This window comes from Pholcus phalangioides, unplaced genomic scaffold (genome assembly GCF_987345545.1).
Source record: "Pholcus phalangioides strain wild (caught in Gottingen) unplaced genomic scaffold, Ppha-v1.0 ptg000009l_1, whole genome shotgun sequence".
NCBI classification, from domain to species: domain Eukaryota; kingdom Metazoa; phylum Arthropoda; class Arachnida; order Araneae; family Pholcidae; genus Pholcus; species Pholcus phalangioides.
Genome location: NW_028301602.1, coordinates 21,495,452 through 21,639,630, shown reverse-complemented (window position 1 = coordinate 21,639,630; position 144,179 = coordinate 21,495,452). Strand labels below are relative to the sequence as shown.

The window sequence follows — 144,179 nt, the reverse complement described above, 5'->3', positions numbered from 1 at the left end:
CATTACCTTCCTTAAAAATACACACGCATTTTTTGATTAATTTCGATAAGCTTTCCATTAGTAATTATCATATTGGTTATACATAATCAGAATTTGAAAAAATTATAACACGAAAATAAGAGTAGTAATTCTTATATACATACAATAATTGATAAAATCAAATGATTTATTATGCTATAATTATGTGTATGAATAATGAGTTAAAAAAGTAAATGGTTTTTTAATGGAATTTTTATTTCAGTTTTTATCTGATATTATTGCAATGTCTTTTTTAAGTAAAAATTAATATATATTGTACACTTTATTAGACACTCAATAAGATGGGTGTATTTTATTTATTTAGATTCTCTGAGTCCTGGTGAAATAGAAGCTATTCTGAAACAGTGATTTTCAAGGTGTTTCTGATAACAGTGCTAAAATGACTGGACTACAGCATTTAGTGAGGAAGATGACTTTAATGAATTTGATTCAGATGATGAAACAATTGCTGATAGATAAGAGCAGCATAAATAAAAAAGCCAAGGAACTCTTATTGAAAAAAAAAGTTGGCATTCCTCAGTCTGCGATAGTCAAATCCTGTTATACATCCATGGAAAAAATAGACCTTTGCGATAGATACCCGGCATATTACAGGTATGTGATAGGAACAAACAAATGGCCTATTAAAGTTTTCACTCACTTTGTCAATCTTATTTAGAATTGTTGGGTGATGTACGTTAAGTATCACCGAAAAAAAAATAGAATGAGTGCCTATAAGACTTTAATTGAATATAGAATATTTGCACTTTGCAAGAATGAAGAAAATATAGTTCCACGTAGAGAAAGGCCTCTCCGCTTTTTGATAGTTCTGAAGATGAGGAAGAGTCCGAGCGAAAGCAGCGAAAAGTTGTTTTCCAACCCATGAGAGATGTTCGCCTGAATGAAGTGAATCACTTTTCCCGATACATGGGGATGAAAATGCAATTGAAATGCAGTTTACCAGGATGCAAATCAATAAGCAGGGTAATCTATACAAAATGTCAAATGTATTTGTGTGATTTTAAAAATAATTGTTTCGAAAAGCATACCATTTGATGTAAAAAATAGTATATATATTGCTTCATTTGATAATTTACACTGTGTAAAAAGCTAGAACATGTCAATTCCTGATGTGAGTTAATGTCACATAATGTTGCGTTTTATGTTTGTAAATAATAAGTATGTATCTAAATATACATTTCACTATGGTTTGAATATTTCATGTTTCTACTCATTTGAATTCTGAGGTAAACATATGTGTACCTAAACTTTCTAAGCCCCCGTATGCTTACGGAAAAATTTTCTTTTCTATTACAGTCTACAAACACTAAAAAAACATAAAATCGACAAATATTTTTTAAGATGTTTTTGAAGAAGTTAAAATGACTTATTTTTTCGAATTTCATCTTCAGTAGTTTTAAGAATACGATATTCGTAAATAGTGCCGTTATTTTAATAAATCTTTTATTTTCTCACTCTGAAATCGAAATTTCCGACAGGTCGAACTAACTATAACTCAAAGTTTTTTGGCGGTCGCTGTATATTCGACTCATCGAGATTTCACTGTAAATTCAGCAGAAAATATCCCCGCTTGAATAATACCGGTTGCATAATCTGACAGAGCTTATCCCAAAAATTCATAAACCGTTTAAAAGATAATTTCGGAAAAAAGTAGAAGTGTTCCCTTTTGAAAATCTCCTCATATCGTTGTTGCTTAATTACAATAAAATAATAAAAGAAGTCATCAGGTTGTTCTTTTCGAAAAATAAACGTCCTCACTTCAGTTTGGAAACAGGGGAGTTAAAAAAAACATTACTACGTACTTTTACACATGTTATAGAGAGGTTTCATCCTTCCAACGAGGTTTTCATCTTCAAGAATAAGCGAGTTCCCATCAGTAAGAGATCGTACAAGTAATATTTTGCTCTCGAATGTTTTCCTCATGCTAACGTGGTCCCTAATTAATTGTGATAGCTTTAGCGCACTCTCTGCGACTTCAAACAAAATTTTAAGCAGTTCTCTTTCCCCCCCCCCCTTACGTGTCTTCGTCGTCATTTCCTTTTATTAATGAGAACGTGACAACTTATTACCTGCAGTTGAGCCCCTTTGGAAACTAATCCAATATTTATTAATTAGTGAAGTGACTGCCACTGGTTTACTCGAGTACGTTCGTGCATCCAATGCTCCCTCTCTTCTTATTGTTAAATGAAATTTTATGCTGTGCTAATTATCTTGCAGATATGGAAAAAAAGTGTTTTGCTGGTTTTTTTTTTCAGTTTTATAATATGATAGAATTTCTAGAAAAATGTATTATTTTTTTCCCCCTAAATAATTTCCAAATGCAAAAGTGCGTCATTTCAACGAGACGACACATTTCTAAATGTCTTGAATCATTCTTTCGGAATTGTGTCTACTACTACTGAATCACACGTGCACCTCGCCCACACATTCCGCTGCGGAACTTCTAATTGATACATACATATTGGAATTGTGGTGCTGTCATCAATTTTTTTAACTATGAGTGAAGTAGGAAGTGTGTGTGTGTGTGTAAGAATTCGTCTTGTTTCCGTTTAATTTTTAACAAATTCTTTTTTTTTTGTGCGTGTATCTAGAACAGGGTTTCCCGTGAATTCGTAAATAGTGTAAAAATTAATAAAAATTGAAAGAATTGTCTTATTTGAATTTGGTTTGCGAAAAAGTTGTTCCTTCTCAAGAAGGATTTTTTTTTTGATACAGAAAAAATAGTTCAAATTTCTGTCGATAGACGCATTGCACGAATAAATTCACAGAATGAAGAGCCTGTGAATCTTCCTTCAATCTCTTCTGTGTCCGAAACGTTCGTGAAGCTTCAGTCGACGATTCGTGATTGAGGTAAAACCACTTTACCAATAGTGTTTTCTCCACCAATGTCAGAATCACAATGAAAACCTTATGTAAGCGTCAGTAACAACAAAAATTCATAAATGAGCTGTTAATCGTATACCCTGCATTATATAGGACTCAGATTTGCATATTTCCGGTGATTTACTTTCATGCATCTCTATGGCCCAAAAAGTTTCAACTTTTCCTTTTTTTGTACGAAAAAAATCCTCCTTCATGAGAATTACGTTTTCACAAATACCACATTCAAATCTATCAGTTCCTTGAACTTTTGTGGATTCATAAGTTATTTACGAATTCATATGTGATGCCCAGGACATTACCGTACCTATATATAAACTACTAATATGTCATTCGCTACAAATTAATCGTTTCTTCCAGAGTAAGTGAGGAAAAATATAAAAGAAATATCTTATATATCTTTAGATAGTATCGTTTATCTGACCTTCCCTTTTCCGACATTCCGTATTATCCGACGTCCCACCACTAAAAAAACAACACAAAAACGCATCAATCGGCAACAAGAACTGCAAGTTGCGAGAGTGAACGCAGTCTAATTTTTGTTGCTCCCGACTCTACCGCAGCTAATTAGTTACCCGACAGTACAGTGTCGTGCCCGTCTACTCTATGACTATGATGATCAATATGAAATAACTGATTAAAAAACTGTCGCTATTTTGTCAATTGCGATGACAACGATATTGAAGAGCAAGATCACGCACCAACTGTTGATCCTCTCCGAATTTCACACAACGACTAAAGCTCTAGAAATTGCGATTAAATACACTGAGCAACAATAAGAAGTTACAGGAATCGACATAACAATGCTTCAAAGATGGCAAGACTTGGCAGTGAAGAAACGGCACTCGTCAGGAAAGCAGACTACGGTCAAAAAATTTTTTAAATCATCACAGGACTGAACTTTTAATAGGCACAATCTTAAGACCTCTCTATCATCCGAAGTTTCCATTATCCGACGTTTTGCCTTCCCGTTTATCTCGGATAAGCGGGGCTCTACTGTATTTGCATTGTGTAAATGAATTTCGCCATGACCCATTCGATGTGCATGTATTTCGTTCTATGAAATACTTGTACTTGTATAAAGGTTTTTTATATAAATAAGATTTCCTGAGATTTCTACCATTCCTTATTTCTTCACTGTATAATGTGATTTTTCCGAATATATTCTGATATTATCCCTTATTTCGTTCCAAAGATGGTTCGACACTATTATAAGAAAAAAATATTTTTCCAGATTTCTTTGGGGAGAATATCTCTTCATGCAGAAATAAATTCGATTCAATCATTTTCTACTCTTTTGGTAGATACCTTTGTTAATACACCGAGTACAACTCCAATTTTTTAATATAGGCTATATACCATGGCTGCTTGAACCATGGCCCCCACAAGGGGGAGGCTTACAGGGCTCCAGCCCTGGAGCCCGGGACGATTCTCATCATTTTTTTGTTTTTTCACGCCATGAATTCACTATAAAGGGGTCCACTAAAAAGTATGGTCTGGGGGCCCGCCAAAGGTCCCATCCTAGGGGCCCGCATCAGGATGTGGGGGCCACGGTTTGAACAGTATAAACGGGGGAAAGAAGCTTTGTCCGTCAGTTTATCTTTTTTTTTCTCCAAACTTTTCTCCGATTCGGAATTCAAAAATGTCCCAGAGAATATTGCACTTAGAAACGTGAATTTTTTTTTCTCGCCTAAAGTACCAAAGGATGTGCAGAGGTGTCGCGAGTTTGACACCCGATTCGTCCTTGTCAGAAAACTTTCTTGACACAGGGGTACAACAAAAACGGCGTCCTGACCACAGAAAAAATTTCTACTGCAGGGAGTCCCCCATCGAGGGGTTAACGCACCAACCTTCCGATGAGTATAAAAAACAAGCCTGCCGTTCGGAATCGGCAATAAATTGTAGGTCCCGGTCTAATTAGCCCTCGTGTGGAAAAAATGACCGTGGTGTGACAAAAATGATAGATGAAATTTTTTTTTGTTAGCCTCAGGAAAAACAGGGCAATTACTTTTTAATGTTTTTTAAGGACGGGTTGTCCGTATAAAAAAGTGTTGTGAAAGGTTATGCCTTCCAGTTAAGGGATTTTATGGGATAGCTAAAAAGGATATATGTTCAAAAACACAATAAAACATTTAGGAAGTGAGACAAGAGAGCGAAAGAAGTTTTAAATTTATTTATTCACATTATTAGTGAATGACAGCCAGGCACTTACACCACAAAGAGGAGCAAAAAGACACAGACGAACAAACGAAAGGAATAAACAAGCAAGTAAAAAATGAAAAAAAAATATTCTACAACTGTTTAAAAAGGTGTACATGAAATTACGTAAAAGAACACAATTGAAAAGTTAAAATCACAACGACATAACAGTAGCTAAATGGTAAAAACAGAAAAAATTCTGCGTGAAAAAAAAACCATTAAATAAAAATAATTTAAAAAGGCATAGCATCGAAATATGGAGACATGTTTTTTTAAGGCGGCCTTGAACTGATGGATTGTAGGCTTCATTACAATCCTACCGGGTGATGAGTTCCATATGCGGACTGTGCGAATTAAAACACTGGTATCTTGTGTTATTTCGGCAGAATAGAATTCTGATAGTAAAGTCATGAACTCTTGTTGAGTTGACGTAAGTGAAAGACTGCTATATATATAAATGCTAGTCCTCCCTGTATCTTGTACAGCAATACGCAATACTAGATCAAGGAAGAGTCGGCATCATTCGAATGAGCGTTGATTCATGTGTTCCACTCTGTATAGGATTTTTCGCAGAGATCGGGTAGGTTTTTACAAAACTTTTGGCTGTTCAAGCATTTTGATATCTCCCACTCGGTACATGTACTCATACAGGTGATGCTTATTCTAGCATATCTCATACAAGTGTGTTGAATGCCTGAATAAGTGTCAAGCTGCTACATTTGTGATGCGTATGAAAAATCAAATATGAGAGTCTCTTGGCAGGAACTGAGATTTGTGAATCTGAAAATTTGAAGTAACGGGTTGAAAAATTCATTCGGGATATATTTATGAGAATGCCGAGATGCTGATGTTCAGTTGATCCTGGCCGGTTGAGTATTAGCAGCCTGGGTTGCTGTGCTCAAGATTAAGAACACAGTTTTGGAAAGCTATATGTGAAGTTCGTTGGATTGACATCTGCTAAGCCCGTGGTATAATAAATAATTATATCATATGAACATTTAAATTGCATTTTTGTATACATTGAAATAATTTCGATATGGGATAATGATTAATTTAGAGAAGAGATCTCTGTAAATTTTAAGAATTGTCATACCCAGGCCTGGATGATATGTTAGATGATATATATCAATTCATTCGAGTACGAGGATTTCAAGGGTGGTTGAGAAGATGTCTATGATCGCATTGAGAGGTGATGCATTATGTCAGCGGAAACGGTGGTGGAGTCTAGTCACAAGGGACCGAAGATCACAGATGAGTCATATTCAATCTCTTTTGGTGCAGAGAGTGATGACCAAGGTGACCAAGGGTGATGTATATAACGGAGGTTCCAGGTCGTGAGGAGATGAATCAGTTACGTCATTACTGGGAGCTTTTGGTTGATGGTGAACCCGGAATCGGGGGAAGACTCTCTATGTCCTTGAATCTGCCATCGTCTTGACGGCAATTAGTCGTCGGAGGCCGACCACATTACTATTTCAGTGGATGTTTAATACCTTTCGAACATTATTTCTTGTTCATGACCAATAATACGGGCGATTAAGCGATTACGTTATATATATATATATTGTTTTATATTTACTCCACGGTATACTGAGATCGAGCGGACCACTGTCAGTTACGGAGCGAAGAAGGAAAAGTCGACGATCTTTCGACAGCTTCTGAAAACTGTTTTTTTTCTCCCTGAGCGTGCTTGGCGTTGTATTGGTGACGGTCACTTGGCGAAAACGCTATACAACAAAATTTTATTTTTACATTTTAATAGCAATACAACCATTTGCAACGTGAGTGACGTATCATGTTCTGCACCTTATTTGGATACTTTTTTCTAATTGGAAGCATGTCTCTACGATCAACTGTTCACCAGTGAAATGCGGCAAATGGTATTATAGAATTACTCTTCATATTTAACAATAGAAAGGGTGAAAGTTGGAGATGCAACATTAATTAATAATAAAGATTTTCTAACAAATTTGTTCTTTTTTGGGGAATATTTCCGAATATCCAGTTGTTTTCGCTATGTACCGTGATAAAATTTCTTAGTTTTAAAAGTGAACAGTAGAAAACTTGCAACATGGTGATATTGCTAATACTTGTATGTTAAAATGTTAAAAAGGATTTATATATATAAAACATGCTATAATCAGGGAAAGTCTGGTAAATGCAGAAAAAAAAAAACCACCGATCAAAAGAACTACGTGAATACGCTTCAAGACGTTTCCTGTCATGTTGTCTTGCATACACAAATACGACGATGTCACATACAAGGAACAACTCATTATTATTTCCCTATATAGGCATCTGAATTCACTGAAAGGAAGTATTATCAGGAAGAAAAAGAAAAGTAGTAGAAGCTGACATCTCAAAACATTGATTTCATCGCTTTTCTTCTTCAAACTTCTTTGTTCCAACATTTTTCTTGCGCGCTATTCTTTTGTCATAAAGCTTTTTCACGATGACGTTATAGCCGTCTATTCTTCTTTATTTATTTTTCTCTTTTTGCTTGGTAAAAACTCTTTTTAGGGGGAAAAAATAAATAAACAGACAAACAAAGGGAGTACGAGTAAGAAAATAAAAGGAAAGAAAACTTCATATCGAAGAAAAATCTGTATTTTTTCTCTGTTTGGGAAAATTTTTACTAACAAAAAAATGAACAAGAGATCCAAAAGATAGAACCGTATTGAAATTTCGATATTTTTTTGCAAGGAGTGGGGAAAGTATGAATTTATAAGAGCAAAAAAAAAAAAAAACAGTGTAGAGATTATCACGCCTGAAATATCACGGGCAACATTATGTATACTTTTCCCCATGCTGAAAACGATGCACTAGTGCTCTACATGCGTGACGGGACCTCATTTTTGTCATGCGCTTCGTTCCATACTTTCACGCTTCTTATCGGTGTATGTATCGGAAAAATAAATACCATTCCTTTCGTTTATTTATTTTTTCATGCCGAGGGCGGAAACATTTTGCTTCGGTTGATGCCCCGTGATGTTGTTTGTTTTTCTCAGACATTTTTCACCGTTTTTATGTTCTTTTTTCCTTTTCTTTTTTAATCTATTGACACTCTACGTGATAATGTAACAACATGAACCCCAGCAGAGTCTGTGGGTTTCTTTTTCATTCTTCGAAAGAATCATCTATTATCTCGAGTTATTCATTCGATAAATCGCATTTTGGTCTTGGATGATTGATAATTGTTCCGGTTATCGATTTACTTTCCTTGGACTATAATATAATATCGTTCCCCCTTGAATATTTGTGATATATATTTCTGAATTGTAACACTTGCTGCCACGTATTTTTACTTAACCATGTGGGGTTCACTCCATTGAAACGTATTGAAATAAAAAAGATGTTAAACGGATCAAAAACGGATGTTAATCGGTGCAGTTAGCGTATTTTTAAATGAAACAATACAAGTAACGGCTGGAAAATATCAGAAAACAAAGAAGAATTTAATTAGAATATAATTAATTCTGTAATATAAAAAATAAGACTTTGTTGAGACGACTCTTTTATTCAATGTCTCATCAAACTTTTGTTATATTAAAGAATTATATTTTACCGACATTTTTCTTTCTTTGCTGATATTTTTCATACTTTACTTGTATCGTTTCAATTAAAAATATGCTAATTGTACCATATCGTCACGGCAATCTAGTTAATTAGCGAAAATGGTTAATTCGGGATGAAGTTTGCCTTTATTTTATAATGTTAAGAAAAAAAAAAGTCTTATTCAGTAAAGTTAAATAGTTGTTTCCTTGAACTTTATTTACGATTCCTTAAATTTGGTGCGATTCTATAAATCTCAAAGCACGTAAAATTTCAGCAACTCTCAAAAAAAGTGACAACCCCGCAGAATCAACTTTTGCTAAAAGAGAAGTTTTTGTATTCATATACGCGTATTTTGCATTGAAATGACACTAAAAGACATACTTTCTAAAATACCAAAAAAAAAAAAAAAAACTGAGGAAAGAAGTTCGTATAATACGTATGTTCTCACCATGTATATTTAAGTATGTATACAGGGTCCACATAGATAATAGAGCGTATGGAATTTTACTAACAAACCGTTTATCGTAGAAGCATACTTCCAACTAAAAAGAGAACCCAAATAGCGTGTAGTATTCAGATAAGTCATCCATGTTCCAAGGGGTTGTGTAATTAAAATAAAAATTTCAAGTTTTTATACAGACAAAATTGCTACAAAGTTGTTGCTTTGGCTCTCCTAATGCCAAAAAATAGAAATCCACAATTCTAAATGCAATATTCACTGAGATATTCAAATTCGAAAAACGGAGGAAAGTGGCGGAAAAAACAGCGTGACACTCCTTCGTAAGGGATGACATGAGGTCGCAGTATCTCGTCTGCATACCTTTGGGCCGTCAAAGTGCCATTCCGAATGATATGCAGGTCCGTACGTCCGCCTATGCTGATTCCACCCCGTACCATCCAACCAGCTCGTCTGTATTGTGACCTTTCACGAACGAATGCGAGGTTATTTCGAGTGCCCCTGTCTCTCCATACCAGAACACGTCGGGTGTCACACTCCAGACTGAATCGGGACTAGTCTGTAAACAGCACTTGGCTCCAATCATGTAGCTCCCAATCTCTATGTTCAGCAGCCCATCTTCTTCGGGCCGCACGGTGGCGTGGGGTCAACGGAATGCATACCATTGGCCTACGTGCATAGAGCCCTCCCTCATGAAGCCGATTACGTACTGTTTGGCTGGACACCCATCGTCCTGTTGCCAAGAGCAACCGTCTTTGCAGCTGCGTAGCATTCTCCGTTCTGTTTCGACGGGCTGTTAACCGTACATACCGGTCATCAGTTGCTGTAGTGGCGCGTGGCCGACCTTGCCCAGGTCGACGTCTAACATTTCCTTTTTCTTGGAATCGATTCCACAGCCTTGCAACAACACTTCTGGCGACTCCAACAGCGTCCGCGACACTACGTTGTGTTTGCCCGGATTCCAGTCTGCCTATAACACGCCATGCCATGGATTCCGGTAAATCACGTTGTTGAGACATCCTCAAGTCACCTTGTCTCAAAAAAAAATACTGCGCAATCGAATTTCACAGTTACGGCAGTAAAACAGACGTTTCTGCAACATCCCGATTTCTGCCCTTATCTCCTTTTTCTGGTTTTTGACGTCATGAACTTTGATTTGCATATGAAGTTTTCTTCTTCCGTTTCCTGCTAGTCTTTAAATTATGGATGATTCATTTTATGTTACTTATCGGTATACATCTTTGCGTAATTTTGTTAAAACCATGTGCTCCCCTAATTGTTTTGAGCAGTGTAATAGTGAAAACGGTGTCTTTTTAATTATTTTATTTCTTCTACTTATTTATTTGATGGTTCGGATTTCTTACTATTAAAGTTGTGTGAAAAAGCAAGTTTTACATGCTCATGTCTTCTGTTTTTTTTTTTTTTTTTTGCTCGAGCACAAGTGGAGATGAAAACGAAATGAAGTGATACTTTTTTTCCATTTCGTAGAAAAGTATGCATTTATTTTTGAAATATCTAATTTAAATTCCTGGCATTCTAAGAAGCAATCTGTAATACTAGCTTCCTTTCACAAAAAATGTTATTGCTAAGAAAACAGTTTTACAGGTAATCTACTCTATTTTCTCTCCTCCTATCAAGTAATTGTGTATCATCGCTCATTTCATTTTGGTCATGTCCACGGTGACGATTCGGATTCCTCACACTAAAAGATACAGGAAAAATATTTCACATGCTTGTGTTCTTTCTTTTTTACTTGAGTAAAAATAGAAATACAAACATTATTTGAAATATATATTACTATACTTTTCATTTCATGGTAAAAAAAGCATGCATTTATTTTTGAATAATTCATTCATTCCTGATATTCTCATTTTTCGCATCGGTACGCATTTTTCTTCATGAAGAAGATTATTCAAAAAACAAACTTGAACTATTTGCTTGGTCACATGGGTATGATTTCACACAAAATTCCCGAAAGAAAACCTGTTTTTTTGTGGTCGGCTGAAATTGGTTTTCTGTGGTTTCCAACTTCAAGGCGCAAATGCGAGCCGATCTCCCCGTTAAAAAGTCTCGCCACAGAGAGCAACAGTCCTACAACGATAAATCATTCAATCATAACACTTCACTCATAGTTAGAAAAACTAGTGGCGGATCGCAGCACTACACATAACAAGCATTACAGAGAAACAAAAAAAAACTTCACGTCAGGTTTCACTACACGTACACGCGCACTCCCGCATGTACCGATTCGTTGGGGGTTCCGCGGGGGGAGCGGGGTGCATGTGTGGTGTAGCAGTAGTAGGTAGGGCCTCCAAAAAATGGCTCGGGGATCCATGATGTTCTTAAGTCAGCCATCTCGTTGGGCAATTTGCCTGTTGTGGCGTTGTATTTGTATTTGTATAAAAATGTCACTATTAAATTTCTGCATTTCCATCAATTTAGTACGCGTCACACGAATAGGATTTTCTTGAATTTCCCATAATCTTTTCTAACACTTCTTATTGCTCAAACAATGATGACAATTTTCTGAGATTCTAAAATTTTCAATACAAAGACTAAGAACATATCAATAGTGTTTACATTACGCTTTAGTCACCTGCTATGAATGCTGCTAAAGATCTAAGTTATTTTAAGCTATGTTATTTTTTCCGACGTGCACCAAGTAAAAGTTATGAAAATCTAGATCCTTCTAAGATTGAAAATACTAATTTCATGCCATTTATATCTTCCGGTGAACAACTTTATGGATGAAAATCTCAAGAAACTCGAAAGCTCTTTTCTCCAAAATGATTCACCAACGCTGAAAACATCAGAATTTGCTAATAAAGACTATTCAACATTTCTCGTAAACAAAGTCCTGAACATCCTCATATTATTTTAAAATCTGTAGGTGTATTCGTTTAGTTAATAGTTTTCATTTGAGCTGTGTATATCTTAATATTGCCTAAGTTTCTATTTAGGAAAAGAGCATCGCTGATAAATAAGCGATGCTCTTTCTTAAGATCTAAGCTTGCGAAAGCAAAGTATAAGTAAACATTCGGTATTAAAAGTTATTTAAAAGGAGAATTCTCCGTTTATAAATACAAATGAAACAAGAAAAGTCATATTATGAAAATTATTGAGCATTTTTAAGAATGTATTTTCTTGTTTTTATTGGTCATTATTTTGGAGAAGAAATCCATATGTTTAACTTTTCAAGTGGCATAGCAAAAATCACTAAACTTTACTCAAAATTCCATATCTTTTTTATGAAATAGATTTTTCTCCGATTCCAGCAGGTATTGCAAAATAAGGGGTATACGATAAAATGTCCCATTGTGAAATGGACTTTATGAAATATCTGGGCTTGTGTGTGTGTGCGTGCGTGTGCGTGTATGTGTGTCAATGCTAAAATACGAGTTGTTTAAGGAGGCAAGATACTTGTAAATGCAGCATATAGTTGTCAAGATGTAGTGTGTGTGAGAGTACGCTAAGACATAAATATCCAACAAGTACATGCTAATAAGTACGCCATTTCAAATGCCACTAAATAAATTGTTATACATGGTGGTCCACTTATTTTGAAAATATATTCTAAAAAATCTGTATGCAGAACCACAAAAATATTAATTTTTTGGGCTAAAAGCGTTTTTCTCCTCGACCCCCATTCACTACCTCTTTTTCAATTTCTTCCTTCCCAATTATGCAACACAACTAAAAATCTCTATGGATATACATTTAAATGTATTTTTAATAGAGGAATAGTATCCTTTATAGATTTTAAGATTAATTTATGTGTTTCATGAAAAAATACGTGTTTTAAAAAAATTGTAAAATCTTCACTTCTCTTTACTAAGCATTTTGCTTGTTCTGGCCTTTTAGTTTGTGTTTGTATTGTTTGATGCAGTACAATGAAATATCGAAATGATATACTTTATTGATTTGAAGAATTTATGACAACATAAATTAACAGAGTTTTATCGTTGGATTTCCATAATTTCGTGAATGTCACTGCATAAGAATACTGGACCATCCAAGCTCGAACTTTATCCAATTACCTCTTGATGTACTTCAGACAACGAACTTTGATGAGCTCATTAGGAAGTAAGCTGATTCAAATAAACGAGATCAGGGGTTCATTATTCATTTTCTACTCTTCGTCACCACATGGTCGATTTTAATTACCTGGGAGCCAATAAATTTGTTGCATGAAGTTAGTCCCCAAATCTTTTCAAAATGGCTTCACAGACAGCGACAGGCAAATTCAATTCCCTGATTCCATGAAACGGATTTTGATGCTATAATTGCACGTATTTTCCATGATGTGGTGCAAGAAAGCATACCATATTCAAAACATTTAAAAAAATTGTCTTTTAAGCAAGTAAACTTAACGAACTTTAATTTTTCGGTTGATTAAATAAACCCTATTCGGGGAAATTTGTTGAGACCGACGAAAAAGTGCATTCAATAGTGTACAAAACTAAGCTAAGCAATCTATAGTTATAAAAGAGAATGCACTTGTGATTGTTGGTAGAAATGCATTTAGACATGGTCTTTTATTTTCTTAATGAAGGATACTATCCTTAATCAAAGACGCTGATTGGCACATCGGGCATGCTTTATAAAACTATCATCAATATGTAACTCAGCTTGCTTTCCAGTGGTGTATGAATTTTGTTGCATGGCGAGATTCTGGTTGTCATGTTGCGTGCATTTTGTGGGATGCTTAGCATAAAAATGGTATGGGCTTCTGCACCATTAATTATGCAGCCCAAACCCATAACTATATGATTTTCATTTGTTCACGCGAGCATTTTTTTAAGTGGACGATATCGCCTCCTGGGATGATACAATACTCCAGTTTAAAAGTTTTTGTAAGTTAAGAAGAAAATACAGTGATGGAAAAACTATAAGGCCAGGTGAAAAATAGTGACCAAAAAAAAGTAACAGTCAGAATTTTCAAAATTGTTCTCAGAGATGACGAATAAAATGAGAAATGTTGCCATTCAAAACATTACCACTTACCCACCTCCCGTCCAGGACCTCTGTGGTGGAACATATTTTTGTATTTTAAATTTTTAGTTAATTTTTAAAACAAAGAAAATGGAAGATGGGAAACTGTCTGACTGATCATTATACTTCAAAGATACACCACTGAGTGACATTACCAAGAACCACAACTAAAGATGTTGTCTACTCGGAGATGCCTATTGTCCAAAAGTGATTATATGGAGGGTTTATTATTTTTTTTTTCGGAATTCACCTAGGCATTTAATTTAAGAGAAAAAATTTGTGGTGATTGCAGACAAAAAAGTTTGATATAGAGAGGATATCAAAGGGTTTTCGCTAAAACAAAAAGTTGAGACAGGCCTGGATCTGCAAAGGAGATCAAAGAAAAAATGCGCTTGATTCATTAAATGAATCAAAAGTACTGATAGAAAAATGCTCTCACTACAAGGTCACTCCCCTTCTATCGAATCAATTACCTTATTTGTTTATCTTTAGGGCTAGACATCATTTTCGGGAGCTTCTTGAATAATTCGGCGCGGTTGTTTTCCGTGAAGGTCTATTCGCAAAGAGATGAGACGATGTGAAAAGTCTATCTCTTAAAAAGAGAATCAAGATTTCCGTTTTAATAAAATGCAGAATAATTTCTCGAGAGATAGGATAGACTATTAATATGTCTAAGATACTGGGTAATAATTTCTTGAAGAACAGCAAATGATATTCTTGGTGTAAAAGTAAAGTTATGTCGTCTTTTTATAAAAATACGAGGTAGCAACAGGCAGAATGCCGAACGAGGTGGCCGGAAAGAAAATGATATCTGTAACAAATATGGATGTCACATACTTCTGAAATACAGCAACCCAAATAAAAATGCAATTATGAAAACACATATAACTATATATACGTGATAAAATATAATACAATGCCCATGAAAATATGTATGGTTTTCTTATTCTAAATATGGGTAGCATCTCGATTTACCCCAACATATTTCTCGTATTTGTTTTTAAACGTGTTAATTGTGTTAGAATTTACTACCTCCGGGGGTAAGCTATTCCATTTATTAACCACCCTATTAGAAAATCACTCCCTGTGACACCACAACTAGATTTATCCCTTACCAATCAATACGGGTGTCCCCTTGTCGAAGTAGCCCATTGGTGGCGTATTAACAATTCATAGTCCATTCTATCCATCCCGTTCAAAAGTTTGAACGTTTCGATCATATCCTACACCTGCGTTCTTCCAATGTAAACATATTCAAAATTAAAATCTCGCTTCATAACTCAAGCCCCGTGCGCCAAGATAGGCACGATTAGCTCTTCTCCGCACCCCTCAACAAGGTCTATGTATATCTGTAGGTATGGTCTCCAAAACCTGACAGCATGCTCCAGTCCAGGACGAACTAACTCCCGGAAAAGCGGAAGCTTCACTTTAGTAAAACGCGAAGAGACTTTTTGAGAATGAAACCGAGCACTCTATTCGATTGATTTTTTGACCACCGCTGAACCCTGTTCAAAAGGCCTAAGCCGTTCGTCAATAAGAATAATTATTTCAGCATCTCGGCTAAGGAGAAAAACGATCAACAGTAAAATGTAGTCTTTTTCAGATTATATAAGTGCTATATAGACTATATAAAATTTCAAACGTTTATGCATTTTAAACCGTCCTAAAACTTCATTCAAAAGAGTTTCATTCGATGTGCGATTGAGTGAGTGAATATTGGAGCAATCGAGTGACCGTATGAGTGAACAAGTGAGTGAGTGACGGTGAGGGATTTATTTTCTTAGCATGAGATTTGATCATATGAGTGACCGAGTGACTAAGTAATTGAGTGAGTTGGTGAGTAACCACAAGAGATTTAGCGATTGCCTGAGTGGCAGTATAAGTAAGTCACTCACTCGCGCATTTGCTCACCTGCTCTCACTCACTAACTCATTTACTTGATCTTTCACTCACTGACTCACTCACTCACTATATCATCAATCAATGAATTGTTCGTCGGTGAATTTTCCTAACGTAACATGTCGATGAATTGCGTGGCGGTGAATTGTTGTCTATGAATTTTCTGGTAGTGAATTGTCATGTCGGTGAATTGTTGTCGATAAATTTTCCGAATGCGGAAGGATGAGTATCTTTGGTTAGACACACTGCGCATGCATCAATAGATACAATGAGCTCTAATATTTTTTTTTGCTGTCGGTATGCCGATAAAAGCAAAAGTAATGACGTTCTATTGAGAGAAAGTAGAAGGATGAGAAACAAAAAAGGAGAGAGATAAAAGAAAAATTCATTCTTCAACCCGAAATATTACCCAGAAAAATCTCTAGGAAAAATGCTCCCGATCGCATTCTGTGTCCATGAGTCGTGATAAAGAAACAAGAAGGCCAGGAAAGAAATCGGAACAGGAAATTGCATTATTGATCCCCGTGTTGTTTATTTATTGGCAATATTTGCTTTCCTCTAGAGCCGAAATTCTTCTCGCGATTTTTTATATAGGTATTATTTTTTTTGTCGAAAACCCTTTCTCTGGCTCCGTAGGTACTAATGCTTATGAATCGGGTCACTGGAAACTGTTCAACGCTCTTATTATCTTCCATCTTTTCTGGCTTTCCTGACAAATTAATCTGATACTGATGCAAAAATGAACTTTTGTTTCAGATATACAGGGTGTAGAGAGAAACGCGCGATGCGTCACTCTCAGCTGTTCATACGAAGTACGAAAGTCTGGATAGCCAAGGGTGAGTGATATCGTTTCGCTTTATACGTCACCATCTAGGGGCTAACGTCGTATAGCTATTAGCTGAGTAAGTAGGCTGTTCATGCTCAGTCTCGTTCAGCGTTCATACATATGTTCCAAATAAGCAAATCATCTGTCCTCTGTAGCTCAATGGTATAGCACTCATCCAAACGGTGGGAGATTGGCTGTTGGATTCCGCCATAGGGGAATATTATCTTTCCGAACTTCGTCTTCATCTCCGCTTGGTTATCAGGGCTCGTATCTTTCCACTTAGTATACAGGGTAATTTCACATAATTCCCCTTAGTCGCATTTTATTGGCGAACCGTTGGTGCTAGAGGCATATTTTCGATAAGAAAAAGTATCCTGATAACGTGTAGAGGCAACACCATCTATAGCAGAAGGCCTCCTCGCGAAACTCGTGGCATCACTGAAGAAGGTCACCTCACCTATAGCCATTGGATATAGCAGTCCAACGCATGCGCCATCTTTACCATTTTTTATAGTATATCGAATGGATATAAGTGGGATGACTTTCTTCAGTGATGTCACGAGCTTCGCGTGGATGCCTTCTGCTATACAAGGTGTTGGTAGAGGTCAGATACGTTATTCATATTGCACGGGGTTTTATAATTATTAAAATATAAAAATTAACTTTTTATACGGACACCGTGTGCTCAAAAACCCAATAAGAATATTGTTTCCCCGTCTTTCCTGAGGCCAAAAACAAATTCCACGTTTGTAATTGCAATATTCGCTGAGATATGTAAATTCAAATACCGAGGAAAAGCTGGGAAAGAACTACGGGTACATAAACGAGGAAAAGAAGTATTGTACATTTTAATTTTCTATTCTTTATTGACTTTTCTCGAATTTTTGAATTAAATTATCTCTTCAAATATTGCTCCAAGAACCGTGGCATATTTTTTGTGGGCGTCAAGGGAGACAGGGCAACAACCCTCTACTTAGACTTTTTAGGAAGGATGTCCATATGAGAAGTTAATTTTTATATTTTACCAACCATACAATCCCTTGTAATATGAATGACGTATCTAACCTCAACAAGATATTTGGATGCTATTTGTAACATTACTATTTTAAAAATACTATTTTCACCAGTAAAATGCTGCTACGAAGAGAATTATGGAATCACCCTGTATATAGGTTAATACCTTTCTCGGATGAATGAGAAATTTATCTGCTATGGAAAAATATAAAATATTTATTTGCTATGGGAAGAAATAATGTAGTTCGTGTGTGTATTTTTCACTTTTTCATCTATAGGAATGATACAATGGCTAATTATTTTACCATTTCTTAACTTCAAAACCATGAATTGAATATATAAAAATAATTAAATGATATAAAATAACATATAATCTGTAATAATATAAATTTTACTATTGTCTGTTTTTGAACACGAATTTATTCGTTTTGGGATGATGAAGTTCCATCGCTCATTTCGGTTTTGTTTGCGTGTGTTGGTACATGCGCTCATGCATGAGAAAGCGAACATTACAAGACTAATATGATAATTTTCATGTATTTATCTTTTCAAAAAGTATTTTCATTCCGTTATGGCAAAATACGTGTCGTTTTCGTATCACGTACGATCGAAATAAGTACATTAAATTAATTGAGAGAAGAGAGAGAGGGGGGAGTGTGATTTTTTTACGTGTTTATCAAATTTTACCACTATCATATGGGAATTGTGCATAATCGACGGTAAAAAAGATAAATGTAGTGAAATTTATTACTTACTTACCGAACAATTACTTGCGGAAAAAACTTACCGGAACAATTGTTGATTACGCATAATTACCAATTTACCACACTTAACGTTTATATCAAAATAAATAAAAATACAAGTTACACCTGGATGAAACATCAAAATATCCCATTGCAGTTTCGATATAAATATTTGAGGATGTGCAATGCATTATAAAATTCAGGAAAATATATTCTAGGAATATTATTAATAAAAATTGCATTGTTGATCCCCGTGTTGCTTATTCATTAGCAATATTTGTTTTCCCCTGGAGCCAAAATTCTTGCCGTAGTTTTTATTATTATATGTATGTCTTAATTCTTTCGAAAAATCTTTCTCTGGTTCCGCAGGTACTAATGCTTATAAATCTCGAGTCACTGAAACTCCCCAATGCTTTTATTATCTCTTCCATCTTCACTGCATTTCTGAGAAATTAATCTGATGAGACAAAATGAATTTTTGTGTTTTATATGTAGTATATGTGGGTGAATAATGTCTCAGATGGAAGAGATATAATTTTTCTTTTGTTTTTCGACTAAAAAAGGTATCCGAGAGACTACTGTTCTTAACACTTTGTATGAAACGGTACTGGAGTGAACTTTAATAAGATTCTGTGATGGAAAGTGTCTCAAAATGGTTAAAACAATAATAAATTTTGTATTACTTATGTCATTTTCTATTAAAAATGGTCATTTTTATGTCAAATATTAAGCAAAATTCATGCAATATTCGAAAGACAGTGACAATAAAGTTTATGAATGAAATATTTCTTTACAGTAGATTTAGCTAGTAATGATGTGCAGGTTTGGTACCAATATTCAAATGGTTGCATGATATGTTAATAAGTTACAACCAAAGATGTTGATATACTGCGTGGCGAATTTTCTGAAATTTCATTCTACGGTACTTGGAAGTTCCGTCAGCATAGTACTATACGCTTGCAATAGAAATAAAAAATGCTAATTCAAATGTATTGTATAATACATATAATGAACATTTATTAACTTTACCACAGAGAAAGTCATAATTTTTTTTTCACACATTTGTTAGAAAACATTTTGTAAAAGCAATGTTTTACTGCATTGTATTTCTGTGTTATGCAGTAAACATATTTACAGTGATGAACATCTAACTGCATTTTATTAATTAACAAATTTAAAAAAAAACTAGTTTTCCCACACTTTTGCTGTCATCTGGTAATCATAAAGTAGTTACACACAGCTTTTATACTTCAAAATACAAATCCCAACAAGCGATGTTAAGGGAAGGGGGTTAAAGAAAATTTTGGTACTCCAAAATACCGTCAGAAATGAGAGAAATAACCGGAATCTGAAAATCACGTGCTCTCACCGTAAAGTTTCAAGTTATTGCTGAGCGGTAAGGGGAGTTCATGGTATTGGTGATGCCAAAACAAAATCACGTACAACAGAACCAAATAATTCCGAAATGATACTCGGATGTACAATATAATATAGTAATGGCGAAATCGCCCGAAGAAGGCACTGTACATTCCCAAGGGACGCTAAGAAACTTTTTTTTTCAGGAAGGGGAATCTCAATTTATTTGGCGGTAGGCCAAGCAAGTTTGGGAACCTCTGCTTAAGAAGAATGGATTTTCAAATGAAGCGAGAAAGGGGGGACTCACACAGTGTCTGCTTACTGCTATGTTTAAAAGTGAAAGTTGCAATGAGAAAGGGTACAACGGAAAACAAATGATGATCCCGAATTTTGGATGGGAAGTTTACAGATGAGATCCCCTCCCTCGGGTTTAAATAAAAAACCTAAACCCGTTCTGACTAAAGCTGTATTAAATGAAGTAAAACCTAGCTAAGTTGGACACCTACGGTTTCATTAAAATCTATCCAACTTAGAGGGATGTCCAAGCTATAGAGATAACAAGGAATATTTTATAGAATTGTCAAAATGCTTCAACTGGTATAATATGACAAAAAACCAACTATACGTGCAAGCATTAACCTTTTGAATAGGTGTTAGAAAATAATTGCGTAAAAAATATCTCTTTGATTACTAGATTACTAGCAAAATTTTACAATTAAGAACTTTAAATGAAGTAATTAAATATGTCAATAACATTAATCAACAACTTCATTTATTGTTTAATATGGTCAACAATCATAAACATTCGTTTACTCATAATACTGTAGTGAAATTTATTTTCACACTTGCAGAAAGTCTAAAATGATACTTCACATGCAAAACGATATTGGAGACTGGATAAAATTTTGAAATGCAGATATATAAAAGCTTAAGAAATAAAGATGTGTACACTTATAAGAAAAATAACATAATCCGACTGTTACACCCTATTCTACTGGTTAACAATGAATCTGTTTCAATTTATAATACATAAACCTGTTTTTTAAATCTGCCTCTGAATGGCGAAGAAACCTACCTTCACAACAACATTTCCATAGCACTGTGAAATACTCAACACTTAACCCTTCGTTGTTCAGAGGTTTTTCGAAACAGTTCGTACCTTATATCGCCTCTTCCGCAATGAGGAAGGCCCCTGGATGTTAACTATGGCGTTTTTTATATAGCTTATGAGTTCCGCTAAGAAGTCAGATACACGGGAGTCTTCCTGTGATCGTAATGGGTTGTTTTTATTAATATTTTATATAACAACGAACTGCCGATTTTTCCGGTTGTCGATTCGACATAAGTTAGCAAATAATCAGCAAAGATCTGCACCTATCCAAGAACCCAAAAGACGGTGTCCAATGTAAATATAAATTTGATCGGGATACACGAATCTTTCAACAGCTGGCTGATGCGAAAGCAAATCCAGAACAGAAAATTCAACAGCCTCTACGGGGAATCGAACCCAGGTCCTATCACTTGAAGGACGAACGCGCTAAATCACTACGCTAGAGAGGACGTGGGTTCGATTTTCCGCAGACAGGCAGTTGAGTTTTCGTTCCTGTTATTATCTTCGCATCAGCCAGCCGTTGAAGCCTCCGTATGAAAAGCGGAGAGTGACATCACACACAATCTCCGGAAAAAGAGGTAGAGTCGTTACGCTTCTAACAAATCTTTCTATGTCTATCTTTAACTGCACAGTTCCCGTATCCATGCTGTATTCATTCCAAGAAATATGGTTTACAGCATTTGAAGTACTCATGTACCGATTCGGAAAATGAAAAAAAAAATGCTGCGTGATGATATCTAATCAATAATTGTCGTATATATAACTCCAACTTCATCCGTGATCTGACTCTGATATCTCAACGGGGAATTCGTGACAAAAGTATATCAAGAAATAATAACAGCCATTTTTCCTCTTTCCTTTCCTCTTCTATATCTTTTTTCACCCAGATGACTTTTCCAAATATCAAAGAAAATTGATTTCTCTTCTGGTCAATAACTTCCTGTTATGATGGAATCTGGGTTATTCCATTCGGCAATTAAGCTAAAAATTGGGCTATTCAATCACCAAATTGCATGTCGTGCAATGTCATGCAGCAGACAATAAGCGACCCGGACGTGACAAGCATTCAAGAAGATTTCACCGAAAGAAAAAAAAACAGTTGTATTTCAAGATCCCCCTGTTAGTATCGGACATATTGAATAGATTTAGCTCCATACACAGATCTGTTTCATTTTTTAAACATTATCTACCTTCTTTTTATCCTGAGGTAAGGTCATTGTGATCCATGAAAGTACCAAAAATTTAAAAACAGTTAATATATACTACTACTACTACGTACTACATGCACCTCCGTAAATATTACTCTGGGGATTTTCTAACAAATTGGCGCATGCCGGAAAGTTGTGTGCATTATGTATGGCGTGTTTGCGATATCAGATTAAAGGTCTGGACACACATATCCGCACCGTGCCAGGACCGTAGCTCGGGCGTCAGTTGGCCGTGGCTCGGCTCGTTCCTCTTCAGACCACATTTTTCCGTGTGTTGCCCGTGTCGCTGCCGTATGCTGACTACGAAGCTGTGTCGATTGCTTCAAGTCTTTAACGCAGCCGGTGCGGTGTAATCAAAATGTTCAGTAAATTAATTAACAAGAGTGATTTGAATATAATAACCCTAGCGTAAATTAACAATAATTAATTGTTCTAAACATTTCTGTAAATAATCTATACATGTATTTAAATTTTTTATTTTGGATTGATCTCCGATAGATTTTTTGTATGTGACAAACCCGCAAAAAAGGATAGGTTCTATTTAATGCAGCTGAAAATAAAAAGACGGCCATTTGCTTAGTTTGACTATATGCATTCTTGTTTATAGTTTGGAGAGAGGAGATTATTTACGGAGTGATAAAAGGGGAGAGAGAAAAAAAAAAAAGTCATATAGAAATTAAAACAATCTGTGGGGGAGAGGGGTACTCTCTTCCTCACCTACACACTCGTTTTTTTTTATTCAGAGTCAACGGCCATCATAAATATAATCATCTAGGGGCAGGTGGTGTCAAATTCCGATAACACCTCGGAGAAGTGTATCTCAGCTCAGTAGGAGCATATTGTACGAAAGAGCGTTCATATCTTTTACTCTGTGTGTGTGTGTGTTCGCGGAATCTTCTAAACTGAAAATTGGCTTCTCTGTAGATGGGAAATGGATATTAAAATCAATAACAATTGGGGTGTTTAGTTTGCCGGGGCTTGATTCAATGATAAAGCCTCACCAGTATTCGATAGTAATTTAAAGCACTCATTGCCAAAGTCCCAGTCGCTGAAACACCTTTGTCAGATATTTAGCACAAAGGTGCTCGACTTTTTGGAAAGTGTGGGCCACTTCATTTTTTTGAAATATTTCGCGGGCTTCTTAAGTTATCCAGAAATGAGTCTCGATCCTCCAAAATTATCTAAAAAGAAGTGGCACGTGCCGCTTAAGTGATCTGCAAGTGGGCCACTCGAGAGATCTGGAAATGTGCCACTAACCACTCAAATAGGATAATCTGCAAATATATCACGATCCACTTAAGTGAACTGGAGGTGTCCCGTTAGTCGCTCAAGTAATTTTGAAATGTGCTTGAGACCACTCGAGAGCCTTGTTTTGATTTTTGTTGTCACGGGCCACATCAAATGCTTCCGAGGGCCGCATTTGGAGCACAGGACATGGGTTAAGCATTTATGGCTTAACATGTTGCATCTGATGTGAGTACCAAATTTAAAATGTCTCCTATATTCTCCCATAAGAAAAACCCCAAAAATTTTCGAACCGTTTTCTATTTATATATATAATTTATGTTAAAACCAAAACAATGATTCATTTATAGAGCATCGGAAATTAAACCCAGTTAGTTTTCCAAGTTTACATTATCATTTTAACAAAAATCTCCCCGGCAAAATTTCGTTATATGCTATGTGAAACATAATTTTAAACTTTGTTTTCCCATCAAAGTTGTGAAAATGTTTATCCATATGTTTTCTACATATTACGCTAGTACCACAGAAGCGGGGCCAAGTGCGTCTAAACAATTTCGGGGCACGAAAAATGTTTAGGACACCCCCTCACTTTAACAAGATTTCATATATTTTGTGGGAAGAGGGAATCGGCATACTGAATATACACGAACGCTAAGAAATACCCCCATACAAAAAAAATAATAATAATAACTACACAAATGTGAATTAACACAAAAATTAAGGAAAACTTTAGAATCGATGGATTAAAAATAATTGAAAGAAATTATTTCAGTACCAATGAAAATTCAGAATTAATGAAAGAAATAATTTCGGAATAGATTAAAATTTAGAATTAACGGAAGAAATAATTCCAGAACTATTGAAAATTCATAATTAATAAAAGTAATAATGCAGAAATTGATTAAAATCAAGAAATAAATGGAATTAATAATTCAGCAATTGATGAAAATTGAGAAGCGACATAAAATAAATGAGCGCTCTCTCCTCTTTTATAAAAAAAATCTGCGCTCTCTCTCTCTCCCGAGACCGCACCGTCACCGTAAAAATATAAAATAAACTAGTTGGTGACGGTGCGGTGACGGTGCTCGGCTACGGTGCGGAGATGTGTGAACGGCTGCATTGCTTAGCAAAGAATTATTCTTTGACCGTGTGATGACCTACACTCGACCGACGCACGTGTCGGGCACGGTGCGGATATGTGTGTCCAGACCTTTATGCGTGTTTCGTGTTCGAGAGGTGTTTGTGTATGGCCTTATCTTTACTTTCTGCCACGAAGATGGACTGGAAGAAATCTCGGCAATGGGATAAGAACGGCGAAAATGGTCTAGCGTCCATTCAGCCTTTTTTTTTTAGCCAGCGCTAACAGTGATGCATTTATTTCTGAGCATTTACGATTAATTCGATACATTTTAATTCAAAAATCACTCTGTTCCAGCTTTGCAAGTGAGAATACAGCGTTAAACAAAATAAAAAAGATGTATAATATAAAATCTGAATTTTTATATGACCCCCCCCCTATCCTCTAACTTCCAATATGAAAGTTATTGTCCTGTCTCTCTTGAGGCCAACAAAAAAAAAAAAATCCAAGTTTCTAAGTGCAATATTCGCTAAGAAATTCGAATTCCAAAAGCGGAGAAAAGTTGGGAAAGGACATCATAAATGAGGGAAAAGATTCAAAAAAATGAAGTCCGTTAGTTTTCGCTGTTTTTTTCCATAAGATTTCTCCGATTTTTGAATCAAATATCTCAGTGAATATTGTACATAGAAACATGGAATTTTTTTCTGTTGGCCCCAGGAGATACAGGACAGCAACTTTATAATTCAAAGTTATTGGACAGAGGGACCGTATAAAAATTTAGATTCTTTTTTATTTTGTTACACAATCGAATATCTTCACTCTCAATACATGTGCAGGGTAATTTTTGAACACTCACTGAGCATTTTCTAAATTGAAACTATACCTGTATGACGGACGGGTGATGAGATGAAGGCTGCATTAGCAATTACAGGACACTGTATAATTCCAAATAACCACGGATCTTGGTATACTACGGCAAAGCAAATTTACTGAACGTATAAATTTCTTATAAAAGTACTCAATGAATACCCGAGAAACTGAGTCTGTTTTTATCGAATCGAAACCGAGTAAAAGATTTTGCTTTTATTTCTCCCCCAGTCTCCATCGTGTCATTCTCCTGATTTTTTTTTTTTACATCAATATGGTAAACGGTATTTACGAGAAATTTATTATACATCGAGAATTTACTTTATTTTATTTATTTTTTTCTTCCCTCTCCAGCGTGAGAGTTCGTGTCACTTGGAAAGTATTGGAAGTTTGAAAGAAAAATTGCTACTGAGATAGGACTGCTCTTAGTACTGTTTATTTATTTATATTTTATTTTTTTTTGACATCGTTTTGCAAGGAAATTTATGCGGGATCATTTACATCAGAGTTGAATTCCACTGCTGCAACCGATTACCGGTGCTATCGTGAAAAATGAGCCAAAGAAGGAAATTCGTGCTGAAACTTCAAATATATATATATATACATTTTTTTTTCATTTCTTTCAGTAAAGGAGGAAAAACTGAATTTTTTTTTTGTTTTGAGAAATTTCAAGAAATTTTATAGAAATCAATTTTTTTAATCCTATTCCCCCCCAATGTATTATTTTATTTACGCTGTATTTTAAATATTCCACATATAGGGTGTCCCATGAATTTGTGAACAGTTTAAAAATTCATTGAAATGGAAGGAATTTGTCTCTTTGAATGCGGTTTGCGAGGAAGTTCACCAATAGTAATTTATCCACTAATATCACGATGAAAATTTTATTCAAGCACCAGTAACATGATAATTTCAGAAATGAGCTGTAAATCGCATACCCAGCATTTTATAGGCCTCTGCATATTTCCAGTGATTTGCTTCTGTGCAGTGCTCACTAATGACAAAAATTTTAATCAATTTTTTTTTTACCAATAAAGAAAATTTCCTGCGTGAGAATAACTTTTTGCATTCAGATTTTCAGATTCCTTCAGTTTTCATGAATATTTAAACCATATACATTGCTAATATTATATATATAGTCAAACCTCGTTAATAAGTCACACTTGGGAGAGCAAAAATATGACTTGGTAAGCGGAGTGACTCGTTAAACGGAGTGAGCCATAGCTGTGCCAATTCCTGCCTGAGGACAATTGGGACTTCCAAAACGTGACCCGTTAAGTGGAGTGACGTGTTAACCGGGTGACGCACTAACGAGGTTTGACTGTATATACCATATACTGTATTTATCAGGAAAGACTAATGAATTATTCTTCTTTCTTTTATTTTTTATGCTGTTCTTGCCCTATTTTTCTCCAATTTTTCAATTCAAATGTCAGTGAATTTCACTTAAAAACGTGGAATTTTTTTTATTTACCTCAGGGGAGAGATTCGATTTTTGAGGAGAGGGGTGTCTGTATAAAAAGCGAGTTTTTGTGTTTTAAAAACCCCTTGCAATATGAATGACGTATATCAGATATACACGTTATTTGGATACTTTTACTAACTGGAAGTATGCCTCTAAGATCAAACGGATCGCAAATAAAATGTAGGCTAGGGACTTTCCTTGAGATCGTGTATGCGTGTTTCTTTTTAATAAAATGATTGTGAGTAAATATTTTTCGTAAATGAAATGAGTATTCTTTATTATAGGAAACATTTCATTTTCTCCTTCCAGTTTTTTCGATGTATAGAAATTGGATCATTAAAAAAGTGTAATATTTGTGGAACTTCCAAAAAATAGATGTTTAAGTACTGTACAATCAAAAATACAAGTCTGAATACAAATTCAAACTACAAGTCTAAATGCGAATCAAAACTACAAGTCTAAATGCGAATCAAAACTACAAGTCTAAATGCAAATCAAAACTACAAGTCTAAATGTGTGCAAATCAAAACTACAAGTCTAAATGTGTGCAAATCAAAACTACAAGTCTAAATGCAAATCAAAACTACAAGTCTAAATGTGTGCAAATCAAAAATACAAGTCTAAATGCAAATCAAAACTACAAGTCTAAATGTGTGCAAATCAAAACTACAAGTCTAAATGTGTGCAAATCAAAACTACAAGTCTAAATGTAAATCAAAACTACAAGTCTAAATGCGAATCAAAACTACAAGTCTAAATGCAAATCAAAACTACAAGTCTAAATGTGTGCAAATCAAAACTACAAGTCTAAATGTGTGCAAATCAAAACTACAAGTCTAAATGCAAATCAAAACTACAAGTCTAAATGTGTGCAAATCAAAAATACAAGTCTAAATGCAAATCAAAACTACAAGTATAAATGCGAATCAAAACTACAAGTCTAAATGTGTGCAAATCAAAACTACAAGTCTAAATGTGTGCAAATCAAAACTACAAGTCTAAATGTGTGCAAATCAAAACTACAAGTCTAAATGTAAATCAAAACTACAAGTCTAAATGCGAATCAAAACTACAAGTCTAAATGCAAATCAAAACTACAAGTCTAAATGTGTGCAAATCAAAACTACAAGTCTAAATGTGTGCAAATCAAAACTACAAGTCTAAATGCAAATCAAAACTACAAGTCTAAATGCGAATCAAAACTACAAGTCTAAATGCAAATCAAAACTACAAGTCTAAATGTGTGCAAATCAAAACTACAAGTCTAAATGTGTGCAAATCAAAACTACAAGTCTAAATGTGCAAATCAAAACAACAAGTCTAAATGTGTGCAAATCAAAACTACAAGTCTAAATGCAAATCAAAACTACAAGTCTAAATGCGAATCAAAACTACAAGTCTAAATGCAAATCAAAACTACAAGTCTAAATGTGTGCAAATCAAAACTACAAGTCTAAATGTGTGCAAATCAAAACTACAAGTCTAAATGTGTGCAAATCAAAACTACAAGTCTAAATGTGTGCAAATAAAAACTACAAGTCTAAATGTGTGCAAATCAAAACTACAAGTCTAAATGTGTGCAAATCAAAACAACAAGTCTAAATGTGTGCAAATCAAAACTACAAGTCTAAATGCGAATCAAAACTACAAGTCTAAATGCGAATCAAAACTACAAGTCTAAATGCAAATCAAAACTACAAGTCTAAATGTGTGCAAATCAAAACTACAAGTCTAAATGTGTGCAAATCAAAACTACAAGTCTAAATGTGTGCAAATCAAAACTACAAGTCTAAATGTGTGCAAATCAAAACTACAAGTCTAAATGCAAATCAAAACTACAAGTCTAAATGTGTGCAAATCAAAAATACAAGTCTAAATGCAAATCAAAACTACAAGTATAAATGCGAATCAAAACTACAAGTCTAAATGTGTGCAAATCAAAACTACAAGTCTAAATGTGTGCAAATCAAAACTACAAGTCTAAATGTGTGCAAATCAAAACTACAAGTCTAAATGTAAATCAAAACTACAAGTCTAAATGCGAATCAAAACTACAAGTCTAAATGCAAATCAAAACTACAAGTCTAAATGTGTGCAAATCAAAACTACAAGTCTAAATGTGTGCAAATCAAAACTACAAGTCTAAATGTGTGCAAATCAAAACTACAAGTCTAAATGTGCAAATCAAAACTACAAGTCTAAATGTGTGCAAATCAAAACTACAAGTCTAAATGCAAATCAAAACTACAAGTCTAAATGCGAATCAAAACTACAAGTCTAAATGTGTGCAAATCAAAACTACAAGTCTAAATGTGTGCAAATCAAAACTACAAGTCTAAATGTGCAAATCAAAACAACAAGTCTAAATGTGTGCAAATCAAAACTACAAGTCTAAATGCAAATCAAAACTACAAGTCTAAATGCGAATCAAAACTACAAGTCTAAATGCAAATCAAAACTACAAGTCTAAATGTGTGCAAATCAAAAATACAAGTCTAAATGCCAATCAAAATATCTAAGTGATTTGAAAATTTATGTATTCACGGTCAAATGATATATTATTAAAATTTGGAGTTCAAATGAAATAACTACGTTCACCAATGTAACTTATAACGTTTGCCGAAAGATCCAATAAGAGTACTGTATTATACCGGGATTACACTATAAAATTTTGATAAAAGATTATTTACAAAACTTAAAAAAACCGATAAGCCTATTGGTTACATTCGCTCTAATATAACCGACAGGCTTATTGGTTGCATTTTTCATATTTTATGAAATGACTTACATATAACGTTTATAGTGTTGCCCAGCCCTTATAATCATTGAAAGGGCGTAATAGTATTGGAAAAAGGTTTCCTAATTGTTATTAAGTAAATTTAAGGTTAAAAACTTAATAATTGAAGATTTATAGTTTTTGAAATCTCCAATTTAATCCTTACACAGGACTATCAGTATTTCATCGTAAGATATCTGATATATCATGATGATACTATACATTCATGAAAAGCAAAATAATGCTTGTTATATAATACGACACGAAACTCATTTCCCTTTTTCAATAGTCGAGAGAATGCTGGATACTTACAAAATTACATATTCCCACGTAATCGGAAGCATTTTTCGCTGTACCAGCGTAAAAAAATAGAAGTATAGAAAAGTAAAATAAAATATAATCGCAATAAAATAGACACGTATATATTTTTGTCAATCCAGTTTCTAGGAAATTCAAGTATAAAATAATAGTTTCGCAAAGATTTCCCAAAACTGCCCCTGAAGGGATATTTTTCTATAAATTTTAAACAAGCGTCTGAATCGAAACAGAATGTCGATGCACGATTGACGCTACAACAAGGACCCAAACGTTCCGATATTTCCAGAAAAGCGATATAAAATTGAAAGGCACATTATATCGAATTTGTGGAACGTACATCATACACTGGAGAAGAAAAAAAAATCGAAAACACAACAATATTACATGAGATTTTGAAGAAAATTACGTTTCATTGAATTTAAGAGGAGTTTGTAGAACTTTATAGTATTGGTACTTTTATACTAGCAAACCGTTCAGGGTATTTCACCTACAGGTAGTGGATATATCCAGTAGAGAAATCAAAGTTTTTCCTTTGGGAAGTATTAGATTCTGGAAATGAACATTTTTTGTGCATTTACTGAAAAAGAGTACACAGATCTTTCCAATATATTTTCAAATACATGTTTGACTGAATTTTTTCACATTTGATCATTTTAGTGCATAAAAAGTGGAAAAAATTTGAGAATTTTATATGTAACCACAAGCACAGTGGAACCTCGATAGCATTCACCCGGATAACGCGTTACTCCGCTTACCGGGTTTTTTAAATCCCGATTGTCTTCTAGGGCATTCTTATGTTATTAAACTCCGGCCGTTCAATAGAGGATATCCCCCATATAAGGAATGCTAATAGGCCTTTAGCCCGGGGGCGCTTGTTCTCTGTCGAGTTAATAGAGGGCACTAACTTCCCAAATGAAAATTAAATATCTTGAGTATGGTGATCATTGTAATTAAATATAATTTTCGTTTCATTTTCGACGTCTGATTAACTCGAGAAGCTTCACTAATATTGATCCTTTTCATCAGTTTTCAATATACAAACTATACAACGTTGTGAAATGGCAATTGAATTGTTCCCCGCTCAATCGGATACTGTGTGCTGGAATCGTTGATATCCGATTAAGCGGAGCTGACTGTATTTGCCGGTCGAATGAATGTAATTTGTATTCCTTTAAATGCATTTTGATCATCTTAAAATTTTTTTTTCATTCTTATTACTGGAAGAGTTTTTAACTTGAAAAATAATAAAAAGAGAGACTTGCAGTCGGAATGACCCTATTTTGCCCTTTTGCGAAGTTTCACGATCTTGGCATGGAAGAAAAAATTAAAGTAAATAATATGAAAATAATTACAGTTAACTAAAATTGATAAATTTCCAAGACTAAATTCATTTGAATAACGGGAAGTGGGGGCGCGTAAGTTCACCAATGGAGGAAAGGGAATAGCTAAGTCATGGCTAACTCCGTTTATCGGGTCACACCGCTTAGAATGCATATTTTTTCTCTCCCAAGAGTGACTCCCTTAAGGAAGTTTGACTTTATCTCGAAGAATTTTCATCTTCGAAATTTGAAGAGGTAAATCTGTTTCATGGAATGAAGATATGAGCTAATTTCAATAACTGACAAATTATTTGATCGTAGGAAATATAATTCCTGTATTTTCTCCGATTATTATCATTTTACAAGGAAAAAAGCGAATGCAACAGCTGAAATCTTCTCTTTTTTGCTGATATTTTTCCGTATTTTAATTTAAAAATGCATAGAATTTTTATTTATTTTGGACACTATTGATGAAATACCAAGAAAACATTTTATAGCATTTTTAGTGATGGGTAATAAAATACTTCTGAAATTCAAAAAATTATCTTCAAATAAAACAGCAGATCCTAAATATAAAAACACACTTAAATAAAATTACATTCTCTAACTAAAAAACCAGGAAGCAGATAGCAGCACGCGTTCTTTGCTCTATTAATCTCCCTACTTAACCGCAGCACCGTGGTTATCCGAGCCAATGTAGACATATGTCAGACAACTGAAATTCGGATTATCCGGGCCATACAGAATTTTTCTTGGAATGAAATATTTAAAGCCTTGAATGGTGGAAATTATGTTTACAGAAAGTTGCGTGTTTGTAATTATTTCATAGTGCAATTAAATTATCAAATGAATATAGTACAGTCGCGTTTACTGTAGTGCTTTTTCACACGCTGTGGCATACTCTCAATGAATTTGTCATGACGCTAGGTAACTAACGCATCATTTTGATGCTTCTAATTTTTAAAATGAATTTATGAAATTATCTCGTATAATTCGAAATTAATTTAAACGAAGCTCCGATAGTCAATTTCCCACTGTACTTGAAATTTTCAGCTATCGTAGGGTATCCTATATTTTCAGATTAATGAAGGCATCCCAAAAATACGTCACATGAAAATAAATTAACTTCGTAAATCCGTCTCACAGAAACGTATTAGTTTTTCTAATAATATCAAGGAATCAACAAAATTACATCATTCTTACTTCCGAATTCCAATCCCAACTATTTTCTGTTTTTGACAAAAGAAGTTTCTTTTTTCAATAAGGATGTAATTACCAGCGTTCGCTGACGAAACTAACTCGCTTGCTTGTTTTTCATGAAAGTGCGCATGTGTAGACTTCTTTTTGTTAGAAAATAAATAAATGAAAAAAGAGAAAGAGAGCGAGAGAGAGAGAAAATACTCTAAAATGAAAAAGAAGAAGCTTTTCCCTGAGCAAAATCTATTTTCAAACATACTTCTTTTTCCGCAATTTCTTCACGTTTGTAGTTTGCAATTTGACTTTGGCCATTTACAACAACAACCGTGTAGTAAAGAAAAGAAAAGGCTTCAATGTTCGCGAACAAAAGCATCACTCATTACGGCATCGTTTAGATGCGTCAAGCACCAACTTTCACTTGAGAAATGCCCTTTTCTAGAAACTCTCGTAACAAAACAAAAAAAAAGAACGACGCGAAAATTGTATGAGTCGAAAAGATTGCTTCTTTTGAGAGATACAACAATTGTATGCACACCTAATGGAAACTGTAAAACGAAAGAATATACTGTATGTGAGTATATTCTCTCCAGAAGGAATACCGAAGAGTTTTGAGGAACTAATCTAATAATATAAGTTAATTAACTATCTCCTAATCAAGTGGAAATAACGTATTGAGTTGTAACTTGAGCGTCTTATACAAATAGAAAGGCCACAACACAGGTAAAAAGCACAACGAAAAGAGATGACTATAAAAAAATATAGACGGCAAATATAACTAAATACAGCAACCCAAAATATGAGAAATTACCACGGAAAACAAATTACACACTAAAATAAAACTAATACAATCAAATGATTATGATAAAATGAAACGCATTGCCCATAAAAACTTATGGTTGTCATAAAAAAAAAAATAATTTTCCAATACTTATATTTTCAATCACGAAACGTTTTCTTTCCAATATTGTATCATTAATTTTCATTGTTATTCAATATGGAAAGGAAGCATATATTAAAAATGTTAGAAAGTGATGTATTTTTCAAGTGTAACAATGATTTATATTGTTGCTTACATTTCTCGTACACAAAGCATCACTCATTACGGCGTCGTTTACATGCTTCATGCAACAATTTTCACTTGAGAAATGCCGTTTTGTAGAAACTCTCGGAACAAAAAAAAACCGATGCAAAAATAGTACGAGGCGAAAAGATTGCTTCTCCTTAGAGATAAAACAATTGTTTACACACCTAATGTAAACTGGGAAATGAAAGGATATACTGTATACAGTATGTGTTTTCCTCAGAAGGAATACGGAAGAGTTTGAGGAACTAATCTAATAATATAATTTAATTAACTATCGCCTAATCAAGTAGAAATAACGTGATGAGAGAGCTGTAACTTGAGCGCTTTATACAAATGAAAAGGCCTCCAAAACAGGAAAAAAAAGCGCAGCGAGGTGCTTGAAAAGAGATGACCATAAAAATATGGATGTCAAATACAGTTGACGCCACTTATTCTAATCACGGATGGTGTTATCATTTGTGTATCGTCGTTGAAATTGTTGTTTTCATGACTTCGGATAATGTTATCTTTTTTCCGTCGGAAATTATTTTTAGCATTTTAAAAATAAGGTTTAACTAAACTTTTTTTTCCCTGTAAGTTATTGTTATCGCGCTGCAAAGCTATGTATGCAGGAGGCTAGAAGGTGCTCCCCCTCAACCCTCCTTATTAACAAATTTCCGTAAGTAACGTCGTAATAGATCCCTCGTTTTCACTGCGATCCACGTACGTGTGGAGCTGCTTTTGCAATGACCTCCCTATAGTGAAGGCAAATGGTGACAAAACATGAACTCTGTTCAGTTCTTGATCAGTTTCTTTCAGTTGACCAGATAAACTTATTTTTCCGAGATACTTTCTCAAAGGGGATTTATTGAATGTACCGTGCATTATAAATCTATTAGTATTATCTTGATTCGTAATACACATTAGACAGTTTCATTCTAACAGCAAACAGTTTCAGAATAAAAAATAATGCAGCATTTCAGCTTAAAACCAAAATAATAATTCCCGTTTTAGAATAAAAAAAATGGAACGAACGGAAAAAATGGAAAAACAGTAGTCCCGTTTTACAAACACCCGTTTACCATACATCCCGTGCGACAAAACGGTATGTGTGGTATTGAAAACGTCATAGTCAAACGTCATTCAAACATAGTCACCGTATTGCAAATAGGACCTTTTTTCCAATATTGTTATCATTCGGTTATCATTATGAGAAAACCCAAGTCCTGGTGTGATCGCAATAAACGGCGGGGAAAGTCAGCAATCCAAAATACCCCCACGCCCTTCCCCCCTGTATCTCGCTCACACACATGTTACCGTGGTTCCCTACCAATGCGTTTCAGACATACATATGCCTTTACACTTCTGTCAATGTCACTGACAGAAGTGAACACTGTTTGTCGCTTCTTTAATGCTCCCAGTAATTGAAGAAATTTCGGTAAACACTGGGTATTTAGCAGCTAGTATGATACATAAGATGAAAAATACTAAAACAATACTACTTTTCTTTTGAAATATAAAACAATGATTTATATTATAACTGCTTACATTTATCATATAATATGAAATAATATTACTCCAAAAAAATAATTGTGAATACGTGGGCATGAAATATTAAACACACGTAGTGGAAAAATAAGATACGAGTTAGAAAATATCAACTAGATATCAGCGATAGAAAGCAATCAATGAAATAAATAATATCCCACGCAATAAATTCGGATAAACGCACAAAATCTCTAATTTAATACAATCAAAATAACTGCAGGTGACAATTGCATTAAAAAACCCCATCAGGGAATTGTATACAAAATACTCGTATATATAATCAGAGGTAGAGAGAGATTTGAAATCTGCAAAAATACCTAAATCTAATTTAGAAATTTAATAAACACGGGAACAAATTTATAAGCGAGTAATTTCGATAACTTTTACGCATGAATTGGAAATGAATAATTCAGTCTGATGAATTTGAAGGAATTTTCTCTATCATTTTACCTTTTACAAAATTACCAATTAAATTATGCATCTAGATACGTATGGCACCTCAAAATTATTTCTCTTTTATGTAACTTTCTTGCAAAAGTTTTTCGTCAGTTTCGTGTTTTCTTAAGAAAATACGAGAATGATAAGAGAGAGAAAACGATACAATTTCGAAAGATCGCTGATATAATTTAATACTTTATAAGTAGTTATCAACTTATAATAATGAGATTGTTGGGAAATGGCTTTTAATATTATTGAAATCCGTATATTGATTATGATTAATTCATTTATCGCGTTATCCCATTCTTCCTTGAGAGGAAATGAAACACCGTCTCGCTTGATATTTTATTAAGATATTCAAAATAACATTGCAAACCAAAAGATCTTAAAAGTTTGAAACTAGATACTATAGCTTTGAAATTTTTCGAAATGGATTTAATGTTTTGATGTCATTTCCATACCCCTGAGGGGAAATGGTTGGAAATATTGGAAATTTATTGATCTTTCTTAAGTCTTTCTTAGCTCTCTAAATCTGGAATATAGCGATGCTTAAGGAAATAATGGAAGATTTATTCATGATAAGATAATAACACATTCATTTCAAAGGAGAAAAAAAAATCATCGTGTCCATGATAGAAAATGCCAACATATAGTCTCCGTAAGTATAAATAATTGCTGTCTTTAGCATAAAAGCATTGGAAATATAAAATGTGTGTCTATTCCACGACAAGAAATTACAAGAGGTGATAAAACTTGCGTCAAAAACTAACGAATCTACGGAAGTTTGTGGGACTTTTTTTAGATCATTTTTGTTACTCCATCTATTAGACCGGTATTACACTATAAAAGTTTGATAAAATCCCTTTTATAAAACTTGAAGAATCTAAACAATAAGGTTATTGGTTACATTCTAGAAAATGCAACCGGTGACCATATTGGCTACATTTTTCAAATTTTATAAAAGGGATTTTATCAATCTTTTACAGTTGTAATACCGGCCATAGACAATGATGGAACCATGTACTAAAATATGTTATTTATGCACGTGAATATTTGGTTTCATGGTAAATTATTGTCATTTATTCATCTTGAAATTTTTCTCGTAGCTTCGTAATTTATTTTATTTCAGCTGAGATAGCGAAAAAATTTGATTCTTGTTTTCAAACCAAATTTGACAGGAGCTTTCGAATCATTAAAAAAGAGGCAAAGAGATTGCAAGATAATCAAACGGAATGACTGACCACAAACAAAAGGAGGGTGGACTTTACGATAAAATTTCATAGTTACATCTCCAATAATTTCCAATAGACGGCGTAACAAACCATACTATAAAAATTGAGATGAGCAAATCTATCTCCCGACATGCTCTGGACATGCAACATTTTTGAAAAGCCGTGTGTTTTTCTTCAACACCATGCCCGACGCTAGAGCATAAATATTGGCTCGGGCAAGTATGGTTTTGATTTGAACGTACAATTTGTTTTAGATCTGTCCAGTCCCGCAAAGTGCGAGTAATGTTTTACGTTTTCAAGCGTTTTTGGTTTTCTACGGTTTTCAAACTTCGAGGTATCGAAGCGATCCAGTCTCTTATTATAAAAGTCCCTCCGAAGAGAGCAGACACACCTTCAACGCAATACTTAAATAACATAAGAAAAAATCCAGAATTTGCTATTTTCACTACGAAATATGGAAGATGCCAGCACCAGTAGAAAAGGAAACACTCATAACTCTGGGGAAAAAAAATGACTTAGGCTCACGCCTATGCACATACACACACGCACTAGACGTTCCTGCATGTAACTAACACGTTAGAAATTTCCCAGAGAAATGTTTACGAGGTGCACGCCCGGTTAAGAAGTAGTGTCGAAGTACGGTAGTGTTGTCACAGTGACAGACTCGCATCGTGAAGACCCGGATTCGAACCCCACCGTCGGCTTAGTGCTGGTCTGGACTGTGCTAGCGCTGGCTGGAGAGACTGGTCGGCTGAGGTTGGTTTTCTGTGGTTCTCATCTTGGAGGAATTAGTGTGAGCCGATTTCCCGGTTAAAAAGTCCCACCACCAAGAGCATCAGACCTACAGCGGGAAAAAAATATCCAGTTATTACACTTCACTCGTGGATTGAAAAATAGATGGCAACACTAAAAACTGCAAGCACAACACTAGATACGCAATCAGACTTATAGATGCGCACTTACGGCACAACTGATTCGGTAGTTAATTGGCCATGGCAATAGACCGGAGAGAAACATTAAGAACTTTAGTAGGATTTTGGTAACATAATATAATTGTTTTGTAAAATATCCTTACTTATTACAACAAATATGAAAATTTATTAATAGTTATTCCAAAGAATCATAACGATTGTAGAATGTGATATAACGTATCACCCGTATAACGCACCCGCCCTCCCCCGCTAGAAGCATGAGGTTGCAAATCCTTGGGAAGAAATGAAACGAGGAAAATGACGTTTGAATGATTGATCTACTCATGTTGCTCTATGGAAGTTGCTTTCCTAAACTGTTTTGTAACATGTGTTTCAATAGAGATACACATTCACATTTCTGAAACTTACATAAGGCACCCAACCAGCTGACAAAAAGAAGTGAAAATTTGCACATTCATGTTTCTCGTTTGGGAGAGAATATCATATAACAAAAGTTTCATGTACTGCACCAATATCTGTGAGTAATATTTGAACTTCTTTTTTTTTAATACATCAAAAAATACTCATTTTTATGTCAATCGATTGATTATTAATTAATTTTTTAAATGTTCAGAACTTCTCGCCCACGCTGTTTTTCCGTACTGCATCTTCAACAAATTTGTGACGGACACGATTTGAAATGGACTTATTTCCTCACTTTCGCACTCAGCCACTAATGTGTGATTCTCGAGGAAAATCCCAATCATCAAGACAACCTTTCATGCGATGAATCTGACGACTCACCTCAAAGCTTTATCAGACTTCTACTTATTTATTTTTCCCTTACCTTTTTTTCCCTTGGACCAAGTTCTTAAGGAACGGCGTAAAAGAGCAGCAGCACCTGTATATGGGAAGTGTCTCCTTTCCGAGAGTCATTCTGTTCATTTCCCTTCGTTAGCTTCCGGCGAGCTTTGCCATTAGTACACATATATATATATACTGTATACGTTATCTGTATATATGTGTCCGCTAGTCCATCTACGCTGAATTTCTTCTATTTTTCCTCAGCTGTCCTCATTTCCACTGCTTTCAGGATACGACATATTGATGAGTATAAGACATCGCTCTTTTTCCTAACGCTTAATGTATATAGAGTATATACGGTATAAAGATAAGATGACCTTCACCAGTCCTTACCGGTCAGTTGATTCTTCTTTTACTCAGTATTAGTTATGATCTTTTCCTTTAGTAGTTGGATGATTTACTACTCAAGCTCATCATGAGATTATGGATATGTATTAGCAGAAAGAAAGAGAATGGACAGAAATGCCTAATTTGTACCTGTGGTAGTAAGTATTACAAGGATACCTGTAATGATAAAAAAAAACATTATTAGCAAAGATTTGAATTGTCATTGGAAATCTATGCGTCTTGTGCACAGGGTGTCTCAACAAAGAAAATGTCGTCTGTAATGAATAAATATTTTATGGTTTACTACAGCGATTCTCAACCTGTGTGTGGATAGTACTGAAAGGGGGGCGCTAGCATATCGAAAGAAATATGTATTATTTAAAAAAATGATTATTTTACTCTGAAAGGAAAGCAAAACAAAATGCATTATAAGATAATAAAAAATAAAATTCGCATTTACACTGATATAATACACTTCAAATAGGACTTTATCAGTACTGCACAATGTATTTAATAATTAGAATACATCCCATATTGTTCAGTATTTTCGTGACTTTCTCAGAGGAAAGATTGTTTTATTTTTGTTTAAAATAAGTTGATAAAAGTAATTTTCAGCAAATTATTTGAATGTAATATTCCATATGAAAGTTCCAAAAATTTCATGGGGGGGGGGGGTGCCCCTGTGTACTGCACTTGTGGGGGGGGGGGGAAGCGATGAAAATTATGATTGAAAATTGGGTCGCAAATACTGAAAGATTGAGAAACGCTGGTTTACTAGCTATAATACCTGGCGTTGCCCGGGTTTTCTTCAATGAGGCTTTATGGATCACGTGAAATCTCCCTCTTTCTTTGAGGGACATGCAAATCGTGTCTAAAGTTAACCAATATGGCGACTTCCAGCGCGACTCATGAAATAAACAAATCTAAATTTAAAGAAATGTGGAAATGAATAGCCCCCCCCCCACTTTTTTATGGGCGCTACGTATTTTGATTCCCCCCCCCCCCGATCTTCAAGTTATTCACATCTGCCTGTTTCAGCTTTCAAAAATGCTTAATTAAAGCTGTGGAATTTTTTCGATGTACTTTTTACGGGCCCATAATTAATTTTAAAACAACCTAACCTACATGGATTTATGCAGTTGAATATCAAAAGACAATACGGAGACATTAATGTTCATGCTTGAGAAGATGTAAATAAAAAGTTGAAGTCAATGTTATTGCATGGATATCCAACTCAAAAGTAGGTCCGGATAATTACTTCATATTTAATCCTCGTATATCTCCAAGCGAACTCAATATTTCAAAAATCGAGAATTCAATACAATTTTTTAAATTATTGATGTGACAGAAAAAACCCCACCAAATTTCCGCATTTATACAGTAGAATCGGCAATTTTAACACTGATTTCTATGAGGATCACCCTTTTCCTGACCCTCAAAGCGATGCTGGTGATGATTATGACGTCTACTCAAAAAGCCTCATTACTGAGAGTATTGAAAAAGTGGCAAACCATTATAAAGGCATAAACTATTGTAAATATACTGGCAGTGTTAAAGAAGTGACAAACCATTGTAAAGGCATAAACACGTCTGAAGCGCACTGCTAGGGAACCACGGTAACCAAAGTAAACGTTCGGAAAATGATTGTTGAGGCCCAAAAACCATTGTTGCCCGACAATTTTTTGCCCATTTGGGGCATTTGCCCTACTCTGACGGAATTTTAAAGTAGCTTATCGTTTAAGTCGGGTCCCATTTGGTATATGTGCAAAATTTGGCGACGGTCGATTTAAAATTGTAGATTTGTATAGAGAACATACACACACACACACACACACAGACAGACAGAAAATCAATTTTATATATATAGTTATAAAACTTTGTGTTTTTTTTTTATTGTGCTGAAAAAAAAATTTATCCCATGAGATTTGGGTGAAAATTGAACGATACATTAGTGATTGAAATTCTTTGTTTCTCGTGTCACTTTGAATTTTTTAAAAATTTCAAGACTTGGTTCAGTGTTTTAGACCATTATAATAGAAAAAAAATCAAGAATTCGGGTCACCAATATTTCTAAAAAAATTCGTTAGATTGTTACGGAATAAATTTCTTTCAAACTTCAAAATATTCCTTATAAAAAAGTCACAAATTCTAATCATTTACATTTTCTTTTATTCAGGAGGGTATAAAAACTTCAAAATTTATAGTGATTTTTCCCCCACGATTATTATTCTTTTAAGGAAATATCACAATCACACCGGAATTTCCCTCATCTTGATGGTTATTTTGTTGTACTTTACTTGTTGTAGATTTAAAATTAATGTAGAATTTGATATAGAATAAAATCCTTATGAATACCCTTTTAGTGAAACATCCTATATATATATATATTTATCATAAAATTTCCACTTACAAGCAGTTTGATTCAGTTCATATTCCTCGTTTAGCAAAACAAAAAAACAAAGAGGAAAAAGATGTTCAAGACACTCTCAAAAAAGTGAATTTTCTGATTAGATAAAAATATACTTATTTCAGAAAAGCATCATTGCCATAATAATTACAATTTTGTCCAACAGTTGAGAACGTGGGTGTGCGAGAGCCATCTTCCTTACATTACTCAAGCAGATTCACTGCACAATACCATTAAGCCGAAAAAAAAGAACAAAAAAAAATCACAAAATCACTCAATCCATACGCCAGTTATGTGTATTATTCGAGTAAAAGAATTTTATTATCACAAAAATGAGAAACTTTGCCTGGTTTTAATTTATACAAAAATTGTCATGTTTTTAAGACAAATAAATTCAATTGGTCGAATGGTCGACGCGTTTCGGCTCTTCAATGGAGAGCCGAACGTCATCAGGACCTCGTGGTCAGAATTCACACGAATGAAACGTGGAGGGGTGATGTTTACGTCTGGTCGTCCGAAGAGTTCGCCTTTGTATTTGCTGCGTCCGAGTGGTCTTTGGATGCGAATTGGGGAGCCATCTGTTGTAAAGTGTTGAAAGTTTTGTCACGACTGAGGTTAATAAAGCCTGTCCAAGCTGACGAAATAGGTGGCGTGGACGAATAGGTTCGTCAGCTTGGACAGGCTTTATTAATCTCAGTCGTGACAAAACTTTCAACACTTTGCAACAGATGGCTCCCCAATTCACATCCAAAGACCACTCGGACGCAGCAAATACAAAGGCGAACTCTTCGGACGACCAGACGTAACATCACCCCTCCACGTTTCATTCGTGTGAATTCTGACCACGAGGTCCTGATGATGGCTCTCCATTGAAGAGCCGAAACGCGTCGACCATTCGACCAATTGAATTTATTTGTCTTAAAAACGTGACAATTTTTGTATAAAAGAATTTTAAATATACAAAAATCTACTTTCTACTGTGCATAAATTCTTATAGATTGAAAATTTCTGTCCACGCCTACTCGTCCTATACTGTAAATACTTAAAAACAGTGTACCCATATTTACCTTACTCTAAAAGACACCACTTATATATTTTTTCTCCCCTTCCCCTAATACTAGCAAATGTAGGCCAAATGTAGCTATCCATATAAACATAGAATTTTTGTGGGCATTATAATTTAGGCATTAAGGCAATAAGACGATCCCATATTTCTTAGATGAAAATTCATCGTGGTGGGAGGGAGGGTTAGAAAATCTTATCTTATACTAGGATAAATAGAGTATCCACCAAAGGCAGATGTTTCCTGAGGAGAAATTCAATATCCCCGTCGAGCACGTTATAATTAAATGCAAACTATAGATAGCAAGTACATAAAATCAATCGAATGTCTATTTGTATGAGTACCTGTTCACTATCATTACAAGTTCATGCATTCAGGCAGTGGAATGCACACCATGTCACGATAGCGTCGAGTGTTGCGCTTATGTGTACGGCTGATAAAGGAATGAGACAACGTTCACGTGCACGACTGCCCGAATGTTTAACAGATCGTGAATTGAATTTGTATATATCTACCATCAAAAACCAGATGTGAATGCAAGTGCCACAAGAGGCAAAATTTCCAACGAGGTGGCTGAAAGAAAAAAGAAAATGTCCACGAAAAAAAATGGATGTCGATTATATCTAAAAATTCAGCAAATCAAAATAAGAGCAAATTTCACAAAAAAAAAAAAACTACCAGAAAAATAGAATACACTTCCAATAAAAAAAGTGCGGTTGTCTTCAAAAGTATGGCTGTCTTTTCGATTTATCCCAACATGAATATCAAATATAGAGAATGGAATATAGGGTAATTTCATATACAAAGGCCACAACGGACAAATTGCCCATCGTGGTGGCTGAAAAAATTATGGCTGTAAAAAAAATATGGATGTCAAACAACAAAATACAGAAACACTATATAAAAGCATATATATCACCAAAAAAATAAGTATAAATTCAAAATAGTATTAAAGTAATATTTATACCCATTTTTGACCACTCTTCCAAACCTTTTTTTCCCCAATACGATTGTTTGTTACTTGAAAAACATTCTTAACATAATGTTCACGCGCACACACACATGTAATGTTTCATTCATATTTTTCTTCGTAATAATATAAATTTCCAATAAATTGTTTTTTATAAATTTATATAGACTATTAATTTAATTTAATTTAAATTTCTATTAATAATGAGATTTCTGGAAACTTATGTACTACGAGACAATATAATACTTATTTTTGCTATTTTTTTAAGAGATTGTGCAGTTCGTGATCATGAAAAAAAAGTTCTAGACCGAAAAACCAAGATGAAATTTCTGAAAATTTCGTTTATGAAAATATATAGAAAAAAATTATTTCTTCGTGAACAAATTTTAAAAAATACAATACAATCATTATATCATTAAATTTCCAAAACTAAACACCGTTTCGTACAAAATTTTGTATGAAAATTACGCACACTAGAATTTAAAAGAAAAATAAAACAAATGACGAATAATGAACTTTAATTTTTTAAATTTTTTTGCATAATTTTCTTTTTAATTTCAATATTTTTTGAACGAAAAACATCAGCCATATTGCAAAAGAAATCAACAAAATTTATTTTTTTTCATTTTTGTGATTCCATCAATCATTCACATACACACGTTTTCTTCACGAAATACGAACGAATTTCGTATGAAAAATGATTTGGAAAACGAAATCTTTCTTATATACTTTCTCACGAATATAGTAAAAAGAAAAACAGAACTTTTTCGAGAAAAATTCATTGATCCAATGCATTCACTTACTATTTCCGTAAAGATAAGGCTTTCAAGGACGGTGTGATAGTTCTTTATTTCTTTTATATATATATATAGAGCGTTAGGATAACACGGCTGATAAGGGATTTCTGGCCCCATATCTACAAAACTTTCATGCTCGTCTCCTTTCTAATAATAAATGATCATCTGGTCGGATGCGCCGAACATAAAAAAGAAGACAGGGAATTCATTGATCACCTCCGGGTCTGATCAAACCGATATTTTCTCCAAGAACGAGCGAAGATGATAAACGTCTGCACAGGCGACTCAAAATTGTTTGTCCAGAACATGTAACAGAACATTTACAAATTGCAAGAGAATAATCACAACTTGCAACAGAATAATTACAATTTGCAAGAGAATAATCACAACTTCCAACAGAATAATTACAATTTGCAAGACAATAATTAAAACTTGCAAAAGAATAATTAAAACTTGCAAAAGAATAATTAAAACTTGCAAAAGAATAATTAAAACTTGCAAAAGAATAATTAAAACTTGCAAAAGAATAATTAAAACTTGCAAAAGAATAATTAAAACTTGCAAAAGAATAATTAAAACTTGCAAAAGAATAATTACAATCGCAACTTGAAACAGAATAATTGCAGTTTGCAAGAGAATAATTAAAACTTGCAACAGAATAATTAAAACTTGCAACAGAATAATTACAATCGCAACTTGAAACAGAATAATTACAATTTTCAACACAATAATTGCAATTTGCCACAAAATAATCACAACTTGCAACAGAATAATCACAACTTGCAACAGAATAATCACAACTTGCAACAGAATAATCACAACTTGCAACAGAATAATCACAACTTGCAGCAGAATCTTCTAACAGAACAACTACCATATATATAATTTTTAATTTTATAGTTCTAATTAACAACTTGCAACAGAATAATCACAATTTGCAACATGAATGAATGAATGAACACCAGAACTTTGCCACTGGACTTATCCCGTTGCCGAGATCTCTTCCAGCCCAGCTTCGTGGCAGAGTCTGGAACACTTTATTTTGTGTCAAAAAAAAAGAAACCATACAAAATTTTTACAACATATTTTCCCCGGACAATTGTCGCGATTAACAAATTTTGTGGTGATTACAGACGAGATGGGATTAGGAGTTGGAGGTTTAGTTAAGATGAATGTACACATACTAGGATGGAGGTATGTTTTAAAAGCAATTGAGCACCCCCCCCCCTCCCCTGCCATCTCATGTGTTATGTTACACTTGCTATATTATATACACAGGATACAAAAAGAAAGAGAAATGAGAATCTTATTGTGAAATAATATATGTATATATCCATCGTAGCGAGTCATCTCTCTCTCTTAACACCTTATTAGTGGGCAAATGGGTTTGATAACTTGCGACTAGAAGCCAGCATCAGTTTTATTGGGTTGAGTTCACTCGTTCCTGTGCATTTAATGAAAATATACAAGATACACTGCTCAAAACAATTAGGGGAGCACATGGTTTTAACAAAATTACGCAAAGATGTATACCGATAAGTAACATAAAATGAGTCATCCGTAATTTAAAGCCTAGCAGGAAACGGAAGAAGAAAACTTCATATGCAAATCAAAGTTCATGACGTCAAAAACCAGAAAAAGAGGATAAGGGCAGAAATCGGGATGTTGCAGAAACGTCTGTTTTACTGCCGTAACTGTGAAATTCGATTGCGCAGTATTTTTTTTTTGAGACAAGGTGACTTGAGGATGTCTCAACAACGTGATTTACCGGAATCCATGGCATGGCGTGTTATAGGCAGACTGGAATCCGGGCAAACACAACGTAGTGTCGCGGACGCTGTTGGAGTCGCCAGAAGTGTTGTTGCAAGGCTGTGGAATCGATTCCAAGAAAAAGGAAATGTTAGACGTCGACCAGGGCAAGGTCGGCCACGCGCCACTACAGCAACTGATGACCGGTATGTACGGTTAACAGCCCGTCGAAACAGAACAGAGAACGCTACGCAGCTGCAAAGACGGTTGCTCTTTGCAACAGGACGATGGGTGTCCAGCCAAACAGTACGTAATCGGCTTCATGAGGGAGGGCTCTATGCACGTAGGCCAATGGTCTGCATTCCGTTGACCCCACGCCACCGTGCGGCTCGAAGAAGATGGGCTGCTGAACATCGAGATTGGGAGCAACATGATTGGAGCCAAGTGCTGTTTACAGATGAGTCCCGATTCAGTCTGGAGTGTGACACCCGACGTGTTCTGGTATGGAGGGGCAGGGGCACTCGAAATAACCCCGCATTCGTTCGTTAAAGGTCACAATACAGACGAGCTGGTTGGATGATATGGGGTGGAATCAGCATAGGCGGACGTACGGACCTGCATATCATTCGGAATGGCACTTTGACGGCCCGAAGGCATGCAGACGAGATACTGCGACCTCATGTCATCCCTTACGCTGGAGCCATCGGAGATTCCTTTGTTTTCCAGGATGATAATGCCCGACCGCATAGAGCTCGTCTGGTGGAGAACATGCTGGAAGCTGAAACAATACAGCGTATGGAATGGCCAGCGTGCTCTCCTGACCTGAATCTGACGCATTGCTGCGCGACCAAGGCCGCCTGTTACTGTCCGAGATTTGCAGATTGCACTTCTTGAGGAGTGGAACAGTATTCCCCAAAGTCTGATCGATAACCTCATCGCATCCATGGCAAACAGGTGTGCAGCAGTCTTACCTGTTCGAGGAGACCACGCGCCCTAGTAAAACTCATGCATCATGTCTAAACAGTACTTTGTTTTATCGTTTACATGTAACCAAATTGTTGCCCTAAATCATCTTTTCATGTTTTTTTCCATATTTTTAAAGAATTAAAGCTTAATTCCAAATTTTTTTACGTCTTTTTTCTGAATTGCGCATTGATACGCGTGTACTATCCATTTTATGCCAATACGTGGCTGTCTCGCACGGTTTTCTTCACTTTTTTGCTTGCTCCCCTAATTGTTTTGAGCAGTGTAGAAGTATTGTGTGGGGGAATATATACAATTCACAACTTGCAACAGAATAATCACGACTTGCAACAGAATAATCACGACTTGCAACAGAATAATCACGACTTGCAACAGAATAACCACAATAATCCCAACTTCAAACGGAATAATCACAATCCCAACTTGAAACAGAATAATTGCAAGAATAGCAACAGAATAATTACTTGTTACAAGAAGTTTAAAATGGCATGCAGTTTCTTAAGTGGTGCCACAACCCCCGAAGTCGATTTTTCAAAAATGACTTGAGAAAATATTTCATCCAATTGCAAATCAAATGCAAAAAAAATTATTCGTATCAACCAGTTGATCTATTCTTTCTGATTAAAAAGATAAAAAGACAAAAATTAAAGGAATTATAGTGTAAACGTACACACAACAAAGAAAAAATAATATAAACGCGATTTTCTCAAATTGCAGTTTTTGAGCTTATGCATAAGATTAAAAATAAACCACTGCACCAAAAACTGAAATTTTGCAAAAATGTTTATTCGATATGTGTTAGTAAGATGAATCTCCGATTTACCAATTGCCTAATACTAGAACTTTTATGCAGAACTCAGTTTTTAAAATTTATATTTTTTTAAAAACTTTAAAAATTTATAAAATTCTTACGAATGGTCAGATATCTGATTTAGATGTTTATTTTACGAATGCATGTCAATTGAACATTTTTGCAAAATTTCAGAATTTTTAGTGCAGTAGTTTTTATTTTTTTAGCATTTTTAATATTGTTTATTCGTTTTTAATCTTACGGGTGAGTTCAAACACTGCAATCTGAGAAAATTGCGTTCAATTGTGTTCCTTCTTGTATACATGTACACTACAATTCATCGCATCTTGATTATAATTTTTTGAAAGAACAAACTAACCGACTTACATGAAATTATTTTGCATTTAATTTGCAATTGAATGAAATATGTTTTAAAGAAATATCAACTTCGGGGGGTTGTGACACCCTTTAAAATGTAAATTTTTTATGTGTCGCATGAATAAAAAGTTGAAAAATTTTTTTTTTAGTCTCCTTGTGTGCTTCCAATTACAAATGAAATGTAGAACCTGATCTAAAGAGTGATTTGCAAAAAAAAAAAAAAAAACCTATAAAGTGCAATATTTTTGAATCTATTTGACTGAGATTATGCAGCATTTATCGCCAGTGAGTGGGGGGGGGGGGGGTGTTTTCCCCAAATTCTGAAAACTTGAACTGAATTCAAAGTTTAAGAATTTTCTGCAGGAAACGCAATCACTATCGTGACTAATAAAATCAAATAGTTTCATACAGGGTGATCAGCGAATAAGCCCTTATTTCAAAATTAAATATCTCTACAACAAAGATCAATAGAATTATGCGGTAAACGCTACGTTTATTAGCAAAACTGTAAGAATGTTGTACAGAAATTTCAAAAATTTAGTTTTTTTTTTTAATTTTTTTAAAATTTAAAAAAAAACACAAAACTGGAGATTTTGGGGTTCCGAAAATCCTTATTTGTGTGAAGAAAAACCACTGCATTCGCCTAAAGTTACTGCATGGGCTGCGGTATGCGCCAGAGGCATTATCGGCCCCTTCTTCGTGCGAGAAACGATTACTACTGAACGTTACGTTACAATTTTGGAACAATTTGTCAGCACACATGGTGCATACCGCAGCCCATGCAGTAACTTTAGGTGAATGCAGTGGTTTCTCTTCACACAAATAAGGATTTTCGGAACCCCAAAATCTCCAGTTTTTTTTTTTTTTAATTTTAAAAAATTAAAAAAAACTAAATTTTCGAAATTTCTGTACAACATTCTTACAGTTTTGCTAATAAACGTACCGTTTACTGCATAATTCTATTGATCTTTGTTGTAGAGATATTTAATTTTGAAATAAGGGCTTATTCACTGATCACCCTGTACTATAGTTATAATAATAAAGCCTTTTCGAGTCAAAGTTGTTTGGCAATGAAACCGTCTTCTCATTTGCATTTGTCATGTGATCAGTGGTTTGAAGTTAGAACCATACTCGCCAACTACTACGGAATTTCCGTAGTTTCTACGAATTTTCACCATAAAAATACGGAACTGCGGAAAATCGTGAAAAGTTACGTGATTCAGCAGACCAGCAGATCAGAATTGAACGTTTTTGTCGGTTCCTAGACTTTGCAGGCTGTCTTCCGACCTACAAATTGCCTGGGATTGTCATATGAAGGAAAATACAAGTTTGTTCTCGCCTGTCAGTAGTGTGTGTAGTGAATGTATATGTTTAGAGAAATAAATTTTAATTTCAATCCAAGTGGATAATTTACAGATCTTCACAGCACTCATCTCGAGAAATATTTACTACATTCTGAAGGAACATTTGTCATTAAGGGGGGAAGAGTAGCTGATATTGTATTACCCAAAAACCCCCACGGAATATGTGACATAATTGAAAGATGCTAATCAGAGATTTAGGTTTACAGAGTATCAGTAATTTTTTTTTTAATATCGTTCATTCATTACATAGTACAATAATCATACACTTTTCATGGTTGCACTGTCTAGGAACACCCCTCGGTAGTCAACCCTCTTATGGGTTGTTACTAAATTTCAGACCATGCAATACTTTACGCATACATTCATAACTATGCAAGCAAGACTAATGCCGTTGACATAATGAATATCAAAAATCAACTGTAATTTCCAAAAATAACAAAATTACAATAATTGCAATGTGCAACTTTGATCACAATCCACAAAATTAAAATACTCGTTGTATCTTCTAAGTTTTCGAAAAGGAATAAACAAGAATGTATGCGAATAGTGGTTAACTTGGAATATACAATGGAAATAAATGCGATTACATATTCAAATAAATGGGGGTTACCATATTTCAACAGAGTACCTTGAGATGGGAAAAGATATAACACACATATATATATTTTTTTTAATTTCAAAGCTAGTTCATTGTCTAGGTGACATCTAACACATTCATAGTTCTTGGATGCGTTGTGGGAACTCTGCTCATATTCGACGATCTCACGAAAGTGAGGATGCTCCGATGATCCCAAGCCTTTCGAAATGCGAGCTTGCGAGTTTGTTGATGAAGTCCAAGACTAATGATATATCCAGATCTATTCTGATATTCTTTCCTCTCACGTACCCTGACGCTTTGGCGAAGTGTCGTAGTATAATAGTTGGTTGCCCTTGTAGACTCATGTTTCTTCTACTGGCATATGCCTACACTGGGGGAAACATATTTCAGAATGGGACTTGATGATAGTCTTAAACAAGATGACCTTGTTCTGTAGTGAGTCTTGCTTGAGGAAACGTGATTCGTGAAAGCATTCTTACAGTTTGTGAAGCCTTATATCTCACATGGGTTACTAGTGCAGCAAAGGAGAGAGACTTATCTAATATGAACCCAAGATATTTAACAGTGTCATTTCTCCTTAACACAGAGTTTCCAATGCATATTGAGTTCCTTGGAAATTTACATATTCTATGTAATACTCTTAATATTCTTATATCTACTGAACAAAATGTATTTATATTTTTGATGATTTAGTTTGATATCATTTTCCTCACACCATTTCTCGACATCTTCAACTCGTTCTTGAAGATTTTTGAGGCCCCCCTTTTACGTGGTTTGTCATGCTGATCGCATCAGCAGCAAACAATCCCAGCTTACCACGGGGGAGGGGGGGGGGTCCGGAAAATCATTAATATATAGAATGAATAGCAGCGGCACCAAGACAGAGCCCTATGGAACTGACTCTCTTATCAGTCTGACTGAAGAAAGGCAGCAGCCGTTCTTTACTTGAAACTTTCTGGTTGAGAGGTAACTGTTGAGAAAATGATAAAACGATCGGGTAGGTTTACATGAATTAATTTAGCAATGAGCGTGGTATGATTCGTTTTGTCGAAAGCTTTGCAGATGTCCAGGCATGGTGCACATACATACTCTTTGTAGTTAAAGGCAGTCATGACGAATTTATTGACTCTGTGGAACTGGATCACGTACGAATGACCCCGGCTAAACTCGTGCTGCTCGGCCCAACGAATATTGTGCGAGGACAGGAAGAGTTCAATACTAGAGAAGAGTAGAGGCGTTCAAAAATTTTAGAGATGTTACTGAGCAGGCTGATAGGTCTAAAATTTAGAGAGAAAAGAGGATCAGTACAGGATTCAAAACCAGACCAGAATTTGACGTTTCCGTTGCGAGAGAGGGAGATATGTTTTTTTGTTGTTTTTTTTTTCACATGTTTTAAAATGCAAAATAACTCTACCTTTCCACCTTGGGGCTATTTTCTGAAGTTAAAAGGGGCCCTTTAAGTCAAGAGGGGCTAAGATAAGTATCTTATACTCTAATGCCTCAACTTCAGCTACTCACGTCACAATGCGTGAAATAAGGAAAATAGGCATATAGAAATGTCCTCTCCACTTGTCAATACAAGATTCATCGAAAGACTGGTTATTTATGGAGATGAAGATTACAAGGAAGAAAATACATCACTGCCCCCACGGGGACTCGAACGGGGACAGTGATTTATTTTCTTCCTTGTAATCTTCATCTCCACAAATAACCAGTCTCGATGAATCTTGTAAGGTAAATAGGGCGTGTGTCCAGTGTAGATGGTAACATGCGCCCGAATTGAAGAAGGTATGAGTTCGAGCACAGGCGGAGACTAGATGACTTTTCTTTCCGAGTCCACCTCGGCATAATAACCACAAAATATCTGTTTCGTCATAATATTTTTGTCCCCGAACGATTATAAGTACCCGACGCAGTGAGTGATGAGAAGAATTTATCTTTCAAAGTTTTAAGCGGCCATGGCGCGATGGCTCGTCCCCATAAAAGTATCTTATTTTAGAATTGACAAGCCTAGTTATCTTGTAAAATTGATTTCCCGATGGAAAACTTCTCCCTATACCCTATACTCTCTCTATAGTTTGCACTTGCTGAAAATAGGAAGAATGCCTACTTTATTAAAAAGTAAAGAAGAATTGGCGTTAGTGATTTCTAATTCCGCTTGAAGAGTTAAAAGACACAATAAAATAGTTGAGATTATTCCAAATTATTCTGGACCCTAAAATTGGGGATTTTTAAGCCAAAAAAAACTTGCCAAAATGGTCATTTTTGCTTTTGAATATCTCGATAGATAAAAGATGGAAATTTTTGAAAATTACTTTTCGGAAATTTGTTCTCAAAAGTGTGTGTGTGTGTGTGTGTGTGTGTGTGTGTGTGTGTGTGTGTGTGTGTGTGTGTGTGTGTGTGTGTGTGTGTGTGTGTGTGTGTGTGTGTGAAATTCTTCAGTGTTATATTTTCTTTCTGTTTTTTTTACAGAAAAAAATTTGTTCAAATTTTTGTCGATAGAAGCCGCTGCACAGAAGCAAATCGGCCATTTTCTGCACAGGAGGGCTAATTAGAACGGGGCCTACCATTTATTGCCGATTCCGAACGGCAGGCTTGTTTTTCCATACTCATCGAGAGGTTGGTGCACTAACCCCTCAATGGGGACACTCCCTGCGGTAGCAATTTTTTGCTGCGGTCAAGTCGCCGTTTTTTGTTGTACCCCTGTGTCAGGAAATTTTTCTGACAAGGACGAATCGGGCACAGAAGCAAATGACTGGAAATATGCATATCAGAGTTCTATAAAATGTGGAGTGTACAATTAACAGATCATTTATGAAATTTCCTGGTGCACTACTTGGAAGCTTCTACACACGGAGGCTGTATAAAATGTTTATTTATTTATTTATTCATGTATACGACCCTTCAAAAAATTTATGGCGTTTTGAAAAAAACTGCATGCTATTTAAAAAAAATTTTGTGATTGGAGAAGTTAAATTGTAAACTTCAATGGTTGCATACAGTTTGGTGAACAAACAGTTTGAATCAGTCTGTGTATCCTTCGGTTGTTTTTCGAAATTTCAATCGCAATGCGTTCTGACATCCATATTATCGAGCAAAATTTTTTCGATAATAATAATTTTAATAATCATAACATTCATTAAAGATAAGTGAAGAAAATTATTAAAACATGAAAGCGCTGTTTAATACTTCTTAATGAATAATACTTCTTCTCGTGAAGCTTATCCTCTTATTGCACGATCACAGCTGTGGCTATTATAATAATTTCGAAAGCAAAACTTGTGGAGTAAAAGTTTTAATCTATAAAGTGAATACCTGATGCATCGTTGGTAAGTGTGTGAGGAGAAAATCATTTGTTTCGGTGTTAAGGTAAATTGATCTAAACAGTTTAATACTATTCAATGAACAACCAGTGTTGAGAAAGAGGAAAGAGTGAGTTTTAGTTTCGCGTGTGGTAAGTCATGATAATGGTGTAGAGTAGATTAATGAGTGATTAAAGACTTTTAATATCATGGTGTTGGTGGGGAGGAAAATGGAAGATCACGGGGTCTCTGTTTTAAAGACCGAAGCAAGGCATTTAAGAACATCTGCTCTTAAGAGATGGTCTCAGCCATTGGTTCTCCGCTTTTATGGAAATCACGAGAAACGGCCATTAAGAGAAGAAAATTAGCCTTAATTAATTTGTAACCGCTTCGTGGTGTGATTCTTAAAACAACGGCCGATAGCATATCATCATTTTATGACGACGGATGCGGTACCGTGATCATCGCACGCATAATAACTCTTGCATTCACCATATATGTTGGTAATAATTTTGTTAAATTCGTAGGTATTAATAATGCATTTTTTTCTTAATATTCAAAAATTTCCAAAACAATAAGTATTACAGATATGTAAAACACTGTTTTGGCACAGCATAGCATATATCATTGAAAAGACGTGTACAAATTTGAAATAAAACAACGGTTAAATAATATTTCCACTAGAGCATAGTTTGAGGCTTTTTTGACTACTGTGAAAAAGGTATTATATCCCCCTCCTTAAAAGAATTTCAGTATTTTTCAATGTTAGGACTATTTTACAAGATAAAAAATGGCTGCTTCAATTCTTTTCAAAACATAAAACAAAAATAAGAGAAAGTTATTACCAACATAACATATTTTCTAATGGTTCACGTAATAAACAGATGTTTGAGGCAGGTTCCATTGAAATTTTACAGATGTTACACACGTATTTGAGAGGTAACATGAGAGGAGAAAAAGATAAGAAACACATTTACAGCGTAATTGAAATTTTAAAAGTTATTGGACGTTTCAAGAGCGTCACCAATGAGAAAGCGCTCAGGTTAGGAACATTCGACATCTTGGATGCTGTTATTTCTTTGAAATAATTTGTACAAAAAAAATTTATACGGGATTGAGGAAAAAAGAAATATCAGAGTGACATCTGTTGCTGAAAGGTGAGAAAAAAATTATTTTAAAGTTCTAATATATATCCGATTAGACATTCTTTGTGAGACAAAATATAAGATCTCTTTAAAATGTAAGGCTACGTCTCTCAATGGTGTGTGTGTCACGACAATTTATATTCCTATAATGCAGTATTTTTTGTACATAATTTAGAATTTTATAATACGGTTGTAATATTTTATAGCTTGAACTTTGTACATATGGATAACCAGTTCAAAAAAAAGCAAGAATTCAGAAAATTGCATTGTTGAGTTACGCATGCTGTCAGAACATATTCCAAAACAGCAACAACTCCCAATTCTGCTTACAAGCCTCATACTGTAATGGAGTCTGAGCTAAGATCCTCATTTACTTCATACAAAGGGAATCATTAAAATGCAGATATCTCCACATTTTTGAATTGCTGTCTTTTTAAACTGAGCCGTCCTGTATATCCTGTATGTGTATATTTTTATTAAACAATATCAACCCTTCCTTGACCACATGCTATTGATCGCTAACGATGTGTTTTTTTGTTTTGTTTTGTGTGTGCTTTTCCGACTGCTAGGCACGACTGTGAGTCGATCTCCCATTTGAAAAAAAATCTTTCTACTGAGAGCAATCAGGTATACAGCATTCAAATTCACGCATGATACAGTTTGCGCTCAAAGTCCACGAAACATTTTGAGAATCAATAAAAAGTCAACTAATGTACTTAAAAAAAAAAAAGTTTGAGTTGAACTGAAATTTTTACTTTGGCGTAGAGTTGTTGTGAATAAATTAAAAATACATAAAAATTTCACTCACAGATGACGCAATACAATAAAAAAACCTCGATATAACACATAAAAAAGCGGCATACGTAGTGTAGATGAAGCAGCACATCAACAGCATTTGCAATCCGGATTTTTCACGAACCAGAATTGAGCTATTTGGCATGCTTGTTTGCAAATGGTTGTTAAACACAACTAGAATGTGCCGTCTTCCGATACGGTAATTCATGTAATAACTTACTCGTCCATGGCAAAAGGGGAAACGCAAATCATAATACATATTTATTATGTATCGTTTTTTATGCATTGCACCGCTATCAGTGAATAAGATTTTGAAATATCTTTTTCATTTTATCAAAGGAATAACTCTTTTTTTTTATTCAATTCGTTATTTTTTTATTAATTTTCAAAATATGTTTTGGTCTCCTTCTCGCCCATCCTGAACAACAGGTAAAATAGCCTGCGAAATTTTTTTCTTCCGATTTAGAAGAAAGATGGCAGTACTTCTTAAACACACAACGGGCATTCCTTGGAAACAACGTTAGGTGCACCACACACACACTCACTGCGTATTCCGACATGCTCCAATTCATTAGAAGTTCCTTAGAAAGGAATGTTTGTGAGATGTATGTACGATTCAGTTGCAGTAATGGTTTTTAATACGTGTTGTATTATACATACAGTGAAATTCGGTTTGTAGCCATCGAAGATTCCTTGAAATTCTGTTGTTACAATAGAGGTTCGAAGACTTTCTTTTTTGACGAAAAATGTTTTCAGAGGCAATCGAATATTACGTATGAAGTTTATATTTCTTTATTATTGGGTGTCCAATTTGATCGAGAAAAATACGAGAAATCAGGATAACTGATATGAGACATCTCCGATTCTTGCCAAATATATCGACAAAATCAGCAAATTGTTTTCCTAAATAATTCTTGTTGAGAAAGAAAAATGCTACAGCGAGTCTGCTAAGATGTATTTCGCTGGAAAAAATGAGCTTGGAAAATATGTGAGACAAATATTTCTAGCCCTATTTATTATAACACAATTTAAAAATTATGCAAAATATCTTCATTCCTGACTCTAATAAAAATTGGGAATTTGAGCAAGCTTAATTGAAAACATTTTGGGCATATTTGTAAAAAAATGGTCGGATGACTATAAAAAATGACCAAAATGTTTCGTAGAATGAGCAAGTCCGAACGCCAAGCATGCAATAAATATTTTTTTAACGGTAGGTGGGATTTGTATTGATATTGCTAAACGAACTTGTATCTATCGAACTATTTTGAATACATATTTGTGAAAATGAGTATATGTGTGTGTTTACAGGGTGTCCTGCAAGTACTAGCACGGCCTTTGTCTCATGAATTCTTCATCGTAGAAGTAGTTTTCTAGTTTAAAAAATGTTCAAAAGGCTTTCAAAAATTACCCTGTACCAGTTTTGAGAGTGAAAATACAGTCATAAGACAAAAAAATCTAAGTTTTATACGCTCCCCCTCTGCTCTAACCTCCAATTAGGAAGTTGTTGCCATGTCTCTCCTGATACCAACAAAAAAGAATTTCCACGTTTCTAAGTGCAATATTCACAGAGATATTCGAATTCGAAAAACGGAAAAAATTTGGGAAAGAACAGCGTTAAATGCGGAAAACCGTTTTACCCGCATTTAACGCTGTTGATGAGATAAAGGCCGCATTAGTACTTGCAGGACATCCTGTATTATTATATCCGAGGAGATTGCTTTTTATCGCCGCTGTGGTGGTCGAGTGGTTATAGTGACGGACTCGCGATGCGAGGATCCGGGTTCGAACCCCACAGTGGTGGTTGGCTGAAGTTGGTTTTCTGTGTTTCCCAACTTCAAGGCGCAAATGCGAGCCGCTCTCCCAGTTAAAAAGTCTCGCCACAGAGAGCAACAGTCCTACAACGATAAATCATTCAATCATAACACTTCACTCATAGTTAGAAAAAGTGGTGGCAGATGGCAGCACTACACATAACAAGCATTACAGAGAAACAACAAAAACTCCACGTCAGGTTTCACTACACGTACACGCACATTCCCGCATGTACCGATTCGTTGGGGGGTTCCGCGGGGGGGGGGGGGTGCATGTGTGGTGTAGTAGTAGTAGTAGGTAGGGCCTCCAAAAAAATGGCTCGGGGATCCATGATGTTCTTAAGTCAGCCACCTCGTTGGGCAATTTGCCTGTTGTGGCGTTGTATTTGTATAACCAAGATTCATTAACATTATTTTCTGTGGGAAACCATTATTCTCTATGGACCAGAAATTATTGAAGTTATAGCTGACGTGTCGTTACATCCAAGGTCGTTATAACCGAGTTTGACTGTACGTGTACTTTTCAAATTTCCACTACAAAAAAATAGAGATATATATATATATATATAAGAGCCCTTTATATATTATTATCTTTCAAGAAATCTAGATTCCATAGAAAAACACTACTGCAGCTAATTCAATCAGCGAAAATGGTTTTCCTTCTCCTTTTTTTTTATTATATACTTTTTTTCCTGGTCATTCGAAGTATCATTCGTAGAAGAAGAGAGTAAATAGCGTCCTTTAATTAACACAACGTGTTTAATTACGACTATTAACGCGATGCATCGGAGTAAATGAGCTCGGGGCATAAACGAGAAGAATTAATTGTACCAGTCGAAGCGTCGCTGAATTCTTATCTCAAATCTGGTTGTCAAGCTCGTTTCGTCAGCCATTACTATCCTCTGGTTAAGAATATTCATTAGAAATAGTTAAAAAATAAAATCCGGCTGACTACTCAGAAACTTCGGATATCGACTAACATGTACAAAGTCGTTCTAAAATTTTTCTTAGAAATTTGTGAAAAATAATTTTTCTTTTCGCCTCTTTTACTTTCTTTTTGTATTGGCAAATGTCCCAAGTAAATTCTTCATCATGATGATAAAATTTTCAATTACATAGATTTATGTTATCTATATACAGTCTGACTTGGTTAATTCGAAGTCCACAGTTACTGGAAAAAAGTACGAATTATCCAGTTAATCTATCCTGGATCGGTTAAATTAGGGCTGGGAATCGATTACAGTTTTTGAGTGAGTAAATAAAAGACTAAAAAGACTAAATAATCTAAGTGAAATTTAAAAATTCATTTATAACAAATGTAGCATTTTAAAGTTTTTCAAAATAGTAATTGATGCTATAAAAATGTTTTCATTAATTTCATGAGCCTGTTCACTGAATATAAATAAATATTGGAATAGATTAGCTGCCTGCTGGAAGCTATTTAATATGATGAACATACTGTATTTTTTTTGTCAAATTCTAGAATTGCTTCATGTACATCTTGGCCGTTATTTAGAAAAATCAGTTATTTAGTTTAATAACTGATTTCGATCTCAATATAGTTACTTGTTTTCCTAGAAATTTCATCCAAATGTTACTAGGTGCGAGGAGAGTAAAACTGATGTCCCCCGAGTATAAAAACTGCTGTTCACAGAGGTAAATAAATTTCAGTCAAGAGGGGATAAATTTCAGTCTTCGAAAACTTCCACCAAAACCAGTTCTTCCTTGAATCTACTTGTATTTCTCGGTGTCGAAAAATTTGATCAAAATATCGATTCATATGTTTTTAAATTCGGTTACATATCTGAGATGTTATCTATAGGATCTCAAATCACAAAAAAAGTCTATTAATTCAAGTAAAAGTTTCAACTGCCATAACAACTCATCGATTGACCGGCCCGATTAATCGATTATTAGGACCAGGCGTACTTGAAAACTTGAAATGACTACGAATTGCAACTTAATCATCAGTATTCACATAGGACATTTATTATCAATCATTAAAAAATTTAATACATTATCAGTTACGAAACTGTTCCCCAAATTTTAATAATTGACAACTATAACAATGGTTTTTTAGCTGCTACATTATTATACTGTTCTAAGATCAGCATCACTGCAGAATTTCTTGATTATTTTTGTAGTACCACGGTCATTTTCGGCACACGAGGGCTAATTAGACTGAGACCTACAGTTTATTGCCGATTTGAACGGCAGACTCATCGAGAGGTTGGTACGCTAATCCCTCGGTGCGGGACTTCCTGCGGTAGCAATCTTTTTCTGCGGTCATGTAGCCGTTTGTATTATACCCCTGTGTCAGGAAAGATTCTGACAAGGACGAACCGGGTATCGAACTCGCGACACCTATAAACATCCTTTGATACTTTAGGTGAGTATCTTACCGACCTGGGCCACCGAGCCCAGAAATTTTGCTATAAAATAAAATACAAAACTCAATGGAAAAATCTATTAAAAGTTCGAATTGACCAAGTAGTGTTGTATTGTTGTTATTTTATTCTCAATACGTTGTATAAAGAAGGTGCAATTACTTAGGAAATTTTACATGAGAAAAAAATTTGGTCTGAATTAGAAACTGTCAAGTTTATATATATATATATATATAGAACTAATACTGGGACAGTTCCTTCAGATCGGTGATAAATACTCATATCTGAGACAATATTTGATCACGGGGAGAATGGATCGGTTAGTTCGTGGGTTATCGATCGATTGTCAGGTCATGTATGAGATTCGGATTTTGACCGGATGCCAAAGATCGTGCGAAAAGTGTCAGAACACATGAACGGGTTGCACCGTAATAGCAGCATGAAAAGAATTAATCCAGACAAATTACTAAACAAAACAGGGACATTATCTGCAGTCAGAATAAATTTGCAAAATTAAAAGTAAAACTATTATGTCGAGAAATACGTTAAATATTCAACTTTTCATAACTTGATGCGTCCGATTTTCTATTCCAACTGAGTATTTACAGCAGGGGTGCACAACCTTTTCGGTCCGTGGACCAGATAAGCGGTATTCCGGGCGCTCGCGAGCCTTAAACTTGTATACTATACGGTGGCCATATGGCCTTTATTTTACGGGACATTTCAGTAATTTTGAACGTCCCAACTTTTTTTTTTTTAATAAAATATCACGTTTTTTCATGTCTTGCTGCAGGGCCCCTAGGCTGGGATCTTTAGCCGACCACTCCATAATGGGTATGGTACCACTATAAATAGTAAGCATTACACAGAAACAAACTTTACGTTAGGTTCTCATCACGTACCCGCACATTCGAGCATGTACCAATTCGTTAGAAGTCTCTTAGAAGAATGTGGGCGAAGTGCATGTGTAGTTAAGTAGCGTGAGAAACAAAAAACTGATAAGAATCGTCCCGGTCCTGACTTTTGCGGGAACCCTGCGTTTTTTTCTCTTGATTTCAAAGAGGCTCAGTAGAATTTTTGAAATCAAGAATTCAGATTATTTTCATTATTTATAAATAATATGCTAATTATCACTCGAGCATAATTACGTAATTATAGTCATATATGGAGAGCACGTTCTTCTAACTGGGGTTCCGCATGATCAAACGCCACAGAACCCATGAAAATTCCGGATCCCGGAGAGCTTTCAAAGGAAACTTTCTTTTTGCTGATATTCGCATAGCTGTTCTTTGTTGTGAATTTTAACGCTATAGTGTCGCGTTCAAAATAAATCCAAACCACTTGGATGACTAATTTGGAGACTGTGCAAGCATGAGAGTGACCAAAGCATTATGCAAGTATATGAGTGAGCAAAGCAGTATGCAAGTATATGAGTGACCAAAGCAGTATGCAAGTATATGAGTGACCAAAGCAGTATGCAAGTATTAGTGACCAAAACCGTGTGCAAGTATGGGAGTGACCAAAAGAATGACCTGGTGAGTAAGGGACGACAACAGTGACCTAGAGGGTGTAAAAGCATGTGAACGGCCGAAAGATAGTGATACAGAGACACATTTATGGTATGGGAGGAATTGGGGCTAAACAAGCTAGAGTACGGAGTAATGTGACCAGATGATGTGCCTGCAAAACCGGGATGAATCCCAGAAATCGAAGTTAAAAACAGGGACATCCATTAATAATAACCGGGGCAAAATTGGAACATTCTTAACTCATTATTCTTAACACTCTTATTTACTCTCTCATTATTCTTAACATTCTTAAAACTCTCATTGGTTAGGCATTACGGTGTCAAATTGCAAACTAACAATTGTATTGCAAAACTATTTTCACGCTACAACTATACAGAGGTGCAAAAACGGTTAAAACATCGAGATTGAAGCCATGGTTATCAGACATCCCGTATATACGTGATTGAAAGGCGTATGCCATGGAGGGAGGACTGAAAGGAATAGATGCGTTACTTTATATACTCATAAATTGCTGGGACGAAGGGGACTTTAGTACTCTTTTACTCTCATAAGGTCTACGCTTCTACGAACAGTCGACCCTCGGTTTTACGAACTCGCGTTCCGGAAGTCCGTTCATAAACCGAGTTGTTCGGAAACCGAAATAGTTCTTTTTTCTCTCTTACGAATCAATGTAAAACTGATTAGTTCGTTCCAAAAAGACGCAAAATATTTTTAGTGTGAACTTTCACAGCAGTGCTATGATGCTGTTGAGACGGCAGTAGGGACAAACTTTTTTTGGATAAATATTCAAAAAATTTGTTCCGTAGAACAACCTCATCAAGGGTTCCACTGCACAACCTGATAACTAACAAGGGTTCCGTGATCAACCCTACGTTGGAAACCCCTGATGTAGAGAAAGATATCCTCTCCATTTGTTAACATTAAGTGGGAAACAAATTTCTCCCAGTGTTAATAGTTTCGAAAAAAAAGCAAAAAATATCTTTTCGGAAGAAAGTAGTAGATGATTATTCCCCTTATTATATATATATATATCCCGTCTCCTCCAGTTCCTGCAACTCCGGTACCAGCACCGTTAAGGAGATATCCGCGTCTTCACCCTTACAGTGCGCTGGTGGCACTGTTTGCGAGCGAGGAACAGGATGAAACCCAAACCTAATTAATTAAGTCTCGGAGAAATTAGACTGAATGTATTGAACTTCCCGAGTGCAATGGGGTGCTCTGCCTTTCTGTCATACAATCCTTGATCAATCAAACTTCTGATTGCGCCTTTTTCGATACGATTTTACACAACTTTCTATGATTATTTATTATCCGTGCCCGTTGCACTTTACTTTAACTTGATTAATTTGATTCTTCGATTTACATAAATTTTGATTTCCTTGCACTATATGTAATTTTTGACGTATCAATAAATTTTGGTTTTACCGGAGATGCCCTGTCCCGAAATGCTTACGTTGCTTCTTGCGACAGAGCCTGGGTGTCTCGTGGTTTCTCCACCTCACCAGATTATTCCACGGTGAACTCACCCGACAGTGTCTCTCTCGGTGATCCACACACACTGTGACCCTCTTGTGTGTCAGTGTGTGTGTGTGTGTGTCTGTCGGTATTTTTTGCCCTTGCACCGGGCAATTCCCAGCTGGATTGTGTAGGGGAATGTTCATAGTAGAAACAGTATCTTACTGTTCTAGCACTTATAGTGGACTCTCCTAAGACGGAATTTATCGCAGTTGCAACCCTGAAAGCACCAAGTTTGGATTTCAAGTGGAACCAAATGAATGACGAATTTTAGATTCTTCAACAGACATTTTACACGTCCCGTATCGCACCTAAAAGGTGGCAATCAAAAATGGCGCTGCCTATCATTTCTGGCAAGAATTTCCCCCCCCCCATCTAATTCTAATAATATAATCATATAAATATATTAATCTTACACATCCGTCAAACATTTACGTTTCTTAGATGAATCACATTTGCACTTACTACGACTTGCAGTAGCCGATATAAAAAGTTTATAAAAATTTCTTAAAATTTCATTTCTGAGAAATAAAAAATTTATTCGTAAACAAATTTTAAAAACACTACGCCGACCATTTGATTTCCCAAAAAATGTTAATTTCATAAAATGATTTGTATGAAAACTGCTTGAAAAAACATTAAAACGAAGCGTTCAGTAAACGCAACGTTTGTCAAAAATGGTTACTCACTGTTTATATTCTACAAAACAGAATATCAATTACTAAATTTTTACTAACGTTTCTAAATGCAATTTGATTCACTTGAATCAATTGATATCTCGAACAGATGATGGTTATAGAAAATTTTGTTTAATGTCATGTTTCTAAAAACGTAAACTCATGTATCCGCCGCATCAGCATAAATCTAAAAATCGAACCGCTGAAACAGGGTCGTAAACGTTTTTAGTCCGTGGGCCAGATGTGCGGTATTTCTGCCGCTCGCGGGTCAGAAAGTCATGTATTTAGAGTGACCATATAACCCGTACGTTATGGGGCAGTCCCGTATATAATTTTTGTCGTCCCAACTTGTTTATAAAATCCATGTAATCTTTTTTAATTTTATTTTTAACAAGATCTAGTTTACTTTTTCGTTTTTGAATTACTTGAAAATTTTTAGTAAAATTTTTGATATCAATAATTAAGATTGTTTTATGACTCATAAATCATATTATGATAAACATGTAGCTCTAATTATCATGATTTTGTTCATATAAATCTATCAATTTTGCATAGTTTTCATTCATGTGGCTTTTGAAGTGCCCATCATTTTCCGTGATTGGTAAATTTCTCAGGGATTTTAGGGATATTTGACAACTTTACTTGCCTTTCCATAACTGGTAATTTTAGTTGTCTTGCCTTCGACATACTTTTCGGCTGTCATTGACAACTTTGTTTGTTACAATTTTGTTCGGCTGTAAATGGCAAGTTGTTTGCTTGCTTTGTTTAAAACAACTATAGTTGCCTTTGAAAACTTTTTCTGCTATAAATGGCTACTTTACTTGTCGTAGACATATTTTCCGGCTGTAAATATCAACTTTACTTGCCTTGCCTTTGACATATTTTCCGGCTGTAATTGATAATTCTGTCAGCTTTGGCAATTTTTTCGGTTGTAAAATGGTAATTTTACTTGATTGGTGCCCGTGCGTGCGTGCGCAATTTTTAAAAAAAATAATGTTTTTTAAATTGTAAGCTCCACAGTGTATAACCCGAGAAATGTTGCATTACAATTAAAATTAAGACTAGAACATTTTCTTCATTCTTTCCTCTTTTGGGTTATTTACTGCAAGAGCAAAAACAACCGAGCGTCATAATTATGGCCAGGTACGAAAATATTCAATAAAAAGTTATATATGATCTAATCCGATTTACGTTATTATATACAAAAACGAAAATATTCAAAAAGTATAAAACCACAAAAACAGTCGTTTAAGTATTGCTATTGCAAACCGGAAAAATAGATCGTATATTTACCTTAATAAGATTACATCGTGAGGATACATTTTAAATTTGAAGAAAAAAACTTAATTATTATTATTTTCAGAGCGAATATATATATATTCTATTTTCATTCAAACATATTGAAAATCTAATTTAGAAATTTATTTCGAAATTAGCATTGCGTGCAGCAAACTTTGTTTTTCGTAGAAAAAATTTTATACTGGAAGCAAAATATTTCGATCGCTATGAAACGCGTCATTTAATCCTTACGGGGATTAAAACAATGTTTCAAAGTCAATTATATATGCGTACATATTTTTTGCATCAAGTTTTAACATCTCTTAAAAATTAATTTCGGCAAAGGAAATATAACTTATCCGAACAAAAATATGTATTTGAATTGGTGTTCTAAAAAAATAAATCTAAAATATATTTAGATATATTTTTAAAATATAAAATATTTTTTATTATGATATCATGACTTAATCTTCGTTTATAAGTAAAATTATTTTGAAAAAAATAATTTATTCTGAAAAAAAAAAGAGAACGTTTAGAGATTTGTCAAAGAAATATGTTAAATATTTAATATCAGAAATTATAACATTCCTACGGTGAATATTTACCTAAAATTCCTTTTTTTTTTTAAATATCCGAGTAGAAGTGTGAAACTCTTCCAGTTTATAGAAGGGATTAATTCAAATGAAGCAATTAAGATGCTCCCCTGAAATTTAAGCGATCTTTATGTTTCCGAATTTAAATTATCTGATATAATGGGTTTCTTATAAAATGATGAATATATTATGTGGACTCGCATTCATTTCTTCAAATTTCAAGATTGGTACAGCAAAATATATTTACATGCCTTTCGGTATTACTCGAAATGAATGTTTGATAGGGATAATGAGACTCTTTTACCCACTAAAGTGGATATAATACTTCTAACTGTAATTGAAATAATAATTGAGTGCCGAATACAGTCACAATGCGGGAAAAGTGAATTGAATAGATCTATCTAAATAGTTCTACCTCAACGATAGAAAAGTGATTCCGCCATACTGTCGTTAAGAGTACTAAATAAGGAATTGGAATTCCTCAAGAGGCCAGAAGAAAAAAGTATTTATTAATTTTGGATGTTAATGTATTATAATGCATAGAGGATGCGTTTTAAAAGGTTCGTGAAAACTGTGAAAATTAGTGAAACTAATCAACAAACCATAATACAACTGTGAAACAATTTGCACCTAAAATAACAATAACTAATCAATAGACGCATGAGATGATCTTATAGAAGTAGCTATATGAAAATAATGATAAAATCGTTTTATTCACTCGTTTACTTCCTATTTGGTTTTATTGATGAGCACAATTGGGATGACAGTCGTATCCCTAATTATAAATACTCTTGGTTCCGAAAATGACGTACTCTTGGTTATGGCTAAATCAAATAACACATGCGCGTTGGCATAAAATCATGTGTATGTCGCTGCATTGCGTGAATATATCCCGACTTGTTCTATGATAATATATCCACACTAAGGCCGGTATTACACTATAAAAGTTTGACAAAATTTCTTTTATAAAATTTCAAAAATGCAACCAATAAGTGTCTCGGTTACATTTGAGCAAACGTAACGGAGACACTTATTGGTTGAATTTTTCAAGGTTTATCAAAGAGCTTTTACAAAACTTTTATAGTGTAATGCCGGCCTAAGAAATGAATAAAACAATTTTCAATATTATACAATATAATGCTTTATTTTTCTTATAATTATAAGTAATTTCAAGAACAGAAAAAAGTATGAAGGGGTACAAATACATCGAAATTAATTCTGTATCTACATACAATGAACATAATGTATAAAAGCAAAAAACATTTTCTAATGAAAAATTCAAATAAAAAATGCCGATGGGTTCTGTATCAATAAACATGCAAACATTCTCGAGTTATTTATATGTTTATTAATGAATACACAGGCCATACCTACAGAGGGACATAGACTTGGTTGAAGGGGTGCAGGGGAGAGCTACGCGTGTCCTTGATGGCAAACGGGACTTTAGCAATGAAGAGAGACTTCATTTTATTAATGTGTTTACATTGGAAGAACGCAGGTGTCGGGGGGGGGGGGTATGATCGAAGTGTTCAAAATTTCCAACGGGAGGGTGTAGGATAGACCATGAATTATTAATACGCTGTCAATCGACTGCTTTGACAAGGGGACACCAGTATCGATTGGTAAGAGACAATTCCAGGTTGTGGTGTGTCGCTGGCAATTTTTCTCTAATAGAGGGTTGTTAATAAATGTAATAGCTTACCCCGGGGGATAGCAAATGCCAACGCAACTGACACGTGCTGCAATCTGGTTCTGCAATCCTACTGCTAGATCAATCAGGAAGATGAACTCTATTCAATGGCCTTTCTTACTATATGTTGTAGGAGCCTATCGAACGACAGCATCGTCCGTACTTCAGGTTGCTTCTGGCAACCCTCCACTTAATCTTTTTCTTTCTCATGAATGCAATTATCACAATACTCAACCAAGATGTGGTAAACGAAGACTTTACTATGCTCAGAGCACACTTCGAAAACACCTCGTACGGATTTCAGAAACATCCAGCAATCAACTTTCATCCGCATCAAATCTCGCTTGAAGAAAAATTAAACGAAGATGACGAGCAAGCGATTTTTTCTGATGGATCCAAAATGGACACTGGTACAGCGGCAGTATTCGTCGTTGCCCAGAGCAACAAGATCCTCTACACTTGGAGCATCAGACTGAATGATAATACTTCTGTTTTTCAAGCAGAACTCGTTGCCATCTTGCATGCTTTCGACAGTTTCAAAAACACACAATCTCACATTACAGTATTCTCCGACAGATAGGCAAGCATCAGAGCACATCATAACAGTAAATCCCGGCATCAATTAGTACACCAAATCCGAAACCTGTGGATTAACAACTCTCACCTTCATGTTGCTTGGATAAAATCTCATCAGAACAACTTTGGAAATGAGGCTGCCGACGCTGCAGCTAAGGATGCGACTAAGCATCCATTTCTAACAGACTTTTCATTACCGAAATCCTGTGCCAAAATATATTAAAGGATTGGCTTAGGAACAGATGGCAAAGGGGACGGAATAATTCGGACACTCGAACAGAGGTTCAAAAGGTAGTTCCACAAGTTCGGACTATGAATAAAGTCTGGTTACGTCAGAAGACAATTTTTCTTTCAGAACACGGCCCATTGCTAACTTATTTAAAACGCTTCGGACCCTCCAACAACAAATTCTGTAACTCTGGCGGTAAAGGGGACCTACTGCACTATTTCACGCAGTGCCCGTATACCAGCAATGCTCATTTGCCACAAGTAAATCCATCTTACATAAACATATGGAAGAAACAAATCATTAGGTTGCAAGTCCTCACTAAAAAGATAGAAAACCTTATAAATTCCATGGAGACCCATATGCATATATGGCACATCAAGACTAGACCTTCTGCTAGCCTACCTCCAGACTCGGACGCATCCACGACTTCAATCCTATCAGATTACTCGCCGCCTATTACTCGAAGTAAATCCCTGCTACGGAATAGACTAACTATGTAATCAGAAATCGATAATCTCTATATTATAGTATACGCTGTTGTAGCGTATTGCATCTCTGATGACTAGCCATATGTGATTGGGTTATTTGATGTGTACATATTTTTGTTTGTATTTCTGTCACTGAAATGTTTAGAAATTGTGGCATGTGTATGAGATACACATATTTACTATTTTATTTGCTTGATATTTTACTGCGCTTGTATGTAAAACTGTTTCTGGAATGTTTGGAAATTGTGGAACGTGTATAGGACAAGCATATGTATTTTTCATTTTGCATATTAACCATACTAAAAATAGGTTTCCCGGTGATGAAGTCCCGTAGGATATGGACCGAGCCATCTCACGGTTAGTTTGTTAGTTAGTATTTTATCATAGTTTTTAACTTTTATAATTGCATTTTTAATAGGGTTGCTATACTTTGGAAATACATGACATCCATATTTGTTATGGGCATACTACTCTAAGTCACCTCGTTGGGAATTTTGCCTGTTTCGTCCTCGTATTTGTATTCGTCCAAGCAACATAGTGATACATCAACTATATATTACATACCTCGAAAATATTTTCTTTATTTTCAGCTTTTTAATTTTTTTCCCTTGGCTTTCATAGCTGATAATGCTGTCTTAATGCCCTGAAATGGTGAGTTCGTAAATTTAAGGGAAAGGAACGTAGGGTTGGAAAGAGCTTTCTCAAAAGCCTTCTTCTTGTCCTTCTTCATTTTATTTTTACCTTTTAAAACTGGTTTTCCTCCCAAATTAATTTTAATTTAACTCTCTTAGGAAACATTACTTCTGGAGGACGTTTCCGTGGAAAATTCATTAAGCTCTGGAACGCGATGCGATAAAAATACATTTTCTCTCTCTCTCTCTACTTTTCTATCCTAGTGTCGCACAAGGACCTAGAAAAATCGAATTTTCTCAAGGAATTTAGCATTTTTTTCTCTTCAAAACTTTAAAATAATATACACACTTACTTGAATCTGGAGCTTTTTTCTCCATAAAATTTTTTTTTTTGTGTGTGTCCAAGTATAAACTTCAATACGAGGAATTAAGTATAAAAGCTTCCTCGAAATATTGCAAACTAATTTTATTTTCTTTGAAATTTTCTTATTTGCATTCCAAGTGTTCTTTTAAAACTTCTGTTGATGTAGAATATTTGTGATGATAAGAAAATTTTGCATTAAGATTTGCGTTGATTTTTTGGTAGAATTACGTACGGTACTATCAGTGTGATGTAGATCAGTATTCTTGAACTTTTTTTACAGCTACAGACCAGCGAAAATGGTTGAATAATTTCTCGCACCAGTGAAAATAAGAGCAGACTGTCAAACAACAGGTAAATGAGAGAACCGGCAAAAAGTAAATCCTGTGAAAACAAGAAATAGTTTGAAACCTTAAAAAAAATAATAAAAATTGAAGAAATTAACTCGAGCATGGCAAGAAATAAATAATGTAGATAGGAGAAATAGTGTGGGGACCAGCAAGAAATGAGTAAATTTAATAAATAGTTATAAGGAGAGACAGTCAAAAAGTTAAAAAAAATGAGGGGAAATTAATTGCGGGCCAGCAAAAAATAAACGAAAGGGGAAAATAATTTGTGGACCGGCAAAAAATAAATAAATCGGAGAAATAATTTGAAGAATTTCAAAAAATACATGAATGTTAGAAATAATTTGTGGACCGGCAAAAAATAAGTAAGTGTTAGAAATTTGAGCCGCAACAAAAATGATTAAATCGTAGGCATAATTTACGGAACGGTGAAAAACTAATAAATGAGGGAAACAAAAAATTTGAGGACCAGCGAAAAATATATGAATGTTAAAAATAGTTTTCGGACCAGCAAAAATGAATAAGTGGTAGACGAATAATCTGCGGACCGGAAAAAAATAACTAAATGTTAGAAATAATTTGCGCAATTATTGATAGTAAACTTTCCTTTCAAACCAAGCACAACTCCTGTCTATCGCCAAACACAATTTACCACCAAATGAGTTGTGCCGGAAGTGTGCGCATCTAACAGTCTGAGTGCGTATATAGCGTTGTGTCAGATTTTTCCAGCGCTGCCATCTATATTTCAGAACTGCAGTGAGTGAAGTTTAATGATTGAATATTTGTAATGTTGTAGGCTTGTTGCTCTCTGTGGCGAGACTTTTTAACGAATGGGGGAATGGTTCACATTCTCTCCTCGAAGTTGGGAACCACAGGAAACCAACTTCAACCGACCACCACTTTGGCCGCAGTGGGGTTCGAAACCAGGTCCTCATTGCTAATAACCATAGCTAATACTCAGCCATTGCTAACACTCATAGTAACGACCAGTATGGGATCTTTGGTATCTTTGGTTGTTTATTTTTTTGCATATTTATATTTTGTACTTGGCTCTAACGTTAATAAAATTCGATTTGATTTGAAGAAATGGTAAAAAATATATGAGGAAAATAATTCACAGGCCTGCTGATGAGCAGGACAAAAATCAAAATCAATATAGAGATAGCATAACATTCGATTGAAACTGAAATTATATAGATATTAATTGACCGAAACTTTTCACTGATCGGCACGTGTTATTCCATACTATGCATAGGATTTTAACATGGGGTTACGCTCATTGGCTAGAATCAAAATTACGTCACTATAAAGCGAAGCAAGAGTTGTTGTTTACGACTTTATAGCACCATATACAGTCGAATCCCGTTATAACGAACGCCAAGACACCGGAGAAATCATTTCGTTAAAACGAAATTTCGTTATAAAGAAATTACAGGTCATTGTTCCTATATAAACTTACCTGGGCGATTGGAAAAGTGTTCGTTAAAACGAGATTTTCGCTATAACAGTATTCGTTAAACTGTTTTGAAACGGGATTAAAACTGTTAAAACAGAATTCGACTTTATAGGTTTGCGTTCAACTAAAATTTGTTTCTACTATTATTGCTTGAGAGTTTTCAAAATATGGATTCCCGCTGTCACATTCAAATAGAAATTTAAAAATTTACATCAGATTCAATGATATATTTATTAAAAACGTTGATTTTTTTTTACCATATTATTTTTTTTAAATTCAATTTGCTCAAAAGCGTAAGTAAAATTAGAATATAAGCATAAGTTTTTACTAATGCAATTTATTTTTTTTTACGTTGAAATTCTTGCTTTTTCTTGGTTAGTAAATAAGATTTATCCCGTTTTATGCCACGAAACGTGAAAAATCCGGTTAGTTGTGCATAACTCCGACCATTTTGCTAAGCTTGATAGATTTCCCTAAATTCATCACTTTTACCGGCGATCATGCAAAATATCCAAGTGTCGTTGATATAAATTTGATAAATCGTACTAAATTCATCACTTTGCCGTTTATTATGCATAATCACCATTTCGTATCGGTAAATATGATAAATCAGTCTCATTGTCGTGATAAGATTTATTATATAGAGCGACCGTACTAGTGAGACCGAATCGGATAGAACGAACTCTGATTTAACGAATTTTTCCGAACATTCCCAAAATAACTCCTATAATCAACTCCTATTCAAAAAGTTTACGATCGTTCCTCCGATATAAGGAACTCTTATTTAGCAAATTCTCAGATTCAGCGAATTTTTACGAGTGCTTGGGCGTATACAATCAGACCCCACAAGTAACAAACGGATTCTGACGGATCCTATAACTGGGCCCCGATATAACGAAGATTTAATCATGTGTATAATAATATATAACCCCGGTATACATATTTTTATAGAAGATCCTATTCGAAAATGTTATTCGCAACCCCTATAAATAACGATCTTCCTCGATTTTATCTGATTCATCAAATCGGGGAAATGAGTACCGGGGGTTAGTCAAGCATACTAGAATCATTTGGAATTTTTTTCATATTCATAAAAATTCATCAATTTCATCATTATGCATATAATCACCGGTAAAAGCTGCAAATTTCAAGTATTTATCAAATTAACCAAGTACGTTTATAAGTATTGTCCATAATCGCTGGTGAAAGTGAAAAATTTATCAAACTTACGGACACGATTGGCGATTATGCTTAATAACCGATTTTTATGACGTTTACCGTAACATACACAAGGAAACATTTTGAACTCCTTGCCTGTTTAGCCCCGTATCGCATTTATTTATTGACGTCATAGTGATTTTGGACAATGAGCACAACCCCATGTTAAAACCCTATGTATAGTATAAAATAACGCGACCGGCACCGGTTCGCAATCAGCAGTTGAAGAAAACGTATGTAGATTGTCAGTTAAACAGCATCTGAAACGTTCAGAAATCGAAAATAGACTGGTGTTTAGAAAATTATCTATGCCTCTAAATTTCCTTTCCAGTTTCATTGCATAATTAGACGTACGAAAAGGTAAAAGACTCCGCCAACGTGGTAAAAGTTGAAGAAACGTTTTTATCGGAAAAATAATTAGCAAGTTCAGTTACGGAATCACGTAGTTATCAAAACTTTTTCCTTACTGATACAAGTGGAATCGTTAAATGTCCATTACGACGTTATCTAAAGTCATATTCGTTTGTCTCTAATATCATCCCCTAGTCCCTTTTCCTTACTCCTGCAACGGCATTAAATTTCATCCGTTTTGGCAAAGTGTTGAAAAAGTAATCAAGTCCGTCCATCTCACCCCGCGGATAAAACGAGTATAAGAAAGCATTCTACATATTTTTCCACGTCTGTATAATTTAAAAAAAGAAGAAAAAAAAAAAGAGTTCTATCCCTAATTTTTGTATCGATCCACGCAGCTGCGATACATTTTGCATCGTCGGAACATCATTTTGGTGGATATTCGTTATGATGACATTGCCAGCGAATTGGATTCGAATTTCTACATTTTTTTTCCTCATCATGACAAGGTGATGGTGCATTTATATATAAATTAATATAAATGCAGGTTTATTTTCCACGTTTAAACTGGTAATTTATACCATTAATTTCAACAATGTATCGTGAATGAACGATAGTAGGTACATCCTTCTCGAAAATTTTTTTATTGCTAATACGGCCTGATATCAGCAGCAACAAGTGGGTAATTTTCCCCCTCCCCTGTCAAAGTTGGACTTCGATTATAAGAGTCCACTGCTATCGTTATACAATAGGAAGTTAGTGTTATTTTCAATTCAAACCGTTAAGGTCAGAAGAAACTTTCAGTTACAAAAAAAAATTGAGATGGGCTGCGTCTTAGGCCAGGATTACACTACTACTACTAAAACAAATATGCACCTCGTACATATTCCTTTGAGGAAATTCTAACCAATTTGTACATGTTGGAATGCGCGTGTACGTGTTATGAACCAAACACAAAGTTTGTTTCTGTGTCATGCTTGTTATGTGTAGTGCTACAATCCACCACATCAATTTTTCTAACTATGAGTAAAGTACAATGGTTGATTAATTGTATCGTTGTACACTTGTTACTCTCTGCGGCGAGACTTTTTAACAGGGAAATCAACCAATAAAAGTTTGATAAATGATCTTTTACAAAACTTGAAAAAACAACCAATAAACCAACTAGTTACATTCGCTCAAATGTAACCGATACGCTTATTGATTGTATTTTTCAAGTTTTGCTTAAGATATTTTATGAAGTTATATAGTGTAATCCCGGCATTAGACATGACTGGAAACTTTGATGTCAATACGTTCTTTGTGCCTTGAATTTCGGGACAGGTACTGAATTGTTAAAATTTGGTATGAAGACCAAGAGATATATTATACTACATCATCTTGGCTGAAAAGATCTGAACGAAGAATGATTTCTTCACAAAAAAAACTGAAAAAAAAGTTGAAAATTTGCAACAAAAAAAATATTTGTAGATATGTATGTTTTTAATGCATTTTTGGAGTTCAAAAATGCAAAAAACATCTTGAAAATTCCAAAAAAAATGAATGCTCGGGTCTGAAAGAGATATAGAGTGAATAATATTTAAGTTCCTCATGTTACAGAGGTTCTTGAACTTTTGTGCTCCACTTACTCCTTTGTACCAATAACATGAAATAATATTCAGTATAGAGCAAAGTAAAAACAATGAGTGCTTATTTTTTTTTCTCATCCAAACTCATAAAATCCAATGAAATTAAGAACCTCTACCCAGGGATCAACTTTGTCTTGATGGGACCCTGAGAAAAAGAAGTTTCGGGGGTCCCTCTTTATTGTGGTTGGTACATCAGCAAATACGGTATACAGTATGTTGTTTCTAAACACATCAATAAAAGAATTAGCACAATTTTAATGATGATAAAAGTAATGCAAAATTCTCCATGAATATCTGGCAATAAATGCTATTTTATCACTCTGATATGAGCAAAATCACTGATAATGCCATCAAAATCTAATTTTTGAGTTATCTCAGCATCAATACATAAAACAGCTAAAATGATGACGGTTTTTCTTGTGAATGGCTTGAGTGAACTTATGATTTTATCCAAGAATAATGATCTTTCTCTAGAACAGATTGAGATTGATGATACGTTGTCAATGATGATTCAATACTATCTCAGCATTTTGAGAGCACGAGATAGACGTCTCTTCTAAACGTCTAGTTTCATTTAATATTTGTGTCATTGTGTCACCAACCTGAATCAAGGATGAAAATTGTTGCAATTTAGGTTGAAAAGTGTTTGCAAGTTCACATGCATGAAGTTTGGTATTGCAAATATACAGAATCTTCACGAAAATTTAGTGATTTCCATGTTGATCAAACATGTAAACTTTCTTATCATCGATGGGTTTCTCTCAGCCCAAGATATCACCGAAACAGATATTTTCTGGATATTTTGCTGAGGTGAACTCGAAAAAAAATTCATCTTTTCTCCTCAGGAACTCGAACCCAGACCCTCTAGCATTCCGGGCAAGCGATCGACCATCTATGATACTGGAGACACGAGCGTGCCTTCCCTAGGTCACGCACTGTGGCATGAGACAAGATGACTTTTCTTTCCGAGCACCTCAGCATAATATCTAGAAATGCTGTTTCCTTGATATCTTGAGCTGAGAAAAAATATCGTCCTCTTCTTTCTCTCTCTCTCTCTTCCGTCCTATAGCTGGGGGGTTATTCTTGAAGTTGAGGCTACTAATGCCTCTACTTCAGAGCCTCACGCCACAGTGCGTTACATATGGAAGACGGTATCGTGTTTCCATTTGTGTAGATGGTATTATGCTTTCCCGGAATGCAAGAGGGCCTGGGTTAGATTCCCGGTGGAGACAGAGTGACTTTTCTTCCCGAATTCTCCTCAGCATAATATCCAAAAAATATATTTCCTTGATTTCTCGTTATCGTTTCATATCAATCATTTTATGGTGTGGCATTAAGGAATCGAATAAAAAACTGACAGAATGAAACTTATTTTTGTCGTGGAGTTAATATTTCAATAGGTGCATTGTACATGTTGAGTAAAGTCTATTACTGATTGGTATGATATTAAAATTGATATCTAATGGGGTTGTTGGGGAGACGGGCACTTTGGAAACAGTGTGATATATGATTTAGGAAAAATTATTTGATTCTAGAAAATTTTACCATATAAAATTTATAAAGATTTTAGTTGAAATATATGCTACATAATATCAATTTGGGCCTCTTTAAAACATGAGATTGCCCCTGAGCAAATGCCCATGTTGCCCATGTGAAAATTACTTCCTGATCCTGCCCCTAAGACTAATGGTAAAATAATAAAGTAATTGGCTATCGGGCAACGATGAGATTGATCACCCTGTATGCACGCACACAAATACAACGTATCATCTGACCAAAACCAGATCAGTATCAAACATCATAATCTAACCATAAGTACCTTGTGAAGTTTCAATGTAAATTCAAGTTAAAATTGCTTCTCACGTATTTTTTTTTTTAACATTGGTTCGAATCTTGCTATTCTCTCAAAGACCTTTAATGTTTTATTTATAACCGAACTAATTAAATAATTACATTCCGTTCAGTTACTACTTCGGAAATGAATAAATATTCCAGCCCATCACAACGAACTCGGAGATCACTAATGACTTTTTCTCCTCTCTATCTCTCTATACTGATGTTACGTGCCGTGAAAGGCTAACAGAGATGGTCGAAGCTTCTATTTGTGAAACAAAGTATCGTATTAAAGTCTCAATTCCATCGCCTGAAGGTAATTTAACTCGATTTTTCCAGTTGTACGATACAACGCCGAGAAATGAAAAATTCGCAGTCAAACTCTTTTATTTTCTTCACAATCGAAATAACAACTCTCTTAAAAGGTATATGATCCGGGACACACAAACGCACAATCATTACTTTGGAATAGATTGTAGTGGGTTTCACTCTTCAAATGAAATATTCATGTCATTAATTGCAATCGACGTCGCAATAAGAGATAAAACAGATCATGAGAAAGTTTATTGAAAGATAAGGCGCTCTTAAAGAAATAAATTGCAGAATTTTCTTGGCCTACGTAAGATCATTGTATAAATCGGGGGAAAAAAATGTCATTTGCTGTTTATCCTCTAGTTTTATCTAAATTCCACTTAAGAAACTTATTGTATGAATTAAACCTACAGAAGTAGATCAAAGTGATATACAGGGTGGACCAGAAGTTCTGGACACATTTCGAAATTTAATAACAAATCAGCCGATTGACATAAAAAAAAAAGTGCGGTTTGCACTGAAATACTTATTTATCAGTCAGCTAACATTTACCTATCGTTATACGTAGAGTTTGCTTTTGTTGATAAATTTAAAAAAAAGTTCGAATTTCACTCACAGGTGGCGTTATCAAACGAAAATCTCAACATAACACATACAATGCAACACAGATAGTGCATAATTAATGTTTATAATAACTTGCATTACATTAAACTATTATATTTCAATATGAACGATTTTTTCTAGCTCGAGTTGAAATATGGTACTTTTATGTAACGCAAATTTCCGTCACTCAATTACACACTGTGTGGCATTTTATATGTCATGTATAGTTTTTCGTTTTACAGTGCTACCTGTGAGAGAAATTTGAACTTTAATTTATCAGAAAGCTCTAGGCTAGGATAAGCATTTTAACTCAAACCGCACCTTTTTATGCCAATTGGTTGATTTGTTATTAATTTTCTAAAATGAGTCCAGGACGTTTTGCCAAACCTTGTATTGCTACAGTAGAAGCTCTCGGTAACGGACACCCATGGGATCAAAAATCTGTCCGCTAACAAGAGTGTCTGTAAATTGATAGTAAAATGCATTGAGTTCCTTCGACGTAATTTAAGGAGTGTCCCCCAAACTTCTTGTATAACCTGTTAATTTGCTTTATGCCTGCACATGGTTTTTGAAATTGTATCTGTATAAACGTGACTCTGGGTTGTTTAAGTCCCACACCACTCCCCCCACCCCCTGGTTTTATTGTACGGTCTCGCACATATATGTATAATTTTATATGCTTCTTTAAATCTAGCATTTGAGAATGCATATTATCAAATTCTCTGAGCACTCTGAAATGGGAGCGTCGAACTCCTTGCATGACCTGATCCTTTTCCTATTTGCTGCCCTCACACATGCGTTTTGAAATTATATCTTCATGTAAGTGCCTCGAGATGCTTTAGGTCCCACGCCACGGCCCCCGAATTATTTTATACCTCTGGGTCAGAGGCGTACGCAGGGAGGGGCACAGGCCCCCTGTACCCCACCTCCAGACAACCAAAAATTAGCGAAAAAATAATATTTCGGTTAAAAAATTACAATAACGAAAAAAACACCCTTTATATATGCTATATTGACGGATTTCTGTTAATTGAAATGCTTTTAACTTACTACACTTTAATGCTTTTACTACCCCAGGGTAGTAACCCTAAATTTCTCACGAAGTAAATTTTTGTGCCCCTCCAAAGGTCGATCCTGCGTACGCCACCTGCTCTAGGTACCCTAAAATAGGCGTCCCCGAACTCATTGTATACCCTGATTCTCTCCATTATATATGTCTGCATCGAACTTTTTTTTCTCGTTTTTTTGTAAGTGTATATGAATGCACAGTGCCGTAACTAGTCATTCCTATGCCCTGTACAAGAATTTGCATTTAGCCTTCCCCCCCCCCACCTCCAAGTGGGCCCTGTGCGGGTGCAACTGTCTAGTTACGGCACTGTGAATGCACATACATGACTGGAAGTCCTTTAGATCTCATGAGAGAGAGATGGGGACCCCACAATTTTTATTTTTTCTCCTTATTACTCAGCATTTTCTCCTGCACCACCAGTACCACTCCCTCCGAGGCAATGCGCTTATATCACGTATGCGACAGAGAAAAAATGGTCGTGCTCGGATACAGAACCGTATTCAGTATTTTCGAAAATTTGCGAATAGTTCCACCATTTAAAAAATTAAACGGTGTAACCCTCTGTATAGAGTCAGTTAACTTTTCTATTTTTTTCAGAGAGAATAAACTGAAGCTTACGTCCCATTAATTATAAGTGGAGTTACGTTTTAATTGTTTGTGTAATTATCAGCTCAGTTACGCCAATCTCGGAAACAGTCGAGTCTTTTTTCTCGCAGCTGCAAGTTTTCACACGCAATTGCAACATGTGCTGAAGTTGAAACTGATTTTTTTTTCCTTGTCTTAAATAGCCATGAATGATGTTATTAATTTTCTTCATCAAGCTGACTACCATGCAACCACGATAAATGATAATGATTTATTTAAAAGTCCTCATTTATTCCAGTGTTTCGGTTTATAATACAGGGTGTTTCAAAGAGAATCATCCGATTTAAAAAAAATCATAACTATTCAGCTTTCAATCCGTTTTGATCGAATAATGTATAGATAGAAAGAGGAAAATCTTGAGTTTTACGCAGTTTCTACCGACAGGTAGTGCTAATGCTCTCAGTGTTTGTCAAGATTGGCTTTTCCCGCAGTTAGATCCCGATTCGGATGACCATTTTCTATCTGGACGGTGCACTACCACACTGGAGCTTGGACGTTCGAGAATTTTTGAACAAGCGCATTCCTAAACGATGGATCGGCCGTTCGGATCCTGACTATTCAGTTAAACATCATTGACCTACAAGATCGCCGGAACTTACAGTGTGTGATTTCTTCTTGTGGAGGTTTATAAAAGACTACGTTTATGTACCTCCCCTTCCAGTTACATTAGCCGAACTGAGGATACGCATAACAGAAGCAGTGGATGCAAACATGCTCGAAAAAGTTTGGGATGAATTTGACTACCGTATATAGACATATGCCATGCATCCCAAGGTGGACATATTGAGCACCTTTAATTTGGTTTGTGAAAAAATTTTATGATTAGCCGTGTAATATAAAATTAACCTTAAAGTGTCTATATTCAATAATTTTCGTAATACACGCATTTTCAAATCGGGTAATTCTTTTTGAAACAAACCTGAATTTTTCACTTATGATGATATTTATTATTAATCCCTAAGGCACTTTAAGAGTCGTTTGGCTGCTTAAAAAATAACGGCTAATTTTATTATATCATCATGTCATGCATAGCAGCTTGGGATTTTTTTTGTGGGGATTAATTGCGATATTTTCACCAGTGAATTAATGTTCACTTTCCCGTGACAATGAATCACAATCAGGCTATTCCGCAAATAGATGATTTCTATCAGTAATCAGATTTCTCAACAGGAGGAGACAAAGTTCTATATAAAAGAACCCAATTTTATCAACCCCTTTACGATCACGGACGTAATATTGCGTCTGATGCTACTAGAATAAATTCAAACAAAAGATCCCAGCGTTTTCTTTCCTCTTTCTTCACCACCAAACACGAATCTTTGTAGTAACCCTGTCAACTGAAGTTGCTGTTTCTTTCCATCCTTCATTTCCACACTCTTGTTAATGATTTTTTTTTTCCACTCATCATATACCTTTCCTACTATATGCATGTAAGAGCGAAAGAGAAACGTAGGGTGAGGGTAAAAAGAGACTTAAAAACCCCTTTTTTCTATCTTATCTATTATATTTTCCCCTTTATATATATTTTCCTCTCTCTTTTCTTTTTCTAATGTGCGGTTTGGATAGGAAGAGGTAAATAGATTTATCACCGATTCGTCAAATACAGATAATCCAAATTTGTTGCCGAAAGCTTGTACGTGAAGTGGTTAAGATCATGCTTTCAGTGAATTTGGGGAGATTTATAGAACATTTACATTTCAAGTCTTGAAAACAGCTTCGACATCGTGTCTCAACAATCAGAAACGTTGCTAAAGTGGCGGGAAATAGTTTACAAAAATATCCGCCAATCTTCGTCCAATATGGTCTCGTAATTAAATACACTTTAGGAAGCATCCGGTATGTATTTCATACGCATATGATTTACATAAATTCTCACTGATTTCTTGTACTAACGCAAGAATGTGTCATTCATGATAATGATCACACCTAGACACCGTAAAATAAATTTTAATTCCAATATACAAACCATGCACTTCATCACATTCTTATAAAAATTGACACATCAAATGGGTTTATTTTTTACTTCTTTCGAAATTTCTACGGATCGACAGACACATTTGATTCAAATAAATTTCTTATTAACGTGTAAATTGTCTTCCAACTTGATTCAAATTAACCACGGAAACAATTTTAAAAAAAAAAGTTCTTATATACGTTACGGTAAATGTGTTAAATTGGTTATTATACGTAATTTGAAATCGTCTCGGTAAGTGTGATAAATTTATCACTTTTACCGATGATTATTCATAATACCCAAGCATCGTTGCTAAATTTGATAAATACTAAATAAATTATCACTTTTACCGGCGATTATGTATAATATCCAGGCTCGTTGGAAAATGTAATACATCCGGAAAAATATTTATCTGCTTTACCGGTGATTATGCATGATAGCCAAGGGTCGTTCGTTGTAGTTGGATTATAGTTACGGTTGCTAAATGTGAGTTCATTATATCGGGGTTAAAAAGTAAGTTTTGCTAAATAAACACTCGTTATAATGAGGTACGATTGCAGAATTCGTTAAATAAAAGTTTCCTATATTGGGGCTGATTGTATACGAACAAAAACTTTTAAAAGTTCGTTACATCAAAGAATTTCTCAAATGAGAAGGCATTTTGTCGAGGTACTATCGTAAAATTTGTTAAATGCGAGACCGTTATATCGAGAGCCAATTGCAGAATTCGTCAGATAGGAATCAATAGTAGGAGTTATTTCTGGGATCTTCGGAAAAATTCACTAAATCAGAGTCTGTTATATCCGGTTCAGACTCTGGCTCACAAGTGCGGTCATCTAAATAATAAATCTTAACACGAGATATGAGATTAATCAATACGAAATCGCGAGTATGCATAATATCCGGCTAAATGTGATGAATTTGGTATGGTTTATCATGTTCACCAACGACGCTTGGGTATTATGCATGGGATTCAAACCCTCGCTACATTGGTGGTGGTCGGCTGAAGTTGTTTTTCGAGGTGCGAATGCGAGCGGATCTCCCCGTTATAATGTCTCGCCTTAGAGAGCAACAGACCTTACAACGATGCAATTATTCAACCATTACACTTCACACATACTTTTAAAAGTTGATCTCAGCACTATAACAAGCAATACACAGAAACAAACCTCTCGATAGATTCACAGCACATACACCCCCATTTCCCAGCATCTCCCAGGTCTTCTTTGCGACCACCTGCTAAAATGCCTTTATTGAGACAGTCACGAGCCATGATCTGGTTAGGAAGGTATTATAGAAAATCACCGGTAAAACTGACAAATTTAGAGAAATTTATCAAACTTACCAAAACGGCCGGTGATTATGCGTGTAATAACTGGATTTATCACATACATTACCGTAACATTTATATTTCTTCTGAAATAATGAAATTGAAATTTTATGTAAATCCATTACAATATCTAGACAATAAATTCTAAATTAAATATTTCATTAGTATTCGTCTCGATATCTTTGGGGCCGTTCAAGTATTATGTCAGCGGATTTTTAGCCAGTGTTGACCCCCTTCCCTTGTCAGCAAAATTGCGTCAGCTCTGCCCCCTCCCCCATCCTAACGCATATTGGGATCAGAGACGTGCGCGGAGGGGGGGGGCGACGACGACACGAGCCTCCCTCTGATCCCTCCTAATTTATTTTTTTTTTACTAAAAAATTTTTTTTTTATAATTGAAATTTCAGAATGCCTTTATATGCTATCATAATTATTCTCTGTTAATTTTTCAATGCTATTTGAGGGCTAAGAAAATTTCTCTTTAAGAAGAAGTCCATTGCGACCCACCCTCAACGCCAGAGGTCTTCAACCTTTTTCTAGTCACGAGCACTGTCTGTACCCATCATCAAAAGAAGAGCGCCCTCTCGAAAAGTTTGGCACGCCAATACATGAAATCAGGATGATTTCAATCCTTGAATGCACAATTTGTGCAAGGTATTTAATTGGAACGCTGACCAAGTGCTCGCGAGCACTAAATCGGACACGAGCATGGAGCACTCTGGGTGCTTCAGGGAGCTACCATGGTGCGAGCGAGCGACGCGTTGAAGATGCCTGCTCTACTCTGCACATGCTAAACCCATGACCTGCGGGGTATCTGATATGTCCCGCCACCACAAATCTAATTTTGTAAAAAATGAACTAAGCGGCACTTTCACAGATCGTTTGAGTGGCCCTTGGCACATTTTCAGATCATTTGAGTGGCCCGTGACACATTTTCAGATCATTTAAGTTACCCGCAACACATTTACAAGACACTTGAGCGGTCCGTGGCACATTTAGAGATCCCTTATGTGACACGTTACACAGTTTCAAAGCACTTAAGCTGCAAGCAGTGCAATTCTACATCACTCAGGTCGGTCACCCACGGCACATTCCCTGTTTACTTAAGGAATCCGCGGCGTAATTACGGATAATTTGAGCGACGCGCGGCACAGTTCCACAGCATTTAAGTGGCCCGCAACACATTTCTAGAACGCTTTAGCTGCGTGAACACATTTCTAGAACGCTTTAGCTGCCCGAACACATTTCCAGATAACTTGAAGGATCTGCGGAACAACTGAAGGATCACTAAAAAAGGTGTCTATAAATTATTTATGTCAGTAGGGAGAAACGTCAGTTCAGGGGCCCACAGACTAGGAAGAGGTTTACCTCGTTTTTGCCACGCTCAGCAAAGATGTCATTAAGAATATTTCATATTTTATAAATGGTGGTTAGTGGCGTAAACATCATTGACCCCCCCCCTTTCCCCCTTTTCATCAAAAGTCATCAAACCCGAACCCCCTCCACCTTATCGATGCTGACATAATACTTGAATGACCCCTTACGAGAAATTATTGACGTGAAATATCTCTAATTACCAAAAAACCATGTATAAATGTTTCAATTATCTTTTTTTAATATCAAATTGCGTCAATTAAATTCATTAATATTTTGAGCTGGTGAAACAGCAGATATGCTTTCCTTAAAATCGTAATTTCATATTTTTTCAATCACGTTCAACGTCAAATATATATATATAGTATATGTATATGGTTATCACACGTTCATGTACTTATTATCCATAAGGCAAGTCATGTCTTTCATCTGCTCAATTTGTCGTGCAAAAACAAGACGCGATCTCGCCAAGTCACGTTATGATAACCACCATCAAGATGAGAGTTGCGAGTAGTGTCCATATCGGTTGTGGGTTCGAAGCCGAATCGACGAGAGCCGATGGGCAACCGACGACCTTGTGGCTCTGGGCCGTCCGCCTTCTCTCGCAGTCATCCCTCTGAGGCCCGATGCAGGCCGCGTAGGCCATCGCGTGCGGTATGTAGGTCTGTTCGAGAACTCCTCTGAAGAGATGAGCCATCGGTCCATGAGCGTATACGGGTACGTCCTCGCCACCGTGGGTGTCCCACCTCCTGGGAACAGCACTCTGCTGCACGTAGTTCTTTTCCTCTGTAAAAAGGTATAATATTTTTTCTTACTCGTGTAAGTAATTTCGGTTTATGGAAATTTGGCCTCAGACATTTCGTCCCCGCACATGTCGCCCCTAGCACGTTTCGTCCGCAGTAAATTTCGCTCCCGGAAATTTCACCCCTGACAATTCGCTTTCCCTGACCGTATGAGAGACCAAGTTAGTGGCTGACTATGTGAGTGACCAAATGATTGGGCGAGTAGCCATATGAGCTACCAAGTGAGTGGGTGAGCAACTGTATGAGTGAATGGCCGCATGAGTGATCAAGTGTGTGACCATATGCATGGCCCCCATAAGGCTAGGCTGACAGGGCTCCAGCCCTGGGGCGCGGGACAATTGCCATAATTTTTTCCATGCTATAAATGCACTAGAAAGGCCCGTGAGCAGTCTGGCTTGGGGCCCGCAAAGATCTTAGCCTAGGGGCCCCTTCTCCAGGATATGGGAGGGCAATGACGATATGAGTGACGAAATGAGTGGTCGGTGACCGTATGAGTGAGTGACCGTATGTGACTGTATGACTGGCCAATTGAGTGTGGTCACTCATACGGTCACTCACTTTGCTACTGATACGGTCACTCACTTTGCCACTCATACAGTCATTCACTTTGCCACTCATACGGTCACTCACATTGTCGCTCATATGGTCACACACTTTGTCACGAAAATGATCACTCATACGGCCACGCAATTGGTCACTCATACAATCACTCGCCTACTCGCCTGTCTACTCATGCGTTCACGAAATCACTGACTTGGCCACTCAACCACTCACTTGATCATTCAAATGATCATTCACTCTTCCCATACAGTCAGTCACTCACACTCACTTATTCATGAGGTGATGGGAGGCGAAATGTCAGGATTGTCGAAATTCCCGAGGATGAAACTTACCAAAGGTGAAATGTCGGGAACAAAACGTCGGGAGAAAATTTCCGGATCCTCGTATAATTTCATCAGGGGAGTCTTCAACGCGTGACCTGCGGGCCGCATTTGGCCCTGGGAGCTTTTTGTCGTGGCCAGCCGATCATTTTCAGTAAATTGTCGAGAAAACATTGAAAAAACTATTAATTCTACAATAAATGAAGGAAATAATTCCGGAATCGACAAAAATTCAGAATTGCTTAAATAATTCCAAATAACAGTTTTTGAAATTTTTTGTCCATGTTTAACTCGATCCCAACTGTCTCCTTCTATTAAGATGTTACTAAATTACAGGACTTAGTGGCCCGCGGGAAGTTTCAATTTGGCCCGCCGTGTCAGAAAGGTTGAAGACCCTTGGTTTACATCTAGATGACATCTATCATGTTAAATGGTTTTTGTTTTTCTAAACCGTTCTCACCTGTGTTCACTATAGTCAGGTTTTCCCTTCCCGTGTTGGGATCTCTTTTGTATCCTGGGCCGTTTGCGTAAAGTAACGTCGTATATGGCATGTTATCGACATCGGATGGCTTGTTGTCCATACCTACGGGAGAAATGCACGTTTAATCATTCACCAGAATAAAATTTGAAAAAAATTGCATTGAGAACTCATAACCTAACTCAGTGATTCCCAAATTTTTTTATGTTGAGACATTGCTCCCTTGTAGTGGAGATCAATGCTACACGGAGTCCCCCTTTAGCGAAGGTCAATTTCGAGCCACAGCCCTCCTTAACAAAATCCAAAATGTGACGTTTTTATAAGTTCCATATCACAAAGAAATTGATCTAATGATGTAATGACTCAAAATTTAACTGCACCGTATGTGTCATTATGGCAATGTTAGTAAATGAAAATGATCCTATGGATCCCTTACAATGTACTCACGGGCACTCAGGAGTCAGCAGTCAACAGGTTGAAGACAGGAACATGCTGGAAAGTCTTGATGTCCCCTAATCCCTAATGTTTAGGTCGGGGTTCCCATGGTGTTCCTTCCTCATGTCTATCCGTGGCTCCTCAAAGCAATTTAACAACAAATCGCTTGGAAAAGCCGCTTGAGGCATTGATGCACTCTACGACTCCATTACAATTAGAAGGTTTTAGTTCAAACTAAGAAACATAACTGCAAAACAAACTTAATCAGCAGTTATAAATGTTAAAACGTTAAAATGACTAGTAAACATGGCGACCTGCGTTATTGCAAGATAAAAGAGATCAAGTGAGTAGCAAACAGCATTACAGTCGTATACCAACAACACTTAAAATTTGCATGTTAACAAAGAATCGAATGCTTAAGAATGTCAGCATCACTGACGTCATATAGTCTTTTTTTTTTTTCGCCGAACAATCTCGCGTCACAATCCTTTCTCAGATCACATAAACGGTGCATAGTTTGAGAACCCCTGGTCTAGGTTATTCGTATTACGCACTCAGTGCTGCCTTCTATCTTTCAAAGTGGAAATGAGATATGAGGATGTAGGTAGTTTTGTCGGTGCGTGTATTTTTCACATCTCAAGACATTGCAGAAATAGTTTTGCTATAAAAAAAATTATATCATAGAAACCCTCTGTATCTCGACATTCAACATCTCAAAATAATCCTACGAAATCAATGTGATCGCACCTCTCTGCCTCAAAGGTCAAACCACGACGATAGTAAAAAAGGACTCTTGGGAAAATTATTTACCTTTCGCATAATCCTGGCTTCTTTTCACAAGTGAAAAAAAATTTGAAACAGAGCTACTACCCATCATGATGATGGATATTGTTACTCATAGGGTACGTGGAACTTAAAAAATAGGGGGGGAGGAGAATAAGAGTTTCATTGGAATTAGCATTGTGTGAAGAGACTGACAAAGATCAAGAATTGCGATCCTACCTGTAGACGGGAAAAAATATCATAGCCACTTGTAGTTATGAGTAAATGCTTTTTGTTCGTTTGTCGAGTAATATAATATCAAAAAATGACGGAGAAACAGAAATAGGCTTCCAAAAGAAAAAATATACACATTTCGAAGTTTTCTGATTTAAATTCCGTCACGAATTCATCATCGCCCTACCCTCGATTTCTGTTCACAAGTATGGAACTCCTTTCAGAATTAAGGGCATAAAGCTCCTCGAAAAACCACAGAGGTCATTTACCAAACGAATAGTTAGCATGAGTGGCTTGTCTTATTGGGAGAGGTTTGAATTTCTGGGTTTGCACTCTCTGGAATGGCGTAGAATCACTGCAGGTCTGAAGATATTTTACCAACTTGTCCACCAAATTGTTTATCTACCACCGGGAGAACTTTTCTTCGAGTTCATGAACAGACGCGCCAACCTACATAGGCATTACTTCCAAATAAGAATACCAACGGCCAGAAGAGATTGCTTTTTCCACGGTTACAGGTGGAACATGGAAGTCTGCAATCAGAACTTGTAAGAGCCTCCTACGCGAGATTTGCTTCCGCTATTGAAGATTTCGACCTGGCACCGTATGCCAAGTGCTTTCCCTTCTGACTATTATTTCTGTGATTATTTTTATTTATTTTTTTTTATTATTAGCATTATTATTTTACTTATATTCATTATTTCTTTTCCAGTGTAAGTCTATTTCATGCCTTCTCGGGTTGTTGTAAATAAATGAATAAATAAAATGTATCGAGATAGAGACGTGTGCGTGTTCTACTATATTTCATTAAAACTTGACCGCTTCGATCTGCTTTTATTTATCTGCTATTCCAAACTGATATGAAATTACAGTATATTATAAGAGCTTCCATTATCTAACCTAATATTGGATTCCCTCGTCTTGGATACCCTCCAAAAGAGAAGACATGCGAATGATCCGATGTGACGACGATCAATGTATCTTCAGGCCTAGTCAATTCCAATGCGACTGCTACGGCTTCTTCCAACGCCAAAGTGTCCACCAAAGCTCTGTGAGCGTTGTTGAAGTGATGAGAATGATCGATCCTACCACCTTTATAATAAAAAAATTTATGATTTTGTGACAAGCCTTATGAAAATCAACAGCGTTTCCCCACTTTTTTACGGATAATTTTTAATCGAAGAATTAATATTTCAAATACAAAGAGGAATATCTATACGAACCTTCTACCATCAAGAAATATCCTTTGGAGTTCTTACGTACTATATCTATAGCTTTCTTCGTCATCTCAGCCAATGATGGCTCACCATCTGGTCCTGAATCCCTGTCGATTTCGTATGCCATATGACCGTAGTTGAAAAGTCCTGAATGATAGGAATCAAAGTCGCTTAACGATCTAGTAATCAGGGCATTATCTCAATATTAAGAATGCAGATTGGAACTCATGTTTTATTGTATTGCATTAAAGAATTTATTGCAATAGGGATAATTAAGCTGACAGCATTTTTTAGAGAGAAAAATGCGAGATGGCACCACCTGTCCGCAAAAAAAAATTCTATAGGTAAGCAAAGTTTCCAACTATTACTAAAATCGCTGAAAAAATTGTAATGGCGATAAATGAAGTATTACTCCAAATATAGTAGTGAATAAGAATGTATTTCACGAAAGAAAACCTTCAACATGGCAAATATGAGTGATGAATATTTATATTCACAATTATACAAATACAAATACCACGCCACAACAGGCAAATTGCCCAACGAGGTGGCTGACTTAAGAACATCATGGATCCCCGAGCCATTTTTTGGAGGCCCTACCTACTACTGCTACACCACACCCCCTCCTCCTGCCCGTGGAACCCCCAACGAATCGGTACATGCGGGAATGTGCGTGTACGTGTAGTGAAACCTGACGTGAAGTTTTTTGTTTCTCTGTAATGCTTGTTATGTGTAGTGCTGCCATCTGCCACCAGTTTTTCTAACTATGAGTGAAGTGTTATGATTGAATGATTTATCGTTGTAGGCGAGACTTTTTTTAACGGGGAGATCGGCTCGCATTTGCGCCTTGAAGTTGGGAACCACAGAAAACCAACTTCAGCCGACCACCACTGTGGGGTTCGAACCCGGATCCTCGCATCGCGAGCCGTCACTATAACCACTCGACCACCACAGCGGCGTGGTGGTTATCATGGTGGTTATCATGACTATATTTGTCGGGCGCGGTAGCCCGGTCGATAAGATACTCGCCTAAAGTACCAAAGGATGTTTAGAGGTGTCGCGAGTTCGATACCCGGTTCGTCCTTGTCAGAAAACTTTCCTGACACAGGGGTACAACAAAAACGGCGACTTGACCGCAGCAAAAAATTGCTACCGCAGGGGTCCCCCATCGAGGGTTTAACGTACCAATCTCTCGATGAGTATAAGAAACAAGCCTGCCGTTCGGAATCGGCAATAAATTGTAGGTCCCGGTCTAATTAGCCCTCGTGTGCAGAAAATGACCGTGGTGCGACAAAAATGATCAATGACTATATTTGTCATAAAAATAATCTTTTATTTCGGGAAAAATAAAAATTGAAGGATGTTGGGCACGATCTTGGCTTCCCATGGAAAAAATTTCCTTCCTTGAGGAAAATTTAAAAAAAAATTCTTATTCACTTTAGGCACTCAATTTTTTTCTCAAATATTATAGGTATTTTTATACGTGAGCATTAAAGATTTGCTTTCGTTGCTTATTTTTTTCTTGAGCTTTAACACTTAACTCATTAGTTAGAGGGGTCATTTTGACCTCATATTTTTTCATTTTTTAATCATGAAAGTTGCGTCCATAAAAATTTGATACATAGTTTTTAAAAAATTTAAAGAAGTCATGTACCTCTCCATTTTTTAGAATGTGTGTCTTAATAAAATAAATTTTTTGGGAAGACAATTATAAAGAAATTTGAAAAACTATTTAGTGAATTAATTGACAGATGAATTAAGTCATGTAAAAAAACCCATGGCTTTTATGAAGACTTTTTTTGGTTTAAAATGCATTGTTATTTGCTGGGGTCAAATGACACCCTTCCCCCCCCCCCCCCACAATGCCAGCTACGCACAGAATTTTCGCAACGCCAGTTAAGGGTTAACTTCAGTAACACGTACCTCTTTCAAAAAATCACTAAAATTTCCTGCTACTTTGTGCCATAAAATTTCTTTGAAACATTTTAATAAGAAATCCTCTTAATTTGAAGTATGTGAAACCTTTGTGTTGAGCGCATACAAAGTTTCAAGTAATTTGAAACACATGGTTTTTGAAAAAATTTTCCTCATCTGACAAAAAAAACTCAATTTTGAGAAAATAACATTTAATAGAAAGCATTAGCACACGTAATCCTTGACAGCAGTTTACATTAAAATATGTTAAAAATGCTTCTAGTGTAAGTAGAACAAAAACTCGAACACAGATAGACACAGAAAATATTATAGTACGTGAAAATTTAAAAATTCGAAAATGTAATTGTTAGAAAATTTGCATGCTTCAACCTCCTTAAGAGAGTTTTATTACAAATGGGGAAAAAACGGAACATTTTTATGAGTTAAAAAAAAAAACAGCCATTATAAATGTCCTAAAATACGAATCACTTCAAAACCCTAAGAATAACTCTTGTTGCTCTTATTTTGAAATTTCTCAAAGCTTTATAAGATAGGAGATAACTTCCGAATGATTGATTTTCATTTCTTCGAATAAAAACAAAAATAAAACAAAAAACTCATTCATCAAAAATCTGTCAGAAATGGTTTTTTTTTTATTTGTTTAAAAGAGGAAAATATAGGAGTGGGATGAAATTGACATGAAAAATATTCGCTGGTGGGAAATGTTTCCGGAAGATGAGAGACAAAAGCAAAAACTCACCGAGAAGATAGTCCGTCTTTGCAGGATCAACGAGATCGAAATCTTTCTTCTTCCATACGTACTGATAGTCGAGATTTCTCAACCTCTTATCTTTTTGCCATTCCTCGATCAAGTCCCGGCCGTCTTCACGCCGTCCTAAATCGCTCGATATATGCGACTCGAACGCTTTCTTCGGCAAGAAGTGCCTCCGACCGCCTCCGAGTATCACCTAAATGGACATTTTTCAAATGATTCATACGCTGTTTGCGAAAAAAAAAAAAAAGATGGGGAAGAGATGCCTAATGACAGACAAAATGAATGCAACTCCAAAAGGTCTCAGGAAAGAATTTTTCATTGCAAATTATATAGAATTTGTTTCTCAAGGCGGGGAGGGGGCTCCTATCCTATAACATGATAAAAAAAAACCTTCTTATGTAGAAATATTGTTAAAAATATTATTTATATTCATTGATTTAGTTTACATTGTTAGTACATCTACGGTATTTGATTGTGTATGCTATTCTATGCCAGTATGAATTTTTTCCTATCTCTAATACTTGAATTTTAACAAATTTTCAAAAAATGTATTAAAAACAGCTTGCGCGTATGATAAAATTGCATCCAATCAATATAATTGAATAAAAAATAATTACAAAAGAAGACAAATGTTCAGTTCATGAAATGATGGGTAATATTGAGATTCTATCTACTCAATCTTATTAAAGATTGAAATTAAAGTTTTAAAAAATTTAAAAAAATTTATAAACCATGTATTTATTCAGTAGTTTTCTTTTATTTTGAATCTATTTTTATTCAGTTTTTTTTTTTTGTATCATATTATTTTATCATGCGCTCAAGCTGTTGTAATGCTTTTTTTGAAAATTTGTAAAAAAATTAAGTATTGGGGATATGTAAAATTTTTACCGACATATATGATGGCATATACAATCAAATATATGTGGTAAAAGTTTGATATAAATCAATGGGTAAATAACATTTGTAATAATATTTCTACATAAGAAAGTTTTTTACCATGTTAAAAGGTAGGAGACCGCCTTAAGTTTACACAAGCGCATTGCATAAAACTTGTCTATGCGTGTGTTAGTATGTGTGCATTGTACCGAAAGAATATTCAGATACAATAATAAATTATCACTTTACCTGTTTCAAAAAAGCCAGCAACGTAAGCGAATGACATGTGTGTGTAAGCGGTTCTTAATAAAATTAAGTACCGTATATACTCATGTATAAGCCGACTCGTATATCAGTCAAACCCCCCCCCCCCCACTTCAGCACCACGAAAACCGCAATAAATTGAAAACCCGTGTATAAGCCGACGCCAAAAAATCCGCGCATTTCAGAGAAAACAAATTCTTATATTTTGATGCAAAATTAATAGCTTACGAAAATTTACGATAGAAAATGATTCAAACTTTTTAATCCGTTTCTTCTGAGTCTCCAAACTCATCGTAATCCATCAGATCATCATGTGGGTGCGGCACTTTCGTTTTTATCTTCATCTGGGCTATCATCGCCATTGCCACTTTCAAAGAGGATGTCATCTTCAGTTCCATCCATCGCATTGCTAATGCAACACTTTTCGAAGGACCGGATGATAATTTCGGTGGAAACAGAATTCCACGCCTCATGTACCCATTGGCACACTAGGCAGATGTCATGTTTCTTCAAGGCACCACTTTTGTAGTTTCTTTATCATCGGAACTCATCCATTCGATCCACAAATTCCTCAAATAGTCTTTGAAAGGCTTGTTGATGCTCACATAAGGCTTTACAATCGACGTTAACCCACCTGGTATCAAAGCCAATGATGTTTTCGATTTCTTTGCCTCGTCTTTGACATTATCTGGGGTTTGAACATCTCCCATACCAATAATGCCGGTTTCTCGAACACTGCTACAAAAATGACTACTGATTGCGGGGGTCGATATTTTCTCATCAAAAACTGACCCGAGTATAAGCCGACCCCCCCCCCCTACTTGAGGAATGACTTTTTCCACAAAAAAAACTCGGCTTATACACGAGTATATACGGTAAACGCGGTACTACTACTACTTAGCCGTACATGCACCTCGTACACATCACTCTGTGGAATTTCTAACGAATCGAATCATGTCGGAACGTGTTGTGTGAGAGCATACATGGCCCTAACGTATTTATGTTGTCAAAGTTGTCAAGCGCTTGTCTCATGTTCTTTTGCTGGTGCTGTCTGTGTTTCATATTTTGAATTAAAGATGGTAAATACGTGAATATTCATGTTACGTAAGTATCATTGTGTTGGACTGCCCTTTACAAATGGGAGACCGGCTCGGAGTTTGAAAATTGCCAAAAATAAACTTCAGACGACCACCACAATGGGGTTCGAACCTGAATCTACACGATGAGAGTCCAGCACGATGCCCATACGCCACCGCAGTAGTTCGTCTGGAACATTACTGATTATAGACACAGATCATGTAACATATAACGTTGATTAATAAGCAAGTCTAATCTGGTGAGAGAAAGAGAGGTGATGCCATACTCCGCTGAACAGACAAAGTACGTAAGACTGGATACCAAGAGAACATGGAGTTCGGTAAGAAAATTCACATGCCTCAGTGGGGAATCGAATCAACAGCCTTTCGTAGTCCTGGAGAGTTCTCTAACATTAAACTAGAAAGGACTGGCATTTTCTTTCCCTAAAGTGTATAAGTGCGCAGAATTAGACCGTACATGGCCAGCCTCCTTATAAACTCTTTTCGTACTTGGATAGTTCGATCTGGATGACAAAGTTTAAATCAAAGCACGTAATTTTGCCATTTGCCGTACTGAGGCAGGATTAACTCTTACCTTTCATATGTGGTAGTATGAATATAGATTACAGAGTGAATTTCAAATCGTAATAATTGGTATTCACACGACCACCTCAATGATAACTCAAAATTTACTTACAAGTTCAGGTTTTACGCGCCGTGTCGTAGATGGTTTAAGTTTTAGTATACATTAAGGATGTTCTAGAGACGATTTCCACTCCAATCTAATAATTGGATCGTTACCTACTGGCAATTTTATGAGTTTCTTCTCGCTCCTCGAAATTAACATTCAATGAATATAGTTCCGTCTCAATGATTGTTATTGCCATCATTGCAGGCATTCATACTAGTGATCGGCTCATTCAAAGATTCCTTCAGAAGCAGCTCTTACGTGAGAATACTTAATGTGGGATGGAAGTGCTAGTACTTTCTTCTACAACCACAACGGAAAAGTAAGCATAACAACATTAAATGTACTTTGTTCAAGTAAAGCTTCCATCTCGATGATACTCGGTTGGATTGGTGATATTGACGTGATAACGGGAAGTTTCCGCTGTAAACGATCTCGCTGAAATATAACGGGTAATCCCTTTATTCGCTATAATACTGTTATCCCTCAAGTAAATGGGCAATAATGGAGCGAAACTAAAATGTACAACGAACTGTATCGAATCGTTGAACGTCGTTGCGTATTTCATATAGCCAGACATCTTCACAAAAATACTTCTAATCAATTCCATTGCTTATCATTTCACGTTTTTCAGTGATATTGCGATGTTATTTTTATTGCGAAATATAAAGTGGAAAACTAACTGAATTGTATTAGTGTATAGTGACAATATATTAGTAACTATCATTTAAAAGACTTTAATTGAATTAGAACTAGGATCTCTTTACATGATATTTTGTTATCAATCTATTTTTTGATCGGGAATTTAGATAATTACGTGTTCGCATAATAACCTTAAATTGCATTGGATGTAATACTTTGTGTTAACTAACGTTTATGTTCCTGCCGGGATCATTTTCGATAAGTTGTCTCGCCAGATCTTTGCAAGTCTCTCGTCCTTCTTTGGGGACTTTGTCGTCGCTTTCCCAGTACCTGCTGGCAGCGTGACCGAAAACTGCGGCGGGAGTTGCGTGAGTCACCCTTGTAGTCGTTACAAGTCCTGTCGATTTCCCTTAAAAATGCGGATGCAGAGAAAACACAATGATACACGATATACATTATAAACACAGTATAGAGTGTATATTTAAGTCCACATATACCATTTATCTTTTGGACGGTCAGTTGCAGAAACATACTTTAATTAGAAAAAGGTATCCCAATAGCGTGAGCAGTTTAGATATAAGTACATCATTTATTTCACTAAGAGCCGTATCTGTACTGAGACACAAAATTTCTTTTATACGGTCCCTCTGTTATCTAACTTCTAATTGAAAAGCTGTTGCCCTGTATCACTGAGCCCAAAAAAAAAAAAATCATGTTTTAAGTGTGTATGTTACTTACTGCCAAAGTCCGAGATTTTCCGGTTCGCGAAGTGGCCGGAGATTCTTGGTTAAACTCCTATAACAAAATACATGATTTTGGGTCATCGCCAAGGTGGCGTATTTTTTCGTGATGATTATGTCCACGTTAGCTATGGCAACCCTCAAACCGCAGTGACGATGCGGTAATCATTTTTTTTTCTAAATTTGACAGAAAACTATATGTACCAACTATAAATAGTTTTTCTCTTAAATTTCTCTTTTTTCTTTATGCCGTCACATGGAGCTACTATGTGCAGCCATGTATCACACTTTGGTGATGAAAATAATAGATTTGGTGCCTACCGCACCGTCTTTCATCGGCCCATCGAATTTCGGCCAGAGATCACTGGCCACAGCAAATTCGTCGTTTAAAGCCTAAATCATTTCTGAAAATCGGACTTCGGCCTAACCTCTCGGCCATTTCGCAAATTGGCCGAACTTTGGGCTTTGGCAGTAACATATATATTCACCGAGATATTGCTCATTGAAAGTTAGCGTATGGGGCATCTCAGAATTTTGAAAATCTCAAATAAACTGTAATTTTAAAAACAATTGGGAATTTTCGTGCTGTTTGTCTTGAATTTTTCCGTTGATATAGAATGTTTTTTACCTCATTTTTAGCTATTTTGATTTCAAATATCACGGCTATTATTGTATTTAAAAATAGATTTTTTTGGTTGATCTTGATAAAGTTGGACAACAACCTATTAATCTAAAGATAGGTCTAAAACTGATCACCAGGCAACAAAGTGGCCCTTTTTTTGTGGCAATTATTTCTTTCCTATTGTTCAAATAACGTATATACCAAGTTTCAATGAAATAACGGACTCTAGATAGGTCAGAGTAGTGTCAGTTTAATTATACTGACAGTACTCCGACTTGTTAGTAAACGCATTTCATTGAAACTTGATATACAGGGTGTTGCCTTGAAGGGGCGACAAATTCAGCGAGGTGATATTAGGCATCAAGAAGAACCAAAAATATCCGTAGAACATGGTATCGCAAACCACGTTTAGTCGGTGAAAATTGCAAAAATACTTATGAAGGGCGTGACGTCGAGTGGGACAAAAAGGCCAATAAAATAATTACAAAAAACATTTATTCGACAATATGATTACAACACAGCCTGTAGTGTCAATAACTCCTGTAATCATTTCTCTTCGTCTACTTTCTGACAATGAACTGTGCTGCACAGTCTGTATTGTAATCATAATGTTAAGTAGATGATATTTGCACTGTTATTTTGCTTTTTTGTACTTATTTTGTAGTGTACTTTACTTTGTGCACCACACAGGCTGTGTTGTAACCATACTCTCATTAACTATTATTATTATTCAAGTATGTATTATTCTTTTTTTTTCTTGTCCCACTCGACGTCACGCCCTTCATAAGTATTTTTGTGATTTTCACCGACCACCATGTTGTGTGGTAATTTCTGGTCCTCTTGATGCCTAATATCACCTCTCTGAGTCTGTCGCCCTAAGAACGCATCACCCTGTACACATCATTTGGACCGCGGGAGAAAGGTAATTTCTGTGAAAATCACTAAGTTTTCACCTGGTGGTCATAAATTAAACTATTTGTTTTATTGAATTTTTTTTTTTTTTTTTTTTTTTTGCCTCATGGTTCATACATCCTTTACACCAAATTCAAAAAAATACCTCCTTCAGAATGGGCGCCACATGCGTCTGAGCGGTATCAGTTTGTTTTTTTATAACCACCCTGTACTTAATCCCACACCTGATATATAGCTTTTTGAATTCAAGTTTTAAATAGATCTATATGAAGTCATTCCTGAAAAAAAAACGATCAAAATTCTCCATGATTCTATCGGTTTCCGTTCCTTTCAACATTAAATTACCATTGATTTAAAAACAATTTTCATTTGGCTGAACTTTAGAATTTCTTTTAAGATATGTTTTTTTTCCTTTCTGCTAATGAATAGAAGTTGTGGTTTGTATCGAAGATTTCCTTTGAAATAAAGCCTCTTACCTTCCGCCTGAGCCCAATCAGCCAATGAAGGAATCTTAGATTCGAAGCTACTGTGGCAGTTATTGAACCTTCCACCGTCGTCCAGTCCAACCGTCTCGAACCTTCCTTTAACTCCACAAAGAAGGGCTGTCGCGCATGCACCGGAATCACCAACTTGACTGTCTGTGTTGTAAGTCTGCAGGAGGATGTGAATAGCAAATCTTATTTTTTTATTTTTAAAAATACTTGTCTTTTTAGTACGCCACATGAATTCATTCGTTAAACACATAAATTCATTAACTAAAAAATGGATCTTTTTCATTAGCTAATAAAAATTTGAATGAATTAGCTAAAAATTTGAATTAATCAGCTAAGGATATTAAATTAATCACTTAAAAATTCAATTAATTAACTAAAAGTGCAATTAATTAGCTAAACATCTAATTAGTTACCTGAAAGTGCAATTAATAAGCTAAAAAAATTTAATTAGTAAACTAAAAACTGTTGTACAGTTGACGCTCGTTATAAAGATCTTAAGTTATAGCGATCATTCCATCACACAATGGTCGTTATAGTAATCTCAACGATGTACCCCTGTCCCATCTAATGAGTATGCAGGTTCTACCGCTATAATAAGTCCAAAATGTTTTCGTAGAACGATTATCATACATGTTTTACTTTCGAAAAGACGAACTTCCCAGTATAAGTTCGTTTCGGACGGACCGTTATATCGAGCGTAGAGTGTATTAGCAAAACATTCTTGTATTCATTAGCTAAAAACTGTTGGATTCATTGGCTAAAAACTGTTATTATTGATTGAATTAGTTGGAAATTATTGATTGAATTATTGATTGAATTAGTTGGAAATTATTGATTGAATTATTGATTGAATTAGTTGGAAATTATTGATTGAATTATTGATTGAATTAGTTGGAAATTATTGATTGAATTATTGATTGAATTAGTTGGAAATTATTGATTGAATTATTGATTGAATTAGTTGGAAATTATTGATTGAATTATTGATTGAATTATTGATTGAATTATTGATTGAATTATTGATTGAATTATTGATTGAATTATTGATTGAATTAGTTGGAAATTATTGATTGAATTAGTTGGAAATTATTGATTGAATTAGTTGGAAATTATTGATTGAATTAGTTGGAAATTATTGATTGAATTAGTTGGAAATTATTGATTGAATTAGTTGGAAATTATTGATTGAATTAGTTGGAAATTATTGATTGAATTAGTTGGAAATTATTGATTGAATTATTGATTGAATTAGTTGGAAATTATTGATTGAATTATTGATTGAATTAGTTGGAAATTATTGATTGAATTATTGATTGAATTATTGATTGAATTATTGATTGAATTATTGATTGAATTATTGATTGAATTAGTTGGAAATTATTGATTGAATTAGTTGGAAATTATTGATTGAATTAGTTGGAAATTATTGATTGAATTAGTTGGAAATTATTGATTGAATTAGTTGGAAATTATTGATTGAATTAGTTGGAAATTATTGATTGAATTATTGATTGAATTAGTTGGAAATTATTGATTGAATTAGTTGGAAATTATTGATTGAATTATTGATTGAATTAGTTGGAAATTATTGATTGAATTAGTTGGAAATTATTGATTGAATTAGTTGGAAATTATTGATTGAATTAGTTGGAAATTATTGATTGAATTAGTTGGAAATTATTGATTGAATTAGTTGGAAATTATTGATTGAATTAGTTGGAAATTATTGATTGAATTAGTTGGAAATTATTGATTGAATTAGTTGGAAATTATTGATTGAATTAGTTGGAAATTATTGATTGAATTAGTTGGAAATTATTGATTGAATTAGTTGGAAATTATTGATTGAATTAGTTGGAAATTATTGATTGAATTATTGATTGAATTAGTTGGAAATTATTGATTGAATTATTGATTGAATTAGTTGGAAATTATTGATTGAATTATTGATTGAATTATTGATTGAATTATTGATTGAATTATTGATTGAATTATTGATTGAATTAGTTGGAAATTATTGATTGAATTAGTTGGAAATTATTGATTGAATTAGTTGGAAATTATTGATTGAATTAGTTGGAAATTATTGATTGAATTAGTTGGAAATTATTGATTGAATTAGTTGGAAATTATTGATTGAATTAGTTGGAAATTATTGATTGAATTAGTTGGAAATTATTGATTGAATTAGTTGGAAATTATTGATTGAATTATTGATTGAATTAGTTGGAAATTATTGATTGAATTAGTTGGAAATTATTGATTGAATTATTGATTGAATTAGTTGGAAATTATTGATTGAATTAGTTGGAAATTATTGATTGAATTAGTTGGAAATTATTGATTGAATTAGTTGGAAATTATTGATTGAATTATTGATTGAATTAGTTGGAAATTATTGATTGAATTAGTTGGAAATTATTGATTGAATTAGTTGGAAATTATTGATTGAATTATTGATTGAATTAGTTGGAAATTATTGATTGAATTAGTTGGAAATTATTGATTGAATTAGTTGGAAATTATTTATTGAATTAGTTGGAAATTATTAAATTCATTATCTAAAACTGTTGAATGCATTAGATAAAACTATTGAACTCATTTTGACTAAAAACTTTTGCATTAACTAAAATTGATGTATGAACAATTCAAATTTTTTCGAATTCATGCGCTTATTGAATGCATTAGCTAAAATTTTTGAATGGATAATTTAAAAGTTAATGCGTGTTAGCTAAACATTGCTAGCGACCAAGTGGTGCAGTGGTAAGATTCCCGTCTTCCAATATGAAGGGTTCTGCCAGTGTCCATGGGTTCGAACGTGGAAGAACGTAGAATATAAGTTATTTACATACAGAAGCTTAGGCGACCATCCCTCAGCTTCTGTATGTAAATTCTAAGAGGTTTACTCACTCCAACGGTAGGAGATTATCGTATATCGATATTTCGAAGTTGACGTGCGGTAAAATAGCTAAAAATATAGTTGAATTCATTTGCTGAAATGCTTGTTGGATTGGATACATTTGTGGTTCACAAAACGACAAAATAGATAAAGAGAAATTTATTCACACAGAGGTGTTACAACCTTGTCGAGCGCCGGAAGAAGGAGCAATAATTCTTTTCTTTCTCCACGGACGCGCGCGCTTTCTCGTGACGATCGCAGCGCCACAGTACCCCCCCTCCAGTGCGGATCGCACGAACTAATTATTGACAACAAAAGAAAGAAAAAAATATATATACACATATAAGGACGGGATTATGAATGCACTTATACAATGAGACGATTCGGGGGACGACTTACTCTGCCGTAACGGGTCACAATGGGTTCACTGTTTGTACTGTCACTGTTAGTGGCAATGTGCGCTGGTTTCACTCGTGCAATGTTCACACATACGTTTCTTCCTTTGCATTTGATGGTGATAGTGTTATTGCGCCTTGCGACCACTTCATAGGGGCCATCATATGGGCACTGCAATGGCTTCTTGACAGCGTCATTGCGAAGGAAAACATGAGTGGAATGATCAAGTTCTTTATGGATGAACGTTTTGGATTTATTATGGTGAGACGCTGGGACAGGTCGAATTTTCGAAAAGTGTTGTCGTAATTCAGTGAGCAACTGTTTTTCATTGACGTCTGTGGTGGAAGCTGAGAAGAACTCGCCAGGGAGTTTGATAGGTTCACCATATACCAGTTCAGATGTGGAGCATTCCAGTTCCGGCTTGTATGCCGCTCTTAGTCCTAGAAGGACGATTGGCAATACTGCCACCCAATCTGTTGATGAATGGCACTTGATCGCTGCTTTAAGGACGCGATGCCACCTTTCAACGGCACCATTCGCTTCCGGATGGTATGGAGTGGTACGATTTTGTTTGATCCCCAGTAGTTTGCCGAGAGATCGGAATAGATCACTCTGAAATTGTCGACCTTGATCAGTAACGATCACTTCTGGTACTCCAAACCGTGCAACCCAAGTATGTATGAAAGCCTTAGCAACAGTCTCAGCAGTAATATCTGCTATAGGAATGGCTTCGGGCCATCTTGAAAAGCGATCTACGCAAGTGAGGCAGTAGCGATAACCTTCTGATAATGGAAGCGGGCCCACTATGTCGATGTGCACGTGACTAAATCGTCGAGATGGAGATACGAACTGTCCAATATGAGGGCTGGTATGACGATGAATTTTTGACCTCTGACAGGCGATGCACGCTTGAGCCCAATGTCGGATGTCTTTCTTCATGTTCGGCCATACATATCTGTCGATGATCATTTTAACAGTGGATTTAACACCCGGATGCGCAGGTTGATGAATAATTTTGAACACTTCCCAACGGTATTGTTTAGGAATATAAGGCCGTGGTTTAGATGTCGAGGTATCGAAAAAAAGTTGTGTTTTTCCAGATGGGGAAGAGAGCTGTTGAAGAGCGAGTGAAGATGGTATATTTCCGTCAAGCAACTGCTTCAGTTCAAGGTCATTCTTCTGTGCTTCAGCGATGAGGTCGTAATTCATGGAAGAAGGAAAAAGTAGGTCAACTCCTGCTCGCGAGAGAGCATCCGCTACCACATTGCTTTTTCCCTCGATATGACGAATATCAGTTGTAAACTGAGAAATTAGATTTAATTGATTAATTTGTCGAGGAGAAAGCTTGTCGGCTTTCTGATTGAAAACGAACACTAACGGCCTATGATCTGTGAAAACCGTGAAAGGTTTACCTTCCAGTAAATATCGGAAGTGAATGATCGATGCGAAAATTGCCAAAAGTTCGCGGTCATAAGCACTGTATCGCTTTTCAGTATCACTCAGTTTGCGGGAAAAAAACCCGAGCGGCTGCCAGCTATCATTGACTCGTTGTTGTACCACTGAGCCGATAGCTATGTTGCTGGCATCTGTCACGAGTGCAATTGGGGAATAGGGCCTCGGATGTGTCAAAAGAACTGCTTCTCTAACAGCGAGTTTTGTGTCATCGAAAGCTTTAATGAGCTCTGGTGTCCAGGTAATAAGTGTTTTGTCATGACGCGTACAATTTCGAAGTACTAGATGCAGTGGCAATTGTATCGCAGCCGCTTTCGGTAAAAAGCGACGGTAAAAATTAACCATACCGACAAATCGGCGAAGTTCTGCCTTGTTTTTGGGTCTTGGGTAAGAGTCAATGGTATCGACTTTGGCTGGTAGCGGTTTAATGCCCTGAGAGTTGACTAAATGTCCTAGAAACTTGATTGAGCTGCATGCGAACACGCATTTGTCGATATTTATTTTTAATCCGTGTGTACACAGACGTTTCAAGACCTCACGCACATGACCGACGTGCTCTTCAAGGTTTGAAGATGCAATTAACACGTCGTCTAGATAAGGGAAACAGAATGGAAGTCCTCGCAATATTTCGTCTATATAGCGCTGAAACGTTTGCGCAGCGTTTCGCAACCCGAAACTGAGGACGTTAAATTCAAAGAGTCCGAAAGGGGTGACAATAGCAGTTTTTGGTACATCGGAAGCAGACAATTGTATTTGATGATAAGCGCGTTTCAAGTCTATGGTAGAGAAGATGCATTTACCGTGCAGATCCATAGTGAAATCCATAATATTCCGAATGCTATATCTGTCAGGAACCGTCTTCGCGTTGAGAGCTCTATAATCGCCACAGCATCTCCACGAACCGTCGGATTTTTTCACCATGTGGAGGGGACTGGACCACTGACTATTTGAAGGGCGACATATACCCATGGTAATCATTTTATCGAACTCAGCTTTGGCAGCTCGCAGCATCTCCGGGCCTAATCGACGGGCTCTCGCGTAAACCGGTACTCCTGTAGTTTCGATGTGATGCACCGTTTCGTGTGTTGCTTGCACTGGACTTGATGTTTCTTCCATGAGCTCTTTATATTCTTGTAATAGATTGTGGAAAATCTCATGTCCACATGTCACAGTTACTGCAGGGGAAACAGTTGGAGAAACAGTTGTTCCGGTTGTAGACCGTTCACCCCCGTTGTTGACCAAAACTCGGTTTCCCAAATCCACCGTGAGTCGGAATCTTTTCAGAAAATCGGCGCCGATTATTGGTCGGGATACATCAGCAATGGTAAACACCCATGAAAAAGTTTTTGCTAATCCGAGACTTAGTTTTATCATTTTCTTTCCGTATGTTTTTATTGTAGAACCGTTTGCCGCGGTAAGCGTGAGTAGTGACTGTGGTTTGTTTCTATCAGCTGCAGAAGGGGGTATTACGGAAATATCCGCACCAGTGTCGATGAGAAACGAAAGCTTGCTTAGTGGGTCTGCGATGAAAAGGCGACTGCTGAATGAAACCGACTCCCTCGTCGCCATTAGTTGTCGGTTTGGTCGTTTCCCGAATAGAAACTACATGGTTGCACACACTTACGGGCGTTGGGTCCGAATTCACGGTGATACCAGCAGAGATCGTTTCGAAACCTCATGGATTTTGCACCTTCGTGGCGGTTTCGATTGGGAGGACGTTGAGGGTTTCCGCGTTGTTCTCGAGATCGACGTAGCGCGTCAACTTGCAATGTCAATGTCTCTATTTTTTCAGTCAGCTGCTGCACGTCAAGTTGTTGTGGGTGATCGAGATTTGGTGAAATATTCTGTACTTCTGCTTTGCCGCTGACGCTGATGATCTTGTCTGCCATCTCCGATAACTTTTCCAACGTTTCTGAACTTGTGGAGAGGATTGCTTGAACTTGATATGGTAACCGTTGTATCCATAGACTTCGAAGTATTTCATCGCTGAGACGGCCACTGGACAGATCCCGCATTTCTCGGAGTAACGCCGAAGGTCGACGATCGCCCAGCTCGACTTCATACATCAAACGTTGTAAGCGTCGCTCATCTGGTTCAGCAAATTCAGCTTGGAGGCGTCTTTTTAGTGCGTCGTACATGTTTGCCGCCGGTGGATTCATGATGAGGTCACTCACATGTGCCAAAACACTCGTATCCATGGCTGCAACGGCTGTGTGGTATTTAGTGGCATCGGAGGTAATTCCACTCGCCAGGAACTGAGAATCCAATTGCTTGAACCATAGATGAGGTTGTTTGGCCCAAAACGGTGGGGCTTTGACAGCGACTCGGAACATTGCAGGTGGTTGCTCTGATGAATTGGGCATCGTTGGTTGCTCCGATGGATTGGACATCGTTATCGTTCGATGCCGGGTCACCAAACTGTGGTTCACAAAACGACAAAATAGATAAAGAGAAATTTATTCACACAGAGGTGTTACAACCTTGTCGAGCGCCGGAAGAAGGAGCAATAATTCTTTTCTTTCTCCACGGACGCGCGCGCTTTCTCGTGACGATCGCAGCGCCACACATTGTTAAAAACTTACATCGCCTGTGCGACAGAGCGTGTGTGTCACTTGGTTTCTCATCTTTTCATGTAACTCTAATTCATTAACTAAAAATTATTTCATTCATCGACGATGAAATAAACTTTCGACCCAATTTTCTATTAATCCGATAAATCCATCAGTTTTATGGCATAAGATCACGCATACAGATGCGTGCAAGCATATTTCTAAGAGGTATTTCTCGTTGGTGATCTCCATTCGGTTTTCGTTAATCCTCATTACTTGATGGAAATCATGAATTTATGACAACACTCAACAAGTGCAAGTCGCTTTACTTCATTCATATGAATGTAAACTCCTTGCTTTCTTTTGAGATATGCAAATAAGTCATCTCTCAGAGATGCTTTACTTTATTTTAAACTTATTTTACTTTACTTTACACACACACAGATGCGGTACTTTTTTTTCCCCTAAAATCATCATAAGACACTCCGTTATTTTTTGTTTTGCCTTCCGAGTCATCTTTTCTCGTTACACAGCAAAATACACTAAAGAAATCGTCTCTATTAAATATTAAATCCTTATTTAGCTACTTGTCGCCCTTGAGAAATCTTGTCTTATCATTTTAATTGGATACTCTACGTATATGCCCCATACATACGAAACGGGTTATTCCAATATATAAGATTTGCATATCCTGCCCATATATATTAGGTAGAAAATATTTAAAGGCCATAGCTTGTATTCATATTCATTTATATTAACGAACTCACTGGAGAGAAATTCTTTGGTATAATTAGTTCCGTCGGATACTTGAAAAGAACATTAGCTTCCAGTTTGTAGTTCCGATATGATTGCGTTTGTGTGTCAGTCACAACTAGGTTATATTTGATAATTTATTCTCCCTACTGCCATTCTAAAGTTGATTAGATAGAAAGTTTGTACACAACTCACGCGCATGTATAGCTCTATACAGGGTACATAGCTAACAGCTGGCACCGTAATTTACTGGAGAACCAGTTGTTCCTAGAGGCATACTTCAAATTAGCAAAATTTTTCAAACAACATGTGAACCTCAGAAACTTCATTCATATTGCAAGAGGTCGTATAGTCAATACAAAAAAAAATTAAATTTTTTTATGGACACCCTGCACTCAAAAGCCCAATTGTTGTCCTGTCTCTCCTGAGACCAACAAAAGAAATTCGGCATTTCTAAGAGCACCTGTACCTGCTGACGTCCCGCGTGACGTCATTACCCTGCCCGCTTTGCTACCTTGTTAATTATGGTTGTTTGCACAGTCACTGTACTGCCCATTTTACTGAATTCTTTTCGATTATTTTCATTGGTATTTAATGTTTATTTATCACAAAAATTAGAAACTTTGCCTGGTTTTAATTTATACAAAAATTGCCACGTTTTCAAGACAAATAAATTCAATTCGTCAATTGAATTTATTTGTCTTGAAAACGTGGCAATTTTGTATAATGTTTATTTAATGGCTTGCTTCGTTCATCCTTGCAAACATTTAAAATGAAGAAGTTTTTGCATTTGCTAATCAGGTAACTTCCACTTAGAATATTTTTCTTGGATCCATTTCAGTTGAATCACGTACGTCAACTTTTATTAGGTTGATTGAAAGCCAATTCGAGACACATAACTTCAGTTATGTTCTGAACTTTTTAATAATTTTTGAATTACCTGTTGTTTTTTTTCAATTTGCATTAGGTGTAGGTTTATTAAGAGCTTTTGGACTTCGTTGCTACAATGCAACTGCAACATAAAAACATGGGAAGCAAATATGAGCGTACTTACAGTTTACTCGATCAAGCCTCTTACATTTGAACTCCCATATTTTGCAAGTCTCTGGGTCTTTAAAGAAAGTATAATAAGTGACATGAATTCCAAGTTTCTTTGTCTTCCGAGAATTGTTCTTGCACGTTGCAGTCGCACAAGTATTTATATTTGATCATTTCACAAATATGAATTTGCACAAGAATCACAAAAAAAAATATTATAAAATACCACCAGTGCATACGAATGACACTAAAACAACACTATGAACGAAAGATCACTCACTTAAAAACAGTAAAAGAGCATCTAAAACCTGAAATATTCCTCTTCAATACAGTACGTTTTGTTAGCCGATGTTTTCGGCGAGTAGAAAGTAGCTGGCCGTGACGTCACACAGCAGTTTCGAGACCACGCCCGCTGAGCCGAGTTGCCAAGCACATCAAAAAGATGAAACAGCTCTTACTGTAGAGCCTTGAAAAAAACAGCATAATTTCACGGAAAATGCTTTTTCCCTTCATCTATCTTGTTTTTCCCCCAATTTTTCTCTATTTTTTAAATTCAAAAATATCTCAGCGAATATTGCACTTAGAAACGTGGAATTTTTTTTGTCAGCCTCAGGGGAGGCAGGGCCACAACTTTGTAGTTGGGTTTTTGAGCACAGGGTTATCCATATAAAATGTTTTTTTTATCATAATAACTATTCAACGACTTGTAATATGAATGGCATATCTGAGGTCCACACGTTATTTGAATAATTTTTCTAATTGCAAGTATGCCGCTGTGATCCACGTATGCAAAGTTGAACTAATTAAATCAAAAAATAAATTTATGTAACAAAAAATGCATTTTTGTTTTCAATACGGCAGTCCAATCTGTTGACGCACTTTCTACTAATTTTACGATTCTCTCTGAATTCAATTCAGGTCACCCCGGCTAAGACGCGTGTGTACAGGTTTCTGTGAATATTGTTCGGAAACTACACCATGTTGCTACTGCGAATCAGGATATAAAATTTGGAAACATTATAGTTTAGCTTTTTTTGTTTCGGACTAGTGCCATTTGTTGCAGAAAGTTTCAACTAATTTTAAATTTTGTCTGATTAAAAAATTATTTTTTTCCCAGGCACAATGCAGTAAATGTTACATTTTTACAGCTTCCCGTTCTCTTTTTCAACTCATCTTTTAAATAGGCCTGTCAATTTTGGGATTCTGCGCAGCGAAACATATTACTGACAGAACACAACACACGTTTTATTGTAAAGCTTCTTGTGCTTGAATCATTGTATGAAACGTATTTCTGCAAGGATTACGCATACACATACCGCACAGGTGGGTTAAGTGTTTTGGCTCGACAGCCCATATATTATTTCTGCCCTCAAAAGCGGACTGAAAATGAGATGGCATCTGAATGTTTTAGCAGTGTTTCTTAACCCTTTTCTGTCCATGGCACCCACAGACTAGTTTTTCTTGTGCCTCCCTGTCTTTATCCCCCCCCCCAGGAGCTTGCCATATTTACTAATTAAATTTATTTCTTGATGAATTTAAATAAAATGAATCTCCACACCCCTCTGACTAGATACCCGTCAAACTACGTCTTGTGGGAAGATGACTACGTGCAGTTTTATATTGGGTTAATCCTTTCAAACCTTGGTGCCACAAATGCATAGGTTGATTGTTTGCACTGTATAATTTTTCTTTTTACCTCAGGGGAGTTAAGCCTTGGCTTTTAAAAGATTGTGTAAGTTTTGAGTTAGAAATGTGGTGAATATGGCTTTTTTGTTATTTCATCAGTGGGTCGCCCTTAAGGTTGAACTTTTGAGAGAGGGAGGGTGTGTTAAGATGGCTTTTGAGAGAAAGTGCCACCGGGAAACGTGTGATTTATTACATTAAATTTAGCGATAAAATTACGAAAAAAAATTTTCACGTGAAAATGACAGATGTGCTGACATTTATATTTTTAATTCATTTTTGATACTCAAAAATGAATTTCAAAATTGAATTCTAGGCTTACATCACATCATCTGAAAGAGTAATAAACGTATCTACACGTTTTTCCCGCCCTTTTTCACTTGAATGCTTCACATCTCTGTTGTTTCACAGGTTTCTGTGACTTCTTTAAGCAACTGCCATGGCTTTCCCCCCCCCCCCTTCATTTTGTTCCGTGGCCGTCTATGAATATCCCACGGACAGACATTGAAATTACAGGAGCACATTTCTGTAAATATCTAATGAAATAAGTGTGTTGATTTCACGAGATTTTTTTTCCGGTACATTGGCCCATTCGGCAAAGATGAAAAAATGTTCGCTCAATATTTAGTGATAGTTAATTTTGTTTACTTTGGCAAGAGCGACGTGCTGGAACTTCTCGAAGGCCAATTCGTTCTCTTCTCCACTGTGACCTCTCCTTTGGCCTCCTAAAATCCTAGAGGTCGTGACAGTCGTGAGACCCATTCCATCGCCGATGAAAAGTATGAGATTTTTGGCAACGTTGTAGTTGCGATCGTCTTGAAGATTCCTCATTAGTTGGCTCCTTGCTTGCTGGTACCAATACCATCGATCTAATAAAGACATATAGCACATGTTAAGTAATTCTAGAACAACTTTAAATGACCTCTGAACATTGCATGAAATTTCTTATACTCAATACTAATAATATTCCATAGAAAAAGCAAATTTTTAATTTATTAAAAAATAATTGGGATCTGGTGCAGTTTATTTCATTTGATCTCATAAAAATGCGTTGTGGATACAAGGCAAGTTTGTTTGGCGTGATTCGTATTATTTTGATGAACGTTATTGTACGTATTATTTTTACAAGAAATCAGGGATAAATAGGCGGTAAAGGCGTCGGTGTACGATCTTGGCTTTCCATGTTTTCCTATAGAGAACATCACTTTCCTTTGAGAAAAATTTTAAAATCTTGTCATTTCAGGCACTCAATTTTTCCCTTAAATTATGTGGATATTTTTATTTAATTTAATGATAGCTTTTAGAATTTTAATTTTTTTTTCGAATTTTAATTTTAATAACATGCAACTTTTTCTAAAAAAACATCATCATCAAAAACTTACCCATATTTTAATTTATGCCATAAAAAATTTTAAATCTTTTTTTTTTTTAAAAAAACTCCTCTCGTCAAAACATGTAACACTTTAGTGCCAAGAGCCACACAAATTTTCAAGATATTTGAATAAGTATTATTCGTAGGAATGTTCCTTACCTGGCAAAAAACATAGTTTTTTGAGGAAAAGAGCATGTTAATTAAAAAAACAGCATAAATAATGATTGCCAGCAGTTTATATTAAAAGATATTAAAAATACTTTTGATGCAGGTAGAACTAATATTCGAATGCAGAAAAACAGAAAAATTTATATCATTAAAAATATTTAAAAAACGAAAAACTGTGAGGGCGCGCGCGCGCGTGTGTGTGTGTGTGTTTTTTTTGTTTTTTTTCAAATTTACGTGCACGGTCCATCTCTTGATACACCCGAGTTGAAAATTGAAAATAAAAAGTAATCCAGTTATAAGAAAAGAATATTTTAGCAATATTTTTCTCTCAAAAGTTTTAGTTTCATCAGTATTAAAAAAAATGTTATGAATTTTATTAATCATGATATTCCACAGACCATATCTCCTTTGCGTTAAGCACCACACATTTCCACTATGAGAACTTCAATCTTCATGTAATTACTATTTTCTTGTATTATGCAAAATATGTGTTAGAAAACATTTACTGAATGTCCAGAACTTGTTCTGAATCGAATTATTTGACATTTCAGTATTGTACGATAAAAATTTATATCCAGTTCTTTCGAGAGCATTTTCTTTGACAAAAAAATTAACGTATGCAATTCATTACAATAAACTCCGAAAGCCCAGAATATTTTTTTTTGAACCCGTGTCACGATGAATGAGCCGAAAAATCTGAATAGAGGGTGTCCCATAAATTCGTTTTTTGTTTCAAAAGTCATAGAAATTGAACGCGGTTTGCAGTTTTTCATAGGAAGGGAAACTGTTTTGAAGCTGAAAAAAATTAGTTCGCAATTTTTTGTCAATACAGCACGCTACATGAAAATAAATCACTGAATTCTGGTCCCAAACCTTTCTTCAGTCTATTCTGTGTCCAAAACGTTCGTAAATTTTCAGCCGGTGAATCATGGCTGAGGTAAGACAATTCCACCAACAGCGCTTCATCCACCAATGGTAACACCATAATCAAAACCTTATGTAAACACGAGTAACAGGAAAATTCAGAAATGAGCTGTTTATCGTACATAACTGCTTTCTACAGGACTTTAATTTGCGTATTTCCAGTGATTTTCTTTTGTGCAGTGCTCTCTTACGACAAAAATTTTAACAAAACAAAACTTTTTTCTGTACCAAAAGAGATCTCCCTTCATGAAAAAATAACTTTTTCGCAACTTTCCGTTTTCATGAATTTTATAAACCATTTACAAATTTACGGGACACATTCAAAAAAATATTTTATCATTGATAACATAAAACAAAAATCAGTAAAAACATCTTATTGATCATCGCGAAAGTTAAACATAATAATATCATCCAATGTATAATAAACAACATGGTTGTGGAAAAATTTAAGTTTAAAAAAAAATTAACTTCCGTTCATAAATAACATAACGCACATTCAATTTCCTGAAACATTCACAGTTGAAAGAAAGAAATAAATAAACATTCCACCGAAATTGGGCAAAACATGTTACCCGATCATATTTTCTCGAAAACAGCTAAATACATACGACACAGCTATTGAAAGAAGAACCAGGATAAACTCATCTTTATACTACTTTTCAATATAACATATGATTTGTGTAAAAATATATTATTTTTCTTTCCCTTCAATAGAAGAAATATATATATATATATCTCCTCCTTTCATATATTCTTATTCCAACATGGGTCATAAAAGATGCGATATGTAAAAGAAACAAAAAAAAAACCCCTCTGAAATAAGATATCAAATCGTTATTCCCCTGGATGTATACAGGCCCTATTCTGGGGCCGCTATAAATATTTATGAGTAACATAAAACGAAAGGAATTTTTCAATCGTTAGCAATGGGAGGATCCAGTCGAAAGGAAACAGTAAACAGCATCTTGAGAATACAAATGATCATCCTTTTTTCCCCCCCACCCCTTGTGTTTTTTTTTCTACAATTTTCCCATTCCCGGGGAAACAAATGCGTTTATTCCCTGGATCAAGTGAAAAAAAAAAAAAAAAGCAAAATAAAATACTATTCGGTGGTGAAACATTGCGAGATCGTTCTTGCTTTTGAGGGTCCAGAACTGTTATTCTGTACAGTGCATTTGCTGCTCGCTCCTTTGTTTACGTACGTAAGGATGTGAGACGATCGTTTGTATTCCGAAACAATGTTTTTGTTTTAGTGTTTAAACACTGCGCGTATATGATATGTGTAGGTTTTTCGATGTGTGTGTGTGTGTGAATAGGAGGTGGAATTTATCGTTAAAATACGGAGTAGCATTTATGCATTAGATATACAGGGTTAGCGAGAAATACATTACCCTCTTCAGAGAGCTCTGGAGTGCGTTCTACTGCTCCTAATGTGAGACGAAATTTATACATGTAAATATCGAATATGCTTACATTTATAAATATTTAAATATGTTGCACTAAAACTGCTGAATACAGTAAAACCTCTCTTTTGCGGACATCGTTGGGACAAAAACATTCGTCCGTAAAAGAGGGGTACCGTTAATCATAGGGTTTAAAAAGCATACTGTTATTGCACATGAGAGAACGTGCGTAACAGACTCTGTTTAGAAGACCTAAAGCCTAACGGCTCGAACTTTCGCCTTATGAATGTGAGCTTTTCGTCCATAATAATATCAAGTCATTTTGTTTGAGACTGTGATAGTGGTATTTCGCGGGAGTAGAGTGTGCAAGTGTTGAGAAGTAACACAACTTTCCCGCCAACGACCTGCTCACCGTCGCCAAGAGGCTGTTTTGGCGTAAAGAAAAACCTGTTCCGGAGAACGGGCAGGAAGAAAAAGAGAAAATACAAGTTTTTCCTTTTTCTGGTTCGAACGGCTATCGAGCGAGGTTGTCTTTACCCCGGCTCTGGTATTTGAGACGATGTATAATGAGTGATAAGAGAACCATGCGTTACAATCCAAAAATGTAAAAACCGGGTTTAAAGCTACCGTAAAGGCAGGAAATAAAGTATGGAAATGGGTGAACACCCAATTCTAATGGACTGAATTACGTTGAGTTGTACGGCGAGCCCGGAGTGGTGATACTAAGAAAAGTCCCGGGGCACGGAAGACTCCAAGTACGTCATGTTGGAATAATATCATTTTCCCCCTTTTACTGTGTGTATGATTCATGTTTTTCCCCATATACGCAACGTTTCCCTCTTTTGGGGACTTTCTTTTTTCCCTCCACTTGACCGCTGCTGTAGTATAGTTATTCTCTTTGCTTGTATTAAATGTCGTCAATACAAGCATCAAGGACAATATTGTCAAGCTCAATAATCACAACTATTCGAACTGGAAATATAAGGTTAAACTTCTGCTAATGAAAGAGAAACTTTTCAAGAAAGTCATCGAGAACGACATCGAGCGATCCAGGTGAAGCGAATCGAAGGACCCTGGATCTATGGAAGGAAGCCGACAGCCAAGCACAAGCGTACATTGGACTAACCGTCGAGGATGATCAGCTCATTCACATCCGTGATAGTAAATCCGCGAAGGACATGTGGATCGCCCTGAAGGAGTATCACGAGAAGAGCACCCTCACCAACAAGGTTCACCTGATGAGGACAATCTGTTCCCTGAAACTAGAAGAAGGCGGAAATGTTCCCGAGCACGTCGTCCGCATGCAAGAACTTTTTCTGAAGCTGAGGGACCTCGGCGAGGAATCCTTATCGGATAAATGGAGTACCGCCATGCTACTCAGCAGCCTGCCAAGGAGCTTCGACCCGATGATCACCGCATTGGAAACACGTGCCGAAACCGAGTTGACGTTCGCTGTTGTCCAGCAAAAGGTCATCGCCGAATACGAAAGAAGGCAGCAACACGCGGATCCAGGCAGTATCCTCACCGAAAGAATGATGAAACTCGGATCAAGCCACATCGAGAGGAAAAACTCCATAAAGTGCTACTTTTGCAAGAAGTGAGCGCCGCTCAGCAAAAGGATACCTTGCTGTCACTAGGCATACGGTCGGAAAACTGGATTGTGGATTCTGGTGCCACGCGCCACGTGAGTAACGATATCAATTTTTTTACGTCGTTAGATAACTCGTATAAAGATAATATTGAAGTCGCAAACGGCAAAACAGTTCATGTGCTAGGCATAGGTTCCGGGAATATGTTATTGAAAAATGTAGACGGTTCGGTGACAAAAGTGTTACTTTCGAATGTGTTGTATGCTCCCGATGTCGTCAGTAATCTAATATCCGTTCGTCAGCTAACTTTGCATCATGCTTCCGTGAACTTTCATAGTGATTATTGTGAAATTCATAAAGATGGAAAGCAGATTGGTATCGCTGACTCTGTCGGAAATCTGTACAGATTACGGGTTTGTCAGTTACATAAAGTAAATACAGTGACTGGACATAAAGAAAATTGCGTACACACATGGCATCGAAAAATGGGTCATAGAGATGTAGAAACCATCAAGAAGATGCATGCTGAAGGACTTGTTCATGATTTGAAACTCATTGACTGTGGTATCAACATGTCCTGCGATACGTGCATGAAAGGGAAACTTTCGAGACTACCATTTCCCAAGAAATCCACGAGTGAGTCGAGCGCACCGCTAGATCTAATTCATACCGATGTGTGCGGCCCGATGCAAACGATCACACCAAGTGGAAAGCGGTATGTTGTCACGTTCATCGACGATTATTCGAGGTACACTCAAGTACATTTGTTGGCACAAAAATCGGACGTATCCGATGCTCTAAAACGGTACCTGAATCTTGTTGAAAATAAATTCGGTCGAAAAGTAAAGGTGATTCGATCCGATCGAGGAGGTGAATACCTAAACCGAAACTTGAGGAAATTCTTAGCTGATAAAGGTGTGCAAACACAGCTAACTGCGGCTTATTCTCCACAGCAGAATCGGGTAGCAGAAAGGAGGAACAGGACTTTGGTCGAGATGGCACGTTGTATGCTGATCGATGCAGGCTTGCCGAAGAACTTTTGGAGTGAAGCTGTGATGACGGCCAACTACATTATGAATCGTGTTCTAACTCGAGTAAAGGACAAAACTCCTTTCGAACTGTGGACGAACAGGAAGCCTACCATCAAGAACCTACAAGTTTTTGGATCGAAGTGTTTCGTTCATGTACCAACAGAGAGGCGTCAAAAACTCGATAACACAGGGGTACAAATGATTTTCCTTGGGTACGACGAGGAGTCGAAAGCCTATCGCTGCTACAACCAATCATCGAAAAAGGTCGTAATCAGTCGAGATGTCAGGTTCTGTGTAGAACATCAAGTAAGCGACAATTTCGACGCGAGTAAAGATGATGTTCGTGAAACCGAACTTACTGACTCCGTGGAAATAAAAACTCAGGAGGAGCGATCCAAAAACCCATCAGAGGACGATCCCAGAGGTGACGGATCCCGAGTTCGTGTTTCACAAAGGTCAACTAAAGGCATCCCGCCCAAGAGATTCGAAGTGATGAGAGCAGGTGACAACCATCGCACGGGGAATTTCTGCGAGAAATTGACGGATGAAGACAGCGATGATGAGGAACGGCCAACCTACAGTCGTATTCCTGACAGAAGGCACTTAAACGACGACTTCATTGTGCATCAAGCCAGTTTGTGTCGTGGTGAAGATCCAGAAACATTAGAGGAAGCTATGGCCAGCTCCGAAGCAGAGAGATGGCGAGAGGCTTTGGATATTGAAGTAAAAGCTCATATTCACAACAATTCATGGGAACTTTGTGATCTTCCAGCAGGAAGAAAACCTATCAAAAGTCGTTGGACTTTCAAAACAAAGGGAAAGGCCAATGGTGACATAGAAAAATACAAAGTTCGTCTCGTTGCCAAGGGATGTTCACAGAAATATGGCCTGGACTATGAAGAAACGTTTTCGCCAACAGTGAAGCACAGCTCCATTAGATTTCTGATCTCTCTAGCAGCTCAGCATGATCTGGACATAGATCAGATGGATGTGGTCACAGCATTTCTCCATCCGGAACTTGGAGAAGAGATATATATGGAACTTCCAGACACGGAACATCTTCCAAAACGACACTGTCGACTGAAGAAAGCCATTTATGGGTTAAAACAAGCCAGTAGACGATGGTATGACAACTTAAGTCAGGCATTGTTGCAGTCGGGTTTAAAAAGGTCAAAAGCAGATCCGTGCATATTTTTTGAGAACTACAACGGGAAAATCATCATCGTAGCCGTTTATGTCGATGATCTTCTTATTCTTTCCAATGACAAAAACGAAAAGAACAGAATCACAACGGAGCTGAAACAGGCGTTCCAGATGAAAGATCTAGGTGAAGCCCACTATATACTCGGAATAAGGATAATCAGAGATCGCAAAAACGGAGTGATAACTCTGGACCAACAGAGATACATTGAAGACGTCTTGAAACGATTTTCTATGGAAGAAAGCAAGCCGGTCAATACACCTATAGCCTCCGATCAAGATCTCACTAGAGACATGTCGCCGAAGAATGAAAAAGATCGCAGCCAGATGAAAAAGGTTCCATACAGAGAAGCAGTAGGATCCTTACTATATGCTTCACAAGGAACTCGTCCAGACATCAGCTACGCCGTAGGAGTGGTGAGCAGATTCGCCAACGACCCTGGTCAAGCTCATTGGTCTGCCGTGAAGCGTATTATGCGCTATCTGAAGGGAACTCTCACCAAGAAGCTCGTGTTCCAGAAAAACGAAGGGGAGTTGATTGGTTACACCGACTCTAACTGGGCCGGAGATAAAGATGACAGGAAGTCAACTACGGGCTATGTCTTCTGCAATGCCGCCGGAGCCGTCAGCTGGAATTCAAAGAAACAACAAACGGTCGCTCTTTCCACAACAGAAGCTGAGTACATGGCAATAAGCTCAGCCGTTCAAGAACTTCTCTGGCTACAGCAACTCAAGACCGAATTGCAAGGTTGTGTCAGCAAACGCATGACTTTGTACTGTGACAGCGCAAGTGCCATATCACTCGCCGGTAATCATGTTGTGTCCAGTCGCGTGAAACACATCGACATCAGGCATAATTTTGTTCGCGAGAAGATCAGTGAAGGTCATCTGGACATTCAACATATAGACTCTAAAGTCAACCCAGCCGACGGATTTACAAAAGCACTTGATATTGTGAAATTAAGTAATGTTATGTTTATTTACGGGCTCAAATGAAGTGGGGGTGTTGGAATAATATCATTTTCCCCCTTTTACTGTGTGTATGTATTCATGTTCTTTCCCCATATACGCAACGTTTCCCTCTTTTGGGGACTTTCTTTTTTCCCTCCACTTGACCGCTGCTGTAGTATAGTTATTCTCTTTGCTTGTATTAAATGTCGTTCGTCTGACTAGACGTGTGTTTCGTTTCTCTCTCGTCGTCGTCTCTTTCTTTTCCACACTCTGCCCGCCCACACGTCATACTTCTTGAGGAAGGACCCATGGATGACGAGGTTCGGGTAGATCGTGGTCGCACCATTGGGACATCATCTGCTCGGAATCAGTGGACGGACCGCCTGGTTGAAGTCATCTCTTTCCATCGTGACGCCTAGGGGCTCGCCGTACAACTCAACGTAATTCAGTCCATTAGAATTGGGTGTTCACCCATTTCCATACTTTATTTCCTGCCTTTACGGTAGCTTTAAACCCGGTTTTTACATTTTTGGATTGTAACGCATGGTTCTCTTATCACTCATTATACATCGTCTCAAATACCAGAGCCGGGGTAAAGACAACCTCGCTCGATAGCCGTTCGAACCAGAAAAAGGAAAAACTTGTATTTTCCCTTTTTCTTCCTGCCCGTTCTCCGGAACAGGTTTTTCTTTACGCCAAAACAGCCTCTTGGCGACGGTGCGCAGGGTCGGTCGTTGGCGGGAAAGTTTTGTGACTTAACAACACAAGCGAGAGACGGGGCAAATCCTTATAAAAACCGGAATATAACAGCAAATTAACCGATAAAAACTGGGACATCTAAAACAAGAAAATTAGAAGGCATTAAAATTTTAAGGTGATGGATAAAATTACCAATTGACACTAAAAGGCTTTGCCTTGTACGGTTTAGTTCGGTGTTCTTCAGCCTCATTCTCTTTGCAAATCGCTAAAATTAAGTGAAATTTTTGCGAACTGGCGTGAATGGGAGAAATAATTTTCGAACCTGTGAAAAAAAAAATTGGAGGAAAATTTCTTAACCTTCTGTCTTATTTTCTTTCATATGTGTTCATACTTTATATTTTTTATTATAAACACGAGAAACGCTTTAAGCTGGGACCACTGCTGACACCTATTGAATCAAAATTACCTGTTGTAATTCTCAAAATAAAATTATTGTTGGATCTACATTTGTGAGTAGAAATTGACAACTATGTAGTAAAAGATTATGTTTTTAATTTTTATGCTGCATACTGGCATAAGTTTTAAGCGCCAAAATGTCGATTACTATGCATTTTTTGTAATTATAAAACGTAATTCAGCGGCAAACATAAAAATATATTAACCAGTATCTTAGAGCATCAAATTTACACCTGTATGCAGCACAAAAGAGTAACATACTTAACTATAAAACATTCTGCTCGTTTTCATGCTCCGTACAGTTTAAACTTCAAAATTATAGTATATACTTGTAGTTTAGGTTTTTTTTGATAGGTGGTAGCAGTAGTGTTCCATATTTTTGTGAAGGGTATTTTTTCTGACATTTTTGTGTAGAAAAGGCAAATGCGGCATAAATTATTTTCTTTAATTTTAAAGAATCTATCGCAAAATTTTTATCCCCGTTTAGGACACTTTATACACTGTATGTCAGGGCCATTTTATATACAACTTTTTTTGGGAAAAAAATTTACGTTTTATGTATTTTCTCTTTTTTTTCCATGAATACCATTGGGATATATGTGCTACTTCACAGGGGTGGGGGGTTCCATTTTCCAGAACAGCCCTGTAGCAGTGTATGATTTCATTCTGAGGCTAATTGCAGTGCATAAGAGCGCATGATAGCACCGGGCTTGTAAATATTAGGACCACGAAAATATATCAGAAAACATTGCTAACACCTATTAATCATACATTTGCATCATGACTGCCAAAGAAAGAATTTCTGTGAAATTTCACGCATGTGTGTGTCGGAACACTTGCACCCTTGTCGATGAAAAAATTTGAAAAAAACTAAATTTATTTCTTTTTTATCCTGTATGCCAGCGTCAAGCATGTGATCGAAAAAAAAAATAGATGCCCAGTTGAAATTTTTGCCTATGTCGCATACGTTTGCATACCTCGGGCATGTCGGACAATAGATTTGTCCAGACCTCCTGTTTTACTCTATGTACAAAACCCAGTCAAGTTGTTGGCAGCCGCTGTGGTGGTCGAGTGGTTATAGTGCCGGACTCGTGATGCGAGGATCCGGGTTCGAACCCCACAGTGGTGGTCGGCTGAAGTTGGTTTTCTGTGGTTCCCAACTTCAAGGCGCAAATGCGAGCCGATCTCCCAGTTAAAAAGTCTCGCCACAGAGAGCAACAGTCCTACAACGGTAAATCATTCAATCATAACACTTCACTCATAGTTAGAAAAACTGGGGGCAGATGGCAGCACTACACATAACAAGCATTACACAGAAACAAACTTTACGTCAGGTTGCACTACACGTACACGCACATTCCCGCATGTACCGGTTCGTTGGGGGGTTCCGCGGGGGGGGGGGGGGTGCATGTGTGGTAGCAGTAGTGGGTGGGGTCTCCAAAAGAATGGCTCGGGGATCCGTGATGTTCTTGGGTCGGCCACCTCGTTGGGCAGTTTGCCTGTTGTGGCGTTGTATTTGTATTTGTATTATATGGTGTGGTCCGCTCAATTCTCTGTCTCATTCAAGCAGAGGGAAAAGATAATCTTCTAGAACGTCCAAACTATTCAGTTTGATGCTAACCGTCTCGCGATATAAGAACGTGCAGCCACACCGTTCAGTCTAGTGTCAAGATTCTCCGCTGCTCTGAAAACATTCGTCATTTTTTTTTCCTTTTTGTTCATTTCTTATTGTCTTAATGTTTTATTTTACACGAAATGATTCAAAACCATTATAAAAGCTAAGTGAAGATACAACTCGAAAATGATTCTTACGCAGACATATATTAATCGGGCTATAAAGACAGTAACTCTGATGTTGATTAGGCAAATATTCAACTCACAACGCTACTGAGTCGTGTGAACGCATGCATCCATGTCAACAAAAATATTCTCTTAGCCGAATCCGTATTCGTTAGCCGAGGTAGAAATATCACGAAAAACATCTTTCTTATCCGAGGTAATTTCTAATTGTCACTAGAAACAAGGATAAAATTAATATGTATAGTTTGTAAATTGTGTTGCGATAAATACGACTATAAATATTAAAAATATGAATATTGACTATACATTGAACACGGCAATAAGTGATTTCCCATGACCAATTTTGCTTTTCGTGAAATAGTTTAAATCACTGAAAATTTGATGTATATACAGATTATACTATAGATTTTTAATTTCTATTTACAAATGATCGCCGTGATACCTGATTATGCCACTGCGATTTTTCACTGCTAAAGTAGCAGAATTGCTCATTGTAGTTGCATCTTTTGTGACATGAATAGAGGAATGAAGACCTTTCATCTAAACGAGGACGAACACTATGACGGCTGGACGTCCAGTCCCCTCAGCAACGTAAGCTGCGGTGCAAGAATCTGAACTGACTATGTAATCATGAGTGGAATGTCGATACCGTATACTAAGTAATACAAGACGTTCACCGAACCTCAAGGACGCTCCCGGTGCCGAGAGACGATCGACGGATGTTATATGCGAGATTTCTAAATTAATCATTGTTATTGGGCCCGATTGCCCTGAATCTATATTTATGTTTCGAGGTACATGATATTATTATGTGCATGATTGCTGAAGCCACTAATCAATTAACTTTTGTTGCCTTCGTTGCAAGCAGCTCTATGTTACTTGTTATTTAATAAAATTTCCATACACATCCACCCTTCGGGAACACTTAGATATCTGTCTGAGAGTTGTGAAGTGGGATGTCTGCGGTCTTACAATGTTCAATATGTGAATATTTAGTTCACTTTTTTCCCTAATGTTAATTTGTAAGCAATATTTGGGAACTTTGCCAGCATTTTTGGCGAGAATCGGCGATGACCAGCATTTTTCTCAATCAAACATGGTCACCCTGATTATAAAGAAACAACTTTATTTGTTCGATTGCATCTGGTTATATTTTTTGTTAAAAGAAAAGTCTCAAAAACATCAACTTTTCGGTTGTAATGATAATTCAGAAGGACAAAATTTCACGGAATATGCAATGTCACTATAACCGAGTTTGTACTTACAGGTCTACCGAGAGGGCAGCCCCAGCAAGAACACGAAACAAGCACAACTCTGACAACTTAAATACGTTGTAGTCATTCATATACATATTCACTCACATATTTCAACAAGCGCTGACTCGATGGAAATTCCGCAGAGCAATGTGCACGAAGCGCATGTATGGTTAAGTAGTAGCAGTGTAGGAACAACTCGTAACATTTTAAGGCCAGTATTCGTTGGCATGTTCCAGCGATTAATGTCATACTTCAGTCGAAGGTTTTTAACAGCTCTTTGATAAGAAGATATATTTTTGGAAAGAGAGAAAATTCTACTGCCCCTGCAGATGATCGAACCCACTCTTAAGTAAGAGTAGAACACTTACAAACTTTTCTGAGTTGGGGAAGTTTAATTTCATAAACTTTGAGTAACCCGAAGTATAACTGATACTGTATGACCATACCGTTATTCATGTTTGTTTTATGAGGGGATTTTGAAACTAGGAGGTACGCCTTCTCAATGGAGACTGCTGATGTTTTTGAAGGAGATCCTTAAAGGCAGGGCTCCTCCAATTCGTAATAATACTTAGTGTGATAGGCTTTTTATTCAGTAATACCATGATTGAAAAACAAAATTGGGCTCGCGGAAGCTGGTGCAAGTTTTGAAAACTCAAGGGAGCCGTTTGAAGATTTTGGAAGCACAGAGAAGCCACCAGAAAACAATTTTGAAAATCTCTGATATAATGTAAATATAATAACCTATAGACAATATTTTTTTTTACTTTGACTATTTGTAAATAAGCACAGAAATATTTCACATAAATTTAGAGATGTTTTTCTTGTTGTTTTCCAATAAAAAACTTTAAATATAAAAATAGCAAGTTTTTCAATGCTTTTCAATAGCTCCGAAGCCCCCTTATTTCAGACCTTTCACTTCTTAATGCTCTGAATGGAGATATTTACTTTCATCCGAAATCAGTTGAACCCTTTATATTTTAGATAAGGAAGGGTCAAATTTATTACATTTCACATTAAAATTGGATAAAACTGGGTAAAATGAATGTGATTCGTTGAATTCTATTTTTCCTGTTCATAGTTTAAATCAGTTGTGTTTTTTTTCACCATATTTTCCGCAAAACTCCCTATATATGCATTTCCATTGCATGCATAAAGGACACTTAAAAATTTTAATTCATTACTAAAATTTTAACTACATGTAAATCAGTTTTTTAAAAATGCTTTTAATATTTTACGGGGTGCCGTAGAGATTTAACTTTTGCTACAGGGAATCCACGATATCAAAAAGGTTGGGAAACTCTGGCATAAATGAATCCCATTTTAAACTTTAGTTAAGAACTAGTGCAGTATATAATATAAATATGTTCAGTTGAGCTCATTTAATCTATTTTCTAAATCATTTTAGCATATTAAATTTATGAGCCCGAATATATTCATAAATTGTTTTGTTAGTTGAAAATCGTCGTTTTCCTAATTTTAATTACATATAACATTTATTGCGTGTCCCTCAAGTCAAAAACTTTGCATTTCTGTAGTGTGTATATATAGGTGTGTATATATATATATATAATTATTGTGCTATATATACTTCTTGCTCCAACCTTTATTTTAAATATCCAAAAAGAAAAATACGCTTAAAACTATAAATTTTATATGTAATATATTCAATACAAGTGTAAAAAATGATATTTAAAATAATTTTATAAAATGTTTGAAAATACAAAACCGGTTGAGGATTGAACTGGGTATTTCTATGCTATGATGAAACAGTTATTCATTATCAAATAAATATAATTCAAATATTCCAAATTCCCAATCAAATTCCAATATTCAACTTATCAAATTTGACGTTGCATCTCAATTTCCAAACACATACCTACCTCAATAATACATCATAATAAATTTTTCCTTCATCCGTTTTGATGTATCTTTATTTTTAAAGCTGGTGGTTATATGAATTCCTAGATAATATCTCAGGAAAAAGCTCATATATATATTTCCTCTTATACGATTCCCGTTTAATATCCGGACTTCGGAACAGGAAAATAAATATAAATTGCCATTATTCTTAGCGTTATTTCAGCTTCTTCCAGTCAGGAAGCATAGTTGAAGAAGTTTATTTTCTAGTTATTCTCTCCCTTACTTCATCTTTTTCTCGTAGTAATCCTAAATAAACCCTCACTTTTCTACCTGATCATCAATTTGCAGCAAGTAAAAGTATAAAAAAAACACGTACGCGTATATATAAGTAAAGTATATATCAAAGTAATTTTTGTTTTGCTCTCCTTTGTTTTGTTATTTCTTGCTGCACGTTGCTCTTTTCTTCCATTTCATTGAATGGAGCCTTTCGCCTGTGTTTTTATTTCCCCAGGAACAGATTACCGAGGATATCGAATAGCTATTCCTTTAATTCTTCGAAAAGAATTGAGAATATAGACTTCGGTTCTTTTTGTTAAAACTATTTTTTTTCCCTTAAGACTTGAATTTTCTTACTTTTTATTTTTTAATAAGTAAGTAAATCCCGGTGTATATAACACTGAGAAAGATTAATTTGGCGGTATTTTTTATTTTTCCCCAGGAATTTCGAGTAATATAGGAACTGTAGGAATCCTTTCCTGTAAGTACAGAAGACTCTCAATCATCGAATCTCAATATTACTAACCCTTTATTTGGCAGTGCTGCTCTAAAGCAACGTGAGATTCTTATATTTTTCAAATAAAGGCATTTTATATTTTGAGCTCGTTTTGACACTAATGCTACCAACATCTTCTAAACATTTGATTTTTACTTGTTCATGAAGTTTCTATAATTACCAGCAGAATGGCTCAAAGATGCAAATACAAAGGTCACAATAGACAAACTGAACAACGAGTCGGCTGAAAGAAGACGCCCATAATAAATATAGATGCCGAATATATATCTAAACTATATCAAAAATACAGCAACCTAACAAAAGCAATAAAAAACCAATAATTATGACAAAATATAAATATGCTTCCCATAAAAATGTATGGTTGTCTCATGGATAACTTCTCGATTTATCCCAATATGTTTATCGTATTTCTTTTTAAACGTGCCAATCGTGTTAGAATCTCGCGTGTCTGAACACACGTCTCCTATTTTTTGACAAGACAAGCAAGAACGATTTTTAAACCCTGCATTTTGAAAGAAAATACCATGTCAGGAGAAAACATATTGCTGTGCATTCTTCAACAATGATAGAAAGCCAAATAGTTGGCAAGCAATAAATGGCATTTCTCTAAACTATTCAAATTTACGTAAATCATATAAAAAGTGTGTTTGCCTTAAGTGCAACGTCCCATATTTTTTTTAATATTAACAATAATTTTTTTGTCATGTAATAGCATTCAGGTACCCCTCTATTGCTTAATACAGAAAACCCTCTCAAAATTTTTCCTCCTCTGGATATTTCAATGCTTACCAATTAGAGGGTTAAATAATACAAAATCCAATGTACCTGAAAACAGTAGAAAAAGAAGTAACTGCAGATTTTTTTTTTCTCAGATTTGTATTATCTCTGTTTCATTTCGATTTACCATCTTTTGATTATTATGTTATAGTAATTTACGGTAAAATCCCATTATATAGGACTTGGCGAGAAAGAAAATTTTATTCGTTAAACACGGGTACGCTATAGCGGTAACTATATACAGTCAGCCCCGCTTAAATAGAGACGATATCAACGGTTCAAGTTCATAATGTCCGATTAAGCAGGTTATTCAATTATACGGCAAATATTTCAATAGCCATTTAATAGTTTTTGTAAAATGTCTCGTATATTTTGCAATGTTTTAAACATAAAGTTGTTCCTCTGCTGCCATCTGTGTAACCATCAATTTAAAGCAGAAAATTTTCTCCGTTTTCAAAATCTTTGGTGTTTTATCTGCTTTTTGCCTAAACATGACGTTTAATCAAACAACCGTTGATCAGTGCATTTTTGACGCTTTCAGCCTGAGACCATTGTAACACAGCTTAATAAACACAATCGAATCGGATTTTTTTTCTTCATTTTTCTGATTTCGAGGTTCTGTTCTTTCTGAGATTTTTCTTCTGAGAGATTCTGTTCTTTCTGCAAATCTTCTACAATTTCATCGGAATTGTTCTTAATGCTTGACATCCGAATTCGAAAAATTCCATAGTATATTCGGAAATTTCAGTTTCTTATTTCATCCAAAAATTTAATCCGTTCCACAAATAGAAAAATGTTCGTTTCGCGATCATTTTTCTAATTTTAAGACAATGCACGAAGCCATGGCGTTTGTGCAGACTTCATGAGGCTCTTACTCTCATTGAAAACGTTAACACGCTCTACAGGCTTAAAGAGAACAAAAATAAAGTGAAATAATTTAATGTTCTGAAGACAGCTTAAACACCCCGAAAAGCCGCAAATTTTTGGTTTTTATAATTCTTAACTAGTATAACATAATTGTCATGCTTTCCAAATGTTTTAACGAATATACATATTATGCACAAAGTGAGTATTTACAGTTGTGTATGAATGGTAATGTGCGTCTAAGCGGGAAAAAATTGTTGATATTATTAAGTGGGGAACTTTAACATTATCTCTGGGAGTAATTTTGGTTGAAGAGGATTTTATATCCGTTTGAGCGCGGTATCCGTTTAACCATTACCCGATTAATCAGGACCCCTTCTGTATCTGCTTTTTCGAATCGAGTATTAAAGACAGATGGTAGCACATCTTGAAGACAACACACGCATCACTCTAACATAATAAATACTTTAAAGCCACACACACATATACGCACAACAATTTCCTGCACGCACCAATTCATTAGAAATTGTCTACTATTTGCATTATACGATTTAGTATTAGTAGTAGTTGCTTGTGGGTGCATTTCTTACTGAAAATGACTATCTTCCTGTCTGCTTGAAAACACAGACATCTATTATTGTTTAAAAAAAATCTATTGTTTGTGAATTATTTTTTAATGTACTCTCTTCATCTTATTCCATCTACAAAAAAAAAGCTATATGTTACAAATTTGCGTATCAATTTTATTCAGCTTATAATTCGCGCGTATCCTAGTATACAATACCACAAAATTATGAATTATATTCATTAATATTTCTCATATAGTTAGAGACACTACTTCTAACACGTGGTCTATGTCTCCAATAAGTACAGCATCTAGAAACTGCATACTATCCCTCGTTATAAATCACCCTATATAACCATTTTCTTTGAAATACGAGCAATTTAATGGACTACAAAAATAGTTTAAATAGATCTTTGCATAAAAGCTTTGTTCCCGATAAGCCTAAAACATACAGACGCATGCTGAATGAATCCTCACTTACGATCATGTTAAAAGAGAAGTTTCGTACAATTCTCAATGACACCTTGATTCTTTGTCTCCTCTCAAAGGCTGTAGATTTTTCCAAGTTTGTGCCTCATTTTAATACAAAGTGTTTTCCGCTACAAATGAATGCAAAAGTAGTGAGTGAGGAAACTCTATTAATCAAGGTGCATGTCTTTTCCTCCTCCTCCTCCTCCTCCGTCTTCTTAAACAAATAAATGGTGACAAAGATTCACGCTTTCGAGTTCATTCTCATCCATTAATCTTGACACTCCTCCTCCTCCTATATATATATTCTTGGCTTAAATTCAAACTTTTAAGCGACTTCAAAAAGCTCCGCAGAAATGTCTCGTTATCTTTTCGTTAAGCCGTACAGAAAAGGCTTCTGTTTAACAAGATAAGTTAATTACCACGACATTAGGAAATTTCGGTTGTCTCTGTTTGTTTATCACCCTTTGAACAAACGCAAGAGGGGGTTCCCAACATAGATGCGTCTGTGTTTTCTTTGTCCGCAGTTATGTCATGATTCATCTCTGGAACAAAATTATCACGGATACATAGGCGTTTTATCAAATATTTTAGCGGAAACTTACAGTTTATTGAAATTAAATTCGTCCCTAATGAAGAAACATTCTATTAGAGTTGAATTTTCGGATGAAAAATTGTGAAAGTCACTCGACAGATTTACCGGAATTTGAAAATCACATTAGCTACATTGAATAATTATACAGGTGAGGATAATATTGGAATTCTATATGGACTAATAACACGATTCATTCAAAATAAGCATGCCAAATTCATAGCCAGTGGGCCAAATGTGGCTTTCAGTGTCTTCTGATTTAGCCCGCGACCTCAAACCGCCGAATTGTGTAAAAATTAACTAAACGGCACATTTACAGATTAACTGACCCGCAATGAGATCAATTAACTGGCCCGCGATGTGATTCCCACATCACATAAGTGGCCCGCGATATATTCATATATCACTTAATGGAGCCGTGACATATTTACAAATAATTGTAAGTACTGTAATTGTAAGTAATTGTAATAATTGTAATACATTTAAGTGACACACGGATATTTACAAATTAGTTAGATGACCCGCGAATATCTACAGATCACTTGAATAACTCCCCCAGGCATATTTACAGATCACTCAAGTGACACGCGGTACAGTCTCATATCACTTAAGTGGCCCGCAGAACATTTACAGATCAGTTAAGTGACCCCCTGCACATTCACAGATAAATTAAGTGATCCGCAGCACAATTACTGATCACTTAAGTGGTTCGTGACACATTTCCAGATTGCATAAGCCATCCTCGACACACCAATTGGTACCCGGCAAGTTTATAGATCCCTTGAGTGGCTCGCGACACGTTTATAAACCGATGAATTGACCCGCACAGTCCTAAATGTTGAGCACCCTTGATTTAAAATCTAGAATAGTTGTGTGGGGGAAATAATGACAGTTCAATCTATGGAATGGTTGATATTCATCAACCGACATCGATTCACATTCCAAAGTCTAGAAGAGTATATCCCAGAATGGGCAATATCATCACCTCCCCGGGGGGAGGGGGGGGGGCGAGTGATGAAATGGTTGGGGACGGTAGAAGATACGAATATAACATAGGATCCTATGGGTAGGTTTCAGTTAGGGGTGATGGGAAAAAATTTTTTTGAAGAAAGGGGTAATAAAACAAAAAGTTTCGGAAACACTGAGTCCAGAAGGTCGTCAGTGTGGTATGTATTTCAATAATCATGTAATACATTCTGAATGAAATCGAAGATGGCAAAAAAGATGTACAGTCAAATCCCGTTATAACGAACGCCAAGAGACCGGAAGAATCACTTCGCTATAAAGTAATTCCAGGTTACCTAGCATTGTTCCTATGTAAACTTATTTTGGTGATTAGAAAAGTGTTCTTTAAAACGAGATTTTCGCTATAATGGTATTCGTTAAAACGGGATTTGACTGTATATGTTACGCTACGTGTGATAAAAATTGGTTATTATGCGTCAAATGCCAATCGACTCTGTTAGATAAATTTATCACTTTTACCGATGGTTATGCATAACACCCAAAAGAAAGCGTCGTTGGTAAATCTGATAAATACTAAAACAATTGTTGAGTGAGTGACCTAGTGATACAGATGAGCACACTACGTATGTGATAGTAATAAACTAGCAATAAGTATCGTACGCTGTCTCATTTTAGATCTTTACTTCACCTAGATGCGACGTTAGAACAACACTAATTCAAAGAGATCCAGTTGTTTTATTCAACTCGAATTCTTCTTTCGGCTTCCAAAAAGTTTATTCAGTCGTGATTGAAAACGAAATGTGAAAAATTTCTCTAATGAATTCTTTGCAAAATTACGTGCATGTAGATGGGGCTAGGAATTTAAAACGAAAACTTCGAAAGAAGAGGGAGAACTTAAAAATGAGTCCTATTCACATAGTAAATTATCCGCCGATTATAGGTAATCACGCGAAGATGATAGGTGGTACTGTTACCCTCCGCGTCTGGTGGGCAATTCGAACTTTTACACTGTTCGGTACTTTTCTGTTCCGAACTTCAGTATACGAAATTTCCATTACCATTGCTGATCGAACTTTGCACTATTATTTTTTATTGCAATTTTCTTTTCCCTAAGGTTTCTATAATGTGCAATTGTGCTAGCAAATGCAGAAATTCCACAGTGGTTCAAATTCAGTCGCATGCATATACATGGTGGTCGTAAAATAACTTTATCCATGCACGAGCCCCTATCGGCCACAAAAATGAACGAATGATCACGAAATTTGAAATATAGGTGTCTCAGAGTATGCGCTGTATAATGAGTAAAGAAAACGCAGTTACAGCTCTCACGGTTACGGCTGCAGAGCAAAAAAATTGAGAAAATTTTAAGTGGCAACACTCACTTTTATGCACTGCTGGTTATCGGGGCAGTGTAAAACCATGAATGGCGTTAGAACGGATCATGTACCAGCCTGGCGCAAACAAAGGAAGAATATCTCAGCAAAGGATTAGTGCGTTAACCTCTCGGTGAGGGACTTCCTTCGACAGTGATATTATATGATTTCCACATATTTCTTCCCCTGCGCCTAGCGCGGGTTTTTAACACATGCTTAAAGGTATCGTTTCAACATCATTCATAGTTTTCTACTTTGCTGTTCACTTTGCAATGCTTAAAAGTCAGTGTTGTCATTTGAATGTTTTGAAATTTCGTGCTTTCACCGTAACCGCAAAACTTATGTTTTTTCCTCCTGTAATCATTCTTGAGTACAGTACGGTACTAGGCAGGCTCACCGGCACAGGGCCCACTAGGAACGGGACCCAAAAGGGGCCAAAATTGATCATTCTGAGCTAAAGAATGGGCCTAAATACAAATTATTGTATGGGGCACAGAAATATCTATAGTTACGGCACATACTCTGTAACACCCATATCTCGAATTTCATTCGCATTCGATGATTTTTGCGGCTCGTATGCCGACAAAGTTAGTTTATGACCATCGTGTATTTAAAGCAGAAAGAAGATGATATTTATCGACACCTGTTGCTGAATTTTTTTTGTTTGGAGTTAATGAGCATAATGTCTAACATATTAGAAATTATATATTTCTAATGTTTATTTCTTGGCGGATCGGAAGAGTTTTTCAAAATATAGTGTTTAATCACATATAGAAGTAATTATTTCTTATTAAATATAAATGTATGAAAAACCACATATTAAACACTCTATGACATAAAAAATATTGGATGTATTTTTTCGAGAAAACGTAATTAAAGCTTAAAAGCAGCAGTGAAGCCAATCTCAGCTGACAAGGGATTTTGGTATTTCAAGAAAGGTAATAAGTGTGCGGAACTATTTTTAATAAGCTCGGGAATATTCAAAAAGTAATTTTCTTTCAATGCGACACAATAAAGCAACGGATAGGGGAAAATATAACAATCAAAATGCAAGCAAAGAGATCCTCAGAAATCTACTTGACAGAAAAAACCCGATGAATTTAATTCGAAACAGACTGAATGTGAGTAAATACACAGAGAAATCACCAACGAAAAAGGCAAATACAAGGAAAAATCAAAACTCCTTGTGCATTTCGACACGCTATGGATGTCGTATTCAGAGGTTACAAAATATCAAGCTGACCGAGGATCCCACTTGGATTGATTACTAAATCTTAACTCTAAGCGGAAAGAAAAAAATATACGTCTGTCCAAGTCAAGAAAATTGAAATAGACCAATTATATAGCTCCATTTCGCAAGCAGCCAATCAGGATGTTATAGAAGACTTACACGCGGGCGCTCGGCTTCATTTTGGTCACGACGTTTGGCATATAATTGGACAGGCGTATATTTTTTTTTCTTTCCGCTGAGCAACCGAGAGTTAAGATTTGGTAATCAGTCCAAGTGGGATCCTCGGTCAGCGTGATATTTTGTATCCTCTGAAGACGACGCCCATAGTTCACATAAGGCGTTTCGATTTTTTCTTGTAGTTGTTTTTTTCTTTGGTGACTTGTTTCTGTGTATTGTTAGCCAAAGTTTACCTACTCTTCCATATGTGAGTGAATCACATGTAGAACACCACCTGGACATTATGCAGTGGGTTTACAGGTAGGTTTACAATCAAAAATTGCTTCCACCCTTCATTCTGCTTTTTTAGGGTGCACATTGCATGACTTGGATTTTTTATTATTTAGTAATTCTTTCAACAATAACAACAATTTCAAACACAACTTTCTTGTTTGCTTGTGTCAAAAGACTTTGACCCCAGCATAAAACCGAATTAATTTTCTTCTGGTATTAAAAAATTTAAATACACAATTTTTGTTCATAATAGTTTCTAATGAGACTGAACGGAGTAATTACTTCGTTTTACACAAAAATTCGTTATAAAGGAATTCCAAATTATCTAGCATTGTTCCTATGTAAACTTATTTGGAGGATCAGAAAAGTGTTCGTTAAAACGAGATTTTCACTATAACGGTATTCGTTAAAACGGAATTCGACTGTACATTAAGTTTCAACGAGAAATACTTCAAACAGAACAAGCTCTGCATAGGTCTAAGTATGTGGTCAGTTTAATTATATATAGGATGTCCTGTAAGTGCTAATGCGGCCTTTATCTCATCAACCGCCTGTCGTAGAGGTATGATTCCAATTTAAAAAATGATTAAAATGTGTTAAAAAATTACCCTGTACCAGTTTTAAGAGGGGGAATACAGTGTGTCACAAGGTAAAAATATCTAAATTTTTAGACGGTCCTCTTGTTCTCCAACTTCCAATTAAAAAATTGTTGCCCTGTTGTTTCTAAGCCCAACAAAGCAAATTACATGTTTTTAACTGCAATATTTACTGGCGTATTTTAATTCAAAAGTTAAACAACAGTTGGGAAATAACAGCAAAAGCTAACAGATCACGCTCCTTTCATTTATGCTGTCCTTTCCCAACTTTTCTCTGGTTTTTGAATTCGAATATTGCATTTAAAAACATAAGATTGTTTGTTGGACTTCGAAAAGACAGCACAAAAACTTTCGAATTGGACAGGCGGACCGTATAAAAATTTAGATTTTTTTATTTTATGACACTGTAATTTCCCTGAAAACTGGTGCAGAAATTTTTTGAACACATTTTGAGCATTTTTTAAATTGAAACCACACCTCTAAGACAAACTGGTGATTAGATAAAGGCCGCTTTAGCACTTACAGGATACCCTGTATTCGCGAGAAAGCTATGAAATTTAAGTATCGTCTTAATAAAGGGAGGATTTTCAATGACCGAAAAACAAACTCCTCAACGCTCACGTGGAAGTGGAATCGCCATTGTTATGAAATCCACCAACAAAGCCCGTTTTTTAACAAATGGAATAATCGTATACGTTAGTGAAAAAATGGAAATGGAAATGTGGAGAACTGCTGAAGATGAATTCTTGCCATAAAGCTTGAGCAAATGGGTCACATAGCTAAAAAAAATTTGCATCTGAGCTAATTTGCGTAACAAAATGTTCTCTAGATGTCTAGATGTCTTTATAATGGATTTGTTTGCTATATAAAGTAACACGAATTACTCTATAGTAAATCATAATAGTGAATTCCCACATCCAAAATAATGCAGTCGATGCCACTCATTAGACTCACTGATAACGTTATCATTCGGGTATCGTTATCACTTTTGCAAGGAATGGAACGGACCAATATCATTACATGGAGAAAAAAATTCTTTATAGTTATTGAGACTTCGGATAACGTTATCAATTACTTTTCCGTCGAAACTTTTTATTGCGCGTTTTGCAGTTTTGAGAAGCTAAGGTTCAACAAAACTTTTTTTTTCTTTTGAGTTATAGTTATCATTATGGCTAAAATGTGTTCTCTCCCCTGTCTCATGTTGACAAATAAACTGAAGAGCCAAAAAAACTGGTACAGGCATGCGTATGCAAATAAAGATACATGGAACCAATCAGAGTACGGCGCTGCGGTCGGCAACGCCTATATAACACAACAAGTGTCTGTCTGGCATAGTTGTTAGATCGGTTACTGCTGCCACAATGGCAGGTTATCGAGATATAAGTGAGTTTGAACGTGGTGTTATAGTCGGCGCACGAGAGATGGGACATAGCATCTCCGAGGTAGCGATGAAATTTGGATTTTCACGTACGACCATTTCACGAGTGTACCGTGAATATCAGGAATCCGGTAAAAAATTAAATCTACGCTACCATCGCTGCGGCCGGAAAAATATCATGCAAGAACGGGACCAACGACGACTGACGAGAATCATTAAACGTGACAGACGTGCAACCCTTCCGCAAATTGCTGCAGATTTCAATGCAGGGCCATCAACAAGTGTCAGCGTGCGAACCATTCAACGAAGCATCATCGATATGGGCTTTCGGAGCCGAAGGCCCACTCGTGTACCCTTGATGACTGCACGACGCAAAGCTTTACGCCTCGCCTGGGCCCGACAACACCGATATTGGACTGTTGAGGACTGGAAACACGTTGCCTGGTCTGACGAGTCTTGGTTCCAATTGCTTCGAGTTGATGGACGTGTACGGGTATGGGGACAACCTCATGAATCCATGGACCCTACATGTCAACAGGGGACTGTTCAAGCTGGTGATGGTATGGGACGTGTGCAGTTGGCGTGATATGGGACCCCTGATACGTCTAGATACGACTCTGACAGGTGACAGTTACGTGAGCATCCTGTGTGATCACCTGCAACTATTCATGTCCATTGTGCATTCCGAAGCACGTCCAGCACATTGTGCACGTCCAGAATTGCTACAAAGTGGCTCCAGGAACACTCTTCTGACTTTAGACACTTCCGCTGGCCACCTAAATCTCTAGACATGAACATTATTGAACATATCTGGGATGCCTTGCAACGTGCTGTTCAGAAGAGATCTCCACCCCCTCTTACTCCTACGGATTTATGGACTGCCCTGCAGGATTCATGGTGTCAATTACCTCCAGCAATACTTCAGACATTAGTCGAGTCCATGCCACGTCGTGTTGCGGCACTTCTGCGTGCTCGCGGGGCCCTACACGATATTAGGCAGGTGGATCAGTTTTTTTGGCTCTTCAGTGTATTTCCGAGCTTCATGTCATAATCAGTGGTCCATGTACGTGTGGAGTATCTTTTGCAATGACCTTCCTATAATGAAGGCGAATGCATGACGGAAAAAAAGCGTTTCCTTCAGTTCTTGATCAGTTTCTTTCAGTTGACCAGATTAAAATTTCTTTTCCCGAGAAATTTTCTCAAGGGATCTATGAAAGGTATTGTATACATTAAAAAGGAGTTGGTAATTTCGTGATAAGCATTAGATAGTTTCATTCTAATGCCTCACAATGGCTGAATAACAAAAATGCAGCATTTTAGCTTAGGAAGAAAAATAAAAGAGGTTCCGTTTTAGAATAGAATACAAAAAAATAGAAACGATTTTTAACATTTTGCAACCAATTCTGTGTTATGCTGCAAAGAAAAACAATTGTTTCTTTTATCAGTACCCGTTAACCATACGTCCCGTTCGATAAAACGGTATGTATGGTCACCGTACGTGTAAACGCGACTTTTTGATATACAGTCGAATCCCGTTATAACGAAATCCGTTCGTTATAACGAAATTCCATTATAAAGGAATTCCAGGTTTTTGCATTTTTCCTATGTAAACTTATCCGGGGATTAGAAAGTGTTCGTTGAAACGAGATTTTTTCACTATAACGGTATTAGTTAAAACGGGATTCGACTGGAGCTGTCATTCGGTTATCGTTATCAGAAACCTAGAATCCCGATTTGATCACATTAAGCGGCGTGAATTGTATTTTGGATTTATTGTAGCCACATATTCAAAAATATATTTTTTTACTTGAACTCTACGAACGATAAAACGGTTTAATAGTGACAAATACTTCGTCATGATGAAAAAAAAAAAGTCATTCAGAAACACACCCGGGAAGTGAGAAATAAAAATTTGGAATGGTTACGAAAACGAAAAATTTATATAAAAAAAATGTGATAAATGATCTATACACGCGAGAAAATGACTTTAGATAATGCTTTAAAGCAGAGTTTTTTCCTCCGAAGCATAAACATTATATCGTAAATCAAATTAGATCGCGAAATATTTCCACCGGAACAAAATTTATACTAGTTTCTTTATAAGTTTGAATTCCATTTTTTAAGGGGGAAAAATGGAATGTGTTATCTACGTATAAAATGGATCGTCAAATAAAATTGTTTTAAAGCGGATATTATGTATTATAAAAGCTCAACAGGGAAATGAAAATCTTCGAGTGTTTATTCCGACAGGAAGATGAACTTTATATTTTGCACTGAATGGCGACTTTTTCTTTATCTGCTTTCTTTTATTCGGTTTTCCTGGTTCTGAGAAACGAATTTAATAATTTATGGTTATGGAAAGACTACCTCGGAGGGTACGTGCATTAGTCAAGTTTCTGAGTTTTGTATCCGGCCCTAAATTTTTTGTTTCGCGTCGGATTTTGGCTTTGAACCTTAATCTAATTTGCCTTCATGGATCGTAAAAAAATGAAATTCGTTGCTTTCTTTGAATACGTATGCCTTGAGTGTTTTTTGGGGGGTTTTTTTTTGCAGAAAAATTTAAAATTTTAATATATATAATCAGCTGTATCATTATATAAGTTGTGCCAAAATGTTTGTCCTCTTGACTTTAGAAACTTACCGGGTGTCCAATAAATTCGCAAATAGTTTAAAAATTCATAAAAATAGGAGTTGGTTTATTTAACATGTTATTCGTTATTCTCACAAAGGATGTGGTTTTTTTTTTTCACAGAAAACAAAATTGTTCACGTTTTGTTGACAGAGGGCGCTGCACGAATGCAAAGAATTTCTTTCCTGAGCCTTTCTTCAAGTATTCAAATACAAGGCTACAACAGGCAAAATGCCCAACGAGGCAGTTGAAAAAAGGTGCCCATAACAAATATGGATGTCATATATTTCTAAAGTACAGCAGCCGAATTGAAAGTGCAACTATATAAACTAAAAACTATATGTACATGATAAAGTACACTGCCGATAAAAAAAATTACGGTTGCCTTATCTAAAAATGGATAGCTTCTCGATTTACCCCAACATGTTTATCGTATTTCTTTTTAAACGTGTGTTAATTGCGTTAGAACTCACAACCCCTGAGGGTAAGCTACACCTTTTATCCACTTTTTTTGCGACTCCACAACCTGCGGTTGTCCCTTCGCAGTCGGAACTGGTGTCCCCTTGTCAAAGCAGTCCACTGACGGCGTATTAATATTTCCTATCCATCCCGTTGAAATATTTAAAAACTTCGACTATGTAGCCCCGACACCTGCGTTCTTCCAATGCACGCGTATCTCTTCTCTGCAACCCCGTCAACAAAGTCTATATACCTTTCTGTAGGTAAGATACCCAAAACCTTACGGCATACTCCAGTCCAGGACGAACTAAGCCCCGGAAAAAGGAAGAATCACTTTAGGAGAGCCCGAAGAAACCTTTTAAAAATGAAACCGAACATTCTTTTCGATTTTTTTTTACCAACGCTTAAAACCTAAGCCTCTCTTCAATAAGAATATCCAGATTGGTGATCCTAGTTGCATCCGGATTAATAACACCATTCAATACTTAAGTGAAACGTGCGTTGTTCGAACCAAAATGAGTGACCATGCACCTGATTCATCAATCTCTTCTGTATCCGAAACGTTCATAAAGCTTCAGCTGGCGATTCGTGGCTGAAACACTTCCACCAATAGTGCTTTATCCACCAAAAAAAAATTTCATGTTTTCAAATGCAATATTAATTTAAATTTAAATTTTGATATTTAAAATTTTTTTTTTGTTTGCAAGTTCGCATTGACCTAAAAATCTCTACGCGTAGTACCTGCACACAAATGAAATTTTCTTGATGCTGGTTTTTAATTTAATAAGATTGTTTTATTATTGAGGCATGATTGTTAAAGCGTATTCAATCATTTATTATCCAACCGGTTTTATTTTACATTATTTTTTCGATTTATATAAATAAATGTATTCATTTTTATTTATTGCAGCAATTTTTATATACACATAATTTCTTTTTTATTTCGTCCAAACCATGAAGCTCTGTTAAGATATATGGTTATTAATCCAAAATTAGCAAAAAACGAGAATTAGCGAGAGTGAGTTTCATTAATCACATTTAATCATCATCTTTCGTGAAATTGTTTGAAACTGTGAAACGGTAATTGTATAATAAAATTATTTTTCTTCATATAATAGCGATTGCAGTATTTGTGTTTTACTCTTTTAACTTAATTTGAATTTTTGTAATTCAATAACGCATTCCTTCGCTTATACACTGCTCTAGATGGAATAATGTCATTACTGATTTTCACCAAAACATAATTCAAGCCTATGCTTCGTTCAAGGTACTACAAACTACACGCACCCAAAAAGCACATATGATGAAATTAAATTACATCCATTTTTTGTACACACAACTTTTAAAAACTGATTTCTTTTATCAATGTTACAAATTTTTTCGCTTATGTATCAGAAAATCAAACATAACAAATGATTGAAGAATCGATTTTGATCTTCATTAATAAAAATTTATTCTTCAAATTTAAGATTGTTTTTCTTTAATCCCACATTATGCTTTTTAGAAAAATTGCTTGTTCATTATATTGTTGTTAAAAAAAATAGCAGTTTCTTTTATAAAAGTTTGTCAGGGATTAAAATAGTGATAAGTCCAAAATGGTTATTACTATAATAAAAAAATACACAATATTTTGTGTTGATAGCTCATTAAAAACAATGTATGGGAATAGGGAAATTATTGTTACCAAAATTTATTTTTTAAATGAAACTTAAAGAAATATTTCAACACGTTTTCTTAGTTGTTTCCTCTCAATTATTTTCCACGGAATATAATTGTAGTAAGAGTTCCTTGGGAAAAAATTGTTAGCGCAAGAACTGTTTGAGAAATAACTTCTCAGTATCTATAAAAATGCCCTCTAAAATCTCTGAATTTATCTAGAAGCAACTAAGCGATCTATCTGCAAAATAGATGAAGTTGGAATTCCGAAAAAAGGAGAAAAACGAACCAGCATCCCTGCGATTTTTCCGATCCGAAAATCAAATCTACCTTGATTGAAATTTATCGAAAGATTTATTTGAATATATTCTTTCTGGAAAAGAAATCTATCACTAATAAATAAGCCCTCGCATCTGCATGAGTTTCATTGCCTATTCAATCTTAATTCCGATTTCAATATCTCAATTTTTATGTCTGGAATCTGTAGCAGATGGTTAGTATCGGAAATATTTCCAAGGATCAAGGTGAATAAATGTAAAAAAAATAATGAAATCGGATAATTATGCACATAAGTCTGAGCACAATTCCAAAAACTTCCGAACACAAAAAGAAATTCATAAATTGAATTTAGTTGGAGATGTGCTTCTCTCTCTCTCCGATTTGTTTGAGAAAATAATTATACTGTATGGATATTGTATGTTCGTTGTAGAGGTGCAATATTTATATTTCTGCAATATACGCGAACAACATTTCTCTCTTAAGCTGAATATCGATTTTATGTTTCGAACTTCTTTAATTAATTAAATTGAAAAAGTGTATATATATATATATTCAATTGATTAAATTTATATATGTCATGGTAAATGGGATAAATTCGGTTATTATGCATACTTACCAAGCATTTTGTAAGTTTGATAAATTTCACCAAATTAATCGCTTTTACCGGCAATTATGCCAATACCCAAGCATCGTCAATAAATTTAATATGTACATATTAAAAAGTTATCACTTTTACCAGCGATTACACATACGTAATAAGCAAGCGTCGCATCATTGGTAAACATGGTAAATCGTATTATATGATATCCTACATACGATAATTCATACATGTATTGTGTCATTATATCGAAGCACGATTGTAAAATTTGTTATCTGGTGAATATCTTTATTACGTGGTGAATTATATTACATCAGGATGCGACAATAATATATATTCATCACACATGCTTGACTCATTTGGAATTTTTTTCACATATATCAAATTCACCAGTCACATCAAAGGGCTATGCATAATCACAGATAAAGGCAATAAATTTCAAGTAGTATAGTATAGTATAGAACCGAGCACTCCCAGGCTCTGTCGCTTTTGCGATATAAGCTCATTGATCGTGAGATCGTGGGCGTGCCGGAAAAAACTCAAACCGGCAAGCCTGCCGGGAAAGAATACCCGGTTCGGACCAACATCCCGCCAACCCCCCAAGCAGCACAACCACACCCCCACACCCAAATCCCCAATCCCAGGGCACATCACCGCTCGACAAAGCCAGGACAGCACCGCGGGCGCGACTCCCCCTCAACCCCGACACCCTCGACAAGGCCCCAAATTTCAAGTATGTGTTTATCAAATTTACCAACGACGTTTGTGGTTATTATGCATAATCGCCGGTGAAGTGTAATTTTTATTTATCAAATTTACCAACGATGCTCGGGTATTTTTCATAATTTCCGAAAAAAATTATAATTTTTTTTTAGTATTTATCAAATTCGCCAACGACGCTCGGATATTATGAATATTCACCGGTAAAAGTGGTCTATTTATCAGACTTACAAGGCGATTGGTAACTATGCATAATAACTGGCTATTATGCCTAATAACCGATATATATCACATTTACCGTAAGATATACATTATCTAAATTTGGAAGACTTACATAATTTTCTTTTCCATGTTCAACCAATAAAAACTATTTAAATTTTTCTGATTCAATGAACAGAAAAAACATCGGCACAACTTACTTATCCCTCAACAGTATAAAAAATAATAGTAAGTTGCAACGGTGATAGACCGGAGCTGTTTTGATTTAGAAGAAGGGTAGGTCAATTTTATTACATTCCTGAGGCTACATTGTTTCTGCTATGTTATGAAACAAACTTTTTACCGGAAGCTCACATTTCAATTAATTACTCTACAAATATTATAATTGTCATTTAATTTCGTATACATGATAGTTGATGACCACAAAATTTGTCCAGTTTCAAATTTAAAAATAAACTCACTTTTTTTATTAGTTTGAGATCCAACTTTCCGTGTGAACCAGGGACTAAATGGAAGAGTAGATCGACCTTGCCCAAGAATATTAAGAAGTCACCAACGAATAAGGCAAATACACGAAATAATACAAAAAAAATTCCTAATGCAATTTCGACACACAGTGAGTGCCGTCTTCAGAGGAAAAAATATTTTACCACTAATCACACTGACTGAGGATCCCACTTGGATGTTGAATACCAAAGTTTTAGATATATTTCCTCTGAAGACGGCATCCACTGTGTGTCGAAATGCATTAGGAGTTGTTTTTTTTTGTATTTTTCGTGTATTTGTCTTATTCGTTGGTGACTTCCTAACAGAGACTAAATGTCGTGAAGACAGACAAAAACGCCCCTAAACAATTTTGGCGTGTATCAGATAATTCTTTGGTGTTTGGTCAGAATATGATATCTCCAAAAAATGGTTTTTTGATCTAAAAGTAAGTCTTGTTAATTATAACCGATTGGAAGTGGAATAAATGCACATATACGTGTACAGCTAAACAACATGCTGATGTATAATATTTCCATTTGTAGTTGTGTGTATGATTTATTTTTGATTTTTGAATGACAATGAATTGCTTATATCTCAAAAAATGTGATTTTGGAGTTATCATTATCATTTGCTGACCAAACACCACAGTATATTTCAGTATTCTTCACAAAAAAAAACATTGAGACTATTAGATTTTTATCGTTGATTGAGATAATAATTAAATCATCTTTACATTAAATGGCTCTGGCGATACTTTTTTCTTCTCTTGTATCCAATAATGACTACACGCTGAGAAAGACTTTCAAATCTTTAACATGCCGACTATTCTCAATAAAACAACGGACGTTTTCGGACAACCAAAGTACATAGACTCCGCTTATTGCCATCAATTTATTATTCACCTTCGCAAAGTTCGGTATCGAACCGAAATCATTACATGGGAAAAAGTTCGTTGAGTTATTAGGACTTCGATTTATGTGTTATCTTTTTTTTCCGTCAAAAGTTTTTTGTTTTGCATATTTAAACTAATGTTAAACCAGACTCATTTCCTTTCTCTCCCCCCCCCCCCCATAAGTTATCGTTACTGATCTAGAAGACTCTTTAGGAGGTCAGAATGTTCCCTTATATTGACAAAACTTTCCCTTCTCAGTTCACAATGTCCTAATCGAGCCGTAATAGTCGCTATGATACTTGTGCTTGTGAAGGCACAGAGCATAGCTAGCTAGAAGCGCCTCCACAAGCGCTTCTTTTCTAGATTGAAGGAGTGCTTCCCTTCAAGATTGAAGGCCACATGTGTACAGTAAAAACCCTTCTTTCAGTTCTTGATTAGTTTCATTCATCTGGCCGCATTCACAATTCCTCGGGTGGAGGACTTTCACAAAGGAATGTACAGAATGTACCGTCCGTTATGACAAGTATTGTACTTTGTAATATACATTAGGCAGCTCCATTATAACTCAGAATTTCTGAATTTAAAAAAAAAATTATTCTACTTTTACGTGGGGAGGAATCTTCTTTTACAACAATTGGGAAAAAATGCCCGTGATTTAACATTTTGAAATATGTTATGTAGGAAAGAAAAGCTGTGTTGTTAAGTTCGACCAAACGGAGCATATGGTCATCACTCACAACCGAGATTTTTTTCGCGGATATAGTTATCAATTAATTTTTGTTATCAGATACCCCGAGTTCCAATGTGACACACATTAAACGGTGTGTACTATATTGGGAATTTTCTGATACGATAGCGTTTTGCATCATAGAGATCAGCTGCCAACAAATGTTGTATCCGAAGATTTTTAATAACTGGTTGGTGAGAAGATGAATTTAAGAAAGAAAGAAAATTCAACTGCCCTTCCTGGGAATCGAACCCCCGTCCTCTCACTTGCCGATAGAGCACCCTTTTGCACTAGACAACAAAAGCAACGAATTTCAATCTTAGAGCTCGTTTCATTTCCTTAGAACTCGTGTTCTTTGAACGGAACCGTAAGTGGACGGTCGGATAAGTCGCAATCTGCAGACACTGTCAGCAATCGCGAACTTGGCCTGGGTTAGGTCCGACCGTCCATCTACTGTCCCGTTCATTTCACACGAGCTCTAAGGAAAGATTGGAATTCATTTCTTTCATTAGTCTAGTGGTCTAGCGGGTCTCACCTGGCAACTGAGAGGACGTGAACTCGATTCTCCGCGACGGCAATTGTGTTTTCTTTCTTTCCTAAATTCATCTTCGCATCAGCCAGTTGTTAAAAAAAGCTCCGTATGGAACGCGGGCAGTGACATCCTCCCCCCCTCGGAAATGTATCCACACTGCTTGAATCCTGCAATCATTCTTTTTTCATACTAACCTCACCATCAAGCAGAGACAGCATCTTGCCATATTTGATTTGCATAGCCGTGGCTAATGATTACTACGATCCGTAACAGTATTCGTCCAGTTAATAAGAAAAAATTTAAGTTCATTTCCATCGATTGTCAATTTCTTTTTTAAGCAGATTGCAAAGACATTATCAATCAATATCTCGAGTGTAAAAATTCATGGAATGCATTTAGAAATTCAAATAAATTCATTGACAATTTAATGAATCTTCATGTAGAAGTTAACACTGATGATTCATACAAAAATTAATTAAAATATTCCAGCTCTTCCGATAAACCTATTCTACAACAAAAGCAATTATATACAATCTACAGCAAATATACACAATTATATTTTTTCAATTATTTTAAGTGAAAACAATTTCTCAATTTCTTAAAACTATTTTCCTCTTTTATTCAGTATTATTTTTTATATATACTTATTGTAATTTACAGTTATATTTCTTAGCATAAATCAATTTCATATCATTCACTTTCATAAACTTTTCCGAGAACGAAATATTTTCACTGGGAATTCAATTTATGAGAGGAACTCTCAACTAATTAAAATTAACTGTTATAGTAATTTCAATATAAATTCATGAGGTATCAAAAAAGTATTAAAAATGTATGTTTTCAAAATTTCTTTTTCCGATTCTGACGTAAAATACTCAATTACGTGGTCTCTTTCAATTTTATCGAAATTTATTCCGCAGAATAAATTATTTTGCGAGAAAAAGTGAGGGATATCCATGCTTCTCTAATCTTGGGAATCTCTTAATGATTTACTGCTTGCTTAACATCAGATTTTCGTCAATCTATTTTTTTTTTAATAATTCGATTATATCTACAAAGAATGAAAAGTTTTGATTTTAGAAAAAACATTTATCAAGATCTTCTTTCTAAAAAATATTGAATTATGAATGATCTAATAAGAAATAGATATATATTAATAACTAGTGGCACATAATTATATAATATTGTACTAATGTGTCAATGGTTTGAACTAAATCATCAAGATTCATATAAGATTATGAAATTAAGTGAAAATCACGAAATATTATTAATTATCATTATAGTCCGTTTTAAAAATGCATGTGAATGGAATTTGTTATTGGTATATGATACAAATCTTTTACGTCAAATTTCTTTTTAGAAATGTTCGAATAAAAAAATTAAGAAAATCACGAAAAATATGTTACTTAGGTCTTCTATTTCACTGAAAATCATGACAAGTCACTGATGTAAATTCACACACTTTTTATGTAAAATATGCATTAATTATACTCTAAGGGACAACCATTTTTTTTTTGTTTGAAGCAAAATTATTATTATGAATCATCATGATAATGATATGACTATTAATTTACGTGATAATTTATAATAATATGTATTAACTTAAGTTTTTTGCATTTTTATTAACTACTACTACCACTTTTAAAACTTTAATTAACTTTAAAACTACATGCTTTTTTTTTAATCATCACAAGAAAAAAAGTCCGTTATAAAAAAATTTGTTGACTAAATCAGATTAGTATAATGCAAGTTTCCGTTACTTACCTTGTGCTTCCGCATCCGAATACAGGAAACATGACAGAGTAACAAATAAATATGTTTCACAGAATTTCATAATTTTGTTGCCTGTTCAAAAGCAGAAATGTATCACATTTACATTCACTAAATCATAACTTGAAGATGAAACTTTTGATAACTTTTCCTTCTCGGCGGTTTGGTCAGAGTCAGATGATACGCCAAACTATCCAAAATCCATCTGTAATATAAAAAAATGAAACTTTTCTGCTACAAAAAATTCTGGAAAAACCAACAACCTTCTTTCTCGGATGCCTGAAATAGTCTCTCATATGATTCTCTCCCGGAATTTTCCTCGTTTTCTAGAGTTAGTTTCGATTCATTTATCGCCAAGACTGGTGCCGCATTTGGCGTCGAAAAACACAGTGCCTCTTGTTTTTTTAATTGAACTAGTTTATTAAAAAGTGACCATTTTTTTTAAATTTAAATGGTGTCGTGAACCTTAAAGTCAATTTTTACTTATTTTAATGTATACATATGTGTCTACTAAAGGATAAAACTATAAATCCCAATTACAGACATGAATTGTAAACAGTTAGTCAAATAAGAATGAAGATTACAAATGAACATAAAAAGATATACTTATAATATGTTTAGATGAATCGAAAATGCCAAAATTAAAAGGCTATCATTACTATCGTTATATACTCTACAAAATTTTTCGATGACGCAATACTGCCCGATGT

The 144,179-nt window shown here is 35.7% G+C and overlaps 1 protein-coding gene across 1 annotated transcript; it reads right to left on the bottom strand.

The window, feature by feature from the left end:
- Positions 1-80,429: 80,429 nt before the first annotated feature.
- On the bottom strand, positions 80,430-143,733 carry LOC149082520 (alkaline phosphatase, tissue-nonspecific isozyme-like). Its single transcript, XM_089235774.1, has 9 exons — positions 143,464-143,733; positions 108,389-108,609; positions 96,953-97,127; positions 94,433-94,611; positions 90,642-90,849; positions 87,974-88,114; positions 87,651-87,842; positions 85,302-85,424; positions 80,430-83,943 (listed from the first exon to the last, which is right to left on the bottom strand). Exons 1-9 carry the CDS (start codon positions 143,531-143,533, stop codon positions 83,630-83,632), a joined length of 1,623 nt encoding a protein of 540 aa, XP_089091900.1. The 5' UTR covers positions 143,534-143,733; the 3' UTR covers positions 80,430-83,629.
- Positions 143,734-144,179: the final 446 nt, after the last annotated feature.

Coding starts and splice junctions, on each gene's coding strand:
- LOC149082520 (XM_089235774.1), bottom strand. CDS start 143,533: ATGAAATTCTGTGAAACATATTTATTTGTTACTCTGTCATGTTTCCTG. Junction 90,850..94,432: donor ATCCCGGCAGGAACATAAAC/GTTAGTTAACAC, acceptor ATGTCCATTTAG/GTGATACTCGGAGGCGGTCG. Junction 85,425..87,650: donor ACGAGGGAATCCAATATTAG/GTTAGATAATGG, acceptor TTTCTCCCGTAG/GTATGGACAACAAGCCATCC.